We start from the raw sequence: 121,896 nt of genomic DNA on the forward strand, positions 1-121,896 counted from the left end.
GGGCTGCAAAAACAAAACCGAAATAAAAAATACATTAAAGCTTTTGGAATTACTTCATGAAATACTAAATCACAATATTAACCAACTGACCTTTGCTCTGCACAGACCTGCTAATTTTAGCAATTACAGCCAACAACTTGAATATATCAAGTGGGCAACTGTTTAACAATAATGACATCTGCTTGGAAAATCCAATTATGTCTAAACATCTCTAAATCCCCACTAGGGGATACCTGCTTTCTTTTTGCTACTGTTAGTTCCTGCCTAATAGGATTTTAAACTCACAGCCTGCTGCACATTGCAGTAGCAGTGCCCTGCTCTCCCTGGAGTGCCAACGGCGGGGCTGCGATCACATTAAGCAACAAGCGAGAGCCTCTCTTCGGACAGTGATGGAAGCGCTTTGATTTTCTGACGTCCTAATCTGATAGACAGGCGCATTAGCCAGATCCCTTCACTCCCATGTTTCCCCTGTAGAGCACATCCCCCCCTCCCCAACACAACCTCTGATGTTTTGTACATTAAAAGCAAGTGGTCAGGGTTTTTTCTTTTTGCAGCGGCGTGGGGGGGGGGGGAGTCCCCTAAAGGTTTCTTCATCTCAAAGGCAGGTGATAGATATAGCTGGTGGCCACACATGCTTTTGTTAGGAAGCTGATCCCATGCACCACCTTCTTCTTGCTTTGACGCAAGGAGAAATGGTAATGGAAGGCCCAGGTACACAGGTGAAGTTCGGCTCCACAAACAGGGTAATTGTGCTACGGAAGAGGGCCTTGGGCAAACTGGGTGCTATCTGGGGTGTAATTATGTAAGAGCATTTCCGTGTGAAGAGCGGACTTATCCTGCTTTTTGTAACGGAATCCTTTACATTTTCCACATTGCAGAAGTAAGATTGGCACTTTTCTGGCTCATCCGAACCTTGTGCCTTTAACGGTTAGCATGGCAAGTAGAAATGCAACCAGTGGAACTTTTTGGTCATTGTGTAGTAAAAAGGTTCTGCCTGTTGAGTATTCAGCTTTTCTGTGCACAGGAGTCTGGCCAATGGCACAAGAACCTCTATAGGGAACTCTACAGGGCTTCGTTCTTCATATGATATGGGATAAATGACCGTGTTCTTTGCTGTGAGGTGCTTTTAGAATTCCAAGTCTGCCCATGATGACAACGCAATGATCACACCATCAGTTAAGTGTCACAAAGAGGAGACCACGCATAAGAACATAAGAAGAATAGTGCTAGTTCAGACCAGTCCAGCATCCTGTTCTCACAGTGGCCAGTTAGATGCCTTCAGGAAACCTGCAAGCTGAACATGGACGCAACAGCACTCTCCCTGCTAGGGATTCCCAGCAACTGGTATTCAGAGACATCATAAAAATCATTATGGTTACAAATGGTTGATAGCCTAACCCTCAATGGAAAAAGTGAGCATAACCAACTGGCAACTTCATTCACCAAGAACAGAACGTCTATGCAGCCAACTAGCTGCTAGTAACTCTTGATCTGGAAACAAAAAAAATGCAGTGCCAGACAGCTGAGCTCAGACACTTCCCGGTATGGTGAGCCAGGAGGGCCAAATACACTACAGAAACCTTCTCATTTGTTAATGTTATTTGTGAGGCTTGTGGGGCAGAGGAAAGTTGTTTAATTTTGTGGGTACTGGTGAAAGCAAGATAATGACATATGGGGGGGATAATTTTAATTTTAGGTCATAACTGGTGCGGTGATTTGCCATGAGTTGTAGGGATGGGGCTGGTTAAATGTGTGTGTACAATACACAACGTTTTTCGTTTCTGCCATCTTGAATGCAGCATGGCTGAGGGTCACGGCATGCAGTGGTGGACTCCCCCAAGATGGAACATGCAACATGGATGCCATCATCTTGGATGTGTCCACAAATTCACAAGAGAGCTCAAAATCCCATTAAATGATTTCACTGGTCAAAAGTTTAGCAGTAGGTGAGAAGGTTAATGCAGAGATTGATGCTGAATGTTTCAGATAAACATTGTAGAGAAAACCAAGTGACTGCTCAGAGATCTGCCATTATTGTTCATTCTGAGATTCTAGCCTTTCAAGGTTTTAGGGACACCTTTGACACTTCCTTATGAGTTTGGCTGAGAGCCAGGGGTGGACCATTCCTGCTTGAATCCAGCTATATTACAAACCTTACAACTTCCCACGGCAATGAATAACATGGATTATGAATGTGCATTGTGTAGAAAAGTGCATCCTGTTGTTTTGATTCTGCTGCCTGTTAATCTTATTGTGTTTCGCCATAGTAATTTTGGGGAAAGTAAATAAATGCTTCGGTATTCACTTTCTTTACATAATCTGTCAACACTGACCATGCCATCGTAGTTTAACTTAGCTATACATGTAATTCTAAGTCAAAAACAAACAAACCCCACCTTAAAATTTCCCTTCTCCTTTTAGAAGAAGTATTTTAAAGTCATAACGAAGAGTGTAGCAATTCTCTACATCTTTTGTAGGTATGAGAACTTGGGGGAGAGGATGAAGCGTACAGAATGGTGCATGTTTTATAAATTGCAGCCCCACAATCCAATATAGAATTATGTAAGTAATTTAAATCAGCTTAAACTCACTGATTTATATGGACTTAAATGCAACCATCTCTGCATTGGGCTGCGATCCAGCTGTGCTGTGGATTTTTGTGGTACCCCCTTGTAATAATAATAATAATAATAATAATAATAATAATAATAATAATACCCCACCCATCTGGCTGGGTTTCCCCAGCCACTCTGGGCAGCTTCCAACAAAATATTAAAATACAATATTAAAATAATAAAGAACCACAGCTCACATACCAGAGAAGTAAACAACACAGGAGCCAATAAGATAAGTTTGCTGTTTGGAGTGTTCCTAAATTAGGAGTATTAGGAGTATTTAGCATGTGCAAGTGCAGTAACAGCAAAGAATGTGATGTTGGCTGGTCAAGAGAGCTGGCAGGGAGAAGAGAAAGGGCAGACAAAGCCCAGCAGCAGGTGCAGGCCATGGCAGCAGTAGGCCAGGAGCTGGATCTGAATCAGCACAATTGCACACAGTTGTTGTTTTGAAAATAAACCAACCCTGAAAATGTCATATTTCAAACCAAGGAGATAAGCGACAAAGCAGGAGAGAGTGCAAGCAAACGAAGAATATGCCAGCAGAGCCATCGCCCTCTGCTTCTTCTCAAATGCCATTAATGACCATCAACTTACTTATTTTGACAATTTGTATACAACTTAATCCCGGTTGTCTCTAAGCCGGAGACCCAGTACAATATGACTAAAAATGAGTGAAAGCTATAAAAATCAGAATTCATTTGAAAAGCCTGCTGCAATCAAAAAGTATTCAGTAAGTGCCAGACGTTGGACAGGAAGGAGTCCTGTTTGACTTCAACTGGATGAAAGTTCCTCAGATGCCATGAAGGATAAAGTGCGAGACTGGTTACATTACGCTCAGATTAAAGAAGTTTTTAAAAATGACAAAAAGGTAGGGTTCCAGGTGGAGAAATCGAAGTTGGAAACAGAACTGTTAGAGCCTAAGACTAAGGTACTCTCAAGAATGTATAACTTGCTGTTGAAATGGAATACACAAGACGAAATGGTTAAATCGGTTATGATAAAGTGGGCTCAGGATATTGGGCATAATATCATGTTTGAGGACTGGGAAAGGTTGTGGACCACTGGGCTGAACTTCACTGCATGTAATGCTTTGAAGGAAAATGTAATGAAAATGATATATAGATGGTACATGACCCCAGTTAAACTTGCCAAAATATACCATTTGTCTGATAATAAATGTTGGAAATGTAAAGAACATGAAGGAACATTCTTTCACCTCTGGTGGACTTGCCCTAGAGTGAAGGCCTTCTGGGAAATGATATATAATGAGTTGAAAAAGGTATTTAAGTATACCTTCACTAAGAAACCGGAGGCCTTCCTTCTGGGCATTGTCGGCCAGAAGGTGTTAAAGACGGACCGAACATTTTTTATGTATGCAACAACGGCAGCAAGGATACTTATCGCTAAGAGCTGGAAAACTCAAGATCTACCCACACTGGAAGAGTGGCAGATGCAGCTGATGGACTATATGCAACTGGCCGAGATGACTGGTAGAATTCGAGACCTGGGAGAAGAGAGGGTTGAAGAAGACTGGAAGAAATTCAAGATTTATTTACAAAAGTATTGTAATTTGGTCGAATGCTAAGAAGGATGCTAGATCATAAATAATTGCCTACCATTGAATTAGATTTGAATTTGACGATAAGTGAGACTGAGGAAAACATAAAACTTTTGGAGATTAGATTAAACTAATTGAATAAGATTTAAGAATATAAATAAGATGATAAATTGCTGGAAAAAATTTATAATGATGTAAGTGGGAGCGGGAGACGTGAGGGAGTCCAAAGAAGTTTTGAAAAATGTGTTATGATACATGTTATATTGTTTATTATTTTTGCATTTTGTATTTAAAAAAATCTCAATAAATATTTATATATATAAAAAAGAAAGTTCCTCAGATGCCATGCATCTGAGCCATGGGGCACCATTAACAAGGACTTTCCCAAGACCTCCCCCATCAAGCAGGCATATAAGGGTTCAGGGAGGGCCTGAGGTTTCCTGGACCCAAGTTGTTTGTTGTTGTTGTTTAGTAGTCTTAGTCGTGTTCGACTCTCCGTGACCCCATGAACCAGAGCATGCCTTGGAAAACTCTCACTTTCTTCTCAAAGCTTCTCCTTTTTTATGTCCATGGAGTTTTCTTGGCAAATTACTGGAGTGGATTGCCAGTTCCTTCTCCAGGTGGATCACATTTAGCCTAAACTCTCGGCTATGACCTGTCCCGTCTTGGGTGGCTCTGCACAGCATGGCTCATAGCTTCTTGGAGTTATTCAGACCCCTTCGCCACGACAAGGCAGTGATCCATGAAGGGGCCCAAGTTGTTTAGGGACTTGTAAATTAATACAATAACTTTGAACTGGGCCTGGTAGTATATGAGTAGCAGTGCAAGCTTTTGAGCACCATTGGCATATCAGCTGCTGCTGATAAAAGACATTCCTAGATCCTGAAGCTACCTGAGCTTCCAGCAACAAAGATGAGTCCAGGATCACCCCCAAACTCCAAACCTGTCCTTTCAGAGAGAGTGCAACTCCATCCACATAAGGCAACTGGATGGTCCCCATCTCTGAGAGATGGTCAGGTTGCCTGTTCTGGACAGGGTGGTGGTACTCACCGGAGGAGAAGATACATAGCTTGGGGGTACCCCTTGATACAGCTTTGTCACTAGATGCTTCTGTGGTGCCTTCTACCAGCTCTGTCTGGTACACCCCATGCAGCTGTTACTGGACAATTTTACTCTGACCACTATAGCCCATGCATTGGTAACCTTAAGGCTGGATTACTGCAATGCACTCTATGCAGAGTGGCCTTTGGACCTGATCCAGAAGTTTCAGAATGCAGCAACTGGACTGCTGATGAAAGCTGATAACAGATGGTATGTGACCTCATTCTTAAAACATCTGCCCCGATTGCCCATCTGTTAGTGAGCCAGTCCTGAACAACTTGATTCCAGGGTACCTTAATGACTGCCTTCTGCAGAGAGGGCTGGGAAAAGCTCCTTCCTGAAACCCTAGAGAGCCATTGCCAGCAGGTGTGGATAATACTGAGCTAGATGGACCATTGGCTTGACTCGACGTAAGGCAGCTTCCTATAATTTTGAGCATGTGACAATATGTATAGAGCTGCAAAGCAAAACCAGCAATATTAGGGTGAGGAATTTGAAGAAGGAAATGAGAAAGTAGAGACAGGGGGAGATGGACAGAGAGGAAAGGGAGGCCCTGTAACTTCTGTGTATATTGCCATCTTATTTATCTTGAATTGGGAGTTGCTCACACGAAACACAAGGCAACCCTATGCATGCTTACTCAGAAGTCTCACTATGGAACTTACTCTCAAGGAACTGTGTTTAGGGTTGCCCTTAGAGCTTCTTGGGATTTTGCATAATTGTTAAGTTGGGATGTTTTGGGGTTTTGTTTTATGTAAGTAGGCCTATTTGTTTTGTTTCGGTCACATTTTGCAAAAGAATTGTGACCTCCATTTGTTCCCTGCTAACTGCATCTACCTGCCTCTCCTCTCCCAAGAAATCAGCTACATTTAAAAAAACCTGTTCTGGATTTCCTTGAATAGCTTTCTTACTAATACTTGCCATTAAATGGAACAGATCCCACAATTGCTCACATGTTGCCATGTTGAACATATACCTTCCACTAGCCAGCCATCCCTAGGCTTGCCATATGTCAGGAAAATTCCTGGTTTTGGGGTGTAAAAATGGCATTTGGGGGGATTTTGCCAAAAACCTGGATGTATGGCAACACGATGGAAAAAGCAGCGGTTTCCAAAAGATAGCTCAACAATTTTGGGGTCTTCCTAAAAAAAGCTGAACAACTTTGTGGGTGTACTTTTAAAAATATGGCAACCCTGGCCATGCCTCCAAAATCAAATTCCTGGTGTGTTCTTTAGTCGTATTCAGACTGGTAAAAGATAATAACGAAGAGTATTAAATAAAAGCAGGAACAAACCAAGAAGCACCAAAGTGACTGAGTCCTGGATGATGTCAGTGTTAACAGAAGAAAATATTGCAGCAAAGACAAGAGGGGAGTAAGGAAGCCATGCATACTGACAACATTTTTAAAAGCTTATTTTTTTATTTTTCATTTTTAAATATTTTCCTGCCTTTTGTGGTTCCCCCAGCTCCCAGAATGAACAGGGGAATTTTGCGTGTGTGTGGAAGGGGGTTATAGCTGAGGTTAAAAAACACGAATTTGCATTACATCCTGGCTCCTGCTGTAATACTTCAGTCTTGTTTCTCTCTCGTCCCCTCTCCAGAACAACTGATCCTATCGCAGCCTGATTTAATTTCAAAGACGGATTGTGATTTGGCAGGGGAGGGGGGGGAAGAGCCAAGCTAATCAAAAGTCACCATCTGCCGCGTTGCCATGGGGATATTCCTCCCCAATAAATGTGCTCTTTGCCAAAATCACAGATAACGGGACTATAGAGGGTGGGAGGTGGGGAGAGGGAAATAAAAGAAAGAAGTTCCGGCACTATTGGGGTGGAAGAGAGAGAATTGGAAGGAAAAAGAGAGAAACCAGGAGGGAGATGAAAGAGACAGGCAGGCATCGGACGGAACACCGAAGAGGGGAAATCATCCAGTGAAGAAACTATTATGAAGCAAGAAAGCCACACTGAGGCAGCTTGAGGATGGAGAGATGGCAAACGAAGACAGACAGACATAAAGGCAAGCAATGAGTAAGATGGGAGGCAGCAGCAGATACTGTGGAGGAAGAAAGAGAATGGCTCTGCTATATCAGATGTAAGAACAAAACAAGAATAGAGGATAATTGTATTCAGAGAATAATCTCTGTCGGTGGGAGGTGGAGGGATAATATTCAATAGCAGAAGTCCTGAAGATGCCGATTTCAGCTCAGAAAGGCATCACACCAGAAAGGACAACACATCTGGGCAAAAATCTTAGTTGATGTGGTAGAGGGGTGGCTACAGGAACATCCATGCATGATTTCTGAACCACAGTTTAAGGCTGTGCTGTTTCCTTGCACAATTTCCCCCCAACCTGAGAATACTGGTGGTGAGTAGCATGGCTGTTCAAGAAGATGATTGTCCACCAAAAATGGATGTCTGATAACAACAACAACAATAAAATAATGATGATGATGATGATGATGATGATGATGTTTGTACTCCGCCCATCTGACTGGGTTGCTGCAGCCATTCTGGGCAGCTTCCAACACATATAAAAACATTAAACCTGAAAAAGCTATCCCAAAAGGGCTGCCTTCAGATATCTTCTAAAAGTATAGTTATTTATCTCTTTGACATCTGATGGGAGGGCGTTCCCAGAGTGCAGCAGTTTGGCCAGACTGAAACTCCAGAACTGTGTTGGCCAGATCAAAACTTCAAAATATTGTGGATCTGCAGTATCTGCTCTGAGGTGATGTAGGGTACTAAGTTTCACATGCACACATCAACATTGCATCCTTTGGTGATGTGAGGTGGTGAAATAACTAACAACTCAAGACAAGAGACATGAGGTAATCTTCTTCGTTCGTTTATTTCTGCCCCACTTTTCCAAGAAATTGTCCAGAAGCTGCAGCATACAGAGAAGACATAAAATAGGCAATCAAAACAATACTCACGACACTCAAAATGACATAATAGCAAAGCCAACTATCAGCAGTTCAGAGAATGATATTTGTGAGAAAGAAAGTATTAACTAAATTGCACAGCATTATTTTATTAGGCTCTCCTTTTGTTTACTTTCAATTCTTGCTTCCCACTCTCAAATTTTATAGAATATGCTTGTGCTATGCTCCTTTCCCCTCCCTGTCTAGAATTTGCCAAGCACAATCCCTCAGAAGCGGCAACTAAATCTGCAGATTTCTTCCAGTTCTATCAAATAATTAAAATAGGCCATTTTGGTTTTGGGGTGGGTGGGGGGAGTCAAAATGGAAGACTCTTTGCATGAAGACCTCCGCCTGACATTTGACAGAGGCTTCATTCACCCAAGAAGCAATAGATACCAGCAACTGTCAACCCCCCAACACCGAAAGTAAAAAGGTTATGGTCATAAATGAAGATATGACCATATCTTCATTTTCCCTTTTTGGGTGGGGATAACTTAACAACACTGACCTAAGCTCTGGTAACTTCCCATCTGGATTATGGTAACAGGGTTACCTTGAAGACAATTTGAAAACTTCAGCCAGTACAAAACCTGGCAACAAGGTTACTCACAGGGACCAGATGCTTTGAACTTATTATACCATCCCTCAGGTAGTTATGTGTTTTCAGGCCCAATTCAAGGTGCTAGTTTTCACCTAAAAGCCTTACATGGCTTGAGACCTTAGTACTTGAAGCAACGCCCCTTACATAAACCTGTCTACGTCTTAAGTCCATCTATAGAGCCCCTCCGCAGAATACCCCAAATGTCAAAGTCTGGAGGTGGCAATGAAAAAAGAGGGCTTTTTCAGTGATGCCTCCCCACCACCTGGGGAATTTTCTCTCCAGAAATACTTCCCTGGTACTCTCTGTGCATTTTTTTTATTGTTATTATTATTTTGGTGCCAGGCAAATGCATTTATTTTTTCCTACCAAACTTTTAGTAATTTTAGTAATGTGGCACAGTTCTAGGGTTTTATAGTTGACATATTCCTCATAACTGACAGTTTTTATGTGGGTCGTTGTGGTTGTTGTTATGATATGTTATATTGCTATGAGGAAATCTCTTTTAATAAATAGTTTTGTTTAATGGAAGGACTTGGTTGTTCAATTTTAAAAAAATAAGAATAAGAGAATTGTGCTTTTTGAGTTCTGTATTTCTGATTTTTTGCAGTGACCCAGAAGCTTCAGAATATTTATATATTGTTACTGATTTATTAATCAATATTTAATAAAGGAACAAAACGTATGCTGCCTTCTTATTTTCTCGGAAAAGATTAATGTGCCCCCCCCCCTTTTCCAGACAAATTACTGTATGTGAAGATTTGCTAGACCACTTTCCAAAGGCACATGTAGGAATCCTCCTCTAGGATGGTCAGCGGAGATCACACATTCCCCCAAGCCAGGCTCTTCCACAACCTGCTAAATAGAGCCCTGTCAGGCTAATGAGAGTAAAGGTCAGAGTAAACTGATCACTGTCATGAAACAGTGGATCTTTATTATTCAACCATGGTTCCAGACCCTTACCTCCAAACTCTATTCCACCTTCCTGCTAAACAATGATGGCTTCTCATATTCTATATGAGTCACAATGCTCCTTATACACTCCATGACTACGCCCACGCCCACACAGTCAGCACATTCACCCAATTTGTATAACCCTAGAATATAAGCAAATCAAGAGAATGCATGAACTTTTGCTGAATTCCACTTGCAGTGTGTATGGATCTTAGTACAGTTTTATTCACAATAGGGCACAGAGAATTTCAACAGGTGTTTTCTCCCATCAGTGCAGCCCTGTGATGTGAAGTTGAACCTACAGGTCATCTCTTTCTGCAGCCACTGGTGGTGTTACTGAAATGTACCTTTTGTGGTTGGTGAAGGAGTCTGGATGCTCCGGAAGAGTCACAGGATTGGAGGCTCATTGGGGGAAGAATCACTGTAGACATGACAGGCTCCATCTGAAATAACTGAGCTTGGAATAAATCAAGCTTTTCCCCAAGTCTTTGGAGAAAACAATCTGGTTTTCTAAGACCAATTAGAAGCCTAACTAGGAGAGGAGTTTTCTATCCATTGTTAGACTTAGCCACCTACTGCCGGAATCTTTTCTTTTGGATCAAGGGACAACAACCTTAAAATCTTTGAGAATCTGTAGAACATAACAACACACTCCCACATATCTGAAAATGATGCCATGGATGCAGAAGATCATGTACAATTCTTCTATATTACACATGTGTGTGTGTCATACCAAGAAACAATTTATCCTATATTCCAGATAGGTATACAATCAAACTCTGACAACTTTTGAAGTTCCCTCTTCATGTTGTGTAGGACTAAACCAGGGGTCAACAACCTTTTTCAGCCGTGGGCCGGTCCACCGTCCCTCAGACCATGTGGTGGGCCGGACTATTTTTTTTTTTTGGGGGGGGGGGATGAACGAATTCCTATGCCCCATAAATAACCCAGAGATGCATTTTAAATAAAAGCACACATTCTACTTATGTAAAAACACACTGATTCCCGGTCTGTCTGCGGGCTGGATTGAGAAGGCGATTGGGGCCGCATCTGGCCCACGGGCCTTAGGTTGCCTACCCCTGGACTAAACGGGGGAAAAAGCATAGGCTAAAGTCAATGTCGATCACTTGGGATCCATATACAAAATCATAGATGTGACATTAAATAATGTAAAGAGCCAAGTTTGGTTACATATGGTAGTGATCAGATACCAGATTAGAGGCTTGGATCCTCCAGTCCAGACTTATATCTGCACCTCAGTGCAATCCCTCACATCACCTCATGAGGTCCAGCTCCGAGGGCCTTCTGGTGGTTCCATCACTGTGAGAAGACAGTTTATAGGAAACAAGGCAGAGGGCCTTCTCAGTGGTGGCGCCTGCCCTGTGGAACGCCCTCTCATCAGATGTTGAGGAAAGAAACAACTATCCAACTTTTAGAAGACAGCTGAAGGCAGCCCTGTTTAGGGAAGTTTTAATGTTTGATGTTTTATCCTGTTTTTAATATTCTGTTGGAAGCAGCCCAGAGTGGCTGGAGAAGCCCAGCCAGATGGGCGGGGTATAAGTATTATTATTATTATTATTATTATTATTATTATTATTTCTTCCTTCTGCATGACCAAGATTCCAGCAGTTACTATCTTCTAAGCCCAGAGACGACAACAACAACAACAACAACAACAACAACAACAACAACAACAACAAATCCAGAACAGAGACATGTTCTGCACATGTGGCTTATTTTACCCAGTCCTTGGAAAAAATAATAAACCAACAACAACGCACTACATTTCCACACCAGCATCTTAGCACGACTTCCACTTGAGATTAACCGTAGAAGCTCACCTGGTGGAGGTAAGGTATCTGTTGAAGCCTGGACCTCCTTAGCATGGTTTTGTTCTGCCACGACTTCCTCCACCCTGACCCAGCAAGTATCTGATTCTGACCCAGACTCAGCATTTTATGACAACTGAATCAATACTACCTGCGCCAGCTGGAAGCCTCTAGACAATGTTATCTCTTTGTTTCTGGCATCATGAAGGAAACTGCCAATCATACACACGTGGGGTGTTGTTTGTCAGCAGTCACAGGCCAGTGGCTTTATTGTCACCAGACTACCTATTGTTTTCATACATATATATTGTTCAGAAAATTTTGGTAGACTCCCTATGATTGGTGCCTAACAAAATGATGAGTTGGGTCTCTAAAATCAGGATGTTAGAACATGCATACACACGCACGCACGCACGCACAGAGTTGGCTTTCAAAACAGTTATTTATTTATTTATTTATTTATTTATTTATTTATTTATTTATTTGGTTTATATACCGCCCTTTGACATGAGATCTCAGGGTGGGTCACAAAAGCCTATACAGTGGTACCTCTGGATGCGAACGGGATCCGTTCCGGAGCCCCGTTCGCATCCTCAAGTGAATGCAACCCGTGTCTGTGGGTTGCGATTTGCCGCTTCTGCGCATGCGTGTGATGTCATTTTGAGCGTCTGGACATGCACGAGCGGTGAAACCCGGAAGTAATGCACTCCATTACCTCCAGGTCACTGCGGAGCACAACCCGAAAATATTCATCCCGAAGCTACTTCAACCCGAGGTATGACTGTACAACTGTACACCTTGGCTCCCAAACAAATTGGCTCCTGAATGATCAAAACCCAGAAGTGAATGTTCCAGTTTTTGAACGTTCTTTTGGAAGCCGAACATCTGATGGTGCTTCTGCGGCTTCCGATTGGCTGCAGGAGCTTCCTGCAGCCAATCAGAAGCTGCACTTTGGTTTCCGAACGTTTTGGAAGTCGAACCGACTTCCGGAATGGATTCCATTCAACTTCCAAGGTACGACTGTATTTTGAAGTAAACAAAACAGGAGTTTTACATAAGAACATAAGACGAGTCTGCTGGTTCCTCTAGTCCAGCATCCTGCTCTCACAAAGAAAAAAAAGGAGGGCCGAAAATACTGCCTATCCTGCCCAGGAAAAACCAGATATTTAGGAGAGCATTCTCTGTGATTCATTGGATCAAAAGCTGACAAGTCAACTCATCTGGCCCAGAGGTATGTATAAACTGAGCATGTCCAAGCACAAATGCTTGGCTACCAGTCGATGCTTATACCAACTCAAACTACTGGTCCATCTTGCTCAGTACTGTCTGCATAAAACTGTACAGTTGGAAGGCATTCCAAGGGGCATCTCTTCCAATCCCCTGCAATGCAGGAATCTCAGCTAAAACAGAAGCGGCTCTTCAGGGTTCCACAGGGAGTTTCTCCCAGGCCAATTTGGATACACTGGGTATTGAAGCTTCAGCATGCTCCTGAGCTAAACCCCCTCACCTAGATCATATAGCTGCTCAAAGGGGCAACATGTTGGCAATGAAGACACTTATTCAAGAGGTGTTATGCAGTGAGATGTAGTTCGTGGCGCTATCGGGGCAGGACTATGAGTCAGGCATTCAGGCCCCCACTCAGGTGAATGAGCAAGAGGGCTCCTAAATATAGCAGAATGGACTCACCACATTTGAAGGAAGCAAACCACAGTCTAAAGGGCAGGCTTCCCATCCAGACCATTAAATTCAGTTTAAAATAACTGAACTTCTCTACTGGAGCTGTTAAACCATAGAACTAAGATTTCAAGGTAACTTAGGCTGCAATTCTATGCATACTTAGGCTGTGCACAACATGCTTCTGAAGCACATTTAAAGCATGTGACTCCCCCACCCCCAGATTCATGGGGACAATAGTTTGATAAGGGTGCTGGGAACCATTGCTCTGTGAGGGGGTAAACTACAGTTCCCAGAATTCTTTAGGGGGGAAGATGTGCTTTTAATGTATGACATGTGCACAGCCTGGGGCAGACTTAAGCCCCATTTAACACAATGGGACTTCCAAGGGTATGGTCACATAATGCATGTCCAGATGATATTCTCAGTAATGCATCCTATTTATTTCTGGAGGGAAAAGTGGTTGAAATCTGATGGGACGCTCCCCCCCCCCCCCCCCCGATTTACAGCAATTGGAATCCACAAGTTAAAGTAAATTCATCTTTTCGAAAGCTGCCTCTTTTGCTGTGGGTAGTCCTGCAGTGGTGATGTCATTGTGGGAATGAACCAAATTCAAAATGCTTCTTCAGAGCACAGGGGCAACGTCACATCCAGATGTGACTCTCTGACTCTCAAACCATTGAGTGTGTGCAGATGAGATCAATAAAACATACATGCATGAACGGTGGATGAGGCGAAAACAATACAGTGGTGCCTTGGTTGTCAAACTTAATCCATTCCAGAAGTCCATTCGACTTCCGGAGCCATTCGAAAATCAAGGTGTGGCTTCCAATTGGCTGCAGGTGCTTCCTGCACTCAATCGGAAGCCGTGGAAGCCATGTTGGACGTGCGGCTTCCAAAGAACATTCGAAAATGGAACACTTACTTCTGACAGTGATGAAGCTACATGCTCTGACACCGGGGGCGGAAAGCAGGCAGGGGCGCGGCTGGCGTGTGTCCTGGGGGCGTGGCACACCGCCCATGGGGGTGTGGCGTGTGTCCCGGGGGCATGGCACATTGCCCACTGGGCGCATGGCATGCGTCCCAAGGGGGTGTGGAATGCATCTGGGGGCATTGTGCGCTGCCTGCAGGGGCATGGCACCTGGCATGGTGGGGGGTGCCTGGCGCATGCCCAGGGGGTGGCCGTGATGGTACCCCCCTTCCCAGTGGTGCCCGGGGTGGTGCCTTTCCTCCGCCAGTGACTTCCGGGTTCGTGGCTTTCGGGAGCCAAAATGTACGAGTAACAAGGCGTTCAAGTACCAAGGTGCGACTGTACTGCCCTGTAAATGCCCACTGGTGTGAACACACATTGAAATGAATCAGCCAGAAGGAACCCATGCTGATGTGAACATCTTGGGAGGGAGCAGGAGGTAAGCATTTTGAAGCACAACATGAAAAAGCAGACTTCAGTGCGCTCTAAAATGTGAACAAACCCTAAGAATATGTGCAAAGGACTGAGTACAGACCTCACAAGCTCCAAGGATTAATATAGTGTGCCGATGTTAGGCAAACATTGTTCAGTGTGGAGCAAAAGAAGAGGAAACAGGAGGCAGTGACAATGAGTTAAAAAATAATAAAAGAGAGTGAGTTATTTGTCAAGCAAGCCTTCCTCCATTCATCTACCTTCTTGTTTCCCCCTCTCTCTCTTTCTCCCCCCCCCCCCATCTCTCTTTTTTTCAAATTAAACAGCAAATTATACTTATCAAAGGGAAGAAGGTAAAGAGAAATCTGAAAGGCTGTGGGAAAAGCTTTAATTATTAGTATAGTGGCATGAAAAGCTGTTGAGCTCCTTAGAAATGTACATGGCCAATTATCAAAAAATATAAGAGATGCCGAAAGAAAGGTTTGTCTAATAAGTATGAATCGCGGACCATTTAGAACATCAGTGTTAAAGCATTAGAGTTAAATGGAAAAGTAAAAAGGGGCTGATGGTTTTAACTATTTCACAGGAGGACAAGAGGTTGATACTGATAAGACAAGCAGTATAGTGAAGTTAATTATCTGCGGCCCATGGTGCACAAAGCTGCTTGAGCTGGTGATTAATAGAGATAAACCATTCAAACTCCACATTTCTAAGGTGAATGAAGATGGCACAGGAGCTGCAGCTGCAGCATACTAACTAATTTGACAGCAGTGGGTTCTGTGTGCCTTCCGAAGGCATCCGCCGGATTTATCGCTTCCAATCTGGATCCTTCTTTCCCCTCCAGCCCAAGGTAAGATTTAGAAACAGAGGTGTGGATGGGCTGAATTTCCACACACACACACACACACACACACACATACACACACACACACAAACACACACACATTGGGGGCTTGCTGAACTTCAACACCTGTCAGCAAAAGGGCAACCTGACCATTACCTACACTGTGGATTTTAGATAGTCAGTTCTCACAATATGGCCACATACATTTCGGCCTTGAAAATAGTCACCCAGCTGTTTGCCTGTGGCAAGGGAAAGCTGTTACCAAGCAAATGGGTGTAGAGGGTTAGTTTTTTTTTAGGGGGGAGAATTGGTTGGCAAAAAGTTGGGGTAGTGGTTTCCAGCTAAATATTCTGCCACAAATAGCTGCCACATTTGTTGGAAGGCTGGTAGGCAAAATAATATTTTTTTTTTGAATATGCAAGTAACTTTTGTGGACTTCCTTGAAAGACAATTAGAATAGTCCCCTCTCTTGCAGATGTGGTCACCATTAGCCCACCCATTAGACAAATGGGATATTTGTCCTGGCTGCCAAGAATGTAAGTCCTGCTGAGCTGTTGTTGTTGTTTTAACCCTGTAAAGTACTTCTGCTCCTGTCTCTGAATACTCCATTATTGTCTACCTTGATACAGAATGGGCAAGCGCCCAAACCTACTTTGGGCAAGTTAGGGGAGGAAGAATGAACGCAGAGAGATTGAACTTACTGATGACAAGCTTTGTGCCTGCTCTACCTCACCTTTACCTTACTCTAGATTTGTAGAGTATTTCAACATCTTCTACAGCAAGAATGGATAACCTTTAACACCCTGAAGGCCACATACACTCATGGACAAACTTCCAGGGGCCACATATCAGCATTGGTTGTGTTCAGACATGCACCACTCTCCAGCCAGGCTTTTGAGAGGTGTTATTACAGTTCAAGGGCACATTCCAGCCAAGTAGAATCACTATAGGAGGGCACAGAGCATGTCCAGTGAAGGGTTTGGCCTTGAAAGGTGGTCTGGATAGAGTTTTGAGATAGAAACACCTGCAGGGTCACTTATGCCCTGGGCCTGAGATTCTGAACACCTGCCCTATAGGCTTTAGGGACTACATACCTACACATAGGAGCTTAGGGATGGGTGATTGTAGGCAAAATGTTTGAGTGGGGTCCTTTTAGGAAGGATCAGATGTAGACTTCACTATCCCAACAGAATGCATGTGAACAAATTGGACCATGGTCAATTCATTCCCTTCATCTTTACAAAGCAAATAAGTTAGGCACTGAGAGGTTTACAACATTTGAATCTGGCAGATAAGGCTTTAAGAACTGATAGGAACTATATGGACATTCTAGATGAACAGATAGACCTTGAGATTAAAAGCTTTCCAACCAGATATCTATAGGGCAAGTGGTGTGTCCAAAGAAAAATCCAGAATTTTAGTCTGGATCAACCAACAGCAAAAACTCAGATGCTTCCTGAAAACTTTGGGATATGCTCATGAGCGTTGTGGTTGCCACTGATAAATCACACACACAAAAAGAAATAGGCATGAGCAGGGCTTCCCCCCCCCCCCCAGCTGTAGCTCACCAAAGCTCAGCTCCAGCATCTCTCAGGTGGGCACCACTGTCATTCTATAAGATAACAAGGGAGGCGTTCATGAAAAAAAGCACATCAACTTTGGAGCTCCCCTGACCCCCTCAAATATTTTATTCTAGGGGCCTGAAGACCCCTAGGAGTTGGGCTCCTGTGGCCATAGTTGATGTACCAGCTGTGGCTCCTAGTCACGGAGGCCACCTGAGCTTCCAGTGACAAAGATGGTTGTTTGGATGCTGGGTCCAGGTGGTCTACCCATTGAGAAACAACAGTGGGGTAAACTTGGAAGATGAGTTTCTAATGGGGCTAATCCAAACTTCCTTTTGTGCCACATTTCTAGGCACAGGTCTGTGCTTTAAATCACCATTTTTGAGGGGCCCCCCTTTTTTTCCCTGGCACGTCCCCCACTCTTTCCTGCTGAATCGGAGCAAATGGCAATCTGCAGAAAACCTGAATTTGCTTTTGTCCCAATATAGCATTAAAGAGTAGGTTTTCAGGGGGAAAGTGCCTAGAAAGCTCAAGAGAATGGACCTGTGCTTAGAAAGTGTAGGGCAAAAGGTAAGTGCGGATGAGACCTAGATCTCTCTCAGCATCACTACCACTATGTTACCCAATCCACCAGCAGTGTTAGACCTGCTCTCTGGTGCTAGTTACATATGTTTTATTTATTTATTTGAGGCATTGACTTCCCCTCCACTCCTGGAAAAACGACATGACACCCATGAGCACTAGATTCAGTTCTGGATCTTTATTTCGAACTAGAAGGACCAAGTTCCAAAGAGATCAGCGCAAATGCTCAACAAATCCAGATACAGATTATATACTGCTGGCTCCTTCTCAGTTTTGACATCAGCGAAGGCCACTGTCCCACAGGGTCCCTGCTACGGGCATTACTCCATCCAATTAAGATGTCACTTTTGAAATTACAGACTTATCTCCCTCACTTTGCTCTCTCCATCAGTGTCAAGTTTCTGTTGGCATTAAACAAATGGATTTGAATGGCCAGACACAACAACAGTGAGGGGACCATTAAAAGAGGATAATGGTGTAGGAGTTATTTGTCTCTGGTTAATTCATAGTGTCAAATGCCTATAATGTACCTGAGCAAGGTCAAGGGTGCATCGGTCACTAACCTTGCAAACCAGATTGTTTCATCCATCTGAAGGAGTGTGAGATATACACCGACTTGACTGCAGGAAAACAACACTCAGCTACTGAAGAGAACTCGCCTGCTCTGTAGGACAAAGATTATTCAGCACACACATAACTACAGCAAGCATTGATAACTTCAGGTGGTTGCACAGTTTAGGGCACACATTTTACTATGCAGCAGTGGTGCACAGAGCAACACAGCAGCAGTCCTGAGGTAATTTTTCCCCCTTTCTGCTTAACAAGAACTACCAAAGTACCCTGGACATTTGCAGTGCTCTTTTTTCAGCCGGAACTCGCTGGGACTCAGTTCCGGCACCTCTCAGGTGGACACCATTGTCATTCTAAGAGAACAAGAGATGTGTTCTTGGTGAGTTCCAGCACCCCTTTTTCTAGAAAAATAGCACTGATATTTGGATTGTCTGAATGTGTTCTTATTTTTTAATGTATTTATAAAATGATGTATATGCCACCCTCTTGCAAAACATCAGGGTGACATTGTTGCTTAGTTGTCCTAGTCGTGTTCGACTCTCCGTAACCCCATGGGCCAGAGCATGCCTTGGAAACTCTCACTTTCTTCTCAAAGCTTCTCCTTTTTTATGTCCGTGGAGTTTTCTTGGCAAATTACTGGAGTGGTTTGCCAGTTCCTTCTCCAGGTGGATCACATTGAGTGTAAACTCTCGGCTATGACCTGTCCGTCTTGGGTGGCCCTGCATGGCATAGCTCAGGGGTCAGCAAACTTTTTCAGCAGGGGGCCAGTCCATTGTCCCTCAGACCTTGTGTTGGGCCAGAATATATTGGTTTTTTTGGGGGGGATGAATGAGTTCATATGCCCCACAAATAACCCAGAGATGCATTTTAAATAAAAGGACACATTCTACTCATGTAAAAACACACTGATTCCCAAACCGTCCGGGGGCCGGATTTAGAAGGCAATTGGGCCGGATCCAGCCCCTGGGCCTTAGTTTGCCTACCCATGGCATAGCTTCTTGAAGTTATTCAATCCCCTTTGCCACAACAATGCGGTGATCCATGAAGGGGTAGGGTGACATACAGCAACATTAAAAAAAAACATTTAAAAGCCATACACCCTTACTTAACTATTCTAAGCCATTAATGATCCATGATCAGAGGCATTATCACTCTGAGTACCAGTTGCAGGGAATCGCAGGTGGGCAGAGTGCTGTTGCGATCAGGTCCAGTTTGCAGGTTTCCTGGTTGGCCACTGTGAGAACAGGATGCTGGACTAGATGGGCCATTGGCCTGCTCCAGTAGGCTCTTCTTATGTTCTTTTGATTGGACAGACTATTTGCACAGAAGCCCTGCAATTTGAATGTCTAATCTGCATTGGGATGTCTAAGGGCTTGCTTGCACCTCGTTCAGATGCCATTTCAGGAGGAGGAGGAGGGGGCTGCCAAAAAGGCTAGGGTGCTGCACTTCTTTACCCCTGTGAGCAGGCCGGCAGCACAACTGCATTCTCATCGGTCCAAATCCTTCTTAAAATGTGGTGTCCATAACCAGATGGAGCTTTCCAGATGTGGCCTCAACGGCGATATAGACGAAAATGGCTCTCTATGGCTGGAAGCAGTATACTTCTGAAGAGCAGTTGCTGGAAGCTGCAGGAAGGAAGACTGCCCTTGCGCTCAGGTCCTGCTTGTGGGCTTCCCACAAGCATCTGGCTGGTCACTGTGAGAGCCAGATGCTGGACAGCTGGCCTGCTCCAGCAGCCTCCTCTTCTGGGCTTATGTAGACCACTATGCTTCTATGTAGACTATTGGCTTTTCAAGCTGCCACACTGCACTGCCAGCTCTTGCTCAGCTTGTGGTCCCCTAAGAAGACACCTAGATCCTTTCCCACAGTTGGCCAGCTATGGAAGTCAAGAGTCGTTCTATGTAGACGTGTTATGTACGTGTTACATTTCTACTCTCTTTTCTTCCAGTGAATGCAAGGCAGGGTACATAGGATTCCTAGACAGTGTCTCATCATCCAGGCAATGACCAGAGCCAGACACACTTAGCTTGTGCAAGGTTGCATCACACATCTTCAGACCATGTGCTGAGACCGAGTAGCCTTCACTCAGTGGTATTTTCCTCTGTAAGTGCAGGTTGCTTATGCTACCCTCCACACTCCAAACTCTCCCTCGTAAGCCTTGCTCCTTTTTTCCCAATGAGAGAAAGGAAGGAAGGAAGGAAGGAAGGGGAGAAAGGGAAAGTCAAAGGCTACTATTGCAGCGTGCATGCAGGATCTGGATTACAGTACTTCATTTCTCTGTGTTGAAACCAATTTGCTGCATTAGATTTCTATCTCTTGCATGTCCACATTACCACAAGCCTCCCCCACTTTCCCCTTCTCCTCCTCCTCCTCCTCCTCCTCCTTCTTCTTCTTCTTCTTACCAAACAGACTCATCACTCTTTCCCACAGGATGAAAACATGGTTAAATACTTGCCATAAAAAAACCATTATGTGATGCAGCAGCCAAATGATACACTAATACTCCCAATGTAAGTGCTTTTTTGGCAGCTACTCAAAGGAACCAACCCAAAAAAAAAAAAAAAATCACATCGTTTTCAGACCCAGTGATAAGATTACACAAAAGAAAGCAAAATATACAAACTGGGTTGGCGATATATATTGTACAATAAATGGAGAAAAGCCCGGGATTCTTGTTGTTGCAACCTGTGCAGTTTACTGTAATCTTTCCATAAGGCATTGGTGCCAATAATTTGTATCCTTTGGGTATCCCTGAAAGAGCCAACGAGCATTAAGGATTTGAAAGATTCCTTTCCTGTGATTTCGTCTCCCAACTATTTCCTCTGTTCCAGAGGAGGCTTTCCGAGATGAAGCGGCAGCCAGTAGCAAACCTCTCTGATGCATCTTCCCGTCAGATGCACAGATGCAAAGTGCATTCCCTAATGAGAGACAGCAGTGAGGGAGAGAGAGAGATTCCTTTCTCATCAGAGAAGCATCCTCACTGGATGGCGAAATTTCCCCACTTGATCCAAGATGGCGCCACTGAAAGGGCTGCATTTTCCAGCTGACGGAGAAAAGTCCAACGACAGGAGGCAATCTGTAAGCCTTACACAGAGCAGAATGCCTGCAAATGTGGCATGAGAGGGGGTAAGAGAAAAATTGATCTCTGTCCAAGTCTAAATCCTCCATTAATACTTTAAAAAAAAAAAAAGTTTCAGTAAGTTACATAGGATGACCAGATAGCGAAGAATTGCATTCTTTCTTTCTTTTTTGTTACTGATAATAGAAATCACATGGGAAGCTAACTGACTGGCAAAAATGTGCAACATTTATCCCGATCCAAATCTTTGCACGGAGGTAAGAGGGTTCATACCAGTTTTCTCTAACAAATAAAACCTACACCATCCTCTATTATCGTGTGTCTCAAGTAGATCGTGGAGGTAAGAAAGGGACACCAGGGACGGAGAAACTGACTGACTAAGGAATAACTTAACTACAGGAGAGGAGAAACTTTTCCACTTTTTAAGGGCCGCATTCCCTTCTGGGCAATGTTCTGGGGGCCACTTGCCAGTGGTGGGTGGGGGCAGGCGAAGTGGGAGAAGTAACGAAAATAATTTTTATCTAGTTTCTACACAAAAGGGACACGGGTGGCGCTGTGGTCTAAACCACTGAGCCTCTTGGGCTTGCCAATCAGAAGGTCAGCAGTTTGAATCCCCGCGACAGGGTGAGCTCCCATTGCTTGGTCCCAGCTCCTGCCAACCTAGCAGTTCGAAAGCACACCAAAAAGTGCAAGTAGGTAAATAGGTACCGCTCCAGTGGGAAGGTAAACAGAGTTTCCGTGCACTGCTCTGGTTTCGGTGTTCCAGAAACAGCTTAGTCATGCTGGCCACATGACCCAGAAAAACTGTCTGCGGACAAATGCCAGCTCCCTCGGCCTGTAAAGCGATATGAGCGCCGCAACCCCAGAGTCGTCTGTGACTGGATTTAACAGTCAGGGGACCTTTACTTTTTTTAGTTTTTACACACTCACACAGCCGTCTCTCTATCTACTGCAGGATTATTGTAAAAACCTGCAGTTTTTAAAACATATATGGAATAGATGAAGAAAAGAATATATGGAGTTAATTGGGATATGCAGAAAGGGGGGGAAAGAGGGTAAATTCATGGAACCGCTGAAATAGGGGGATGGAAGTCGAAGTTCGATATGCGAGAACTGTTTTAATTTCTTTGTTGAAATGTTTCTTTGTTATAAATGAAAATTATAAATAAATAAAAGAAATATACTGTGGGCCTAAGATGGTCTTGCCCATCACCTGTGCTTGCTTCTTTGGTTTTGCTAGGCCCTAGAACCGAAGACAAGATTGAATGCTCGGCCGACAGGTGATGGTCCTCTCTTTTTTGTCTGAAGGAAGGCTATGGCAATTGAAAGAAGGGGGGAGGGCCTTATCTGGAACTCCCTCCCTGGAGAAGCTAGACTGGCTGCCCTCCTTGTCCTTCCGCTGGCAGGTGAAGATCTTGTTTCAACAGGCTTTTGGAAATGGACTGCTTTTAATAAATGGGCTGGTGCCATACTGTTTTTATTGTAATACAGTGATACCTTGGGTTACATAAGCTTCAGGTTACATACGCTTCAGGTTACAGACTCTGCTAACCCAGAAATAGTACCTCGGGTTAAGAACTTTGCTTCAGGATGAGAATAGAAATTGTGCTCCAGCGGTGCGGCAGCAGCAGGAGGGCCCATTAGCTAAAGTGGTGCTTCAGGTTAAGAACAGTTTCAGGTTAAGAACGGACCTCCGGAACGAATTAAGTACTTAACACAAGATACCACTGTAATTGGTATATTTGAAACATATTTTATAGAAGCATATAGTTTTAATTCTATTAACGTTCAATTGTTTACTGTTTTTTCTGTTTTTAGTGATTAATGCTTTTTTTCTGTAAGCCATCAGGAGGAAGAGGCAGGGTATAAATATAATAATAATGAGGATGATATCTGAGGGCCAAGTGTGGCCCTTCCAGACCTCTTTATTTGGCCCTCACAACTCTCTTCAGAACCATCTCTTTCCTCCACAGTCCGCACCCATTATTGGCCCTGCCTCTTGCTTACCCAGATTGCATTTTTAAATTTATTTATTTTTAAATGATATTTATTAAATTTGTATACTGCCTTTCATCTGCAGATCTCAGAGCCATTCATGACATATAAATACAATATAAAAGAACAAAATACGTGATAAAAATATGAACAAAAAACCCCACAAACCAATTCTGTTGCCTTGTGTATATTCTTTGCTGTTAACCATACCCCTAAGTATTTAACTTTCCCCCCAGTCTTTAAACTGGATATATATTGTAATATACTCTTAGCCTCCTCTTTCATATTTTTTACCAGGTTTTACTTTGATTAATTTTAAAGCCTGCTATTTCTCAAACCACTGTGAGCTTGGGAAGGTTTGAGGCAATGGACTTTAGGGAATCAAAGCACTTGTAGAAAAGAGCTTGCTGGGGGTTATAGCCCTCCAACGCCTAGAAGGCCACAAGTTCCCCAGCCCTCATGTGAAAGAAGCATCCCATCCACCCCTGCTTTACATGCGAACAGGGCTGAGACACATGAAGAAAATAAATGTGGCTGCCCTGAGACATCTAGTTTGGTCCTTAGTGGGAAAGGAGGGGGGAATACCACAAATGCTATTCCCTGACCACCAGTATATGGTTATAGCAATGAGTTGTAGACCAAGCTGTTCTTCACACCCATTAGAATTTCACCCAAGCTCCTCAGAGCACATGATAGCCCACTGGCCCGGTCCAGGATAGGGAACCTGTGGCCTTCCAGGTTTCTCTGGAGTACAACTTCCATCATCCCTGATTGGCCATGCTGATGGGAGTTGGAGCCAAGAAACACCTGGTCCACACTGAAATGCAGTGAAGACACTCTGCTGAAATTCATTCGGAAATCTCGTTGCAGCAGACTGAAGTGAAGTGCAAAATGCCGTTCGTTCACGGCTTCCATTGTGTCTCTGAAGTTGCACATTGCCTTTGTCTTTGGTTGTTCTTGTTTATCTCCACCATCTTTGTCGAGTGCCCAGTGGACACATTCATTCCCTCCAAGGCGCACAGCAGTGTTTTTAAACAGATACCTGTAACCCTAATGATGGCCCTTTAAGGAAGAAAAGGCAGCTAAATTAAATGCAGATGGCATATTACCACACTTGTTTTAAATTGATATTTAATTAAAAAGTTAATTATTAATTAAGTTTATCAATCGCACATCAGTTGTTCGATAGAAAAGGGCTCATTCATTTAATTATCTGCGTGCAACCGATAGTATATGCTTTTTAGCCAGGCAAGGTTATCTCTGTATCTCTTCTAATTTAGATCAGTTTAGCTTCTAATCTATCCAGGGTGCTTCCTTTTTCAGGCTTTTGATTTGATCTATAAATGTTTACTTACAAAACTGTTAGGTATTAGTGGCTGATCAAATAAAGGAAAGAGCATTGGCTGCGTTGCAATACATTCTCTTAAGGAGCCCTGGCACAACGCTCTGTTAGAAAGAACAGCTAAGGGATTTTCTCTTCTTTTTTCTTTCACAGTGCGCCTGCTATAAAAGTTTCAAGGAAGATAAATATCCACTCAGAAAGTCTGTTAATAGTCCAAACAAATGGAGGTCTTCAAAGGATCCCAGACGCAGGACAGACACTACCACAGGAGTAAACTTATTTGCTCCCTTTCTGCACTGAAGCCCTAAATCAGGGGTCAGCAAACTTTTTCAGCCATGGGCCGGTCCACCATCCCTCAGAGCATGTGATGGGCCAGACTATTTTTTTTTTGGGGGGGGGGGGGAATGAACAAATTCCTATGCCCCATAAATAACCCAGAGATGCATTTTAAATAAAAGGACATATTCTCCTTATGTAAAAACACACTGATTCCCGGACCGTCTACAGGCTGAGAAGGCGATTGGGCTGCATCCGGCCCATGGGCCTTAGGTGGCCTACCCCTGCCCTAAATGAATCCAAGTCAAATCAGAATGGCAGCATGAGCACCATCTGCCCAAAATTATAACAATGGTCAAATGCTGCATTCAAATGGATGGATAAATGATAGATAGATAGAGAAATGATGATAGATAGATGATAGATATAGATAGATAGATAGATAGATAGATAGATAGATAGATAGATGATAGATAGATAGATAGATGATAGATAGATAGATGATAGATAGATAGATAAGAAAGAAAGAAAGAAAGAAAGAAAGAAAGAAAGAAAGAAAGAAATGCACACACATATACACAAATGTTTGCCCTTGGGTACATCAAGGTAAGATTGCAAACTATAGTGTATTTTAAAAATGTTTTTTTTTTATTTTAAAAATCTACATAATCACCTCCCTCCTTCCTTGTACGTCTTGAAACAAGCTAGTCTTTCTACCTTTGACATGTGTTCCTACTACAATTGTACATTACTAAAGGCACGTCACATTCAATAAGGACAAAATAAGAACGTGCTGGATCAGACCATTGGCCCATCTAGTCCAGCACAGGATTAGCATGTGACATGCCTGTGAGAAACCCAAAAGCAGCACCTGAGCATAGCAGCCCTCTCTCTCCTTGTGATTCCCAGCAACTGGCATCCAGACTTACGTTGCCTCTGACAGTGGACGTAGAACATGGACATCATAGCTAGTAACCTTATCCTCCATGAATTAGTCTAATCCTCTTTTGGAGCCATCCAGATTGGAGTCTGCTACTGCCTTTTGTGGAAACGAATTCCATTGTTTGAACCATGGGCTGCATGAAGAAGTATGTTCTTTCGTCTGACCTGAATCTTCCAACATTCAGCCTCTCCAAAAGCTCTTTCTACACTTTTTCTATGCCATGCCTAATGTCATAAATCTCTATAATGTCACCTTTACTTGCCTTTTCTTTAAACTAAAAAGTCCCAAAGAGAGATCCGCCTGGTTTTGCAGTCTTGAGAGCTTGAAAACGTGGTATTTGAATGTCTCAGGGAACACATATCCCCATATAAAATGGGCCTACCAGGGGCATTGCCAGGACCTGAAAAGAGCTGGGCCCAGACCTACGGACACAAATTTGCATAAATATTGCATGTACTGATTTATATACATATATGCAAATTTGGAATTTCATGGAAAGCAAGGCAATTAATTCCCCATCCAAAGCACCCAAATCATTTTTTTCAACAAATTAGCACCTCGAGTCAGATCATTCTGATCAACTCACACAGCCCCAATTAATTTCCCACACGCATGATCCAGATCCCGTTCCAAAATCAAATTCTCTCTAGTTACCCAGATCCTTTCCTCTTCAAAAAACCCCCCAAAGAAACCATGACTCAATGAAGAGGGTAACGCGGCAACAGAGCTGCTACTGCCAATGATCATCACACTGTGAACTGAAACTGCAAATGCCCCTGGGGTTCATTGTGGGAAGGGAATGACATCATTTCCTTTTCCTTTCCAGGGACCTTGGGCTGAAAAAGAAAGCTGCCCATACATACCAGTTGCTGCCCAGCTCCTCTCTGCTTACGTTAGCAGACAGCTGATAACTGGCACTAAGGGCCAGGGCTCCACAAATCTGTTTTGCCTGTTCACCTATAGCAAGCAGGAGCCCCCTTCCCTCAAGTTCTCTGTGAATGGCAGAAAATGCCACAGAGGGGGAGAGCTACAGAAGTAACAAAAAAGGCAGACACCGCTTCCTGCCCCTCTCCAAATACAGAGGCTTCCCCACGTTTGCACAATGGAGAGCCAATATTCTCAAGAAAATCGGCTTAGCCATTAGAGGCCTTGTCTCAGAAAAAAATATTATCAGCATAAAATTTCTCTCATTTGACAAGGTCCAAAATAGAGCCGTGGTGACCTTTAGGGACTGGTCTATAACCAAACAAATTTTAGCCAATAAAGACAAGCTCCAAAAGGCTGGACTGTTGGTGATCCATCTTTTCGAAGATTTCAGTGACCCTGCACTGCTCATAGAAACACACAAGTCTGTTAGACTAAAAACAAAACCGGTAAAATCTAACACTGCTGAGAATTGCAAGCCGCGACAGCCAGAAGCAGACAAAGCCCTCCAACAGACGGTTAAGCTTCAAAAAACCTTATCCTCTTTCGAACCAATGGCTGCAATGACTTCTGCAAACATGAGGTGAAGCAAGAACCTCCACCCAGCCCTTCAGTCCTATGGCATGTGTAGAGGACATGAGAATTTCAGGATTTACAGGTGCTCAATTTTATTGGGGAAAGGCTGAGGGGGGAGGGCTGTAATGAAATGCATATGACGCATTCTTTTCTTCACCCAATTTTTAGCCAAATCATACCCCATAGTCTTCTGAAAACAATGTCTAATTGCCCTTCTGGAGTATAAGCACTGAATCTACACTTTGCAAAAGAAGCATGCTGGAAGAACAAGGTATGCATGGAAGTCAATGGAGTCTGAAGAAATCCATTACCTAAGTGGGGAGCTGATAGGGTGACACAGGTGCAGAAGGAGCCATCTGCCACTGAAGTAACCCCTTCTTCCTCAGCTATAAAGGTAATGAGCAGAGACAATGGTTAAAAAGAGAAGCCATAGGAGATGAGTGGCGAGTACTAGCCCATTTGCAATGCATTCTCAGCACTCCTTAATGGTTTGTCAAACAGCTCTTACTGTCAGGAAGTTCTTCCTAATGTTTAAGGTGGAATCTTCTTTCTTGTAGTTTGGATCCATTGCTCCGTGTCCGCTTCTCTGGAGCAGCAGAAAACAACCTTTCTCCCTCCTCTATGTGACATCCTTTTATATATTTGAACATGGCTATCATATCACCCCTTAACCTCCTCTTCTCCAGGCTAAACATGCCCAGCTCCCTTAGCCGTTCCTCATAAGGCATCGTTTCCAGGCCTTTGACCATTTTGGTTGCCCTCCTCTGGACACGCTCCAGTTTGTCAGTGTCCTTCTTGAACTGTGGTGCCCAGAACTGGACACAGTACTCCAGGTGAGGTCTGACCAGAGCAGAATACAGTGGCACTATTACTTCCCTTCATCCAAATCAGCTTCAACTGCATAACTGGAATTTGCCAGTACAGTAGTACCTCGGCTTACATACGCTTCAGGTTACATACGCTTCAGGTTACAGACTCCGCTAACCCAGAAATAGTGCTTCAGGTTAAGAACTTTGCTTCAGGATGAGAACAGAAATCGCGCTGCGGCAGTGGGAGGCCCCATTAGCTAAAGTGGTGCTTCAGGTTAAGAACAGTTTCAGGTTAAGAACGGACCTCCGGAACGAATTAAGTACTTAACCTGAGGTACCACTGTATGTGATTGAATCCAACCCCAAAGTAGTGACAGTCTGGAAGCACCCATGGTTCAGTTTCGCATTTTGATAAAACTTAAAGTCTGTTCATACCTCAGCAACACACAAATACAACCCCCCCCCCACACACACACACTACTTATCTGGGTAGGAATCCAGTACAAAATCTTCTTTATTACCTCAAATAATACTTTCACTGTTTTCTTTCCTATGATCTCAGAAACGGATCCTTGGGAAACACAGTTTTTCTGTACCAGCTGTCAAATTATGTGGTCATTCATCATCGCAGGAACTACACTTTAAAATGTCAAATACGACAGGGTGAACTGGTTCGGCTCAAATGGAAAGGGATTCACCCATCAAGCAAAATGCAATTCAAACTTTATTTCAGTTTTCAGTTAATATTTGTTTAAAGGGGGTGGGGAACTCTGTGTGTGTGTGTGTGTGTGTGTGTGTGTGTGTGTGTGTGTGGTCATTTGCCTTTTGAGTCTGTAATGTTATTAGGGCATGAATGTTGAAATCGGAAAAGAAAACAAGTGAGATTTTTAGGTTCAATTTTGCGGACTTTGATGTAAGACATTTTACCCGCTAGGGAGATGATTACTGTTGTAAGCCTTAGGTTGGAAATATACAGACTTCCTGGAACAACTTTTTGGAGGCACCAGCTGTCCCTGTTCACAGAGAAAGAATGTTACTTGCCCTGAGCCTTAGGGAGAGAGTAAGCTATGCATTTAAATGAATAATAGTACATACAGGCATACCTAGGCTCCCTTGTGTCCTTGGCAAGGGGCTGTATTGGTGTCCCCCCCCCCCAATTTCTTGCACCCAAGGAGATGCATTGGTGCCCCACCTCACCATGGACCAGAAACTCGGTTTGCTTTTCATCACCTTTAGCTCCCCACCAGTGATTTTCTCCACGGCCCAGAGCAGTGGAGGAGCAGCCCGGGGAGCATGCAAGTTCCTAGCTACTCCAAGCCACAGTGGAGAGGTGTGATAAGTTAATTTATGGAAGTTTAATTTATGGAAGGTGGAAAGTTTCATGCCACCCTCTCTGCCCAGCAGCCCCCTGCACTGCCCCTAAAATTCCATCTGCCTTGGGAATTCTCCCTTGCCCCACGTCAGGGACTGGCATCGGAAGGACTAACTCTGAGGAGTGGGTGGAAGAGGTAGCAAGGGCCAGAGGCTGAGCCAGGGAAAGGGGGTAGCCATTTATGGGATTCTGTGCCTCCCATAAGTTAGGGGCTAGAGCTGGAGAATGGAGAGGAGTCTGAGCAGGGGGAGGTGGTCAGGATGTGGGCGAGGACAGATAGACTATTCCAAGAGCAATGGGAGAGACAGTGCCTGAAGCGGAGGTGGGGGGCAGAATCCCCTCCATCCCTACTGGCTGTCCCCCAGGACCAGAAGGAGCTCGAAGAGGCTGGCACAGCAACAATTTCCAAGTAGAAGTCGCAGCTTGCTCCTGCTTGTGCTGTCAGACAAAGGTACTTAAGTTTGGGTGTAGGCATGGCCACACCAATGTTCCAACAGACCAGCTCAAGCTTGTCAGGAATGAGCCAGCTCTAAGTGAAGGTTTGCAGCTAACTGCAGAAAGCAGCCAGGAACAGAGAGGCTGCTTTGATGTTAGTCATACAGGGGAGACCGGCAGCTGCATACTCTGGCGCCTCCTGACCGTGACGTGCAAGACAGTAGCAGAGAGCAGGCTAGAACGCAGTCAAAACTCGCCAGAAACACAAACAGGCGGGAAAGAGTTAAGAGACAGCCTCTCAGAGAATGGAGAAGAGGCGGGAGCTGACCCACTAAGTCCGAGGAGTTGGTGAATGGGAGGACTGCAAGATAGGAAGCAAAACAAAAGGTGTAAGAAGCGAAAGTTCAATATCTTCTGTAGATACCAGAAGGAGGCTTCAGAAGGGTCAACTTGAGTAATGGTGCCGGAGGCTTTGTTAGAGCCATCCGGTGCTATCTGTTTGTTTTGTAATAAATCCACCTTTTTAATTAGCTACGCTTACTGTGTTATCAGGGACGCAGGTGGCGCTGTGGGTTAAACCACAGAGCCTAGGACTTGCTGATCAGAAGGTCGGTGGTTCGAATCCCCGCAACAAGGTGAGCTCCCGTTGCTCAGTCCCTGCTCATGCCAAGCTAGCAGTTCGAAAGCACGTCAAAGTGCAAGTAGATAAATGGGTAGGTACAGCTCCGGCGGGAAGGTAAACGGCGTTTCCGTGCGCTGTTCTGGTTCACCAGAAGCGGCTTAGTCATGCTGGCCACATGACCGGGAAGCTGTACACCAGCTCCCTCGGCCAATAAAGCGAGATGAGCACTGCAACCCCAGAGTCGTCCACGACTGGACCTAATGGTCAAGGGTCCCTTTACCTTTACTTACTATGTTATCAAGCTGGGAACCTGGACTCCTGACAAAGCCCAAGGAGGGCGCCTGCTGCTTAGTCACCAGAAGTGTGTGTGTGCGCACCTCAGAGGCTATTGTAAGTTTGTGCTTTGTCAATAAAGAATTAAGCTACTGGTTGTTTGTCATCTTTGGGCTGGCTGTGCTTAGGACATCCCTACATGACACCCCACATTGTTGAGGAGGACAACGCACGGCCCTGCAGAGAGGCTTGGGTGGTGCAGTGCCGGTGGTTCTGTGGCAGGAGGTGAGGAACAGGGAATGCTCCATGTAACTTTTTAAAAGAAACTCATTCATCTATTTCCATTTCTGGATGGCTTCCTATTAAACTTCTCAGAGTGATTTAACAACAATAACATTGAGAATAAAAATGTATAAAACATTTTCACAGACAAAACATTTCATATACAGAAGAATTCAAATCCCCACAAACACACACAAAACCCCCACCACCCCATGACCGCTTGTCAACTTATTTTATGATCAAAGGCAATCTGAGGTTTCAAGTGACCGGGGTTCAACGATTCTTTGTTGAAAGAATGCACAACAGGGCCTTGCATACGATTAGTGAGGCGAAGAGACCACAATTTAACCGACTGTACATGAAATCCACAAACGCCCTCCAGATATGTAAGACTTTCCCCTCTTGATTTCTGCACTCCATGTCTAAACCACGTTTCAACACAAATGCAAGAAGAAAGGAGGAGGGGTTAGTCAAAATCAATGGAAATTCTAAACATTAATCTTGAGCAAATTAGGAAAGGATTGGTTTTTGTAATCTGTCATTCTTAGATAGCCCTATAGATGTTTTGTTGACAAGTTTCAAAGCTGCAAACCTTTCACACACACACACATAAAATTAAGAATAATTAAGACCGAGTGGCTAGACAGACAGTCAACTATACTCATAGATGAGGCTGACATTTGCTGTATAGATTCCTGGTTTGAGCTGTTTAACCAGCACCTGGAAAGAAGAAAAATGGAAGAACTGTGAAGAACCATATACTGGCTTCCCAGACCTAGATCCACTGAAAGAACAACAGTGCCTCTCCTGCCACTCTCTCACATATGCACCATTAGACAGCTGTTAAGCAAAGCAAGGTGGTGCTACCCTTTGGAGACTCCTGTCAATCAACAGCAGGGCTGCGGAGCATGTGCCCCTCCAGATATTGTTGGATTTCAAGTCCCATTAGCCCCAGCCAGCATGGTCAATGGCCATGGATGATGGGAGTTGTAGTCCAACAGCATCTGGTTCCCTGCCCCAATTTCCAGCTTCATTAACTTATCACATACAATATCTTTTGTATTAAAGCCTACTCTTATGCTCATGCTAACATTAATATTCAGTTCAGAGATTATGCCAACATTTTCCCTCAAGTAAACATATAGGGGGGAAATGAAAGTGTTGGAAAGTTTTATTAGCAGGAACAGGAAGACACTGAAACCTGAAATCCTTTACTCACTTGCTGTATGTAACACCCTCTGACCTCCATAGAGCTTATTTCTGAGGATCAGGCTCTAATCTTCTGGCCATAGATCTTTCTCGAACATTTCACATGAATTTTGCATCATGACCTAATGTGTTTCATCCCCAGTCAGCCTACACATGCAACTGCACAATTGCATATTAAGCACTGGGGGTGGAGGAAGAGACAGGTTCGTTTACTGGGCTCATTAGAGTCAGGAAATTCCAGAATGACACATCACCATTGTTGTTTTTTAAAAAGATTTTTTTTAAAAAAATCAAATAATTATTTCTAATTGAGAAATCTCATGCTGGCTCCGGAAACACATGACCCCAAACAAGAGGATGCAATTGTATTTCCTGCTTATACCAAATCTGAGTTTGCAATGCCATGCACATATACCTGGGAGTAAGTCCCACTGAAAACAATGAGACTTAACTTCTGAATAAGCATGTACAGGATCATGCTGCTAGCCTTTAACCTACCCAAGCAGGTCAGCCGCAATCATAGATGATCATAGAATCATAGTTGGAAGGGACAATCAATTCACCATAGACATTTCAACCCAGATTCTTCTTTCCCTTTCCCCGTGTTCCTTATTTATTAAAGGCGCCACACCCTCCTCATCACCCTTGACTGAAGAAGTCTTCAAACAGACCTCCATCTTCTGTCACCTTGACATCTCTTAATGCCTTTGTCTGAAGGCTCCTTGAGCCTCTTATCTTCAGCCATTACCAATTACACAGTGCAACTGTTAACCCTCTCGCAGGGGCAAGAAAGAAAAACCGAAGCCATTCTTCTAAAATGTGACTGCTCCTCTGTCCTATCAGTTGTCACCTTGCCCTATTGAAGGTTCCTCCTCCTAATCTGTGATCTAAACCAACCTGACACCACCCTTTGGGGTCCTTTCCCTTCGACTTTACAACTTGCTATTGTTATTTATGACTTAACTAGCTACCTCTGGGCTTCATGGCCCTCCTTGTCAATTGCCGTGGGATGCCGTTGATATAGGAAGTGTGCTACGCAAGACCGTGCAGTGGTGCCTCCATCTCTTTAGGGGTATGTGCTAAAGGTTTAAGAAGAAGAGGAGGTTAACTGTGGGCTTAACCTTTCTAAGCCCCTCTACCTTCCTGAAGACAAAGACGCAAGCTCCAAACATGCATTAACTTCTCTGTGCATTTGTTTCAGGAGCGGGCCGTGTTAAGCAAAGGTACGCCAGTCGATAATAAACCTGCTCCACAGTGTCATTTGTGGGTGATTTGAAGAAAAACAGACCATGTAATCAGGTCTAAGGGGGTCTATAATACCAGCAGACGCTAGTGCTGTCAGCTATAGAAAATAATTAGAATGTTATCCCTGTGGCAAGCTGAATGTAAATACATCTAAAATACAACATAATGACATTCTCCTCTGTAAGCCAGGGGATCTGCTTCAAATAAAAGGGCCATTAACACAACAATTAAAGCCAAGGGGGCTGGTTAGGCCGGGAGCCCTCAGCCTGGTGCAGGGTGAGGCAAGCGAGCATGGGGTGTAAATCTTTTGCCATTGCAGCCAGGAATGTGACTATTAGCCCTCTTGTGACCCGAGGGCTTCCCAATAATGCATCTGCTCTCTGTCAGGGCCAGGATTTCGTAACATCTTTCTGCAGTGTGCAAAGGCAAGGGACTTTTCCACAAAGCGGTGCTAAGCGAGGATGGGTCACGGGTGTGGCCACCTCAGTGGGGCTCAGCACGAAACAGTTCTCACCCCACCCCAGGCCTGGAGAAGTATTTAAGCACATGCTTTTTACTAAGTAACCTAGTTGATACAACCAGGGGGTTTCTCTTTAGCTTAAACTGAAGCATGTGTTTCATTGTTCCGGGGAGCCAATACATTGCTAGAACTACCCAAGAAATATTTATTAAGGAGTATTCCAGAGTACAGCTTCCCAAGAGGAAGGGTATCTAAAATAGACTTGTAGTGGAGAAATTGCATGATTCCACCCTGCCCAGCTGCTACTTGGCTATGATCTCTGAACTTCACTTCTCCTTTTGCAAAATAAAAATAATAACAGAAGCCTAACTAATACTTATTTTCTGTATTTAAACATTCATACTCCACCTTTCATTCAATGGAATAGGGTTGTTGCAAGACTGAATGAAACAAATAGGGTGGGGGACATTAGTTGTTGTTTTTAATAGGGGAAGGATCAGGAGATCTGGAAAATAGCAGAAAAATCTCATTGCTCAGGACCTCTGGGTCACCCCCTGGAAGTCATTCCTCAAGGAAGTGGAGACCATGGTCCATGGAAAAGGGCACTGGAAATTGTAGTCTTGTGAAGGGTAAACTACAGTTCCCAGGATTCTTGGGGGGGGGGGAGCCATGTGCTTTAAATGTGTGGTGTGTATGCAACTATAGAATCTTCACAAGGATGTAAAATGGGAAACTGACTAAGGTCATTTAACATTTAACTGATATTTTCTATTGTTGGACTTATCCATTGCTCACTGCAAAAAAAATAAAAATATCTCTCAGTGACTTACAAAAAGATTAAGCACCAAAAAAGGCATAACATAAAACAGATGTGTGAAACCACTGGCCCTCTATAGTTGCTGAACTACAACTCCCATCATCCGACATATAACCAAAACAATACATTTCAATAAAACCATTTCAATAACCATAAACAGGACCAGCAGAAGCCAACAAAAAGCTTCAGCAGCAAAAAAGAAGAACTTCAGCAGCATCTCGGTCCCATCTGGATTAAGCTTCATCCTATTGGCCTTCATCCAGTCCATTATTGCAACCAGGCACCAGTTCAGCACATCCACCGCCTCACCTGCAGAAGATGAAAAGGAGAAAAAGAGCTATGTGTGTTCAGCATACTGATGAAAGTGTGCTCCAAAACTCTGTATGACCCCACGCAGCGGTTTCATGTAGATGTTAAACAGCATGAAGGACAAGACCAACCACTACAGTATCCCAAACCAGAGAACCCACAGGGCAGAGCAATATCTTCCAAGCACCACCTTCTGGAGCCCACAACCCAAGTAGGAGCAGAAACAACACAACACAACACACAGTGCCCTCACACTCCCCATGTCTTTCTCCTGACAAAGTTCACCATAAAGGGCGACCAAGGCAGTTTCTGTGCCCAAAGTAGGCCTGAATCCTGATTGAAATGGATCTAGAAAACCAGATGTTTCAGACTACAGCTCCTCCAGGAAATCCTCCAGATAATTTGGACCACAACTGCCACCATCCCTTACTATTGGAAACATTGACTACCCTGAAATACATTATTAAGCTCAATTGAACCTGGTCATGTTTAACTTTCTCTGGTGAACAAACCGATTCCCCCATCTCTCTACAGTATTAGAAAAAGGGGTAACAACCTTCAGAAGAATGTTTTTTCCCTTCTCTTCTCATATTTGGCAGGATAGGCTGTTGTCCATATTTAGGGCACTGGGTTTAGGTGTTTCAGAAGAGTAAAGTTGAATTCAGGTGAAGAATCATCATTGAATGCAAGTGTGAAGACTGACCATGGCCTCTGGCCTGCTCTGATCCGGGAGTGGGGGCCACCAGATTTTGTTCCACTCCAATTCCCATCAGCCCCAGGCACTATGGCTAATGGTCAGGGGGTGATGGGAGTTATAGTCCAGCAGCACCTGCAAGTTCCCCACTCCTGCTTTAGCTGAACCTCTGAATAGGATCTTACCCATAACTGGAGCTTTGAAGAGAACCAGTGCACAGTCTGTAGCCAGAAAGAGCCAATACACAGAGCTTATACACAGGTTGATTCTGTTCAGACGTTCAGATAAAGACGCAGAGGTGGGAGGTGAAGTGGTGGGCACAATCCCCCCCCCCCATGTTCAACATAGGTGAATTGGTTGTAGGAAGTGAGCTACAACCAATCCATTGCTATCCTTATTGCTATCTCTGTCCAAGCCCCTGGAACAAACAGCAAGTCAGTGCTTCATTTACATGCAAAATGCCTAAGGGGAAAGAAATTAGGACACGGATTGACAAGCCGACGACATGAAGAATACTATAAAGTAAACAAAGGGCATACAGTGACTCTTGTTCTGCAAGAAAATATTTCCTAAAAATAAAATACACGGGCCATTGAAGAACCCAGTGGCCTCTCCACTAAAGCACCACTGTATAATAATAAACAGGAAATCTCCTGTGCTGCTCAGCCAAACAAGGGGGGAGTGGGGGAATCTGAAAATGACTACCAATGGAAGAATGTTTCCAAAAGAAAACTAAAGTGTCTTCACTTTTCAAATGGGTTATGGATCTTTCTTCCTTTCCAGCAGCCGCGAATCCCATCTGGTTCCTGTTTCTATTTGTCAGATCTCCCAGAAACCTCCAAAACTCATGGGCAGCAGCTCAGCCTTCCCCCAGGCGTGGTAGACTCCTTTCCAAAGCAACTCATGGAATGGCATTTATTTCCAGGTGGGCATGCTTGGAAGTAAGAGGGCAGGAGATGCCTGGAAGTGTCTCACATTTATTCCCCCTTTATTTCCCTCTGCTGTCTGAAGATGAGAATCTTAAAATATCCTCCACCTGTTGCTCTTGCACAGCCAACACCCATTTCCATCTGGTCATATTCAGCAACCAAGAATTTGGTATGGACTCTAATGATGCTGCTGGCTTCCAACTCCTGAGAAGTCAGATGCATGGTGTGCCAACTCCCATGGTGCATTTTCAGACACACAGACCCTTAAAACCTGCCATTTCCTTCCATTCATCTTGTCCGGTACTAATTGATCCCAGCGTAAAGGGTCTCAGGTTCAATTCCCTGCATTTCAACTTAAAAGAAGCTCTGTTAAGGCTGTGAAAGGACCTCTGTTTGAGTCCTAGAAGAGCTATTGCCAGTCAGAGTAAGCAATACTGGACTATATAGACAAATAGTCTGACTCAGTAAATGTTATTACCTATAACTGAGGGGAGCTTGGCATGTCAGATCATCACAAATAATATGACTTGGAATTAACAGGACATAAAAAAACCAACAGTTTTTCTCTGGTGCAACTTTCCTTCCAATATGCTTTTATTAATGACTTGTATGACCTTGTGCAATAAATCACTTCATCAATAAGGAATAAACACCCTTCATATTCTATTTACAAATAAATCCCTCTTGCACTGTGCTTTAGTTCAGCAAGTGTATTGAAGTGTGCTCTAGGTCTGCATTTTGTTTCCTGCTATTTAGATTTTGAGCATTTTTTGTGGTTCCCAGACGAAAATACCGAGAAGAAAAGCATACGGAGACATCCTAAGGGATTCTGGCTTTTTCCATTGGGGGGAGAATGCAGGAAAACATGACTGGGTACCCAAAGAAGTAGCAGGCTGCCAGCTACAGCCACAAAGAGAGGGAGGGAGGGGGGAGGGAGGGAGAGCAAGAGAATGCAAAGCAGAAACTCTTGGTGACCAAGAGTTAGTTGGGTCCTCCTCATTTAAGGGGAAAGTCCGTTCTGTTCTCTTTGTCTGCTGCACACCATATCTTCAAAATGATATTAGAAGCAAGATATTCACAGGAAAAATCCTGCCCTGCAAAGCTTTGGTCAAAACAGTGTGCTAAAAGATGTGTGCAATTTATATCTACTTAGTAACAAAGTGGATTCTCCACCTCACACTTGCCAATGGAAGATATAATATTATGCAAAGGAACTCTTCTTATCCCCTAGATTATAGTAACCTACCGTATATTTCATACGTTGTAATAAAGAAGAAATGGGACGCAGGTGGCGCTGTGGGTTAAAGCCTCAGCGCCTAGGGCTTGCCGATCGAAAGGTCGGCGGTTCGAATCCCTGCGGCGGGGTGCGCTCCCGCTGCTCGGTCCCAGCGCCTGCCAACCTAGCAGTTCGAAAGCACCTCCGGGTGCAAGTAGATAAATAGGGACCGCTTACCAGCGGGAAGGTAAACGGCGTTTCCGTGTGCGGCTCTGGCTCGCCAGGTGCAGCTTTGTCACGCTGGCCACGTGACCCGGAAGTGTCTCCGGACAGCGCTGGCCCCTGGCCTCTTGAGTGAGATGGGCGCACAACCCCAGAGTCTGTCAAGACTGGCCCGTACGGGCAGGGGTACCTTTACCTTTACCTTTAATAAAGAAGAAGAAGAAAAAAAGGAAGAAGAAGAAGAAGAAGAAGAAGAAGAAGAAGAGGAGGAGGAGGAGGAGGAGGAGGAGGAGGAGGAGGAGGAGGAGGAAGAAGAAGAATTCTGTACAATCTCTGCAACTAGAATTCTTAAGACCGTTAGGGAATACTTTGCAGGTATATTAGGCAATGAGCACCACAAGCTTTTGATTGGGACTAATACAGTAAGATGGATACATTTAGGACATTGGAATGGAACTTACAGAAGACATCAGGAAGTAGCTATAAATCAGTCCAGCACAGTCATAGAATAGCATCAGTTCATGGGGGAATAAGGAAAGATAGCTCTGAAAGGGGGCTATGCTGGGACAATGGAATCAGGAAGGACCTCATGTAACCACAGCAAGAGGATTATAGAAGCTGCCTTATGCTGACTCAGACCTGTCATTGGCTCTGGCGCCACCTACTGTTGGCCTCCCTGCCTTCTCCCCACAAGCTCCAATGGGCACTAACCACCACTGACGACAACACTAGGTAGAAGGAAGCTTCCTAGGTCCCTAAAATCAGTTTAGGGAAGCGCTCATGTCCTTAACTCAAATGATTTCAACAGCTTCATTCACATCAGTGCTAGAACTCTGTGGAGAGGTTTGGCTCAGACTTGTTGAGGTTCTGGCTTCTTAGGGCATCCTCCCCCCCAATCCTTCCTATGAAACCGGGGAGAGTCCCTTCCCTGCAATTAACAAGCTCCAGATAGAACTTTCTCATCAGAATTCTCCCTTGTCAGCATTCTTTTTAATTAGTACATTTTCCATTTTCTGTGAGAATCTATTATGAGAACCAATTCGGCACGGGGACCAGTTTTGTGGGGGCTTTGTACTTAAAGGAGATGATCTGTCACTAGAACCCCTTTTAAAGTGCCACGTGGCTCTTCATCTCTGAAACGCATCTGTACAATCTAAAATTTTACTTTTAAAAAATCAAACACATACATTGATGGAGAGAGTCACAGTTGTTCTTATCTGGCAGGCTAATTATGTAGAGGGTTTTTTTAAAGTGACTGAATACACACACACACACTATAGCATGACTTCCTTATCAACTATATAATGTTTCAAATGAAGCCAAGACTTGCATATTCTGGGTATTATGCTAACTATGGAAGTTTGAACACACAGCACAACCAATGAACTTTGCTTTCTCCACAGTCATTCTATACCATTATATTTCAGAATGGCTACGTGAAGGCAAGAGGCATAAAAAAAGAGGAACTGACACATTACATGCAAGGATAGTGTCACACATATTAAATAGCTGCTAAATTCCTATTAAATCCAAGGGTTAATCCACACAGATCTGATATTTGTACTAGAACCCTGGCAGGAGGAAATACAAAATGTTACTTAATACATTCGCAGCTTTCCAACTATGCTAGGAATATTGCTTTTTTAAATTGCTGGCAATTCTCAAATTTCAGGCTACATAAATGCTAGCTCGTGTATCCCATTTCTCTTATGTAAAGAGAGAGAAAGAGAAATAAAAGATGCTCAGCTTTGATAGTGCTTCTCACCTGTCGGGAGAAGTGAGAGTTTCTCGATCCACGGCAAGCAGACAGTCACGGCTGCGGCGGCGGCAGAAGTCTATTTCAGGGGAAGCCAAAGTGGGGCCCTCCAGATGTTGCTGGACTCCAGCTCACAGCAGCCCCAGCAGCATGGCCAAAAGAGGATTAGACAAAGTCATGGAGAGGAGGGCTATCAATGGCTACTAGAGATGATGGCTATGGTCTGCCTCCATAGTTGGAGGCAGCAATACCAGTTGCTGGAAACCACAGAAGGAAAGAGTGCTCTTCTGCTCATGTTCTGCTCCTTGGTTTCCCACAGGCATTTGGTTCTCCACTTTGAGGACAGGATAATGGACTAGATGGCCCATTGGTCTGATCCAGCAGGCTATTATACAGTAGTACCTCAGGTTAAGTACTTAATTCGTTCCTGAGGTCCGTTCTTAACCTGAAACTGTTCTTAACCTGAAGCACCACTTTAGCTAATGGGGCCTCCTGCTGCTGTCACACCGCAGCCACACGATTTCTGTTCTCATCCTGAAGCAAAGTTCTTAACCTGAGGAAATATTTCTGGGTTAGCGGAGTCTGTAACCTGAAGTGTATGTAACCTGAAGTGTCTGTAACCCGAGGTACCACTGTATTCTGATTAGTCAGGGATGATGGGAGTTGTAGCCTAGAAAACATCTCCAGGGCACCACATTGGCTATTGCCAATCTATTTGGCATTGCTTGTGGTGTGCAGAAGTGCCAGGTGTTTACCTTCACCTCACCCCACAGTTTTCTCCACACAGCACCCCTTGACACTCACAGAAGCACACCCCAAAGGACAGTACACCCTTGGAGGGCTCCTCAATACATAGAAATTGCAATGGGGCAGTGGGCATTCTGGTTTTGACTAGAGAGGAATAGGGAGACATCCAGAAAAATGACAAAATGAAGACCTGAAACTGTTAACAGGGCCAGCACCTGAGGTAAACTCCAAAATGGTGTCCCCCCTTCTGCCAGGGAAGAAGGGATGAGGGAAGAGCTACATCAGGAACAAGGTGTGTGTGTGTGTGTGTGTGTGTAAGAAAGCTCAACATCAGGATCTGCCACCCCAGTGGATCTTGCCACCTGAGGCAGTTGACCCACTTGGCCTCATGGGTGGGCTGGCCCTGACTGTTAAGATGCCACTACTGAGTCCTGCAGTAGCACAGAGAGGCTGTCAAGAAGACATCAAGAAATATCTGCCATCACCCCTCCCTGTGCTCCAAATTCTGAGCTTGTCCAAATGAGCTCCTGCTGCTCAAACACTGCAGCAGACTGAAAAACACATACGTGTGCCCAGAAAAAAAACGCCCTCCTAAACCCAGGCTAGCAGGCAGGTTGTTTTCTTTCAGTCCTGTGGGGCAGGGACCTTTGGTGCCCAAGCCTGCTGCTTCCTTAGGGCAGTAGGAGAAGGACTGTAATTCAGAGGCCCATAGAGATCAGTGATAGAGCATCTGCCTTTCAAGCAGAAAGTCCCAGGTTCAACCCTTAGCAACTCCAGGCTGGGCTGGGAATATCTCCTGTCTGAAACCCCAGAGAGCTGCTGCCGGTCAATAGACAACACTGAGCTAGATATCCTGTTATAGGTCAGCTTCCTGTGTTTCCTAGTTGTCATTATTAACATGATACTGACACACTCATTGTGTGCACTGTGAGATGCATCAATGGACTAGATGGACCAATGGTCTGTCTCAGTAAAAGGCAGCTTCCTATGTTCCTAGTTGCCCTCAGCTTTGCACAAGCTCCCCTCCACCCCCAATGCTGGTTGAGAGGCTCAGGTTGTTGCAGCTGTCTTTGGCCCTCCAAACCTAACAATGGGAGTTTGGCTGGGCTTCAGAAGGACCTCCATGTGCTATTTTTTCCAGCAAGCTCCTCAACAGGTAACCTTTCTGCCCCTCTGTGTCCCGAATGCTGAATACTTTTGCTCTCTTAGAAAGGAGTAATCAGAACCATTCGGTTTTCTTTCAGCCAGCCTGGGCCCCAGGTGGCACAGAGCCATTCTGTCCTTTCAGAAACCCTCCCTCGAGCCAGCCAGTCCCCAGTCCTATTCCTTTTGGGACGCGAACGCCTTGTACAAGGAGACTTGGTGACGTCAACGCGAGCCCTATTCAATTGTCCCCAGTTATTATGAGAAGCAAAGAGTAGTTTATATGCCACACCTCGGTCGTCAGGAAGTCAGAAAGCATAAATCTCCACTGTGAGGGAAGGCAGTTTGTTTGCAATTCACTCATTTCTTAAAGCTGGAACAGCAGATGACGGCGCTGGAGACCAGTCACTTGTGGTCTATAACCCATTTTGAGTTCTGGACTAACTGCCCCAAACTCAGTCCTAGCAGGCAGTTACAGTAGAGTGAAACCTTCTGTGGTTTCAGGGGTTTGTGAAGTGCACACCTCTCAGCTCAGTAGACGTCTCTCTGGATATGTTATCTGAATCAAAACAGGCTACTGTGTTCTCTTCATCACCCCATCTCCATTGCCATGTAAAGAAACAGGTGGGACAAAGAGTACCTAACAAATAACAGTGCCCCATTCCCTGTATTTTGGTCTCCTCCCTCTTTTGTCATCATTTCCCCTCTTGCAAAAGAAGGGTATAGTTCCTCAGGGCTGAACTGTATCCCCTATGCTATTTAACATCGACATGAAACTGCTGAGTGGGGTCATCTGGAGTTTTGGAGTACATTGTCAGCAATATTCTTATGACACATAGCTCTGCTTGTCATTTACATCTTCAAGTGAGGCAGTGGAAGTGCTGGGCCATTGTCTTGTCTTGGTAATGGACTGGATGAGAGCCAACAAACTGTAGTTCAATCCAGATAAGACGGAGGTGCTTCCAAGAAATGCTTGCAGCGATGGGACAAGGCAACCATTTGGTGCTGCTTCTGGACTGAATTTCACAACAAACTGTGACTTGGTTGATGCAAACCTGGTTTCACTGCCTCCCAAATAACACCCGGAGCCTTGCCCATATAAAAAGAGGCAGTGGCGAGAACTTCCACGGATAATGCCGGCTGAGTGGTCTTGTCCCTGCCCTGCCTTTTGCCCCACAGCTAACAAAGATAATGAGTAACACTGATATTAAATAGGGATTTGGGAGCTTTCTTTTTTGGAAAGTGGATAACACATTACAGCAGATAGGAAAATCCATCAGACTTTATTTAACTGTAACATTTATTAAGAGGAGTGAAAAGGTCAGTGCGGAGCTTGCGGCGTATGGGCTAAACTCCTTTCCCCAGCCCTGAAAGCGACAAGAAAGCAGATCCTTTAAGATGCAACTATCTTAAGCTCCCCTCCGCTGTTTAAACTCTTGGTAATTCTAGGTTTTGGAGACAAACGTCAAAGCAGAGGGCTCTTCCCTTCATTATTCAAGTAAAGGCCCCATCAATATTATCTGTAATAAGAATCTGCTGTTGACATGGCTCACCCTGCAGTTCCTGTTCCAGGCAGCAGCCTCTGTCAATAGGATTAAAGTGAAGGAATGCCTTTGACAAGCCCACTGGCTGCTGGTTCACTGCTGCCATCAGGCTGCCAAATTGAAAAGGCATTAGGCACCATTGTGGGCCGACGAGGGCAAGCCGAGAGCAAGCTCGTCCAAATGGGGGACTTACACCTTAAGACTTCACCTGGACTTCTGCGGCTCTGCGGGTCAATCCATGTGAATGTCATCATCTTCCACGGGGGGCGGGAGGGAGACAGTAAATCCTCATGCAGCTAGGAGGGCACAGCTTCCTCTCGCCATTCCCTCCTACCCCAGCATGTTGCGGCATCTGCTAGAGGGACAGCCAGCATTGAAGGGATGTAGGAGTCTGCCTTATACCGAGTCAGATCATTGGGGCATTTTGCTCAAGGCTGTCTATGCTGGCTGGCAGAGGCTCTCCGGGGTTTGGGGAAGAGAACTCTCCAAATCCTGCCTGGAGATTTTGGGGCTCAAACCTAGGACCCTCTGCATGCAAAGGAGATGCTTTGTCATGGATGTATGGTCCTTCCCCAATAGGGTGCTCAGCAAATAGGGTGTTGGGATCAAGCCATAGCTGTCAACTTTTCCCTTCTTTTTAAGGGAAATTCCCTTATTCTGAATAGGATTCCTCGCAAGAAAAGTGAAAAGTTGACAACTATGGATCAAGCCCTGCTACAAGTGGGACTGGCAAGAAAACATTGCTGTATATCCTTGCTTCCTAACAGGAGTGGTTCAGAGGTCCAGCCAGCCATGCTATCCTTGTGGAAACTCCATTGCCCCCTGCCTCCTGCTCTTTTTTCTATTTTTCTTTCCCAACAGTCAATATTCTGTTTATTATTATTATTTTTATTAATTTCCAAATTGTTACAAATCAAACCAAATTACTTCAATTTAATATAAACAGTCAATATTCTGTCTCTTGCTTGTGAGCTTGCTCTGTTCTCAGGGGCTGTTGTTTTAGGGAGTTGCCTTCTTGCTTATATCATTAAAAGAAAACCAACTAAATCTTTATTTCTAGTTCTTTTACACACCTTTTTTGAAACCCACCCTGGGATTGGTGGATGGCGGTTGGGCTAAAAATGCTCTGAAATAAACAGAGAGACCTCTCAGAGTTCTCCCCCAGCATGCTGATGCCTCCCCCTCTTGTTTCTCATTTTGGCTTCAATCCTGGCAGCACTCAGCACCTGCATTTGCTATTGGAAGGAGTGATTATTTCCTCAGCTGATTAGGAGTGTATATGAGCCAGCTGGAAATCAGCAATCACTGTAATTACAGTTCATCTGTAATTATTGCTAATCAATAATCATTAAAATAGCACTTTCGTGGGACAATCCGTTCATGTGCAGGCACAGTGCCCACATACAAAGAAATCCTCATAAGGTCCCCATATAGGGGGAGAATCTTATCCATGGTTGAAGACGGCCGATCCATGCCATGCGTTTAAAGTACATTCAGTGCTTTAAGGGCGCTGGGAACTGCAGTTCTGTGACAGGAAACTACAGCTCCCATGATTCTTTGGGGAAGTCATGTGGGATTACAACTTAACTGTCTTAAATGGAGCAGAAAGCTAGGTGAAGGTTGATGTCCTCTGCTTATGGTAAGGATTAGCACAAGAAGCAACCATGGAAGGTTCTAGTATATTCAACAAGAACAACAACAACAACAACAACAACAACATTTATTATTTATACCCTGCCCATCTGGCTGGGTTTCCCCAGCCACTCTGGGCGGCTTCCAACAAAATATTAAAAATACAATTAAGCTTCAAACATTAAAAACTTCTCTAAACAGGGCTGCCTTCAGATGTTTTCTAAAAGTCAGACATCAGATGGGAGGGCATTCCACAGGACGGGCACCACTACCAAGAAGGCCCTCTGCCTGGTTCCCTGTAACCTCACTTCTTGCAGTGAGGGAACCACCAGAAGGCCGTTGGCGCTGGACCTCCTTATGAGTTAAGATGTATAGCCAAAGATATGAGGCTATTGCATTCCTGTGAAGAGACCTTGCTCTCGTTGGAGTCTTTGCATCTTATTCAGAGTATCAAAACAAAGAGCAGCACTTAGTCTTTTAGTCATTAGTCTAAGGCAGTTTGGGCAGGTGACACAAAGAACAGTGACAGTGTACTTCTAGGTTTGTATTACTCAGATCTAAGTCCCACTGGAGTCAACTGGACTTGCACACAGGCAGTTGTGTGCTCCCTGTATTTCAATTACAAATCTAGCCACCATTTATTTCATAATCAGCCCAAGAAACTTCCCAGAGTCAAGTTCATAACTCAAACTCAGAGGTTCTCATGCAAAAGCTGGACTCCAGTCCTCTGTGTTACTTATTTGGTAGACTTCCAACCTTCCTTTATCTAGAAGTAGGTTACAAATCTGTAGAACAATGAAAACAATAATATAACTATTTTTTAAAAAGAAAAAGAAAACAAGTTTACACAACACTGCTTAAGATTAACTCTCACCTCTCCAAATGCCTTTGGAAAAGGAATGTCTTCATGTTAACTTCAAAAAAAAGCCAAATGGGCCTCTTGGGATTCAAGTTCCCTCATTACCTCATTTTCTGATATGAACTTCTTTTTAGTCCCAGACGTGATGGCCAAAGACATGGCACAAATGGTATAGAAAAAGTGTCCCTTCCCATTAAGTTGCATTTGCATTCCCTCTTGCGTTAATTTGGAGTGGGGAACCTCAGCCCTGAGGGCCAAATGCAGTCCTGAGGCCTTTTATCTCTGGCCCTTGGGACTCTCACAAAGCCACACAGCCTCCTCAGCTGCACCCCTCACCAGACCTGCTTTGCATTCGCCATGAGTCTTTTGGCCTGGATGAAATGTGCCCGGGACTCGGATAATATTTCTTGCATGCCTGGGTGAAGGATAGAGAAGGGGCTGTGAGTGTATAGAAACCAGCTGACGGTAAGATTTATGCTTGTTGCTCCTCCCACTTTTGCCTATGGCCCCCGGCAGGTTGCCCAGAAGGCAATGTGGCCCTCGAACTGGAAAAGGTTCCTTACCCCTCTATGATCACTGAAACGCCCCGCATTGTCCCACAACGCAAGTTCCGAACTAAGGTAGCATATATTTTGTTCAGCCAGACACAGAGTGAAGTGAATCAAGGGGTGGGCTGAAGTACAGTGAGTAGTAAAAGCACAGCTGCCTTTTTGTGAGGAGATGTAAAAGGTAACAAGACATCTCCAAGAATGTAATGGGATTACATTAAGCCAGGCTTTGCCAACCCAGTGCTCTCCAGATGCTGGCAGGGGTCACCCTATTTCATTCCCTCTCCTGTTTTCCACTACCCACCACCATCACGCAGCACCTTCACTTCCCTGAAGTAGGTGCCCATCTTGTGACTGGACCTTTCAATCAGATCTCACCTGAACAAGAGACTTTATAAATGCAATGCTACCATCAGCCCTCTGGACCCCTCATCCTGCCACGGACATCAGAAGCCACCCAAACCAAGAGTGCATGAGGAGAGTTCTGCCTAAAGGATACTCTGGTTTTGATGTTTTATTTTAATTTTGATCATGCCTACTTGCTGTTTCTACTCTTTACCCTGTTTCTATACTTTTGAATAAACTGTTTATCTGGGATTTCTGGGATGTACTGGTTTCTGGGGGTGGCGGTCTGTACCCCCTCCCAACACCCACATAACTGCTGGTTATTTAAATTAGATCAAATTCATGGAGGTTGACACTCTCAACCCCTATGAGCCATGTTAGTTCCCCGAGGTGGTGAGGCTCTTTTGACAGCAGGAAGGAACCAAGCCTTTAGTGTCATCAGCCTAGTCTTGTGGAATACTCTGACAACAGAGATTCAGCATATGCCTTTCAACTTTTAAACACTTGCTCAGAATTATTCTATTCCACTGGGCTCATGCAGGCAATGAAGAATGCATACTTCCCATAATACAGTGCTAATTTCTTTTTTTTAACTTTTTCATATATATTTTTAATTGTATGGTTTTCTATATCGCTGTTTGAAACCACTCCATTTTTTGAAAAATGAATAGCAGTATATAAATATTTTTATAAATAAATAAATGGATCCATTATGTACAGAGGCAGTATATCTCTCAATAACATATTTTTTGGGTGGTGGGGGTGGTGGAAGGACATAAAATAGGAAGGTCATCTACCTCCATTGTTCTGCTTCTCATTTTAAGAGAAATCAGGGTCAAAGGGTCAGCATCGGCACTATTCATCTCTTTTATATTATTTTATTGAACAACAAAAACAGACAATAACAACAAAATAATATAAGTTCAACACAAGAAGCTTTTGATTAGGAAGTCAAAAGAGAGAAAAAATCAGGAATGAACAAAATGGAAACAACTATAGCATTATTTCCAACTTTGGGTGGTTGGCAGAACCCTAATACTCGTAGCAGAAGCCACAGTTGCTTCACGTGTTGGGCCTCCACCTTAAACAGATTTCTGAACCCAGAAATCCAAGCAGCACCAGTGGCAAGACTAAGGGAGCCATTTTATTTCCCACAATGCTCTGAGCCTGGCTGAATGCTCTGAGGCTGAGCCTGGGGATCCAGCCAGTGGCACTTCCACTCACCCATTTGTTGGATAGAAGGGGGAGCTCTGCACTGGCAAAGTGATGCCAGTGGCATCCAATGGGAATCTGCTGGAGACTTGACAGGGCTGGGCAGCAGGGGTGCCAACCTGAATGTAATATTGGGGGGAGCTGATAAGCCTTGCCTCACAAAACTGATCACAATACGTGGTACACACACACCATTTGAATGGCAATGCTCATCAGCTGGGGGGCAGCCCTCTCAAATATTTTATTGGGGGGGCTGAAGGGACACCAGTCCCTAGGAGTTGGCTCCTCTCTGGGTGGAGGGACACCTCTGCCCAATCTAAATGCCTCAGCAAAACAGGTTTTGATTGATCTGCTAGCCCTGATTTGGGCTGACTGCTGTTAAACTTTGGCTTGATGCAGGAAACTAATTATTGAGTGTTCTGCTTGGTGCTTTTTGGGTGGAACATTTGTGTGTGTGTGTTAAGAGGGGAGGGGAGTGCACTCGGAACACTCTCCTTGTTTTCTATTTAAATCTTACCCTAATTTGTTCTCCCTCTGTCCCCTCAGGTGCTGAAGCCAGGTCAGGAAGCAGACAGCTTAGAGTAAACAGATTAATTCTGATTTCTTTTTTATATTGTCAAAGCTATTATTATCCTCCAAAAGGAAAGGAAAAAAATAATGACCCTCATTTTCATTAGGCTGCAGGTTCCATTGGGCTTCAGAAACAGAGCCAGGAAAGCACAAATGTCAAAATATTCTGGAGGAAAGATGAAAAACCTATCCAGGGCATTTCAGGGAACAGGAGACTTGTCAAAGCAGGCTGTCAGGCTGGCTGCAAAAAATTTCAGTTCTAATTACAATTATTTCTAGGTTTCTTCTGTTTTGCTTTTAAAGAAACCTATTTCCCCCACTCCGATTTCTGCTCAACAGTAAATAAGGAAAACTAATGTAATTTAAAAGCATGCAGCAGTGTACCTGTTAGCACACTTCCAGAGAAGTGGGTGGGTGGAATTATCAGCAATGATGCTTGTGGTTTGATAGCACTGATCACCTGTTCTGGGGAAGGCTGAATAGAGTGTCAGTATTTACTTCATCTGACTAATGGAGCTGTCTAGGATGTGGCTGCAGGGCAATCTACGACCACCACTTGAACCCTTTGCTGGATGAGAATGTGGGACCTCAACAAAGTTCATATGCCCATGATGTTTGAAAAGTCAACCTTCTGGCAAGCGACAGGCATACTCAAAACTGAATCAGCACAAAGTGTGGGGGAGGACGGATGCCAAAGTTTAAACTTTCGTTTTGTCCTCATTGGAAAACAAAGCACTAAGCCAAACCATGGCTTAGTGCACACAAGCAAATGTGCTGGCTCCCAGAGGGCAGATCACAGCTCCTTTGTTCCTCCCCAGTTGTTCTTATGCTACATTGCACTGAGCTGAGCCACGTTTTACCTGAGCATGTCATCTGGACCCGGGCTCCTTGTTTAGCTCTTCCAGACAATCACGCCCTCTAAACCAGGAAAGCAAACTTTGATTTGAGCTCATGGTTTGTCGGGAGAGAGATAAAACATGAACCTGGGAACCTGGGAAGGTACCCTGGGCCGAACTGCAGTACCCATAACAAGAGATGCATGAGGTGCAGCAGAATCTCATTCTCCATAACAACATATTGCAAATTATTGCTGGAATAATGCAAGTCCCTTTCCTTAAGAATGGATCGGTTTGATCCATTCTTAAGGAAATCATCCCTGAGTGCTCACTGGAAGGACAGATCGTGAAGCTGAGACTCCAATACTTTGGCTACCTCATGAGAAGAGAAGACTCCCTGGAAAAGACCCTGATGTTGGGAAAGATGGAGGCCACAAGCAGAAGGGCACGACAGAGGACGAGATGGTTGGACAGTGTTCACGAAGCTACCAACATGAGTTTGACCAAGCTGTGGGAGGCAGTGGAAGACAGGAGTGCCTGGCGTGCTCTGGTCCAGGGGGTCACGAAGAGTTGGACACGAATAAACAACTAAAGAACAACAACAATGCAAGTCCCTCTGAAATGGAGTTGCCAAACCAAGAGTATATTTGGGCACACGCATACACACCCTGGCAACCAGTGTAACAAATATAGAGGAATGAATGACTATCTGGAAAGTTCCTTCAGCGCGAACACAGGCAACCGCAAAGCTTTTATGGGGGTGCGGGGAGAGCGCTTGAAGGAAAAGGAGGAGGACAAGACAAGTCAGGCAAGACATTTAACTTCCAAGTTGCACAATTCACTGCAATGAAGCAACGCACTGCTGCTTTTTGCTCTCGCCTCGACCAAACCTTCAGTTTAGGAATCATGTCCGTAGGGAAACAGACACAGTTCCCCATTTCTGTGCCTAGTCACTGGCTCTCCAGGTACTAATTTAGCAAAGAGGGAGAACAGATGACTTCCTGCTTGACTGGTCTATTTCAACAGCCTTTCTCCCCCTCCAGGGGTGCACACATGCATCAGTGGTCAAGCCTGCAGAAAAGTCAACTCGCTGCCACAGTCCAGGCTTGAAAGAATGCCAGGCCCCTTTCTCTCCGTGAGTCAGCTGCTTGGCTTCCCAATACCTTGGCTGCCGATCCGTTTGTCTATCCCCTGGCTCAGGGTAAAAGAGTCAGGACAGTATTAAAACTGTCAGATGGGGGCAATTTATATATATAAACAGAGCTTTGCTCTGCTGATTTACACCCCTGATAACACACTGCCCACAGGTAACAAGCGCAGCTCCATCTGCCAGTGAGACCAGTTTGGATTGACTGATCCATAAAATTGGGGAGGCCTCCTTTCCTTATCGCCCTCTGCATCAATAGGCACAAGCACACACACACTCGCAAAGCAGGGGCAGCCAGCAAGTACTCATGGAGTAACATGATGCAATAAATGCTTTCACCCAGCAAATATCAGGAGAGAGATTAGATAAGGTGGCTCAAGCTCATTTTAACCACCAGGGTGAGCGCCCAGACAGTTAGCTTTATTTCCAAACTGTGCCTCGAGCAGTCAAGCCCGTCTGTTGCAATCCACAGCCCACTGGCCTCCAGCGCGCCCAGGTTTCTAGCAGCCCAGCAGCACACACAAAGCGCCTTCTGCCTACAAAGCAAGATCGCATCTTGGCCAGTCCTTCAAACAATCCCCACTGACTCCTTCGGCAGTTTAAAGTCCAGTTAAAACTTGCCTCTGCTGAGTTTGATCCTGGAAGGCTTCCCTTGACTGTGCAGCAAACTTTCTCCCCTGAACGTGGACGGAAGGAAGGTGACCCAAAATCGTTTTGGACTTTGGCTGTGCAGCCAGGTGCAAGAGGCAGCGATGAGGGTAAATGTCAACTCGGTTCAAGGGGCATCTATAGAATCCACACTTTCCAAAAACAATACGCAAACTGAAACACAGCTGTCCTTTTGAATTTTTCTTCTATGAATTTTGCAAAGTAGTTCTCTTGCCAAGTGATATATACAAGATGCATGTAACAGTGAAGATAACAAACAAAAATGGACTAAATTAGGGAAGATTGGTTTGCAAAAATGCATAGAAAAATGTGCACATAACAGGAGAAAATCACACTTATAATGTTGGTGAATTCTCATTCTTCTTTTTTTAACCCACAAACTGATGTGGAGATGTGGAGGGGGGAAATGAGAGAAAATGAAATTGGCAGGTTTGCCAGTCCTTAGCCACAAGTAGTGTTTTTCTTGTGTAAATAATAATTGATGAGGAGCAGCAGTAGTACCACCCAACTGGTTGGCTTTTTTTTTTTTTTACCTTTTACAAAAACAAAAATCAAATGAGGATTGTATTTGGAATGGCTCTAGGAAAAAAGACCAGCAACACTGGGCCTTGGCTCTTTCCCAGAGACAGCATTCTTTAACCACCTTTCTCCCCCAGTTTGAAAGCAGTAGAAACTCTGATAAACGTCTTCCTATGTGCATCTCCAACAGATGGGTCCTCTGTTGCTATTAACCAGGTGAGAGACATTGTGGAACGTTTGACTGTGTCTCAGCTGTGTTTGGAAGAAGAAGAAGGCACCTCCCAAAGCATCTGCACAGAGGTATGCGGTGAAGAGACCACACTCTCACCTTCCTTGCGAGGCAAACCAGGCTGAGAAGCACTGCCTAAGTGTGTTGCCTTAGTCTGAGCACACAGGAGCAATCTCTTGGAGAGGCAGCACAGACATAGGCATCTCCCTTTAATTCTCTCTGAGACACCAGCAGCCAACACTCGGGCTAGGCCAATTCAGCGAGGGAGCAGTAGCTGCTCAGTCAACTTCAAGTGTCTAATTCAACAATTTATTAAAGGATTCAAGATAAGAGAGAAGGAGAAATACGAGGCTGCATTAAAAGGAAATAAACAGTTGTTTCTACCTAATCCTTACACTGTAACAGTCCCTAACTTAAGTTCAGCAACCAGGCAACTAGTCGTAACATTATTGCATGCACCCAAAATGTACAGGACCAGTTTTGAGGCCGAGGTAATTGGCGGAGCTTTTTCAGGCATGGAGACAGAGGCAATATTAAAACTACTCCATTTTTATGATGAGTTTTTTTTGGGGGGGGCACTGATTGACTGGGTCAGGAGGGACAGAGAAGCAAGCATCCAATCATACTTGGTGTTTTTTGAGGCCCAGTATATAGGCAGGATGACAATTTCCTGGAAAATGTCTCTCATGTCTTCCAGAAAAACTCAGAGACACCGCAGTTTGCCTGCTTTGTTGTTATGGCAGAAAGGGGTTTTGGCAGACACACAAATTCTTAAAGAGACAGGGCTGTGGGCTCAGCATTTAACAAAGGGTGATTAAAAAGTTCCATTTCTTGGAAGAGAAATGTCCAAAAGCAGCCTTGGGCTGACAGTTGCCTATCCCTGCAATTGTTAAAATTATTGGGCAGGATGACATGCTCTTTCCCCCTGGCTGACTGACCGAACCCAAAGGGTGCTCATCAATGGTTCCTCTTCATCCTGGAGAAGAGTGACTAGTGGGGTGCCACAGGGTTCTGTCTTGGGCCCGGTCTTATTCAACATCTTTATCAACGACTTGGATGATGGACTCAAGGGCATCCTGATCAAATTTGCAGATGACACCAAACTGGGAGGGGTGGCTAACACCCCAGAGGACAGGATCACACTTCAAAACGACCTTGACAGATTAGAGAACTGGGCCAAAACAAACAAGATGAATTTTAACAGGGAGAAATGTAAAGTATTGCACTTGGGCAAAAAAATGAGAGGCACAAATACAAGATGGGTGATACCTGGCTTGAGAGCAGTACATGTGAAAAGGATCTAGGAGTCTTGGTTGACCACAAACTTGACATGAGCCAACAGTGTGACGCGGCAGCTAAAAAAGCCAATGTAATTCTGGGCTGCATCAATAGGAGTATAGCATCTAGATCAAGGGAAGTAATAGTGCCACTGTATTCTGCTCTGGTCAGACCTCACCTGGAGTACTGTGTCCAGTTCTGGGCACCACAGTTCAAGAAGGACACTGACAAACTGGAACGTGTCCAGAGGAGGGCAACCAAAATGGTCAAAGGCCTGGAAACGATGCCTTATGAGGAACGGCTTAGGGAGCTGGGCATGTTTAGCCTGGAGAAGAGGAGGTTAAGGTGTGATATGATAGCCATGTTCAAATATATAAAAGGATGTCACATAGAGGAGGGAGAAAGGTTGTTTTCTGCTGCTCCAGAGAAGCGGACACGGAGCAATGGTTCCAAACTACAAGAAAGAAGATTCCACCTAAACATTAGGAAGAACTTCCTGACAGTAAGAGCTGTTCGACAGTGGAATTTGCTGCCAAGGAGTGTGGTGGAGTCTCCTTCTTTGGAGGTCTTTAAGCAGAGGCTTGACAACCATATGTCAGGAGTGCTCTGATGGTGTTTCCTGCTTGGCAGGGGGTTGGACTCGATGGCCCTTGTGGTCTCTTCCAACTCTATGATTTTATGATTCTATGATTCTATGATCTGGCCTGTGGTGTCAATGGGAACACACACTCCCCTGCCTTCCCTGGCACATGGGCTGCTTCTACAACCACCAGCTGTCCACACAGGGATGGGACATTGGAACACATATATATGCATAAAGATCCAATGTGTGTAGGCCAAAATCATGGGGATGGCCATGCAGTTTTGGTCTACATGCACTGGGTTTCCTTTATGAAAGCCCTATTCTGACATGCCATTTAGTGTATAGATCATGGGTAGGCAAACTAAGGCCCAGGGGCCGAATCTAGCCCAACTGTCTTCTAAATCCGGCCCACGGACAGTCCAGGAATTAGCATGTTTTTACATGAGTAGAATGTGTCCTTTTATTTAAAATGCATCTCTGGGTTATTTGTGGGGTGTAGGAATTCGTTCATTCCCCCCCCCCCCCAAAAAAAAAATATAGTCCGGCCCCCCACAAGGTCTGAGGGACAGTGGACCAGCCCCCTGTTGAAAAGGTTTGCTGACCCCTGGTATAGATGCACAGCCTTTTTGCCTTTTTAGGGTGCAGAAAAGATAGTTTATCTCTGCACTGCCCAAATACAAGGCACAGACAAATTTCCCTACCTACTGTTGACAGAGCTAATCTTTGGTTTGAATGCAACATAGTGCCTACCTTCCCAAGGCACTATAACACCCTGAGAAGGCAGATCCCCACCTATATTCAATATTACACTGCAGTGTGCAATTTCACCATACAGCAAAAAAATGCTCAGTAAAATTGTAAACACACAAAAACAGAGAAGCGAGATTTAGCGGAGTGGCAAGATTATACAGGGATTGTAATTCAAGGAAGGGAAGGGAAGGAAAACCACAGACGTCAGTGGGGCAAGTAAACATATGAATCTATGTTTCATATACAGATGACTGACAACTTTCTGGATATAGAGTAATGCAGTTTTATCTCGAGGTCATAATCATTTGTCTTTGTTTCTTGTATGTTTTAAGTAACTCACTGGCTGAAGCCCAATTCTCTTCTGCACAGACCACGGGGCTCTCTTTGTGGAACTCAGATCTTTTCTTGACTTAGCTCTTATTTCCTGCAGTTTGTTAGGCATCTTGCAATCATAGCATTTAATGTATTGCCTCTTCCTTAACTTGAAACCAATGTACTGCAAAGCCCCAAATCAGAAGTTCTGGAACCCATCTGCACACATCTACTTAATGCTGCGGGGATACCTCTTTCTTTCTTTCTTTCTTTCTTTCTTTCTTTCTTTCTTTGAAATGCCTAAATACACTTTTAAGGAATCTTGAAAGCATTAGCATTCCAGGCATGCAATACCATGAAGCTGATATTCTTTCTCTAGAGCGTGTAGGTGTGCATGTACAGCATAAGAGGCAGAAAGGTGTTGTTTTTTAAGTACCAAAATGGAAACCAATTTAATCCAGAGTTCATTTAACTGACTGTAGGATCTACTTGCCCAGTCATCTTAAACTAAGGAATGGCTGAAGGGCCAGGCTCTTTGGCTCTGCCTGTTGACACATGAACCAAGACTTGAGCTGTGATGGAGAGCTATGTCCAGCCCTTCTGTGGCCAGTGTGGTGTAGTGGTTAAGAGTGGTGGACTTGTAATCTGGGGAACCGGGTTCGCGTCTCCGCTCCTCCACATGCAGCTGCTGGGTGACCTTGGGCTAGTCACACTTCTCTGAAGTCTCTCAGCCCCACTCACCTCACAGAGTGTTTGTTGTAGGGGAGGAAGGGAAAGGAGAATGTTAGCCGCTGTGAGACTCCTTCGGGTAGTGATAAAGCAGGATATCAAATCCAAACTCTTCTTATTATTATTCTGTCCCTTTAAAGATTCTAGATGGGTTTGGCATATTCATCCTGATTTGTTTGCATGGGAAGTTGGCGACATTGCATCAAAGCAGGTGTTAAATAACATGGCATGACGTTGGCCTATTTGGTGAGCATTCCTCCTGGTTTGTGGGGAGGCTAGATGAGGTTACCTGTTTATTGAGCGTTCATCCTGACCTGCTTGCTGTGAGGTTAGATGGCATAGCGTTGAAGCAAGTGTTATCCCACACTTTCCAGGGCATTTCCCCCATCACTTTCCTCATTTCAAAAGTCTGATCTTTTATGGAAACAGGTTTGTGGCACAATACCTCCTAATCAACTATAATTGCACCACCTGTATTATGCTGTGCAACCTGAACCCCCCTCAAGAATAGTGATGGTCTGGAGGCACCCTTTGCCTCAAAGGAAACATATAGATCCTGATCTTTGCCTAAATACTCAAGACAAGACAGTGTTTTCCCCTTAGATAATTCCAAGAGGGAACCCAAGAGGAGATTCTTCCCAATTCACAGCTCTCTTCCCTTAGTTTCTGTGAATGGGAAACGTGCAACATCTAGCACAGGGCTTTTTCGATAGCACAGTTGAGTGCAATCCCCAGTCCTCCCCCCATGGGACGTAGCATAAAAAGGGGTGCTTTTAGTATGATTTTTGTCCTTGTATGCCTTGAGGAATTCTGCCTCTTCAACTTCCAAACACATCCTGTGCACCTCTGCAAATATGGGGATTCTGTTGTGCTTTATTAAAAAGTTTCTGAAAGTAACATAGGAATAGGGTCAGTGTGTGGTTACCTATAAATTAATTGTTTGTTTTTCTTTTGTGGGCATTTTCCCCACTCACTTATCTTAAAACACTCTATAAAATCTGGAATTAGAAGTTTGAGGTTGTCTGAATAACTGTACTACCTCACAGCATACCTTTGATTGGCTGATTAAGATATCTGGTTGGTAACTCTTAAGTTGAAGGTTGCTGAATGCAGTTGGTGTCTTCTTCACAAAATGCTGCAGAGTTGGGAGTTCAAATCAAATGTGGTGGCAGTTGTTGGCTATTTAAGAAGTCACTCCCAGACTGCCCTGTTGCCATGAGTTCCAAAGCAATGAATATATAACATGTGAACACATTCTTTGCACAGTGAAGACTGCAATCTTATTTAGGAATAAGTCCTGTTGAACTCAGTGGGACTAAATTCCAAGTAAACATACACAGAACCAAGCCAATAGTCTGCAGTCCAATGCACACTTGCTTTATAGTAATCCTCACTAAACTCAAAGAACCAATAGATGTAACGATAAACAATGGGTATATTGTTTCATCTGAGAGCCTTGGCCTCTCCTTGCAAGGCTACAAGGAGAAAATGGTAAGCTTTTGCTTCTGATTTCAAGCAAACCACAGTTTAGTTTTGTGCCTGGGCCCTAAACTGTGGTTAATCTTAACCGTAGCTAGTCGAAACCTCGTAAACCATGGTTTGAAGTTGGCTTGTTTCAAGTAACCATAGTTATGACTAACCACAGATGGTTGGGGCATAATGCTTAACTGTAGCTAATCTAAAATGGGGGGGGGGACTTCCAAACTCCTACTGGCCACCACAGAGAACTAGAGGGAGCACCCAGGATGAGTCCAAACCTTACTGTGACTCATTGTTACATTTGAATAAAAATCAATGAGGCTTACTTCAGTGTAAAAATGCAAAGGACCAGGGTACACAAATCAACCTGAGGAAAATGCAGCAAATAGAGAACTACTATGCAGCCTCTGTGAGCATCTGCAGCCTCCACCACGAGCATTTGTTAATGTGGTTGCAGACCTCAGAGGGATGCAAACGTATCTTCCACAGCTGTGTATTATAGGAACGTATGTTATGAACTAAAGAACAGCAGTCTGCGAACAAGCAACTCTTTAGGGAATTGTACCGCACTTCAGTTTAACACATTCAGAAATTGCTGTGTATTGTTTCTGGTTTTGTGTTGGTATCTTCCCTTCACCACAATGCCTGCTGTGCACCATATGACAATGGGCAAGATTGTGGCCACGATAGAATTCTTAACACTGCCTTTTCAATACCATCTCCCATCTCTTCCAAGCTGAGCGAAAATGCTGACTATATCATCAGCTTGGTGATGATGGCTGAAACTTCTCAAGTCTTTACGGAATCATTCCATCATATCATTAATGAGGGGCTCCGTTGGACAGATGTTAGCATGAGTGTTAAAAAAAATGATCCCCCTGCCATAAACCATTCCTTCATGTTCTGTCAGCTGCAATGTACGCGTTGGAAGGGCATCAAGCACTGGAAAGCGCTCACATGAGTAAATGATTTCTCAAAGATGTTGTGGTTTCTGGCTGACACATTTTGTTGCTGCAAGTTACACATTTGATTGTTTCCCCGTAAATTGCATGTGAACTACAATCTCTCACTTTCCACTTTAAATTTAATCCAATTCGTCTTTTTCAGTCCGGAGTCCCTGGAACTCATTCCGCCATCACTGTTTTCGATAACAACTGAAATGACCATTCTAGGCCCAGAACACCAAATCGGTATCAATTCTGAGGCAATTTCCTGTGTTAATAAAAATTGTCAGATGTGAAAATGCAGCAAAGACGGAGGTGGCCTTGCCGCTGAAGGAAGGGGGAAGGGAATGAAGGACAGGAAGCTTGTAACATTGCGCAAGGATGCTTGAAAAAGCAGCAGGGGCATCCCAAAGGCCCTTCCAGATGGGTGGCTTTGTTGCACGTGTATTCTGCAACATGTTTGTGACACAATAAAAGTTGGTTGTTCTGTGGTTTTGGTCCAGAGGCACTATAGTACAATGAAAGTGGGACCAAGAACCTCCAGAACATTTGTGGTATAAAGGGTCCCTCCAGGCATCTCTTTATTGTCCATTCATGATGCTTTGTGTTCATGATGATGTTGGGGTGGTCACACATGTCCCCACTTTCAATACTGTTTGCACCAGCAAAATTTCTGGACCAGTCATACTGCTTCATTTCTAATCAGTGCATATCCCATAACCTTTTGTACCACAGATGTTCTGGTTTATTTTTGCTCTGCTTTTGTTGTCCCATAGCTCCTCCAGATAACAGTATTGTGATAGCATCGAGGAAGGAGCATCATGGAAGCATCACAGATCAAACTAAAGCAGAAGGAATCCTCTTCTACTGCACTATTATCATGTCAAGAACATGCCCATCTAGAGGCCCCCCCAGAAATTATGAGATTTCAGCAGGAAGTTAGAGGATACGCACTGGTTGGAAAAGAAGCAATACTACCCCAAAACATGGGCGTAGCTAGGATTTATTTTAGGGGGGCAGGCTTTTGTTAGGGGGGCAGAATTGAGATATCTGTGATGCAATTGGTCAGTTAATTAAGCATTTTTTTTATTTACGGTACTTGATTGCAGGGAGGCAGCTGCCTCCAGCTATGCCCATGCTACAAAACCTTTGCAGGTACAAATAGTATCTGAAGTGGAATCAGGTGCGACCACCCTGATAGCATCATGAGCACGAATCATTATGAATGCACCATTAAAAAGATGTTTAGAGGAGTCCCAAGGCTTAGGATCCGATCAATCATAAAGTCATACTACCAGTGACCTTTCCCATTCCCATCCTATCTTAGACAGCACAGATTTGGTGCATCTTCAACAGTTCTGTGTTGTGTGTATATTGAATAGATAGAGATATCTTGAGAATACGCACACACACTTTTCTATCCCGTATGCTAGTTACAGAATAAAGGTTTAGAAGTTTGGAAATATTTGTTTATTTGTTAAAGTATTTATAGCCCAACATTATGTTGCAACAACAAGAATCCTAGAGCTGCGAACAACCAAAGTTAAAATAAAATACATATTCTAAGTAGTATGGCATTAATATACAGCAAAGAGAGTTTCGCTTAGTACCAATCAAAAACACAGAGAGAGCAGCTAAGTCAAAAGGAAATGGAAGGATTCCCTTTTAAGCCAGCATCCAAATTTCACCAGGGAAATGACCATTTGTGTTTCCTTGAGTAAAGAGTGCCATAGTCTGCTGAAGAATCAGGGCTCTTCCAGACTGTTGCTAAATTCCGGTTGAGCAGGTAAAGTTGATTTGGCATTCTCGTGCAGCAAATCTATGCATCCCAACCCGCAAAAGAAAAGAAAAAACCCAGACTTTTTTGTGACCAGGAAGGTGATGGGGAAATGCACTGCAGAGTGTGGGGTACACTTGCTTGACAAAATGACACACAACTTCCCTGCAAGCAAATCAGAAGGAATGCTCAGTATTTATTTCCTTTTTTAAAAAACAAAACAAATATTATTGTGATAAATAATCATACCATAGTTATGAATTTAGTAAAACTTATGAAAGCCAAAACTTACAGAGCTACAGTTTTCCCCCCTTTTATAGATGTGTTTGCAAGGAAAAACCATGCTGTGAGTTCCTGAGAGTGCACATGATGGCTGAGGGTTGCAGTCTTTGCCATCTAAATTAACAGCCTTACTTCTTCTTCTTCTTAATTCCCACTGCTTCCTAAAATGCCAGAAGACTGAATGAGCCAGAGGCGGTGCCAGGAACTCTGGATCAGAAATTTCAATTTAAGTTCAGTGTGAGTGAAGTTGAATAATACAAAGGTGATAGAAATAACTGTAACCCAGCGAGCACCAAAATTATGTCTGCTCGGGGCCCCCACCATAATGAACTTTTATGCAACTTGTTTGGGATTGCGATAGCTGGATCCACGGTCAGAGGCAGTAATGCTTCTCAATACCAGTTGCTGGAAACTGCAGGAGGGGAGACTATTCTTGTAGCTGGCTCCTGCTTGAGGAATTCCTACAGGCATCTGGGTGGTCTCTGGGAGAACAGGATGCTGGACTAGATGGGCCATTGGACTGATCCAGCAGGCTCTTCTTGTGACTGATAGTTTAATTTCTATACTGCTTAATATAGACCCGAACCTGCAGAACTCCAAGCGTTATTGTACTCCACATCCCACCAGCTCCAACTAGCATGTCCAATGGACAGGGATGATGGGAGTTGTAGTCTACCAGCAATGCCTGGAGGGATGTGGGTTCACCATCCCTGCCCTGCAAGGTTCCTCATAAGGTTTGAAGAGACACAGCAATGGATATTGCTCCCCTACCTGCTCACAAGGAGGAGACAACATGGGCTTCTTGCTGCAACTAAGTAAGCTGCAGCTGTTCCTCCAAAGCTTCACCATATCTTCCACCACCAGACAAGGAAGTTCTGTAGTTGGACACATAAAGCAACCAGAGTTTTAGAGTTTTGATTAAAACGAACACACACCCAATGCAATACTGGCAGGCACAACATTTTGCCCTCATTGATCACCAACTTAAGCTTAGAATACCAGTACAGTGGTACCTCGGGTTACATACGCTTCAGGTTACAGATGCTTCAGGTTACAGACTCCACTAGCCCAGAAATATTACCCTGGGTTAAGAACTTTGCTTCAGGATGAGAACAGAAATCGTGCAGCGGCAGTGTAGCGGCAGCAGGAGGACTCATTAGCTAAAGTGGTGCTTCAGGTTAAGAACAGTTTCAGGTTAAGAACAGACCTCCAGAACGAATTACATTCTTAACCCGAGGTACCACTGTACAATGCTATACAAGTTTCATCAAAATATGAAATCTGCTCTCATCGCTGGTCATAGCAGCTGCTTTCCTTACGAACAGGTTTGTTGATAGGGATGGGCATCTGCCCTACCAGCCGGCTATAACCTTTACTTATGAGTAGATCTGCTTGTGAGTAAGTGATCCAGCAGACCTCTTAACACGTAATTTCTGTGCTACAGCTTTGGGCATGTGGGCTGCACATGTGGAAAGAGCAGCACAGGAACTAGCCCAGGCAAGGAAAGACAAAGTAACAAAAAAAACCCCTTTCACCGCTCCTTACGCCAGAAATTGGTTGGTGCCGACACGGCCCCTCACTTTCACTCCGCTTGTCCAGGTGCTGCTTTCCAACTGGAGTGCCAAACCAGATGCAAGGGAGGGAAGAAGAACCAGAAGAAGGCAAAGGGTGTCCAACTTTGAGCATGATTTAGCAGTTAATGCATTCTCCCACCCCATTCAAATTAGACCAGCACAGTCCACACCAGCATGTATCTGAGTGTGTAAACGATGAGCAACTTCAGTCTTTCCTGTTCATATGAGGGGGGTTGCCATATTTCAAAAAGTAAAATTCCTGACACCCGCAAATTTGTTGATCATTTCTTGGAAACAAACCTTGGGAAGTCTCCCCCCAAAAGTGATTTTAAGTTTTTGGAGCCGTTTCCATTGCTTTTTCCATCACGTTGACATACATCCGGGTTTTCCCTGACATTTTGCCATTTCAGCAAAATTTCCCCCAGCGCCATTTTTACGTCTGAAAACCAGGACATGTCAGGAATTTCCCTGGCATATAGCAGGCCTGGTTCATACTAGCAGGGATTCCCTTTTGTGTTTGTCCTTGCCTTCTAACTTGTTGATTCCGTTATACAGTTGTACCTTGGGTTACATACGCTTCAGGTTACATACGCTTCAGGTTTCAGACTCTGGGTTAAGAACTTTGCTTCAGGATGAGAACAGAAATCATGCTCCGGCGGCACGGCAGCAGCAGGAAGCCCCATTAGCTAAAGTGGTGCTTCAGGTTAAGAACAGTTTCAGGTTAAGAACGGACCTCCGGAACGAATTAAGTACTTAAACCGAGGTACCACTGTATTGATTAAGTACCAACAGCGTATGTGTGCAGACAGCTGTGTGTACACCTTACTTTTTAAGAAAAATTACCCCCCCCCCGAATGTGCAAAAGCACACAGGCAATACTAAATTTCCTTGAGCAGTTTTTCTGGTTTTGTGCAAACAACAACAAAGATCTTCCAAGATATCAACTGGAAAAGCAATGAAATCATTGGAGAAGCAGTGGACATAAAAAGGAGAGTAGCAAAAAGTGACAACTGATCCACCCACCCAAAAACACTGAAAGTTAGTGAGAGCCCAGAGTGGAGTAGTTTGGAACCCAATTTCCCGTTTACTATATACCACCATATCAGGCAAGATTGAATTTACAGGGGGGATAGCATTAAGATGGCTGTTGTTTGAGGGTATCATCATGTAGATTAACCAAACTGAATGGGAATGCAAACATCTGCAAATACACAGTAAACTCCAGTGTGGACAAGTCCTGCATTGTACAAAAGTCATGTTTCAGGACTGTGCCACTGCATTTATCTTCTTAAGTACCTTCTTCAGTTTGGTCTGATTGGTGATCAGCATTATCCCTGATCGCTTCCAGATTTGTTTGTAGGGAAGCTAGATGGTGTTACTATGTTATTGTTTTGCTGTTATTATGAATTGGTTTTTGTAGTGTTTGTTTAAATGATTTCTCAGGTTCAAACTGCAACACCGCTATGAAGGTCATTGGGTAACCTTGGGTCACCCACCAAGTCTCAGCCTAACTTACCTCACAGGGTTGTTGTGGGGAATGAATGAGCAGAGGGGAAACCATGTATATCACCTTGTGCTCCTTGGAGAAATAAAATAAAATAAACTAAGAATAAATTTTGTGAAGCTCCTCACAGAGGCCAGATTGAGCATAAATTTAACAGGATGCATTTCATTTGTTTGGATTGATGTGACTTTGAACATTCTGATCTATTAATTTATGGAGACAGAAACACTTTTTCAAGAAGTCTGAGGAAGTTTGCATGCTTAATGATAGCTGTCTGCAAGTCCTCTCTGTTTGGAAGCCGGGAAGAGGCAATTTCATGGCAAGGCAAAATGGTAGGCATCTAGGAGAGAACTCCTAGAGACAGAGTAGGTTTGATGTTTAGCTCATTTTTCAACCTCCAAACAATGGAACCTCCAAACATGACAAAGCAAGAGATTGGGGAGCTATGATCTCTGGCTGTACTTCTGAAGGGGGAGTGCACACCTTGCCTCCATTGGCTGCACAAATATCTGGACTGCTCTTATTTTTGCCACAGTGTGATGACGCATTACCTTCAGTGCACCTATGATGCTCAGTTTATTGTCTATTGCTTCTGCAAGTGTGAGGCTGGAGACATGATGCACTCTGCAGCCATTTCAAATCTAAATCTAACTAGCATCTCTATTTTGGGTTTGCCATGAAAATAAAAAGAGATGTTCAAGATACTGGGGAGGTGGGGGCACTTCCTTTTAGTCGATTACACCCAGACAAAAAGCAATGGAACTGAAAGAAGGGCTTTTTTTACTCTCTCTTTTTAATTTTGCTGAGTGACAGAAGATTTAAATGCAAAGTGGATCTAATGCACACCCTGAAGTCAGCTGGCAGTATGCAAATGACCTGTCAGATTAAAATCTGAATGAAAGAGATAACAAGCTTATCTTCATAACAAAAGAGTCTTATGGGCAAACTATTTGACGCACTGTTGATGTTTGTTTTAACCCGTAGGCTTTGGACAGGGCAATATATATTGCAAAGGGGCTCCTGCGCCTTCTCCTTCGCCACCCCTCCCGGTTTGCAGAGCGGGCGTGTTTGTGTTTGCACTTTGCAACAAAAGGCAAGTACTACAGCACAATACATGAAAAAGCCAGCAAGCGAGGGTTTACAACCCTTGCTTTCAAAGGGGCTGCGGGATTGCACACCAGCAATATAGCAAGCCAGCCAGCCCATAGGTCATTTCTCTCTCTCTAGCAACCCCACAGCTGCAAAGAGAATGAGCAAGCACAGCAGCAGGGGGAAGATTTAAACCCGGGAGGGGGCGAGGCGTGCGATTTATTCATCTGGCACGTGCGGAGGGGCCGGGTCTGGATCAGCTGTATTTAGTTAGTGAAAGGGCCAAAGAAAAGGAAGCAAGCGAAGTTCGCCAGAGAGAGGGAGGGGAGGGGGTAGAAAAAAGGAAAGACTTTGAATACCCCTACGGTTTAGAAGAAAGAAAGAAAGGGAAAGCTGCAGGTGTTTGCAAGGCGGCGGCTGCCGTCGTGGAGCCACAAGGCCAGGAATTAGCAAGGGAGAGGCAAGTTGCAAAGGGGCTAATGGTGTTCGGGACAGGGCTTTGCATTTTTCTTGCCCTTCTTCAATGCCTGGATGATCCGCGGCCCGCAGGCCGAGGCGGCCGGGCGCTGCCAACGCACGTGGCTTACTTCAAAGGGGAAGGAGGTCTGGAGCAGGAGACGGGCCCAGCTCGGCGCGTCATGGCGGGAGGCGCGCGCGGGCTCCAGGGCCTCTTTCCTCGCGTAGAAAGCCTGGGCGGCCCTTCTGCCTTGTAGGCTGCAGCCCTCCTCGCCCCCCCCCTCCCGCTCTGCACAGTGAAGCGTGTGGGAGCATTCAGCCCAAATTCCTTGCCCGGCTGGTTTTTTTCTCCCATTCAGGCCCTTCAAAACCCCTTAAGCTTCATTAGCCAGCTAGTGCCAGAGGCAGGCCGCGCGCCCGTTTCCCTAAACAAAAACAAAATAGCAAAGCGAAAGCTCCCTCCGTTCGCCCTCTCCCAGGCGACCTTTATACTGATTAATGTTTTCACAAAGTTTGCGCGAAGGCTAAAGGTATCTGCTGCTCAGTGCGCGTTCCTTCCGATTTGTTTCTGTGGGGTATATGGGCCCCTTCAGACTTGCGCATTTCACGGTTGCTCTTTTCCGCAATACATACGTCATGCAGTTAATAGCACGTTAGTAGTGGATTTGTAGTGGACCCGCCACACATCCTCCTGCTTTATTTATTGTTCTTCATCCTCTCCAGTGGTAACCCTCTGGAGGGGCACTCTTGAACTACAGTGCAACAAAAGTGGGTGGCACCCACACTTTGCACTCTTTTCTGGCCCCTGCTAAAAAAAACCCTTTTTAAGGCAAGCCTATCTAGATATGTAGACACTGTCATGAGTTATAATCCATTTTAACTTACTATTTTGGTTATTTTTGAAGACCGAACCCTGTTGCATGCAGTGATAGACATACAGCCTGGTGATCTGTGACCCTCTCTGCACCTACAATGTTACTTGTAGGTCATGCATGGGTTACAAAGACTAAAACTTATTCAAATGAAAATTGCATATGGCCAGAATAATTCCCAAGAAAGCAAAAACCAGGTCAAAGCAGTACAGTTAGCTTTTGATTCAATTTGATTTAATATTTTATTCCACTTTGTGAACAACAAATGTTGAGCTCAAAGCAGCTCACAATAATTGCAATAGTATTGTGGAGGGGCAAACCATTGTAAACACTATAATATCAAACATAACATAAATAAGGCAAACAACAAATTCATCAAAACAATACAATTCAGTAAAATAATAACAACTACAATTCTTACCTTCTTACCTTTCCATCTGGTAAGAACTCAGAAACGGCAATAGTAAGAGATCTTTGGCCTCATAGACCATGTCATATCAAAGTGAGGTTTCCAGTGCATTGCCACCCAAAATGTGTCCAAATGCATTGTAACTCTTGGAAAGAGAGGCGCCCTAAAAGGATGTCTATGCAGTGCTTGTACATGTTTAAGGATTTCTGTCACAGGGAGCTGCTTCATTTTGGAGACCCAGATGTTTTCTAGGGTAGTTCTCTTTATGCTCCAGGGATGATTAGTCAATCAGATAGGATCCCAGAACTGAAACTCCAGTGTGGGGAAATTGAGAAGAACCTAGGAACAACTGGAATATACCCAAGAAAAAACAACAGGCTTTACACAGTATCTGAATAAGGGGCTTTGGCAGGAGCTCAGAGGAGCAGTTTAGAAGCATTGGCAAGTTGTACTGCAGTAGGCATGGAGTATCCGTGCTTCCTTATTTACTGCTTGACTGGAACAAGAAAGAATTGAAATAAAGATACAAGGATTGAAGGCTTATTTAGATTTCAGCTTCTTTTTTGGTGGGGTGGGGAGAGGCAAGAGCAGCATAACAGAATCTTACTTCAGTTCAGGAGGATTCACTCAGAACAGTTCTTGCAGGATTGACAATGCAACTAATTATGCTTTGAGCACTTCACCTGGAGATTTTATGATGTTCTGTTTGGAGGCAAGGGTCCACACTGCAGAGCCCAGCAATTGCCTGTCTATGAAGGCAGCACAATCTGGATAATACAAGGAGTTATGCAGAAGTGGTCTTTCTTTGGCGATCATTCTTAGCTGAGTAAGATTGTCTTCCATGAAAACGGTCTTAACAGTGAGTCCATAAGTGACTGGAGGCCAATTCTGGATCCACATGCCCTTCCACAGTGGGAATACAGGTTTCTGGGTGGGAGTTGATCACGGTGAGGGTTTGCCAAACGTGCCTTCCTCTTAGCTCACTTTTCCTTTTCACTCTGAATTTGTGCTTCTTCAAAGTCCATGACACCTTTTCTCCAGTTGGAGTGTTCACAGGCCAGTGTTTTCCAGTTATCAGTGCTTATACAGTCATACCTTGGGTCTCAAATGCCTTGCGACTCGAACGTTTTGGCTCCCAAATGCTCCAAACCCGGAAGTGAGTGTTCCAGTTTGCGACCATTTTTTGGAAACCAGACATCTGACACGGCTTCCGTTTGAGTGCAGGATGCTTCTGCAGCCAATCAGAAGCCGTGCCTTGGTTTTCAAATGTTTTCGGAAGTCGAATGGATTCCGTTCGAGAACCAAGGTACAACTGTACTACATTTTTTTATGTTTCTCTTGAGAGAATCTTTAAACCTCTTTTGTTGTCCACCAGTATTTTGCTTTCCATTCTTAAGTTGGGAATAGAGTAGTTGCTTTGGAAGATAGTAAATAGGCATCTGAACAACATGACCTGTCCTACAAAGTTGATGTTGAAGAATCATTGCTTTGACACTGGTGATCTTTGCTTCTTCCAGTACACTGATATTAGTTTGCCTGTCTTCCCAAGTGATGTGTAAATTTTTTCGGAGAAACCATTGATGGAATCATTTGAGGAGTTGGAGATGGTGTTTATAAGTTGTCCATGTTTTATAAGCATACAGTAAAGTTGGTAGTTCAATAGCTTTGTAAACAAGCATTTTGGTTTCCCTGTGAATGTCCCAGTCCTCAAACACTCTTCACTTCCCCACCTTCCACAGTCCAAAAGCTGCTCAGGCTTCCTAATGGCTGCCATTTACAAGCCCAAAACATGTATCCTATCCTAATGTGTATGAGCAAGTGGAATTACACGTTGTACACAGGTCATTGAGGTTGGAGATGGGTTTGCACCAGGGATGTGGAATCTGTGATCCTCTTGTTGGACTCCCAAGTCCCATCAGTCCCTGCCGCTGTGGCCAGTGGTCAGGGATGATGAGAACTGCAGTCCAATATCATCTGGAGTACTACAGGTTTCCCATTCTCAATTTTATGCAGAGGTTACTATAGGGAACCCAAAATACTTTTCCAGATGGCTGTCACCAAAGTGAACATTGTGGGGAAATCACATTTTCTTAGCACTCAAATGTAATCCTTCGTTGCTGAGTTTGATGCGATTTCCCCCCAGCTAATGCTGCTGTCGCAATCCTAGGTGTTACGTGGCTGCAGTTGCTTGAGTTACATGGCATCCCTGGCCCTGAGCAGAGCTTGTTCCATTGTCTTGTGACACCACAGCTCCTTAAAAAGCTATACTGGGCCCCCACTCTGTACTTTAAATCTGTTTACAAAGACCTTTAAAATTCAGTTTTGTTGCTGTATTTATTTTATTTTATTTTAGTTAGTTTGTTTTTAATATACAGTGGTACCTCGGTTTAGTCTGACCAAACTGCAGGAGGCAGTGGAAGACAGGAGTGCCTGGCGTGCTCTGGTCCATGGGGTCACGAAGAGTCGGACACGACTAAATGACTAAACAACAACACCTCAGTTTAAGAACAGTTCGGTTTAAGAACGATTTGGTTTACAAACTCGGCAAAACTGGAAATAGTGCCTTGGTTTGAGAACTTTACCTCAGTCTACGAACGGAATCTGAATGGTGGAAGGGCACTGGCGGTGGGAGGCCTCATTAGGGAAGGCGCGCCTCGGTTTAAGAATGGTTTCGGTTTAAGAACGGACTTCCGGAACAGATTAAGTTCGTAAACTGAGGTACCACTGTATTGTGGTGTTGAATAGTTGAGCTTCTATTGAACCCTGCCCTGGGCACAAGAAGCAGAAAAGCAGTTAATAGACGTAATTTTGTGACATGAAATGCCCTCTTCCTCCACAGCCGTGCACCTGCCATTCCATGGAATTTTAACTTTTTCTCTTTATTATTAATTTTTATAAGGATGGTGACTCTCTCCCCTGTTTTGTAGTAGCCATTTCAACTTTCCAAAGAATCAGTTCTTTCCTCCCTTACCTTATGTGAAACTGACAAAGATGAAACATTCTTCATACTCCATGCTCCATCCAGAAGGACAGGATAATTAGATGTGACAGCTCACTGGAGGCGTGATAATGGCTAAAATGTGCTTTTTAAGGGTGGAGGGAGGATATACTTTGCAGGATCAAATTGATAACCCCAGAGTAGCAATCACTCTTTTAATGCATGCAGGCGAACTTTCTGAAGATGAAGTTGGGAGTGTTGAACCAGGACTGGGGAGACCCGGGGTTCAAATCCCCCGCTCAACATACACCTCTTTGGGTGACCTTGAGTCAGTTGCTATCTCTCAGCCAGGCCTACCTCTCAGGGTTGTTGTGAATATGAAGTGGGGGTGGGGAGAGCCACGTATGCTGCCCTTGTGCTCACTGGAGCAGAAGCAGGACATAAATGAAAATTCTAAAATGCTCTAACCCTTCTCCCCCAAGACACTTCCAGGCCACAGCAGTGCTTTTACAGGAAGATTCCCTGTAAAATCGAGAGGCTTGGAAAAAACGGTAGTTATTTGCTCATATGCATACAATCCATCTTTTCTAACAAACAGAATGAGGTCATGTAAGGACATCTGGTATTAGGGTGATGCACCATACTGGATTGCATTCCACTCCACCAAGCCACTTTGGAATAAAGCTGCACTTACTTTACATGTAACTTTAGGGATGACATACAATCCCCCTCCTTCAGGGTTGTGCTGGGGGACTGGGCAGAAAAGAGTTGGTGGGATTTTAGGAATTTTGCTGATGTATTTTGGAAGAGGGGGAGTGGGAGTGGAGAAGATCCCTTGGCATTCCCAAACAGCTGGGAATCGACTGGCTTATACTTCCGGGGGCCATTTAAATATGGAATAAATAAGGAAGATGTTGTTCATTTTGTGTGAGTGCCTAATCCCACATTCTGAATACAAATGGATTTAACCTTGTCCCTTCAAAAGAGCTGGGGACAATCAGAATCATCTTTACAGAAGACTGCGCCTGCTTTTAAATTAGCTTTTTAAAAAGTAGCAGCCATTCTCTCCTTTCCATTTTCCAATTCCCATTCACTGTCAGCGCAGATAAATACAGGCAGGCCAGGGCTAAAAGCTGGCCTAAAGTTCAAAGAAAAGTACTCGGGGGGGGGGGTTCCTGGGCCTCCCAAAACGCCTGCTGCCAAATGTTGCTGGTCTGAAGCCATGCAAGTACTGCATTTGGACCCACTGTTGTAAATAGCCAAATAAAGTGTTGTTGGTTTTATTGCATTGATTGCATCAATTATTAGAAATTGCCATGAAAGAAGTATTGTTTAAAATAAACACATTCTTAACTTTTCTTTTAAAAAGGGGGGGGGGGAGAGCTACAGCATTTGAACCTATTTAGGTTACTAGATTGCCAGTTACTATAAGTGATGAATCCCCCTTCCCCCCCCCCAATCTATTTGCTTTCTTAAGGAATTTTCTTCCAGGATAAAACAATGGATATGTTGAATTTCAAGTTCCTGCTCACTATCATGTGAATCTCTCCCTAACCCAGTTGATCCCACTTCCTAAAATTATTCTGAAAATAATAAAACAAAATGTTAATAAGCTAACAGTGCTTCCACACACAGGGGCGTTGTTCATATTATGTGCAATGACCTCAAAAATGTTGCTCCATATTATTTTCCCATTTAATCAGGACTGCAGAAAATCTGATAGTAATTTTGGATTAAATGGGGGGAGGGGGGTATAGATGTTTTGGTGAGGAAGATGCCATTTGGAAACTATGAAAAAAATTCATGAGCAGCACCAAATCCACAATAAACCAGTGTGGAAGCACCCTACATAAAATTTTACTGGACTTGCAGGTGCTATTTTTCAGTGTTTTATCATAATTTGCTAAGGGGATATATATGTCCTGGCAGACAGATTTGCTTCCCCTCCCCCAGCAGCACCCTGTGTATCTTGCTTATTTTCACTGTGTCTCTGTCTAGAAATTTGGCTGTGGAAATTGTTTGCCTTGTTTGCTTTGATTGCCATCATTATATGTTCAAACCGGCAACAAAATTCTTCTACATAGGGAAAAATTCAAGAGAAGGATGTGGAAACATGGAGCATCTCTTCAGAACTTAAGAACGTTTCGGCATTATAGCAGAAGAATATAGCCTTTACAGATACATTTTTTGCCCTGTCTAAAACCTTTGGTCTGAGGAAGGCAAGTGCTTTACAAAGCTTAGGAGTATTAGGCTAGGTAGATGAAAGTGCACTACTGTTTCTGCTTGGCATCATAGTACAATGACATCAAAGTACAAAACTGGTTAAAATACTTCTTCAAAATGAAATGCAGTCTTCAAGCCCATTCTACCCTTTGGTGCCATGTTTGAAGTATTCATGAGCTTGTCTTTCTCTTTCTTATTTATTTTCACTATCCAGATGTCATTCAAGGTGGATAATCGCATTATTTTCATCATCACTAACACATATTTTATATTTATACAGTGCTCCTTGCAACCTCCCTGTTGTTGTTGTTGTTGTTGTTGTTGTTGTTGTTGTTGTTGTTGTTAAGAAGCCAAGTTAGCCAGTATTATTCCCCCCCCCCAATTTTGCAGGTGGGGGGGGGGCTGAGGCTAAGAGAGCCGGGGTCACCTAAAGCTCTTCCAGACAACTTGTTTATGGAGCATTCATCCCGATTTGTTTTTACAAAGTTTGTCTGAAGTTTATACGTTTATCCATTCATTCTGCACTTTTGTTTTGCAGGGATTGTATGACATCATGTCAGGTGATTGTTATCCCACACTTTGCAGCACATTTGCTTACTGCAAAAAGGCCAGTTGGGAGGGGTGGGGGTGGGGGGGCTCCATTAACAGATAAAACACAATAAAGTGTCAATAGCATACAGAGAATGGCTGTAGTTCAGTGAAAGAGAATCTTGCATTGCCTGGAGAAGTTCCCAGGTTCAGTCCCTGCCATCTCCAGTTAGAGATGGGAATTTCTCCTACCTGAAATCCTAGAGAGTTTGCTGCTACTCAGTGTAGACAGTGTTGAGCTTAGATGGATGAATGGTCTGAGTCCTAGGCAATTTCCTATGTTCCTATGAGGGGAGCATAAAAATAAGTAGGAAAACAACCAATTCTATATCCAATGGGCCAACTAAGCTGCAGAAAAAGCAGGCCACTACAAACTGAAACAGCTCCAGCAGCCCATCTACCAAATCAAACTGGCTCCAGTTAAAAAAAATGGAACAAACTGAGCTTGAACAAAACTCCATATAGCCAAGGTAAATGGGACTGTCTGACACCTAAAACAAAATTGGGAAGGTACCAGCTGGACCTCTTTGCATGAAGAGTTCATCAGGCCATAGAAAGTATAATCGCACCTGAAGGAGGGCCACCAGGGATGCTAGTAAAAGAGCAGGCAATTCTGTTTCCCTGATGCTTCTAAAGTCAAAAAGAGCACTTTGATTTGTGCCCATTGCACACCTGTAAACTGCTTGCTGCAAGTGAGTCTTATTCTTTTTGTCATCTGGGTCTCTAATGACAGAGATATGTGCAAGCGGTAGGGCCAATAACATGCTTTTCTGGACAAGTGTGACTTCTCTGGACTTGTTTTCCAGTCTGAACTAAACCATACTCGGGCAACGGTACCAGGCCCCTTCTGCTTCCAGTCAACCGAGCCCTGTGGCAGAGACTTTCATCAGCTGTTGTGACTGTAGATGATGGATCTTTAGTGTGCTTTTGTGTGGTAGGAGAGCATTGCTGCCTCTGGTATATAACGGTATTTAGATGTCTGTTAGGGATGCAGGTGACGCTGTGGGTTAAACCACAGAGCCTAGGACTTGTCGATCAGAAGGTCGGTGGTTCAAATCCCTGCGACGGGGTGAGCTCCCGTTGATCTGTCCCTGCTCCTGCCAACCTAGCAGTTTGAAAGCACATCAAAGTGCAAGTAGATAAGTAGGTACCGCTCCGGCGGGAAGGTAAACGGCATTTCTGTGTGCTGCTCTGGTTCACCAGAAGCGGGTTAGTCATGCCGGCCACATGACCCAGAAGCTGTCTGCGGACAAACGCCGGCTCCCTCGGCCAATAAAGTGAGATGAGCGCCGCAACCCCAGAGTCGGTCATGACTGGACCTAATGGTCAGGGGTCCCTTTACCTTTACCTTTCAATGCCTGTTGCATAGTTTCATTCTGATGTCTAGATCAGGCAGGAGTAGTGTGGAAATCACTAAAATGCTGGGAAAGCCTATATTTCATAGCCTGCAAACAAACAAGGCCATTTTTGGGGTAGTTGCATGTTTTTGGTATCCAAACAACAATCCCTCTGTGTGCCATGCCTTTCCCCACCATTTCCCTTAAGTTTTTTCTTAGAGCATGCTGTTAGTATGCTTCATTTCAAACTGCCCTTTGCTGGAATACATTTCCTTCACTGTTCCAGAAAGGACAGCTGACTTCACTTTGCCTGCCTAGGTTTACAACCCAAAATGGAAGCGGCTCCCATGGTCTGCAGATACAGGCTGCTCCTAGCGCCTATAGGCCGGGCGAAAGAAAAGAGCAGCCCCACCATGGCTGAGGCGTCATGACGTGAGAGACCAGCTTTCTCCCTCATGAAGGAACGTCGAAGTCTATTAGGGGAGAATGGTTTTAATTACTGACATCATTTCTAAGCAATCTTGCTGAAAAGTGACCATTTGTGTCAAGGAGGGCACGTGCTGGAATGGGGGGGGGGGAGCATGTGTTTTGAGGCTGCAGAGGGGAAGGTTTCCATCCCACAGCAAAACTGGCTTAATAACCATTGCAAACCCAGCTCTATTGTTTGAAACTTAAATGCTCCACTCAGTTGCTAGACAATAAACCTGTTGCTCCGAAAAGAAAGCAGTTGTTCAAAAGAGATGTTGAGGCTTTGGCTCTGTCCTTCTTTGGTGCCCTGCAGATTGTTCACACACTCCGATTTTCAAGAAAATACACTGTCATTTTCACAGCGTACAGTACAGGCCAATCTCCCAGGCCTAGGGTTGTAACCAGTGTCTTTTTGCATAGTGTTCCGCTGGTGCACTGGGGCTTCTTCTGTTGCATGAACCCAAAATCTGCTCCAGATGGCCCACAAACCACTTAGTGCTGATTTTAAGTCTGCACAGGGGACAGGAAAGGAAGAGGGAGCTCTGTTGGGTGCACAGCAGTCTGTTGTGCCAGCTGAACTGCAACACTGGATGCAGCCTCTCATTTCTGGTAATTTTTCACTGCATAACACTTGCATCCAAAGTTGATCCTGGTGAAATGGCAGTGAGTGTGTCAAGAAAAGCATTGCACATCACACACTTCCTTGAAACAAACTGCTGTTGCTGCAGTTTTCGGTTTCGTGTTGGGAATCTCAACTTCCTTTCTTCATTAATTGCAACTTTATTTTATAAGCTTGCTTTATTTATGATGAATGACATTTCCAATCCACTCTTCATTGCCAGTGCAGTTCTAGAGTAGGTTACAGTTACAACAGATCCACATACCTAATAATAATAATCACCAGGGTGGGGGCAGATAAATTTCAACCAGCCAACATTAAAATAGACATAAGTTCTGGCACCCAGCAAAAGGCTGGCGTCAACAGCTTTAAAGAGTAAGTACCAGCCATTGCGTATCTCAGAGAAGACAAAATTCCAGAGCTGGAGCACCATCAACATGAGAGAAGGCATTCAGGGATCCGGGCCCAAAGCTGTATACAGCTTTGTAAGTCAATACAAGTACCTCGAAACCATGAATGTCATTTGCTTTAGAAGCTTAGTGGCTGGATGGCAGATAACAAGAGTCTTATATTTGTTGCTGGCTTGCAGGATCTGTAAATTCATCTCTGTGATGAAAGGAGCTGAATCACCATGCACAGATAACAAGCTTGGGCCCTTATTCATTGCAACATCTTCTGCTTACTATGTTCATCCAAGTTATGCTAATTCCTTGCAGAGATAATGCAAACGAGTCTCTGAAGTACATTTATACCGTGGTACCTAACTTTTGCCCATCTGACATTCTGGACTTTGGACCACACACCCTCAGATGGTGACACACATTCCTCGTTTTGGAACTTCACTTAGTACCGGGGACAAAAGTTTGTACACAAAGCAAGTTTTGAGAGAGGGAGCAAGGCTTGCCACTTCAGGTTTCTAATGCACTGTAATTTTGTAATGCCGAACCTGTGTTATCCCTGGTTATCTGAGACCCTACTTATCTGAAAGGACTAATGCATGCTGGTAACTTGCAAGGCTTACATGGTCTCAGGCAGCTGCCTCTTATTGTGCAGGCAGGTAACTGCAAATTAGACTTAATCATCTGGTTCACCTCATTGCTGCAATACGAACCATGTTTAAATGTTACCTCACAAATGAGAAATAAAGCGGTTCAAGTACGCCAAGCCTTCATCAGATTAAATCAGAAACAAAGATTTTATGTACAGATGAACCAAAGTGGTTGATTTCCAGCATGGGAATGGAGTCAAGCTGTATCATAACTGCTTATTAAGGTGCCTGGAGATCTGGAGAAAAGGAAGTGGTGCAGTATGGCAGGGCCTTGTGAAGATTTCTGTTTACAACTCTATTGTGCTGCATTAGCGTTGGCCAACAGAGAGATCATTTTGGCTGAATGAATTGACTGAAGCGATTTAGTCCTGATTCAGTGGAGTGATCAGGGAGGCAGTGGTGCTCACCTGCCTGGCAGGCAGAATCTGGGTACCACTTTGTACTCTCAGCCTACCCAAAGAAGGAGGAGGTATATGTAAGTTTGATCCCCACAACTGACTTACAGCGTTGTAACAGATCTGCATGTGTAACCCGCACGTGTCACGTGGATTGCTGTCGCTGGGATGGGGGCCACTGCCTCTCTTCGGTCTGACCTTGATCGCTGCTTCCTATCCCAGAAGGATTTTATATTTAATTTTGTTTTTTTAAAAAAGGAAATGAAAATTTAGGAGGTACAAATCATGAACATTTTCCTGCTCTGTCGAAATGGGTTCTGAATTTTTCTTTTTTCTTTTTCTCTCATATAATTGGAGCACTGGTCAGTTTCATAAGTACTGTATATCTCCCGACTCTGTGCACTAGAATCAGAGCCATGCAGATAAGGCTGTCATCAGAGATAACAGCAGTCAACAACCCACAGTGTCATTATCTCAGCAAAGGGAAAAAAGCAGGCAGCTCCCCTCAATATACAAACTGCAGCAGTTATATATGTCTCCTTTACAATGATAGATGGGATGGGATAAAGGGGGAATCTAACAGAAAACCTTCAAAGCCTGTCTGATTACATCCTCTCTGTTCCAAATGGTGAATATTCTTTTCCCCCCCACCCGCCCCCGCCGCCTTATGCAGAGCAAACAATGTGCTTCCCTGTGTGTGAGAGAGACGTGAGAGAGACCAAAGTGGCTGCAATAGAAAACTCTCACTCCCATGAACCTTTATTCAAATGGAATTTCTTAAGATGAAATAATGAAGCACTGATTGTCAAATATGCCCAAGTGGAAGGCAAACAAATCTGCCAGATCAGGGCTTTTTAATTTGAAAAAATAAATAGAATAAACGCGAATTTATTTGCAACCGCTTGATTCCTCTCAGGAAACATTAAGCCCTCCCTTTTACTTTGCATTCCAACTTCAACAGCATAATAATCTTCAGAGTATGCCTATGTTGTGCAAACTGCTGAGACTGAACAGTCTGCAGTTGTGTGTGTGTGCGTGCACCCGCGCACCAGAACCAACTTCACCGCCACAGACTGCTGCTCCCAAACACTGACTTTTGTCTCAGCACCAATATACCGAAACATCTTCACAAAGGTAACAACATGTTGTAATTGCCCTTTGAGTGTGCAGGCAAATTGCAAAGCACCAATCCAGTTGATTCCAATTAAACATCCTCATCAAAGAACACTGAATTCCAGAAGCAAAATGTATCATCATCATCACCATCATTATTATTAGCAACAACAACAACAACCATAATGAGACGTGTGCAAAAAGCAAAAAAAGCATTTAAAAATTGTTTCTGGCCCTGTTTTCTTCATGCTCATTTCTGAAGTGACAAGAAAGACACAAAGGGGCATTTAATTAAATCAAAGGGTAAGGGAGAGAGAAATGGCCATGGTGCCTGCTATTATGTTACAGTTCACTAAAATGAAAACTTATTTTTAAACCTCTGGTATTAATTTGAGATTATTCAGATACTTAATTAAAAGTGCAGCATGTGTTAAATATTATTTCAACAAAGATTATCATCAAAACCCTATGTAATAAGATCCTCCAGTGCTTAGAGCAATATTTTATGCAAATTTTCTGTGCCGCCAAATGAAGGTCCCTTTTTTTTTTTGGCTCTGCAATTTGCTGCAGCAAAATGCTCCAGCCAGGAGGAAAAGTTTCTATAATAGCAAAAATACTTATAGATAACGTAATGCAGGATATATCATCTTGGCGGTAAACATGCCTTCAAGATCAGCTCCTTTTGCTGATAACGCCTTCATCTAAATAAATAGAGAACAAATCCTGCAGACCCAGAGTCTACGATTCTGGCTGCAATTAATTGGGGTAACTTTGCACTCCACAAAGGCTGCAAAAATTTGGTTTTATGGGAATCTTGCTACAGACTGCAGGCTTTGGCTACACCACTGCCTGTTAGGAATTGGCCAAATAGTCTTATTAGAGAGAAATGAGATTGTAAACTCTGTAGGATGAATATTTCCTCTCAGAGCCTGCTCCTTTACTCATGTGAGCAATCCCAAGTCTGATAGGCCTTATCATATGCATAATGTGCCAGCATCTGGTGTTTGCCCCAAACTTTAAGATACCTGTTTTTAAATTTCAAAAATTAATGCGTTCTGAACAATTCATTCTGATTTAATGCAAACCACAGTGAAGTAAAAATGAGTACTGTTGAGACTCATCATACCTGTATCTGCTGAAAGTTAGCCACGTAAGTCAAAGCTAACAAACTTCACAAAGCAAAAGCTTGTGAAGGGCGATGCACAGGTAGTGAATTACAATTTTAGGTGCCTTAGGTTGGAAGATATTTAAGACTTTTAAAAAAGGATGGTCTGCAATCGCTGCATATTGAATTAGCACAAGTCATGTTTACTATTCAGTAAATAGTTGTTCTCCTGGATATGCATATTAAAAGATGTGAAGCCAGCTCAAGTGTAGGCAAAACAATTATCACCAGTTTGTTGATTGCTTCAGCTATGACCTGTGAGAAGATTAAAAACCTGCAAGACCTTTGAAGATCTGAAATTGTTGTTTCTGTTGCATGATAATAGTATGAACATGACAGCACTCAAACAAATAGTATAATTCCACTGCTTCAGTTTCTCTTTAGGATGCTGGTCTAACAAAACAGCCTAGGACATGAAACATTTTTCTTGAATCGCAAACCATGAAAATGCTATATGGCTCCTAGAATCCCGAGACTTTAAATGGCGACATGGTCTGAAAAAGTGGTAGCTGGTAAATTGCCCTGGCTATGGAAGGAATGGTTTAAAAGCATGAATAGTAACAATAATCAAACAATCCAAAGGAGTAAGATGCCAACCTTTGCTTTGGATTGTGACTCAAGAACAGGAAGAGGAAGGCTCCTGTGTATTTATACACTGAGCATTAAAAGTAATTCATTCTGACCACCCTTGATGTTTACTTAAAAAAAATAACAGGAAGTAAATTGGTGTGTGAGAGTGAATGAGTGAGAGGTGCGTGTGTGCGTGCGCAAAATGATGGAATCGGCCAAATAAATGCTCATTGGTATTGACAGTTTTTTACTCTTCTCATATCTGTTTATGGATTTTTTTAAAAAACAAAAAAAAACTTAGGAACAAGAACTCATCTACTAACTTGTTTGCTAAGTGTAAAAACATTTTAATCATAATTCTACAAGAGCTTTTATTTTTAAATGTGTTCATTTATATGAAATGAATCAGAACATCTTCAACAGATGGTATATCTTACCTTAACAATGGGGAACACCATAAATTACACACACACACACACACACACACACCCATACAGCCATTTCTATGACTTAAGTGAACACATCTATGTTTATGTGTTCTATTCATTAATCAACCCCTTTTGGGAAGAATCATTCTGTTACAACATCATACCCATTTGCTCTGTGATTTGGGTAGAAGTTGAGTAGCATGTTCCATTGGGGGGGGGATAAGTTGCCTTCATTTTTCTCAGTGACATAACAAATTGGAATTGTGGGAATTTCATCCTGAAAATTGGGTATGAATTGTAACTATAAATACATTGTAAATGCAAAGATATTACTTCTGTGCAAAAATATATTATTATTCCCTCATATGTCCAGCTTATAGGCCAGTGTAGCAAAAGTGGATTTTTATTTTTGGATTCTCTCTCTCTCTCTCTCTCTCTCTCTCTCTCTCTCTCTCTCTCTCACACACACACACACACACACACACACACACACAAATATCTAGCATCAAAAGAAACAGGATAGCACTGCCCTCTATTGGCCTGTGGGGAGAAAATCAGACTCCTGGAGAGAAGTTTACGGAGAATGAGGGGGTCTGACATCCTTAATCTCTTCTGCCTGCTAATTAAAGACTTCTTGGACCTATCAGTTGTCATGAAGGAATCAGTGATTCTTTTTATTGTGTCATTTTCATCCCCATGACAACTGAGTCCAAAGGACAATGAAAATATACAGCCTGATGAAGCTGTTAAACAAGTATGAAAATGCCTGTGTTTTTTGCCCAGCAGTCTAAACAATGTGATAATGGCAATAATAGCTCTATTCACAACACAGATCTCTCCCAGAGCAACTCTTGTAAACTTTCACTATCTTAACTGTTAAACAAAACTTGGACTTTATCAAGAACCCTTTGTGCTTTATCTCACCACTTTATTTATGTGCTATGAAATGATCCAGATAAGTGATAGAACCTATCCAGGAAACTGAGAAGCGGGGGGAAGGAAATTCATGCAAAAGAAGCTCAAAAGCCAGGCGAAAGATACAGGGCTCAATGAAACCGAAGGAGAGCAGCAGGGAGGAAAAGGAGAGATGGGAAGAGTTACAGCTCAGGAATACCAGTGCAGAATTGCTGCAGGCAGCTTGCTGGAAAGGCCTTGTTGCAAATAAAAAATTAAAAAGTTTTAAAAACCTGAACGCAGCATGGGTTCTCTGTGTTTCTTGTGCAAGGTAAACGCCCCCGTTTGTCTTCAGAGTCCATCCACATGACTGCAGAGCGTGTGGCTGGTAGCTTGTTTGAGCCGGACTTGCAATTTATTTATGGGGAGTAAGTTGCATGGTCCCCATCGCCCTAGTTTGAGGCACCATCACTCAATCCCTTCCTGGAAGGTTTGTGATATTACTCTGACTGTGACTGAGGCAGGTTGATGGTAGAAACCCTTAATCCACTGCTATTTTTCTAGAAAAAGAGGTGCCAGAACTCACCATGAACACCTCCCTTGTTCTCTTATAATGGCAACAGTGCCCACCTGAGACGTGTCGGAACTGAGTTCCGGCTGGGGAAAAAAGCCCTGCCTAAAACTGCTGTTTGGGCTGAGGGGAAACGCTAACAGAATTCAAAACATTTCCTGCTTCTGATGGATCCAGCATTTCTCTGCAGAACCAGAGGTGTGGCCAAACATGGAGGGAGGGGACTAGCAAAGTAGTCATAAGGGGACATCTTGCAGCCAAGCTCCATGCATACTTTATGGTATAGACAAGTCTGCTAGCAGGAAGAAGTTTATATATGGGCTCCAAAGGTTGGTGAGCAATTACTACATAGAGGCAAAAAGTTGGCGAAGCCCAACAGTTCTGTGATTTTTCAAGAGGAAGATGGTGGCTCGGGGAATATGGCTCCATCTTCCAGAACATCTTGCCTGTTCACAATTACTTTTAGCTATTGTTCCTATGAGTTGGAAGAACATTGAGGGGTGCTTGTTGATGTTGTTTTTGTCCCACAAAAACAAAAGTTTGCCACATTGGTGATGTAAAGAAAGTTCATGGAGGGAAAGGGGGGACACCCTGAATTAAAAACAAACCCCTTAACTGCATTTTAATCTCTCTGATCCTCATTACTTTCGGAAAGTAGATATAGTTAAGGAGACACAGTTCTCAACTCTTTTGCCTTTATGACCCTGTTATAAACCTTGATGGCTTGTCACAAGCACACGCCAGAATCACAGCCGTGGACATCTGCATCTCTTTCACACATTCTAGCAATTCTGCTCGGGGTTGTAATGTGCTGGCCGCGAGAGCCTGAGACATGGATGGGGATCCCGAGTGGCAACGTGAAATGTGTTTTCAGTTTGGTCATGCTATTTGAGATAGCTGCTTGAATTCACGACAAATAGAAAAAAGGTAGAATGTAATGGATCTGGCTTAATGAGATTTATCCCTGTAAATTAAAACTGTTTTGGCCAGCCACGAAGATCTTATGTTTGTTTGCTTGTATGGTTCAGGGCATGGTGCTCATTAACACCTAGAGACACTCAGATCACATGTTAAAGCCAAAAATCCTTCACACCCTATAAAGGAAAAGTCAGCTGTCTGTGACCAATGGCCTCCAAGTCACAGGCTGCTCAGCTACTCAGCCCACAACAAGAAAGCATCATTTGAAATTCCTAACGTCCTTTAATTTTTTTTTAAAGTTACTTATTCTCTCCCCTCCACTCTTACTTTCCCTTTCCTCATTGGTTTTTCTTTTTAAAAATTTGTAGTAAGTTGCTTTCAGCTGTGGCACAAACCTGCCAATCCCTTTTAGTCTCAGCTGTTTCTGCAAGAGAATCAAATGTGTGATTCATCCTTTTCCTCTGGAATCAATGGGACTTTAGCATGGTTAGCTTTGGTTGGACTTATGATGAGAAAATGTAAATTAAGTTACAGATTGGCTTTAGGAATGGCCTCCTAAGTCCCCCTTAAACCTCAGTTGCCTACGGCAAGGCTGCCATGCCTCTCTGTGACATCACTGCAGCTAAGCCAATGATAGGCAGCAGTCCTGATACTTCTGCCCACATAGACCCATTTAGAAGACAGTTGCTCAGCCACTCATTGGCAGATGATACAGCAAGTTAAAACCTGACAGGCTAGTCAGGTTGCATGTGTCAAGGAAGTTGCATGTGTCAAGCAAGAACTAGCAATTCAAACATTCCTGCTTTGACCTTTATTTCCCAAGAAGTTGGTGAAAAGCCATTCAGGACCACCACAAACAGACAATTCTGTGCAGTGTGCATGGAAATGCCAGTTTGTTAGTCCTGAGGCTTTTATTCAGCCAGAACTCACCAGAACTCAGTTCCGGCACCTCTCACGTGAGAACAAGGCAGGTGTTCATGGTGGGTTCTGACTGTTGGCTATTTGCAGTATGGTAGCGCTGCAGAGAGCTTGCTGGGGAGACCATGCATTAAAAAGAAAGGGACTCAAAAATAACTTAAACAAGGTTTTAATTACAAAAAACAAAAACTCCATTTACACTAAATACATCAACAAACCAGACCCAACCACCAACCCAACCCCCAAGGTAATGGGAGAGCTAGGTGCTGCTCCTTATATACTACATGCAAATGCTGACACACCTTAATCAACGCAACTCAGCAGCACCTGCTATGTTTCACAGCTGTAAAGCTGGGTCTCGTTATCTTGCTCTGGCCCTTGCTCTGGCCCCTTAAAGACATACACATTAGGTGGAACAATGATGAACCTTTACATTTAAAGTAACCATTCAACATTTCCCCTGCGGTTCATCATTGTGGAACAAAAACATAAAGCATACTTTGTACATGTTTTTCATGTGTAACCTTTGGAAGTGCTTTTGTAAAAATGTCCGCAATTTGATTATCACCTGGGACATATTCAAATACAATCATTTCGTCAGCAATTAGTTTCTTTACAAACTGCAAACGTAATCTTAAGACTCTGGTGCGCTGTGTATTGGTTTCTGAACATAGGATAGCAAGTCCACTCTGGGAATCAAGGTAAACTTTTACTGGTAGTGTTACTTGCATTTGTAGGTCTGCAAATACTTGCAGATACCATTCTACATCACGAGTGGCCTGAACGCATGCACATAATTCACTCTCGGTTGTGGAGAGACAAACAATGGTTTGTGTCTGGGACTTCCATTCAAATGGACAACCGTTATAACAAAACACCATACCAGACACACCCCTGCAATTATTTTGTTCCACTGCATGAGATGCATCGCAGAAAATTTCAAAACCTTTGTCAATACATGTTGTAAACTGCAACCTATAATGTTTGGTATGTTTAAGGTACATTACCACTCTCTTAAGAGCAGAGAAACATTGTGTAGTAGGCTTTTCCACAAATTTTGCCAGAAAGTGAAAAGCATAAGTTATATCTGGTCTTGAGATTCTTTGAATGAAATTTAGCTTGCCTATAGCAGAACGATACAAAGTTTTGTTAGGGAATGGCTTATCTTCACCTGTAAAGGTGAAACCACACACCATAGGCGTTTCCTTCCCATTTGCATTTTCTAAACGTAGCATTTCAACAAGATCATCAATTTTTGCAGTTTGATGAACCAGAAAAGATCCATTTTTGCCTTTCTCAATTTGCATGGATAAGCCGATCGAAAGGTTGGCGGTTCGAATCCCTGCGGCGGGGTGCGCTCCCGCTGCTCGGTCCCAGCGCCTGCCAACCTAGCAGTTCGAAAGCACCTCCGGGTGCAAGTAGATAAATAGGGACCGCTTACCAGCGGGAAGGTAAACGGCGTTTCCGTGTGCGACTCTGGCTCTGGCTCTGGCTCTGGCTCTGGCCAGAGCAGCGATGTCACGCTGGCCACGTGACCCGGAAGTGTCTCCGGACAGCGCTGGCCTCTGGCCTCTTGAGTGAGATGGGCGCACAACCCCAGAGTCTGTCAAGACTGGCCCGTACGGGCAGGGGTACCTTTACCTTTACCTAATTCCACCACATCAAATTTCTTCTGTAACTGTGAAACTACCTCTTCATATTCCTGTTTAGTTTTTGTAGAAATTAACACGTCATCTACATACACACATATTTTTGTTACAGAGTTTGCCCTTTCCTTTATAAACACACAATTGTCTGCCTTTCCTTGTGAAAAACCAATATCCAGCAATTCTTTTGCTAAAGTTTGGTGCCAATTCCTTCCACTTTGGTGCAGACCATAAAGGGATTTATTTAATTTGCATACCAAACCTTCAACAGCGTCAGGAACACGCATAAAAATTTGTTCTTTTAAATCTGCAAACAAATATGCAGTTTTTATATCTAGGTGATAAACAGAATGTCCACGTTGTGATGCATCTTTTAACAAAAGCTTAACTGTTTCATATTTTACACTTGGTGAATAACACAAATCATAATCTTCGCCTGGAATTTGTTGAAAACCCCTAGCAACTAATCTTGCTTTGTACCTTACAACTTCATTTTTGTCATTCATTTTAATTCTATAAACCCATTTTGAATCAATAAGTCTCATATCTGGGGTTTGTGGTACAAGAGACCAAGTGTTATGCTCTTTTAAAGAAGCTATCTCGGAGTTCATAGCTTTATACCAATTTACAGCTTGGTGCTTAGGTAAATTCTGAACATCATTGTAGCTTTTTGGCTCAAAAACCGCCTTATTGGCATACACAGTATTAAAATGTTCATTTGCAAAACGTTGTGGCTTCTGCCTCTTTCTATCTGAACGTCTCAGTCCAGAAGGAGAGTCAGACTCCTCAGACTTAATGGGACTAAGTGAACTACTAGTTTCAGGTTGTAAATCATCATTGTCAGACTGAAGAGGTGCCTGTAGGCTAAGCTCACGGTCAGAAAAATCAAGAGAATCTAACCTCCCCTCGGGTTCCTATGACTTTAAATCATCAAACAAATTATCAGATTCAACAGGCTTTTTGTCTTTTTCCATTAATTCAGAAGCACCATTTCCTGCTGCTGCTGCTTCTTCCTCTTCTTCCTCAGTACTATCTATACCATCAGTATCTTGGAAAACAGCAACTCCATTCCAATTTACAGTTTGTATCATGCTTCTGGTAATATGAAATTTGCCAGTTGCTGGTATGTAAATTCTGTACGCCCCCTGCTGGTAGCCCATTAATTTTCCCTGAACACTACGCTCACCCAGTTTCTGCTTAGCGGGGTAATGCATAATTACATCTGAACCCCAAATGCGTAGGTATTTCAGATTAGGGCGTTTTTTAAACAGCTTCTCATAGGGGGTGACATCTAAACCAGAATGATAACTGCGATTTCTAACATAACAAAATGCATTAAGCGCTTCAGCCCAAAAGTCTTTGGGCAGATTAGCATCGTGCAGATACGTTTTAACCCCTGCCTGCAAGTCACGCTGCACAACTTCAACAAGCCCATTTTGCCAGGGACTTCGGGGGCAAGATAACTCATGAGTAGTCCCCTGCGCTTCCAGGAATTTCTCAAAATCCTCAGAAACAAATTCTCCGCCCCGGTCAGAAAACAGGTTCTTAATAGGTTTGTTAAAGTGTGTTTTTACCCAGTTGCAAAAAAACTTTATACTTCTCAAATGCTTGGGACTTCTCAGCTATTGCATAAGTCCAACAATATCTACTATACTGGTCTATGAGGGTGAGCCAGTACTTTGAACCTCCTAATGATGGTGGGAGTGGCCCAACTAAGTCACAATGTACACGCTCAAATGGCTCAGTTACTTTCCTATCTGAGCACCTACCCTTGCGTGCAACCTTAATCTTATTCTTGCAACAAGATAGACATTGCATAAAGAATTTACATGGTTTTAAGTTGAGGCCATTAACAATATTCTTTACATTCCTCAACCCCTGGCTTGACTGTGCTGCTCTGCAGTTTATAGGCGATTGGGAGTAGGTGCGAAAATGCAGTCTATATAAACCATCAGAGTCCCGGGCATACAATAGACGTTTGTTCCCCTCAAAAAACTCACACATTGAATTTAAGAAACGCACACTTATGCCTTGACGAGCAAAACACCTTACTGATAATAAATTGTCCACTGATGGGCAGTAAATGCAGTTCGCTATTGTAATATTTAAAGAGTCAAGTTTAACAGTACCTCTGCCAAGTGACTGCAAGACTTGTGAATTGGCTAAATGTACATTACCAATTTCCTCTTCGAAAGAAATAAACAAGCTTCGATTGTTGCAAACGTGGTGAGAAGCTCCTGAGTCCACAATAAAAGAATTCCACTTGGCACCTTTAATTCTTTTATGATCTGCAGTCCGAGCATGAAAAGCTCGCGGCTCATTTCTGTCTTTACGGTGCGATGTTGGCTGCTGAGATGACAACCGTGACTGATGAGCAGAAACAGGCTTAGGAGTACTTTGCTTTCTTTTGGATCTGCAGTCCTTTGCAAAATGTCCTTGCTTATTGCAGAACCAACAACGCTTTGCAGCTTTAAATGCAGTCGCATCACCAAAAGGTTGCATATGGCGTTCCTCATTACTTCTGGAAATAGGAGTGCTTATGGCACAAGCAACTCAGCAGCACCTGCTATGTTTCACAGCTGTAAAGCTGGGTCTCGTTATCTTGCTCTGGCCCTTGCTCTGGCCCCTTAAAGACATACGCATTAGGTGGAACAATTATGAACCTTTACATTTAAAGTAACCAACACTGACACCTCTTTTTCTAGCAAAATAGAAAAATGGAAGCAGAAATAAAGTTTCTGATATCAGTGTCGTCTAGCTTTGAATGGATGTTTGTTGATTTATTCTCGTTAAAAGCTAAATGGCTGAGGGCAGGAGAAAAAAGCAGATTGGACACATTCATGGAGGAAATGGCTATTGGCAGCTTCTTGTCATGATAAGAGGAGGAAGTATGCCTCTGAATGTAGGGGGACAAGGCGGAGAGGCCCAATATGATGTTATTGCTTCTATAATGCAATAATGCAGAACAACCTCTCTCTCTCTCTGTCTCTCTCTGTCTCTCTCTGTCTGTCTCTCTCTCTCTGTGTGTGTGTGTGTGTGTGTTTATTTAGAGATTATTTATCTGTATTTAATTTACAAACATTAAGAAGCCAAATCAAGTACTGAACATTTTGATAGGAAGCTCAGTTGACCAGTTAGCGAAAACTCTCTGCCTTTCAAAAACTGGGCCACCTCCCGCAATGCCTCGTAATTGCCTTGAAAACTCCCCTCCGTTTTCGGAGAGGTTGATTACCTAAAATTCTCCAGTGCTGCCCTCTCTCCCTATTATGGATAGATAATTGAAGCTGTACAGTACACACAGACAGACAGAACAGCAACAATTATCTTTCCACTGATATGATATAACCATCAATAATGTGTGCACAGCATACCCTACAAAGGCTCTTTTGTGTATATGGAGGGAGATACAGAGATACAGTTGCAGCAGCCCCTGTATCTAGTTAAGAGTTGAGCGTCAGGAGACCAAAAATCTACTTGTCACCCTTATTACTACTGCCTTTGTGCATGACCTTGGGCCAGGTATTTACATTTTATACATATCTCTCTTCGTTGGTAAGCCCACTGGGCACTAACTCTGTTGTATTCGCGTTCTGCAGCACTCCTAGTTCACATTCAGTTGTTAAACACCTTTTAAATAAAACAGTGATTGATTGTACCTGATAGAAGCACTGCATAATTACTCCCCCCACATAAAAAATAAAACCTTAAGGTATTTCAGGGATGGATTGAGCCTCCAGTCTCTTAACCCAGGAACAAGCCTCCCTGAATACAGTGGGAGTGACTTACAAAATAAACAGGATTGTTCTGTGTATATGAGTCATGGTAGCAATGTTTAGCATTTACAGTGCATGCATAGGAGCTGAGCTCACTCTGGACACCCCCCCCCCAATATTTGAGGTGGCCAGGGGCCCCCAAAGTTGATGGGCATTGCCATTCAAATCATGAGCAATTGAAATGGTGCAATTGATAGAGCGGGGCTTACCTGGCCCTCCCAATATTTTATTCAAGTTGGCATCCTGATAGTCATGTGTTAATGCTGCTCACTTCTAGCTATAGTATTGCAGCCTTGCAGTACAAAAGCACCTGACATACAATATCTAAGGAATCCTTACAACACTCCTGCAAGGAAGTCAGCATTGTGGCCATACTACAGAGAGGAACTGAAGCCAAGGCTGCCGACTGAGTTCATGGTAAAAGCAAATGCAAATGCCACTTCCTGGTTCACAGATTTCCTGGTTCCTGTTTTTGTGGGGAAAAGATGCTCACCATGAACACCTCCCTAGTTCTCTTATAATGGCAATGGCGCTCACCTGAGAGGTGCCGGAACCAAGTTATGGCTGAGAAAACTAAAACCCTGACTGCAACAGTGGTGCCTCCCCTCTCTGAGAACCCGCAGCTTGAAAGCCTTGGGATGTAGGAGTCTCCTTGCAACCCTAGCCAAGTGAGTCCTGTTGCAGATAAATGCGGTAGGAGCTGCAGCCTCAGTTCTCATGCCTTTGTCCCAATCTTCCAACAGTATAACTGCATCATAACTTTTGCAATGACAACACCATATGTAGTCAAGCAACTTAAAGGTGAAAATGGACAGCAGCTCTTGCCACTCACAACTTTACAGAAAAATCCAAGATTCCTACGTATAATCGCATCCAGATTGCCTTTGCAGTTGTTTATTATTTATTCAAACCCGCTTCTTTATTTGCCCAGCTATTTTTGCTGCGTTTTATCAATGCACATGTGTTGCAATGGCAATGTAGTGAAGCATGTGGCTGTGTGCCAGTGAACTGATGGACTTGAACACAGTGTCAAATGGCACATGTTGCAGCTCTAGAATTAATGTGAGAAATTCTTCGCATCAAACCAAGATTCAGAAGAAAGAAGAGTGCAGGGCAAAGAGAAATGAGAAAGGGAAGGGAACGGGGAAACCCTTCTCACCCCCTTTATGTGGGGCGCAGCCCAAAGACATAGGCTCAAGAGCAGTGACCTACCGCCACTCAAAAGGGGTGTGGGGTCGTATGATGGGGGCCTATGCCTATCCATGCATCACACATTATCCTTCATTAATGGTGGGTGGCAGGCAGGAGCCAATCCCTCCTGCACCTTGCCCCACACCTAGGCTATGAGCAGGGGTTGTGGTAGTGGTAGTGGATCTGCTTTTCATTTATGAGGCCACAAGTTCAATGCTGTGTCCTGTCTGAAACCCTGGAGAGCAGCTGCCACTCACTACCTAGGAGGCTGCCCTGGTCTAGATGGCCCAATGGTCTGACAATGGCAGTGTTCTCCAAAGCCACTGTGGCTGCCTCCCCCACCTTTTGCCTCGCAAGTGCCTGAAATCCTGTTTTTAAAGCATTGCCATGTGGCCATTTCTTTCTAAAACCACCCTCTCTGCTGGAGTGCTGAGGGGAGGGAGGGAGGGAGGGAGATCATGTGCTCACTTAAAACCTTTTATTTCTCTTGTAACACGGACATCTTGGAGAGGAGATTAACCAAAAGAGAGCAAGTGAGAGAGAGAAGCAAATGGTATTACTGATGACCTAATCCTCTGTCTCGCAGAGAGAGAAAGAGGGAAGAAAGCCTCTTGCGATCGCGGAGGAGAAACTTGCCTTGTAAACTTGTCTCTGGTTTGAAACAGAAACAAGAATGTGTGCGGCTGATACAGAGACACCACTGGAAGCGGGGAAGAGCTTAGCAAACCTGAGATTTTCCTTTTTTAGAGCAGCAGAGGGTATTACAGCTGTGTCCTGTCTGCAAAAAAATAAATAAATAACCCTGCTGATGAAAGCAATGAGCTGAGCAAACTTCCCTTTAGCCATACTGTAATCGCTTATTGGTATGTCTCCCTCTCTCCCCCCCCCCCCCCGGCCAACCAATCCCTAGCATCGTGTATATACAGTACACACCTTTAGATCTTGCTTGCTATGGACTGAAAAGTTGAAGGTGCTATGAAAGAGGCATTGTTGCCAACAGCATGTACAATCAGCCCACATTTGGTAAGCCAGCTTTGTACTTTTGTGTCGCACGCTAAAAGCCTGTAAAAGCTGCTTGACCAAATGTGGCAGCGGGATAAAAGAAAGGTGTCTATGCGTCCTCACCGCTGTTCATGGTAGCTGTTTCGTATCACTTTCAGCCCTCTTCCCCCAACCCTTACTGCGCCAGGTTGTAGGACAGTTAAACTATGGTTGAACTTGTACAAGATGTACCGATGGGTGCCAACTCGGATGGCATTAAAAGATTAGACAAATTCATAGAGGGTATATAAAGCCATCATTGCCACTGTCGAAAGCAGTATGCCTCTGGGTACCAGTTGCTGGGTAGGAATCATAGGCATCTGGTTGGCTGCTGGGAGAAGATGTTGGACTCATCGGTCCTTTCGACTGATCTGACACACTGCTTACGCCCTCTTAACTACAAGGGTGCGATTGCTCCCCAATTCTGAAAAACAATTGCCCAAGCCCAAATCTGGGAGTTGCTATATGAAATAGTATTTAAATCATGTAGTAAGCTGTTATTCTTGAGTCATTTGCCATGCACCTGTAGCAGTTTTCTCCATGCCAGGAATAAATGAAGGGGGTTGTATTGGTGTAGTCAAGGACAGCCTAACTGCATGGTGAACAGTGTATGAGATATATGAGATATGAGATAATGGCCATCATATGAGATAATGGCCATCATAGCAGAATAATGTCATTTGGCTCCCACCTAGATGCTCTAACAAATAGGCCTTACCTGTGTAACTTTGAGATAGGTTTTCATGCCCTGCTGGATCTATGTACATTCAATGGCAAGCCTAGGTGTGGAATGGACCAAAATGTGATGGTTAAAAGCAATTACTACAGGAGCCCAGGAACTGTCTCCTGAGGAGGTGATATGTTTGCTCAATGGAACATGCGATTTTCGCTATTCTGAATCCTTCTATAGCCAAGAACTGGGTATAATAGGCCTGGAGAGCTCTAATTGTCCTTCAGAACCTCTCTAAATCTAAATCTTATTTCAGTCTCCACAAAGACAAAAGGAAAGTCTTGGTGGCTCCCCTAGCAATGCAGATTCTCATGCCCAGGCCTATGGAAGCAAAGGGAGCAAGGAGTGTGCTTGCACTACCTCAGAGCAGGTTCACGGGGGAGTGACACAGAAGTAAAGAAAAACTGTACTGTGGAAATTACTGGGTTGCTGTGGCATCATTGATGTATGCAATAAAAATGGAAGTATTAAAAAGGAACCACATGAAATTGGCAGGGGAAGAGAAAATGTGTTCTCTGACAGCCTGGCAGAGTTTCCCATTTACTCTGCATCCAGTGTCCTCCCACCGCTAGTTTCGGAAGCAGTGCACACATAACATGAACCACAATCCACATCTGTCTGGTAGTTTCTTGAGAAATACTAGGTTTGGATGTGTATCCCCCTAAACCAGCTTCAGTCCAATTTGGAAATGTAAGCCCATGGATACTTTATTGCCCCTTTTCTTGATGAAGTGGGCAAACAGTGGAGGATTTTGATGTGCAAATGCAATTCGACATGCCGTGTTCGAGGAGGGGCATGGAACAACCTCGCTGTGTTTTAAGCTGGTAACATGTAAGCGGCCTAAGAATCACATTATGGGGCCACAAGCAGATGCATGAATAGATTCATATGGAGGTGGGGTTTTTTTTCCCTGTGAACCAACATTTCTAGATGAGATACAACCAACCCAAGACAACACATGACCAGCCCAAGCCACCACCACTGCAGAAAACATGGTGGGATACATAGACACCATCCAAATAGAGTAGTAAAGGTAAAGGGACCCCTGACCATTAGGTCCAGTTGTGGCCGACTCTGGGGTTGCGGCTCTCATCTTGCTTTATTGGCCGAGGGAGCCGGCGTACAGCTTCTGGGTCATGTGGCCAGCATGACTAAGCTGCTTCTGGCGAACCAGAGCAGTGCACGGAAATGCCATTTACCTTCCCGCCGGAGCAGTACCTATTTATCTACTTGCACTTTGACGTGCTTTCAAACTGCTAGGTTGGCAGGAGCTGGGACCCCGTCGCGGGGATTCGAACCGCCGACCTGATCGGCAAGTCCTAGGCTCTGTGGTTTAACCCACAGCGCCACCCGTGTCCCTCCAAACAGAGTACTGCTTCGCAAAAAGAAGGGCAGAAGCTTGGTGGTAAAACTAGGCCCTCCCGTGGTGCTCATCGCAGGAGAACCCCATGCGTGAAGTGGCTCATAACAGTCGCAGGAAACAAAAACACACAAGCGATCGGTGGGTGCTGCTGTCCCTTCTGCTTTCTGACTTCAAAGGGGATGGGCGATTAAATCGGGGCATCTCTGTAGAATGGGAATGGCCCGGTTTCAAGGGACACCGTCTTTTTACATACTGACCTAGCTGGAGAGAAAATGTATACATCTAAGTCTGAAACCTGAAGTGTTCTGCGAGGGAAAACGAATATGTTTTAGCCTTAAAGGGATCACAGACTGCAATTATATAATTCTTGTCAACTGATGTTAAAGATAGGCTGGAAAGAATGTATGCTGAGGCCCCGTAATAAAATGAGCTCCTTTACTCCTTTCAAATGTTTGTAAGCCTTGGAGGTTATCCAAAGGTCAAATACAGGAAAAGTCTTGGTGAACAGAAAACATAATCAAGAGCTTACTTTTTCCCCCCTTTCTTTTTTTAAATACTGGCCCTTTCTGTAATAAAATAAAATCATTTGTTAAAAAAAGAGGAGGTTGGACTGGCTGTGTCTGCTTAGATCTAAGGCCAGAGGGGCTGAGTTTTAATCAAATGCTGCTGTTCCGCCTTCCTCCCTTGCCCCCCAACTGTGCCTGCCAGTTAACATAGACAGAGCCCACTCTGGTCACATCAGGGGGTGGGATATCAGGGGAAGAATGACTTCAGTCGCAGCTGGGCAAATGGTTCTATAAAGATAAGTGCAAGGTTCTCCCTCACCTGGACTTCACTGAAAGAACAGAGCCAGGGGCTCCATAAGTATGCAAAGACGCAGATTTTCCTAAGTCAGTAATAGAGCTAGTAAGAATGCTTTGGGGTCTGCCCCACCAACCTGCCTGCCCTCAGCCAGCCCTGACCTACAACTAATCTGGTGGGTAGCCAGTTGTCTCTTTCTTAAATCTCAGTGTTGCCCTTGCAGAACTCAGCAGGAAGGATTGGGATAAAACCAGAATTGGTTGGCTCTGCCTGTCATGGGCTCTAGCGCCACTTGACTTTCGCCCTACCAATCTCAATGGGTGTCAGCCACCACTGGGTCTGTAGGCTCGTTTATAGGTAGGAGAGGCTTTAGTTGTTGGAGGTGGACTCAATCTGTGAAGACTGTCGATATGGATAGCAGAGAATGCCCAGGCATCAGCTATACTTCTTTGGGCTCATTTCCTCATAGCTTCCATTATTGAACCCTATGCTCCTCTGCACCCCTACAAATGATGAACTGGCTGCCATATGCACTGGTCTCATTTGCCCCCAAAAGAAGCAGAAAAGTCAAAGAGCCCTCTAATTATCCAGAGGCTCTTACGCAAAATTTACTCATGGCAAGTCTTTGACTAACGTCTTAATCCTGTAAACCAACCTTTGGCAACCTGGTACCCTCCAGATATTTTGGACTACAACTCACAGCAGCCTGGGTTGAGGGAACTATATTCCAAAGCATCAAGAGGGTACAGAGGGTGCCAAGTTGAAGAAGGCTGCTGTAAAGTAGCCAACAAATGAAGTCAATTATGAAATTATCCTGTTTAGGAAAGCTCATCTTATAAGCAAGCCCTGTACTCCTTTTCTATTCAAAATAAGAAGTCCTGAATTGCTTTACCAAGTACACTGTTGGAATTGATCTCAGCAATGAAATATAGAGGCATGCCTTGGGTAGAACAGGGCAGCTGTTTCATATCTGCCCCAAACAGAAATCTTGGGACAGTACAATCCTACCTTTGCCATTTGCATAACACATTCGCAGTGTTCACACATTAAGGGATACCCACTGGGTATTTGTACAACACACCATAACATATTAATAATCTCTCAGAGTCATTAAGGCACCAGGCATTACCTCTCACTAGGCAAGGGTGTTAATCCAGCACCGAATGAAAGGGAAGTGCAGTACATTATCACTTTACTAAAAAATGAGATTTTCCGTTGATGTTTCCCATCTGGCTTTCTTTAACAGGGGAAGCCTGGCCTGAAGGGCTAAATTTGGTGGGAATCCATGAAAGAGATCTCTACTGGAGATGCTAGTGAGGGTGGAACTTTATTCCATTATCTGAAGCTCAAGGGAAGAGGAGGGAGAGTAAGGAATGCTCCAAGCCCACCATCTCTAAATAGGCAACTTGCCTTAGGTCATTGCCTAAGGAAATCTGTAATTAATGTTCTTTGAGGCCATTTCTATGCAGCTGCAAACTGAAACAAAAAAGAATGTATATGGTCATTCTCTGGCTTGGACTTCCTTAGCCAAAAAGTTACGCTTCTGATCAATGCTGTTTCGCACCACCCCAATCTCATATTCCAGGGGGTTCCAGGCACTCAACCAGGGTTCGGCTTCCATGCAATGAGGGACAGCAGAAACGGTGGTGTCTTTATGATATATGGTTTATTTACACTTTTACACAACCTGAGCTTATGATGGAGGCACTTACAGCATTAACACCTCACAAAGGTCTTGGTTCTCCCAGAGCCACAGCCTTGTTTCTTGCTTCTACCTCTCTCACACCAACTCTGCCTTTGTCTTTCTAACTATCAGCGAGTTGAAGGAGGGAGGCCCACCCATTTCCCATCAGGCACACGGTCTCTTCCTTTGTTACCATAATGGCCCATACTTAGAGGGCCATTACCTCACCAGGAAGATAGCCTGGCTGTTCCAGAAATTGAATTCATGGTGGACCCAGGAATTAGAAGGGGCCCAGGCATACAGCCTATCACCACTGCAAACTCATATCAATATATTAGATCAGTGCATGTGGTTAACTTTCTTGGAGCCAAGGGCAGCACTGGCCCATGATCAACACCCTGAGGCATACTTGCAAAAGCAGGTGGGGTGAGAACTACAGTTCTTGAAAAGCCTTATTCTTCACTATTTTAACTTTTTTTGATTTTAAAAAAATCATTCAATGTTCATTGTTAAATTCAGGTTCTTTCTTTCTCTCTGTCTCTTAGAAGGACAGACTTTGAGAAGGTGTCAATTTGCAAAACCTTTCGGCCTCACAGCAATGGACCTGCAAGAGTAGTCAGTAAAATGTATTTGTTAAATTTAAAAAAATGGACTAATGGTGGTAAGGTCTTCCAGTGCCAACTAAATCACCTCTTAACATCACAGAGGGGGACTAGCTTTTCTTTTAATTTAAAAAAAGTTTGATTTAATTAAAATATATTTTACCATAATGGCATCACAGCAGGTGACCCATGGGAGAAGTCTTTTAAAAAAAGCAACACCACTATATTTTTTATAAGTTAAAAAATGACAAATTGGGGTGGGGGTGCCTAAGGGGGGGGATGTGGGCTATGGCTTAGCCACCCCTGAATTAGATCAATAGGTTGGATGGTGGCTACAGCACAAGTGGTACAAGTCTCATACCGAAACTGATGGAACACAGGTTAGAGTGCACAGCCGTGCCTACAGTGTAGCAGTGACGGCAGTGAAGAAAGTTGACTTCTCTGGCACCATTGTATCCTCAAGCAGCTGCCCAGCAGGGCTATTCTGAGTGCTTACAGGACCAGTGCAGGTCAGGATTATCAGAACACAGAGACAGGTTTGCAAGGCATACATCTTACACCCCCACAACTCATTTTATCATCATAACAACCTTGTAAAGTGGGATAGATTGTGGCCCTTTCCAGGTGGCCCTTTCCAGGCCTTCAGCTCTACATGCAAAGTTCAGAAGCTGGGTCAGCTGCTAACATGGTGGGGGGTAAGGAGTGGGTATGGTCTCATTCCCCTCTCTATGCATTTCCTCTATATGTGGAGGGAAGTTGTGAAAAGGGTTTTGGTATTGCAGTAAACACATGAACACAGAAGTCCAAAGTCGCGGTGCACCAGCTGAATCCAGGAACATGCTGCCATCACAAAAGCTTGCTTCATCTGCTCCATTATCCTTCTGATGTTTTCCCTGCATTGAAAAAGTTACTATGGCACCAGCCTTCCAAACGCTTAGACAATAAAATTCAGAATTCTGTGCATCTTTATTGATCAATGTTTATTGATGTTTCCCAAGGAAGACACACCATTAATGGGTGTGATTTGCTATTACTCAAAGAAAGTCCACTTGTTCCCACTACATACCATGGATCTACTGATCACATTCTGCCTTCATTGCATTTCAGTCTCATTTATTCCGTTTTCCTCCAAGTTGTTCAGAAGAGTATCCTTTTGTCTCAAGCTTGGATTTCTTCTTCTGTGCCTCAGCTAAAAAGTCAGCAACAGGTTTATCAGAATTGTCAATGCAAATATCAGAACTTTGCTCTGGGGGAATCTAAGGGATTCTCCGGTCTACTCTTGTTAGGCAAAACAGTGGTGCTGGAGAATGAGTTTGGCTTTGAAGTACGTGCTCATATTGCACTGACATCATGGTCCAAGCCAAGATAGGGTTAGGGTAAGGAGCTACCTGACTAAAACCACCCAGCTCAGCAGTGCCTACGTCATGCTGGCCACATGACCTGGACAGCTGTCTGTGGACAAATGCCAGCTCCCTCGGCCTGAAGTGAGATGAGCACTGGACTTAACGGTCCAGGGGTCCTTTACCTTTACCTTAATCTGAGTGGCAGCTGTTCTCCAGGGTTTCAAACAGGGACATTCTCAGCCCTACCTGAATATGCTGGGGATTGAACCTGGGACCTTTTGCATGCTCGGCAGATGTTCTGCCACTGAGCTACAGTCCTTCCCCAGCCATTCAAGAGTCCTTTGGTTTCTCTTTCTTCCCATCCTCTCGCCATAATTAATCCAACCCCCACCGAGAACGCCTCCTCAAAATCCACCTTTTCCTTTGAGCCCTTTGCTCACTCCTCAGCCAAAATAGCCTCAGTACATGTAACTGCTTTGTGACTCCCACTGCTGAAATTAAGATTATAAGCTTCTCAAGGGCAGAACCTGCTTGCTGTTAATCTGAAAAGCACTTTGTACATTGACAGCATAATAATCACAACAGTTAGAACAGCAATAATATATAAAGGTCTAAGCTCTACCTCTGCTTTTGCCGACTGCAAAACCAATGCAATTTGTGATCTTGCCACCTTCTCTGCGGCTCTGGCTATTGCGTCAGACCTTGCCTCTTTTGCTGTTTCCGTCTTTGGCCCTGTACTGGCTTCTGATGCCTTCAGCTTGACTGCTGGTAATTTGGCCTTGGCTTCAGCTGTTTCTTCTGCTTCTCTTTGGGGTACATTTGTTCTTTCTTTCCCACGTGACATTTCTCAGCCTTTCCCCTTTGTTGCTGCTGTTCCTGCTTCCGTGTCTGCTCTTGATTGCTTTGTTGTGTAGCTATAAACACACACACACACACACTGCTTATCAGAATCTGAGAGTCCCAGACTGGCATTTGTCACTCTGAACCTCTGGCAAAATATGTCACCACCCCTAATTGTAAAGATTGCCAGGTAGAGGCATCCAAGAAGGCTTCCTAAAGTCCTTTGCCTGGGGGCTGGAAAAATCAACATTCCCTGATGGCATGTGGGACAGCTAAATCCCTTCCCTCTCATCACATCTGAGAAAACAACTGTGAACAAAGGTTCCTATGCCTCTGCCATGGAACAATGTATTCAGGATGCTGTGGGTTCATCAGCAATGGAATAGATATGCATTGCATGGAATGGAATAGATATGGAATAGATATGAATAGGTAATGCTTTAATACCACTGGCACTGTGAAAACAGGATGCTGGACTGGATGGGCCTTTGGCCTGATCCAGCAGGCTCATCTCACGTTCTTATGGCAAATAAGATGTTTCTGGACTCCCAACTCCCACCAGCCCAATCAGCATGGCCAGTGGTGAGGGATTATGGGAGGTTTCAGCCTCTGGACACCAAGATAGGGAGGGCAGGGCAAGTCAATCTTCAAGTGACCATGGGTTATACCCAATGTTAGCCTCACTTTGACTAGATCCATGAAAGGTCACACACACAACTAACTTAGGTTCATTCATTATAGTGGGTCTTCTTTGAGTAGACCTTAGTTGGATACAAACCCAAGTGCTATTTCCCCCCAAGTCCCTAGGCTGGCTTCCATCACACCTCAGAATCGATATCAAGTTAGCAATACATTGTTTTTTCACATCTGATCCCCTTGTATCTCCTTCCTCCACCTATTCTCACACCTTTGATTCTACTTGGACTTCTTTTGCTACTCTTTGGCTGTCTTTCTGTACAGGTCTCTTGTACAATGTTGCCAGCTGCCACTGCCAGCTGTTGTTTTTTAGGTTCATGCTTTGGGATTGCTAAAACGCAGGCTACCCTCACTATGTCTATCAAGTAATGGTCTGAGGAAACCATCACCCTGGCTACATTTGAACACATCTCTTATGGACATCAGTTTTGTAGGGATAACTATTTGGACATTTGGAGGGCTTACATTAACTTATATGTTTAACAGAACACGGATGCGCTGATGGTTGTTGTATCATTAATGTGAGCTGCTGTCACTGTTATTATTATTTTCTATCATTTCTTATTTCCTATTTATAATTCTTTTATCTTTCCTTCCCCTCTTTGTTAAATTTGCAAATAAAAAATTAAGTTAAAATGTTCTTAAATAAAAACCGACCGCAGTGCTGTCAAACTTCCAATGTGCATGCACTCTGAAAGCCTGCATGCTGAACAGGGCTGGATACCCATGGCTCAGATGCTCTCTAAAAGCAACACGGAGATTCTTGTTCTTTCTACATTATGAAACGGTGATGACATAAACAGTCAGCAAGGAGAACTACAGAAGAGAACTATGTCAATGCAAAGGGAGACACGCTGGAAGGAGGAAGAGATAGTGCTGGGTGCTTGTCATAGAAAAGTGAGGAGCAGAGCCACTGGGCAAGGGCAGAGAACAGCAGGAGACAGAGGGGCAAAGTGGCTGGAGTATTTATATTCTGCAATTCCATGTATGCAGAATTTTGCAGGGGGGTTACTGTCTGGTATAGGAACTGGGTATCTGGGAAGGATAGGCTTCACTGTTTAACAGCAAGATGAGACAGTAAAACAAGCAGCCTTGTAGCCCCATCCTGGCAGATGAAAGCCACCGCTTTGCTAAAGCTAACTAGGTCCAGCTCAGGTCAGTGCCTGGATGAGTGACCACATAGGAACCACTTTGATGCAAATGGTTGCATGGCAGAGGAAAGGTAGGATATAAATGCCATGAAATAAATAAATGATGTGTTTAATTGTAAGTAAATCCCACTGGTTAGTATTAAATGATGTTTTATTCAGAGTAGACCACTGTAATTAATGGGTCCAACTTAGTCCAAGTAAAATCTAGCCGAATGCCACTCGCTGAGTTCAATGAAACATGCACCTCATGAGGGACACACAGGATTTCAGCCTTTGGCCCCAGTCCAGGAAAAGTTATCTGTGACACAAGGCCCTTTCCTGGGCACCTTTTCTTGGGAATGGGTTCAGCTGAATTCCGTGATACTTGCTTACTCCCAATTACAAATACGTAGGTTTCAGCTGCAGAGCTCGTTACCAATGGCTTGAGCTGTTCACACAGAACACATTTACTCAAAAGTAAGCCCCACTGTATTCAAAGGGGCTAACTTCCACAAATCATAGTCTTTGGTCTATAGAACGCCCCCTATTTTGGGGGCCTCAAACTTTAGAAAATGGGGGGATTAAGCTTTGGGGGAGGATTATTTGGGGGGATGCCGAAAATCGCTCACCCGCCAGAACACAGCACACAACCGCTCACGTCGCTTCCAATTGCTGCTTCCAATCTTGGGCTCACGCTTCGTTCTGGCGGGTGAGCGATTTTCGGCATTCCCACCCCCCAACAATCAAGCAGCCAATCGTTGCTTACAGTTTCGGGCTCGCGCCAAAAAACCATTCACCCGTCTCCCCTCAGCACTACTGGTGTATAAGACGACCCTAAATTTTGAACCTCATTTTTGGGTCAAAAAAGCTCGTCTTATATACGGAAAAATATGGATTGTGTGCAAAGAGCTGCAGCCTTCATCACAGCCAACTTTTGCTGTGTTGTGGAATTTATAGAGTGCATTTTTAAGTGTGCAAAGCATACTGCATTATATAGGGCACCTCCATCAACCATACAACTCTGAAAGGAATGCTGATGATGAAGAAGATGAAGTAACAATAATAAAAAAATAATCTTCCCCTTTCCCTTGCAGCCCCTCTGCCCTAAATTCTAAGTATAAGGTGTAGCGATAGACACCAACTTGAGTTGGCTTTGAAAGAGGGTCAGGCATTGAAAGAGGGTCAGTAGATTGATGGCTACTAGCAGTAATGATTATATTCTACCTCTACTCTCAGAGGCAGCCTCTGATTGCCAGTTGCTGGGAACTACAAATGGGGAGAGGGCTGTTGCATTCTGGTCCCATGGCCATCAAGTTGGCCTCTATGAGAACAGGATGCTGGACTGAATGGCCCATCGACCTGATCCAGCAGAGTTCTTCTTATGTTGGGGAACTGTCCAGAGCAGACAGGTGACTACAGGTGAGGAAGGGAATCCCATAATGGATCTCGCCCTTATATCTCACTTTTTCTTGAACGGTACAGTTCAAGGAAGCTAACAAACAAGCAAGCCATAAGCGATAAGAAAATTATAGATTGCAAGCAAGCAGTACATCAATTAAAAACACCAGAGTAAAAACTCCAGAAAAGCAGAAGGATTGCGTATCAGTTATGGCAAGGGTAAGGAAACACCCCAAAACCTTCCTGAGCCTAAGCCACCTCACAGGGGGGTTGTGATGATAAGGGGGGTGGGCAGGAGAGGATTGTGGGCCACCATGAGTTCCTTGGAGGAAAGGTGGGATAGAAATGTAATAATAACATAAAAGGGGGAAATGTAAGTTCTTAATACTGCAGAGCCAACACAGAGGGCAAATATTTCAAGTGTTTCACACACAGTAACTCAAAAAATTGAGTAACAGCCTCGTAAGTGCATTAAAAATACAACACTGCAATATAAAGCTTTAGCATGGGGCGGGGGGGGGACCCATTAAAATAAAACTCAGCAAGTCTAAAAAAACATTTCCAGAGTTTCAGCCTATGGCTATTTGCTGTGGAAGAATCCTAACAATTGTGGTAGCCTTGACAGTGAAATCTAAGCATATCTATCTGTCTGTCTGTCTACCAACCTACCTGATTCAAAGCCCCTGCAATGTAAATAATTACACACACACACACACACACACACACACACACACACACACACACACTGTCCTGCAGAAAACAAAGGACAAGTTGCTCACTTTTGATGTGTAACTGCTGTTTAACGTTCTACCTGCCTATCTGGTTCATTAAATAGTAACCCTGTAGTTCTGCTGACAAGAACGTATTCTCTACCTCCGCTCCTCCACCCCCAGTGAGTTACCCTGAAGACTGGTCATGCTCAGTGACCAAGGAACAACGAGCTGCCTTTTCAGGCTGCAAAACTGCTGTCCTTTGGTAACACATGTACATTGGCAAGTCACTCATGCCTGCCTGAAGGCAGCCCTCGCAGCCCAGCCGCAGCCAGGCTTCCCTGCCTCTCCTGCCCCCACTTCAAGCACAATGTCTCTCAACAGGGAGAATATGAGCCCATTACAAGTCTGCTGTGTTGCTGCAACAAGCCCCGGAAAATGTCTATTTCTCTCTCTCTCACCTAGGCATGTGAACAAGGTTCCCGTCTTTTGAAATTGCTTATGAAATATCAGATTAATTCGGCATTTGGTGCCCTCATCAAAGCAAGCATAAATTGACTGAGACTCTGCAACCATGGGATTGCAATGTCCTGGGCAGTATTATTTTCAAAATATATATTTTTCTAAAACTCCCCCCCCCCCCATAATAAGAAATCCTGCTGCAGTAGTTTCACTTTCCATCCCCTTTTCAGATACACATATATCGTATGTTTGTAGTAAAATTTTATAAACCAAAATGTGTTATGGGCTACATGGCTGGAATTCGTGCTGCAAAACACACGTCAAAGTTCTTGAAAATAGTTGCAAAAGCTTATGAAAGAGCATCAAAATTATGAAAGGGAAGCAACGTGCAAAGCGGGATCGGCGTAACACACACACACACACACAAGCATTAAAACAGAGCAAAATGACCTCACAAATTACATCACTACACTCACTTGCACGCATGGTGGCCCAGGTGTGGACATACAGGAAAAAAGAGTGCTATATAAACAGACATCGCACCATGAGGAAGGAAAGTGTCTACTTGTAGTAAATTCATTGGTCTGGAAATCCTCAAAAGTGGTTCCTGTGCTTGGAAGATAGACCAATTGCCTGTTCTGGATAGGGTTGCATTCCCTCTAAAGGAGCATGTATGTAGTTTAGAGCTACCTGGACACATCTTTGTTGTTAGAGGTCCAAGAGACCTCTGTGGCTTGGAGTGCCTTTTACCAGCTTCGCCTGGTGTGCCAGCCACAGCTGTATCTAGAAAACCTGCCCACTATAGTCCATTCATTGGTAATGGGTTACTGCGATGTGCTCTATCTATGTAAGGCTGCAGATGGGGCAGTTGGCTGGCAGCACCCAACACCTCTGCTAAAACATCTGCACTGGCTACTGATATGAACAGGTTCAAGGTTCTTGTGTTAATATATAAATCCTTGAGTAAGTTTGGTCTAGGATACCTTGACGACCACCTGAGCCCTTATATCACTGCTCAGGCACCAAGATCGTATGGAGGACCACTGTTAGTTGTCCCCTGAATTTCAGAGGCCCAGCTGTCTTCAACTAGAAGCTGGGTATGTAGTGTGCTTGTCTCATGCAGTGGGACATTCTTCCAGCAGAGATTTGGCCTTTGACTTTCAGGTACTTCTTGAAGGCCTTTTTGTGCCAAAATGTTTAAAATGTTCTTGATTTGCCAGTGGTTTGCACAATTATTTTGTGGTGTTTTACATTTCATAGTACTTGATGTTTTCTATGAGTTGGCAGTGTATAAATATATGAATAAATAAAATTTCCTGTGCAACCTTCATGCTCCTTCATGTTGCTTCAGGTTTCAGTGGAATGGTTGTCCAAAAAAATGGGTGTGCAGAATAGCTCTCAGATCCTGGATGCTGGGTCATAGGGGAATCCATGTAACCCATGGATCTCTGTTGCAGCACATTCTATGTTCTCAGAGGCTTTAAAATGTTTCTCTGATAAATCGTGTATGTTGCTGCATCAAACAGTTGTGAGCCTTGGTCTTTGCTCATGCAAACTGTACGCTTGCTGAAATCAATGGGACCTAAAACTGCTTATTGTTGAATCATACCCATAGTCATTCAGCTCGGGTCATTAAGCAGCACCTCTGGGTATTCTCTAGAGAGAGAAAAAGTCTGGCCACTTACTGGAATATCACTCAATTGCTTCTCTGGACCTCTGCCTGATTATTATCACTTCAGAATAGCCTTAAGAAGTTCTCATACTTTTCAGAACCCTTGAAAAGCCAAGGTAATAATTGACAGCAAGGAGGGCAAACGTTCAATGCACAAGAAGCCCATAATAATAATAAGTGACCTTCTTTACGTGAACACTTTTATTTATCTGCCAAGGACAACCATGAATTTTGCATGATTCTGTGCTTAGTGCCAAACATGGGCAAACGTGGGAAATCCAGTCTGGGATAAATGGAGAAAGAACTGGACACAGATAAGGGAGGTGCGGGTTCAAATCCCCAGGAAATTCCCTGGGTGACCTTGGGTGGTTTTAAGTAATGGCAGAGTGCTTCAGACCTAGGGGCCAGATGCAATTCTCCAGATATCTCTATCTGGCCTTTGAGACTATCCCCAGGCCAAGCCCCCCTCTCCAGTCCACACCCCTCATTGGCATTGCTTCACACCCTCCTTGAGGGTTTTTGCCTGATAGGTCTCCTTGAAATCAGATAATGCGTCTTTCTTGCTTGGGCGGCAGATAGGGAAAAAGGAATGAGCGTATGTAGAAACTAGCGTGCTGTAAAAAAGGTAACATTTATATTACTTGCTCTATAATTTTGCCACTTATGGAAAAGTGGGATTAAAATTTGTGGAAGGAAGGAAGCGTAAGAATATCTCTTATTCCATTGGATTTCCTTCTCCAGGGTAAAATCATCATCAACATCAACTGCTCTTGACTGGGATTAAAATAATGTGACGTTTCCTTCTTGCATTCCCTGCACTGCTCATGGTTCTGGTGCCAAATTCAGCCAACAGGAAAGATTTAATCCATGAAAATTCATTAGACACAGTGCAGGCAAATGATCAGAGAGCAACAAATGAAACACACAACCAAGTCCAGCAAACAAAAACATGGGAGAAATCTCTGAAACAATTGTCTGCTCAATGCTCTTCTCCCTTCTTTCAACTAAAATATATTAGGTCATCCACTCCTTTCTTCTTAAAAAATCCCCCGACCCAGTCATACTGAGGAGGAGACACCACAGATAATCTTCGTCAGCAGCACATAGTACCCATATCCCATCTCCATCTATCTGCTAAATGCTATTACTGTATCTGATGCTCTATTCTTTCAGTCTTTCTTCATTCACACTGCAAGCTGTCCCACTTGTCTTGGTGGGCGGTGTTACATAACAATTTTGCTTCCTCAACTTCCAAAATGAAAATTATTTTTTAAATAAAACTATAGCTACAAGAAATTAGTGTGAACATATCTGCTTCAATTCTACCCTCCCCACCAATGGATAGAATGTTGGGTTTTGGATTTTGGAGACCTGAGTTCAAATCCTATCCCTGCCATAGGCTTGGGAACAATAGCGATCTACCTCACAGGATTGTTTTGAATGAGGAATAATAAATAAAAAAGGTTTGTAAAGCGCTGTCATGCTGTAAGTGCAAAAGAAGTAATAATATTAATAAAGCCTGTGGTTTATAATGTCCCAGTGTCAAGCTTAAATCCCACCTTCTTCCCACCCCGCCACCCCTCTCAAAACAGTGAAGAGGAGCACAAAGAATCAAATTGTAGATTATCTTCAGGTTATTACTGGGCTGTGAGCTTTCTTGTCAGACTACCAGCAGAGGCAAAAGCTTTCTGAATCAGGCCCTTATCATTTAAACCATATTACAATTCAACATGAAAAATGACTCGCTCCAGATTGCATAGAATAAAGCATCTTGAGATGCAATAGAAGCACCCAATTTTCAATAAAGATATTAAACCTAAGCCTCAGAAAAAAGGAGGGGGGAATAATTACATCATTTTTTGCTTTGAGTTTTAATGTTAAATGTGTCAATTTATAAAGCTAGGTGAACATCCACAATTCATAAGCAGACTGCAGCTAATTAGATCCCCTTTGATCCTTTATTTTTGCCCGGGAGCTTATTTAACAACTTTTCACAAAACCCAAGGTTTTGATGCACCCACAAATGGACTGGGAGAGAGCTCAGCAGGGAGTGATTCCCCCCCCCCACACACACACTCCCGCAGCTCTCCTGAAGTAGGTGCCCATCTTTTCTGAAAGCATATGGTACTATTAATGATGAGGATGCTTCCTAGATGTGAATCATTCCTATTTAAGATATTTGGATGGAAGGCTGTATAGAATGGTAAAGCATTCTAATTATTTGTGATAGGAATGATATTTGTCTCCTCCCTATGAATGCAACCCTTTAGAAAGAGAACCTCTTCTTTTTTATAAAAAAAGGGGGGGTAGCAAAAGAAGTGATAACTGATTCTGGGCCAGTTCACACAACCTATATTTAAGGTTTCAGACATGGGCTGCATAGGCAAGTTGCCTTTTACCAGGTAAGACTATTTGCTGATCCAGGCCAGTATGGTCTACTCTACTCTGACTGGCAGCAACTCTCAGGCAGAGGATATCTTTCCCTTCACCTGCTACCTTTACACTTTTTAGCTAAAGAAGCCAGGGATCGAAACTGAGACCTTCTGTATGTAAAGCAGCAACAGACTTCAGTCTTTTTCAGACCTGAGACCCACCATACAGCACACACTCATTTCATTTCTTCATTTTTAATTGGTTGCATCTACCCAGGGATGGGGAACCTATTTCAGCCTGAGACTTAGAACTTGCCCAGCCTTCCAGGGGCCTCGTTCTAATGCTGAGTGAGGCAATGTGGGCAGGCAAAAATACCCCCCTTTCCCCTCCAAAAATGAAAGTGTGTGTATGTGTTTGTTTGTTTGTTTGTTTGTTTGTTTATGTGTATGCCCATTGCCACAAACACAAGTTAAGTTATTATTTGTACAAGTTATGAGGTTCAACTTCCATGCCTGGAGCATACACAAATCTTCACAATGTTCTGATGAAGGTGAAAGCTAGTAAAAATCACCTGACCAAAATGTTGGGCAGTAAATTGGGAGAAAGCCCACCAATGGGGAGAGAGCCTGGGGCAGCACAAGGCAGGTCACCAAAATAGGAAGACTGGCACTTAGCCCAGAGAGGAGAAGAGGTGTAAACTGTATTTACTCTTGGGTACCTTATCAGACAGGGATACGGGTGGCGCTGTGGGTTAAACCACAGAGCCTAGGACTTGCCGATCAGAAGGTCAGCGGTTCAAATCCCCGTGACGGGGTGAGCTCCCGTTGCTCAGTACCTGCTCCTGCCAACCTAGCAGTTCGAAAGCACGTCAAAGTGCAAGTAGATAAATAGGTACCGCTCCAGCGGGAAGGTAAACGCGTTTCTGTGCGCTGCTCTGGTTCGCCAGAAGCGACTAAGTCATGCTGGCCACATGACCCGGATGCTGTATGCCGGCTCCCTCGGCCAATAAAGCGAGATAAGCGCCGCAACCCTAGAGTCGGTCATGACTGGACCTAATGGTCAGGGGTCCCTTTACCTTATCAGACAGATTTCATTAAAAGCCAGGGAGTGGGGGCGGGACTCGTGGGTGGTTAGGCAGGAGTCTCTGCACACTGCCTTGATTTCCTCATTGAACTTGACGGGCCTTACTTCTATTCTGAGCGGGCGTGTTAGGGGTTTGTGCTGCCGAGGGGGTTTGATCTATCCATGGAGAAACGCTACCCTTGAGCAAAGGCCTTTAGCAGCCTGTTTAGGCACAGGTCAAAGACACACATGCTGAGGCTACTGACATTTGCTAGATGCTAAGTGCTCCCTGCTGCTCTGATTGTACTTAGGGTACTTATGTAGCCTCCCACGTCCGCCACTGTTGTTTTTTCAACGATGGTAGGAGGAAACCTTGGCAAACAACAGCAAGGTTAAAGCTTAGCTCGACAGCAGTGTCCCATCATCTTGTGCAATTCTTCCTTTCTTTTTTGGTCTCCTTTGATGTTTTCAATTAAGTTATTGGTTGCGGGCAGCCCCTTTTAGCTCTGGAGGCTGCAGAGCATGTGTCCTCATAGCAAAGAATGTAGGCAGAGGAAAGTGAGCTGGAGCTGCCGGTAGCAATGCCACTTTGAAAGACTCAGGGGCCCGGTCAGAAGTGGAGCCGATGCTGAGGAACCTGGGATGTGGGAAGAGAGCTCCCCTCAGCACCTCATTACTCACAGCCTGCTGAGAGTCACTCCTCACTGGTATGTCCAGCTGCAACGTCATAGGAGGGAATGTGGATGGGAGGAAACTGAAGAGGCGAGGGAGACAGCGAATGCGTTGCGCCCCAGAAGTAAATCCCACTGAATTCAATCAGACCTACCTCCTAGTAAGCATGCACAAGATGGCAGCAGTGGTAAAGGGGGCAATGGCAGGTGGGCCCTTAATGAAATTGCTAAGCCTCACACTATGAATCTCCCCCTCTATTTAAGCTAACCTCCAGTCCCTCCTGCAGCCTTCTAAAAACAGTAGCTAAGGAGGGTGAAGAGGGAGTACGATGGAGGTATATAAAATGATGCACAGTATGGAGAAAGTGGATAGGGAGAAGAAGGTTTTTTCTGTCTCATAATACTAGAACTTGGGGACATCCAATGGAGCTCAACCTTGGAAGATCCAGAAAGCACTTGTTCACCCAACACATAGTTAAACTATAGGATTCAAGATGGAGTGATGGCCACCAACTTGGATGGGTTTAAATGAAGAGGATTAGACAAGGAGATGTTGGCCACCCAGAGCAGCAGAGGAGCAGCCCGGGGAGTGGGTGGATGAGTGGGTGGGTGGGCTCCTAGTCACTCTGAACCAGAGTGGAGATATGCAACTTTTGTGCCTCCTGGGCTTGTGCCCTTGGCAGGAGCCAGCCTGGCCAACCCCCAGGTACGCCCTTCATAACAGCTATGTTCTACCTGTACTGCTGAAGGCAGTGTGCCTCTGAACACTGGTTGCTGGGGAGCACTTGTAAAGTGGGGCGAGTGCTGTTCAGGTTGTGCTTGGGGGCTTCCCATGGGCATCTAGTTGGTCATGGTGAGAACAGGATCCAGCATGACTGCTTATATTCTTATGGGTGGCAAAAAAAGGTAATGGTGGTGGGTACTCTTTGCCTGTAATTCAAGCAGCCAAAGGCAGGGGTCCTAGGTGTACTGTATACATAAACTTGTTGTACAACAACCCTGTAAGGGTAAGCCAATATCAATACTGCAGATGAGGATGAGATGCTAAGGCCACCTAGTGAGAGCAGAGCAGAGGAACAATTCAAACCAGGTGGCTTATTACTTAATACATTGTTAAGAGGTTTACTCTACATCCATTTGCTAGGATAATGACTATGTTTCCAAGACATAATAAAATTATTATTATTCTACGCAACTCTTAGAAGATATCTGAAGGCAGCCCTGTTTTTAATGTTTGACGTTTTACTAAGTTTTTATATGTGTTGTAAGCTGCCCAGAGTGGCTGGGGAAACTCAGCCAGATGGGTGGGGTATTATTATTATTATTACAACACAATTCTTAAATCATAAGTAGAGATCTAAGCCTTTCATTATCCTGTTCCTATAGATTTTTATACATCTCTTGTTCACAAACTGTGTCAGCCTTCTAGCATGAAGAACTTTGAAAACTGAACACCTTACTCAAAGTTCTAATCCACAGCATCTTTCATTTTTGAAATTATGATTTGTCAGTCCCAGTTCCATATCTAAATTGCACCAGCTTCTGTGAAACATTTGTCCCAATGGCCTTCCTTACCTTTGCTCAGATGGTCTCCTGGCCAGTTATTTTTTCTTGTTTAATCTTCTTCCTTCTCTCCTCCTCCTCAACGTTAAACCATTCCTCACTGGAACTGAAGGGGGGGAGAAATGAGTAAGCAAAAAAAAAAAAAAAAAAAAAAAAGGGAAAGGAAAGGAAAGGCATTAGGAGGAGGTTCTAAGAGATTTTTTGCCTCTTTTATCCAGTGCTTTAGATCACAATATTAATTATTTAGAAGAAACCACTTGTCCTTTGCCTGATAACAAATGTAATGTATTAACAAAATCAATACTGTGTATCAGTGGCGTACTGCTTTGTATTTTACAGTATCACTCTGCTACCCTTGGGGCAGCAGGATACAAGTGATATTAACCTTGCATCCTTGTGATTATATGGATTCTCCTTCCAGACACTGCTGAAAAAAAATCACAAAGCAATTTGTGACAGAAGTAAAAGGCTTAGTAACATTCCCAACATTTTCCTCCATAGTGAAGTATCCATGAAGAACGCAGAGGATTTAAAACAACCATGAAGATTTTGCATTGAAACGTAGCCAGATGTCCCAGCCACAAAATCTTGCTTTTACCACAGCACTTGGAAGAAACTTGTCACTTTTGCCTGGTATAGAGTAACTTTATTATTATTTTATTTAAAAGCCTTGTGAAAAACAGTTCTCTAAAGTACCATTTTTTACATATAACAAAACCAAAACTAGGCTTGTAAAAACCACCTGCATATTACAGGGAGCAACAAGGGTTAGGCAGTGATGGTGGTACATTTTTCCAGTCATCCAAGTGGGTCTCTCCATAACCTGCTATGTGTCTGTGGGAGATGCATCTATGCTCTCCTGATTGGGTGCATATTATAAAACTATGCCATGGACCACATTTGTCCTCTGGTCACTTTCAGCTGATATGTCATTTTTTCAGCCAAAGCAAATGGCCAGACCTGTTCATACCAGGAACCTCACCGTTGCAAGTCTTGTAGTCAGCAGGAAAAGCACATCCTCATCTGGACTTTTAATAATACTGTAAAAGTAAAACTACAGCTGCCTGACTTGCTATATCTCCCACTCCAGATGTTTTGCACCATAAGACACGGCCACAACATTTGAAAGAGCATCCTCCCGCACTAAACACTAAACTCCAACTCTGAGGTTTTGTGTTTTGTTTTATTCAAATGATCTTCCAGCATCTGTAACTCTGGCCAAATAAAGGCAACACTGCCTTGGAAATTGTGGGGAGGGAAGTATGGAAGAAAGGGGATATATAAATTTTATAAACAAAGCAACAACATAATAGAAAGCACCTGCTGCATGTTCTACGTGACATCCTGTTTCCGCTTAAAATTTTATCTGCACCCATTTCTGATGTGAGGAAGTCAGTCCCCATTGAAACCGTTGCAGGGTTGATTAATTGTGGTTTCACGTAGCACACCCAGCGAGTGGCCAGTGTTAAAGGCAGAGGAGCTTATAGGCCGATGCATATTTATATTTATTACATTGTGGGACCAGGCATGCTTCTACACAATAGACATAGCACTCGGTACTCTTTGTCCATTGCATCCCATCTTCAAATCTTGCACAGTGTCGGGAGCTTTACTCTTCATGCTGGCATAGCCTCCCATTGCATTCTAGCATTTCCTGCAGTTGGGAACATGGACTGTTGTTTCTTGTGATGAGGGAGCACCAAAGATGCAGGGAATTTGTAAAAAAAAATTGACACCCCACAAGAGAATGTCCTACTATCCCTCCAGAGCAGATCTGGAGGCAGGACATGCTTGGGGGAGAGGGGGGGCGCAGTTCCACTGCGCTCACAGAAGTTGTTCTGTGAATGCAGTGATACAACCCTTAGGTCAGACTGCCCTTCAAATCGAGGATGCCTTCAAACAGGGCGCTGTCCTCTGTAAAGCCACCTTATTGCTTGCCTCTATCTCTGAGTTCAGCAGGAGAGGGCGCAGCTTATGGACAGGCTTCACTCATTTCACTACTTGTTTGCTTAGAGAGGGTGAACAGGCAGGCAGCAACAGGAAAGAGCAAAGTGGAGGAAGAGGAGTAGAGGGAACCAGGGGCTCCAAATATTGGCAGTGGGTCCCCGACTGTGGCCTGGGACTCAAACAGCAGGTGCGCCACGATGCTGATGCCTGGTGCTGACTCTGGCAGTGAAGACAAATGCATGTTTCTAGAGAAATCTCGGTTAAGATCAACCTCCCCTTATGCTTTCTTCTTTCCCTTGGCCAGTCTTCCTTTCAGTTACAGAGGCAGGGGAAAACATCAGTGACTCATAAACGTCCGTCAGAAAGATAATCCAATAAAGTAAATTGGACAACAATAATGGCAGCCGCACAAGCACTTTGTCTCTGGCTCTTCAGTGTCTGTTGAGGAATGGGCTGGAGTGAGAAAGGGTGTCCGTCTGCTTCAGTTCAAAGAAGGCAGAGCACCTAACCTGAAGCTGAAATTTGCAGCCGCAGAGATGGGGACATCAAATGCCGAAGCAATCTGCATGTCCTAGGCAAATCTCCAAGTAAACACTGTGCCATTTAAAGCACTCACCAGGGACACACAGGCGCTCTGGCACACGGCCACTCAGCAAAATGAGGCGGAACAATTAACAGTGTGTGCTCCTGGTTGTACAGCTCTTGACACCCAAATACCTGGAAGCACTTAAGTGCGAAATCCACCTCATTGCCCCTCTTGGGGAAAGACAAGCTTCTTCTGCCAATTTTTCTGATTGGGAAGTAGAGTATCAGCCCTACAACTGGGGCCGAAACACCAGATTTGGGTGGACTCGGGCCAGAGAGAAAAGAAAAATTCCCCTTGACAGTCTCAGTGAGTTAATTTTGTTATCATATTTGTGTTGCTGCCATATATGGGGTTGGGAAGAAATTGTCCCTAACTCAGAGTGTCATGTAAGTACAGTTTTTCTCCCTCCTCTGCACCATGAGTGGCTCTAGCCTGAGTCACTGAGATCTCAGTGGGCAGTCTTAAAAGGCCATCAGTCTTAGTATACAAGTATCTGTATACTGTTAGGGGAACAGTACTAGCCTTTCTTACTGTTCCCTTTGTTGTAAGGCTTACAGTAATATCAGAAGTTTGTAGGGAAAGATGTAAGGCTATTTAAAGTGGTAGGTATCACTAACAACAGCAAGGGTTTTAAGCAATGAGGACTTTTCATTGCTTCTGCTACTTATGGACTAACTCTGTTTTGTTGCAAGCAGCACCTGTAGCAGACACTTGTGTTGCAATTTATTGAATTTTGATTACTGTACCTCTGATTTTCATTTTGCTTTGACTATATTTGAACTGTATGCAGGCTGTTTGGGGGGCAGAGCCCAAATAGCTAAAACGCAGCATATGAAAAAACTTTAACTAAGAGAGCTACAGGAATGGATCCTTAGCAAGAGACTTTTGGTATTATTATTTTTCCTAACTTACTAGATTTTCCAGGGAACAGGTAAATGGTTGGCATTTTGATGCCAACAATGTTATGTGGATACTGAGAGCCAGTATTACGCAGTGGTCAGAGTGTTGGATTAGGACCAACCAGGGAGACCAGGGTTCAAATCCCCCCTCAGCCATGAAGCTCATCTGGTTGACCTCTGCGTAAATCCAGGATGCTGGACTGAATGGGCCATTGGTCTGATCTGGCAGGCTCTTCTCATGGCCTTGGGCCAGCCACTGTCTCTCGGCTTAACCTACTTCATAGGGTTGTTTTGGGGTTTAAGTGAGGAGAGGGAGAATCATATACACCACCTTGAGCTCCTTGGAGAAAAGGTCAAATATAAATGCAATAAATAAATGGAAAGCTTGTGTGGATGAGCAGCACTGATCTCACAATATGCACCTGTCTGGAAGTACCCTACCAAATATATATAACATAAATCCACCAGGACTCGAGAACCTGCATTTACCCACTTTCCTTACACACCAAGCTAAAGGAAAGGCAACACACCTGAAAAGAGCAATCACTGGTAATCTACCTGAAGGGTGTGCATTGTTTTTCAAGGGTGCCCATTGTCTTTGCAAGAGACTCTTCCTGACAGATACCTTTGTCAAGGGGAATCGGAGAGGGTGGGGTGGGGTGGGAAGAGGAACAACTAAGCAAAGGCACAGGCTTGGACTGCAGCCGCAGTATCCCTCTTGCTCAGCCAATGCAGCCAAAGTGGTTAGCTCTGGGATGGCTTGAGACTTCATGGCTGCCATAATAACCATGGGGCTGTCCCAACATGTCATCAGCTTGACAAATGCTATATAGCTGTGCAAAATGAGGTTTCTGTGCCTTCTCCAAAAGCAATGTTATCTTGCCTCTTCATCTCAGAAAGCAAGTAGCTTGCTTCCAGGGATCCTTCTAATTTATATCCTGAAAAGCAACACCAAACTGAACCAAATGAACTGCTCCAAGCAACCAATGACACATACACACATACACACATACACAGCCCACCCTCCCTGGTTATATTTTTGCACTTCTAGACGGAGAATAAAAAGGAGGAGGAAAGCAAACAAGTCATGGAGGGATTTTCTGTTTCTCTAGTCAAACACGGTAGGAGAGCGGTTCAAAAGAGGCTAATTAAATTCCAAAATCCCTGAGCAAATTCATTAATAATGATTTTGAAATAAGCAGTTAACCAAGGAAGCTTTCAAGGTGGGGAATGATTGATATGGGGGGAAAGAGAGGGTGGGTGGGTGGGTGGGTGTGAGAGAGAGAGAGAAGTGGGGAGTAAGGAGAGGAAATCTCCATAATATGTGGGACAAAATACACAAGAGACTTTCCCTAGATCTGCCTGTGAGCTGTGCCTATGCAAGAGCCTGTAAAGATGGGGAACACACACAAAATGCCAGAATCAACACAGCCTAGAAGAGACAACATCAACCACTATCATAAAAAGCAAAAACTGAATCCAAGATTTGACACCAATCTAAATGGCCATGCTAAGGTCTTATGCGGCTATAATGTTTTCATTAACCATAGTTAATCTAGCTATTGAAACCATGGTTAAGTATTTGTTACAAGTATGAAACTACAGTTTAAAGTGGATGGGGAAATGATGGTTTGTATCCACCATGTATGGATAAGCGGTACATTTGCACTGAGCGGTACATTGTCACTTATCTGCTGGAAAGCTGCTGAAGAAGGACTTGTTGATGTCTCCCAATATACACTCTCTGAGAGCAGAGTTCAGAACATCACACTAAGTTGTGCTTTAGTAGTACCTATATATGTTATATCTGCATGCAACACTGAATAAACTGTGAGCAACTTGTGACCTGTAGCTCTCAGACTAATTTCCTGGGGGTGGGGTGGGGGACAAGGAGGGGAAGAGGATTTTTTTAAAAAGTTACTTTTGAAGCCAGGTGTCCTGGTTTCTTAGGTTTTTGTATACATAATTTTTCTCCCCTTCACTACACAAATTTTTTTAGGATAGAGGAGTGAAATCTAGAAAGAGAAGGCAGGCGGGGTGGGGGTTGCCAGTTTGATTGGCCGTGACTAGCTACAATTAAAACTATAATTTATTGTCCTGGACTATGAGTATAATTTCAATGCAGAGAATTAAGGTTTTTCTGCTGAGATGGAAATAAAGATTAATTTTTAATTTCCTTTCTCATTGCACATTTAAGAGCAATAGACTCCACAGAAAACTACAGGTCAAAATAGTTTTATGGGAGGGATGACAGTGTTCTCTTGGCGAATAATTTAATGCTCCTGCTGCCTTTTTAATATTTGACTGCAGCAGCTCCCTCATGTGAGACGGAGGCAGTGGATGCTCTGTGTGAGAGTGGGTGCAATGCAGCAGCTAGGTCAACCTGACTTTGACAAGAGAGAGAGAGAGAGAGAGAGAGAGAGAGAGAGAGAGAGAGAGATTCGTTCTTCAGCACCTAGGCAAGTGCTAATGCTCCGTCATGGTGGAACTTAGTGGAGGCTAGACCATTGGGGTCTCAGCCTGCCCACATCAGCCACCTGCCCCACCTGCCTGCCCTCTATCTTACAACCAGTCCAGAGGGTGGCACAGCCTGTCAGCTTCCTCCTCCTTAAGTCTTAGAGTGCCCTCAGACAGTCGCCATTTTCCAGGAAGGATTCAAGCACATACTAGAACCTTAGGCTTAGGCAGTTAAAGTGGATTTTCCGACTGGATGAAAAGCTCTCTGCCTTAGATGCTTAATTTGCACTGTTCTTGAAACTATTTTTAGATGTTTTTATGGTATCTGTATCAGCAATGTCACAAACTCATGTTCTTAGGTTCCGCACTGATCTGGCTAAAACAGAATAAGAGGAAGATTCCTGCATGACGCACAGTATTTTGCTAGACCCCTCACTGCCCCGAAGAAAGTCTGTGTAAGTGTTTGAGGCAGGGAACCAGTAATGCAAGGCACATTAAAGCAGGCACTAATTGTTTCTGCTCCTCTGAACCCGAGGTGGTGGGCTTCTCTGGAAGGGAGGATTTTTATATAGATTCAGAAAGGGTTACGGCAGAGCCTTTAAAAGACTGTTTTCGAGATCACTGGCTTCAGTCTCTGGTAACCAACCACAAGGTTTAAGCATTGCCTGAGCGCAAAGCATGGCGTGGATCTCCGGAAATGGCGTTTAGATGTTTGTCTTATCTAAACGAGCTCAGGGCTGAGTAAACTGCTCAGAAGAGAGTGAGTAACCCTGACAAAGCAACCACCTTCTTATCACAGCCTCCAAGAGAACTGAACAGAATCAGGCATCAGAGACTTATCTTCCACATGATGTTAAAAACAACAACCCAGGCCTGTCATACTGATTAGCGCCAACTAATTATTTCTGAGGCCCCCCTCTGCATCATTTTTCCGAGTGCGCAGCTCAAACCGGCCACATCCTGAGCTATTTGGGCACAGTGTCATTTGCCCAATGGTATTGTTTTGTATGTCTGGGAAAGCACACAACCAATCTTGGAAAAATTACTTTGCAACAACTGGAACAAGTAACAGGTTCTGGAACATTTGCTGAATTTCTGGATCACTCTGACTTCTGGTTTCAATGCAATGAACAAATCATCTAGTGCTCTCTGGGCCAATCCCCACTCTATATGACTCCGTCTATATATTATAATCATCAACTTTTTATTTTATTTTATTTTTATTATTCATTTCATTTCTATACTGCTTTATATTTTTAAGAAAAAAATCTCAAAGTGTTTAGCAACACATTAAAACACCAAATAAAATAATCCAGAATGAAACATAATTGTCTATCCTGAATTGCGTGCACTTCAAGCGTTTCACACATTAGGCTTAAACTGATTTTGTGCCCAACTCCTCCTATTTATGCCAATGCCACCTATCTGTGCATAAGGGGGTGGGGGAGCGCAGGCATTTGCGATGCAAATGAGCATTCTGACCCGTGAAAGGTTTCTATTTTCCTTGCAAAGCCAGCTGAAGCAAGATCCCTCACGAACGCTCATGTGCAAAACTGGCCCTTTGGTGTGCTGAGATGCTCCAGACCTTAGGTGCACAGCCAGTCCTACAAAGCAAGGATACAAAACTCCTTCAAGCAAACACTGGATATCATCCATTGCAGGTCAATGCCTTATGAAAGTCCCACCTCCTAAATCATGGGTGGCTAACCTGTTAGGCTCCAGCTCCTATCAACCCCAGCCAATATGGTCTATGGCCTGGTAGGATGGGACTTGGAACTCAACAACAGGTTGGCCGCCTCTGTCCTAATGCTTCTGTTGCACTAAGTGGATACTAGGGGCAACTTTGCCAGGTCAGATGTCCATCAAGCCCAGCATCCCACTTCCTATAGTAGGGATACTATCAGGAAGTCTTTGAGCAGAGCATGAAGGTAATAAATAGCTGTCCTTCACTGTTGTTCCCCACCTTCCCACCTGCAATGGGAATTCAGTATCACGCTGCCTCTGTTCATGGAGATTCCATATAGCCGTCATGGTCATCGCCAGACCTATCTTCTGCAAATTTCCCTAACCATCTAGTGACCACCATCACACCTTGTGGCCGTGAACTCCACACATTGGATTGTGTGAAGAGCTCAACACTTCAGACCACCCTGAATATTCTGCCACTTAAGTTTCTTGAGGAGCTGTTTGTCACTGAAAAGCTATAGCCTGTTCTGTACCTTGAAGCCTGCTCCAGCAGACTTCTAGTGCAAAAATAAGCAGAAACCCTCGCATCGCAACAGGTCACTCTGGCCTGATTCACACACATAACAGAATGCAGCACAATGGTATAACCCCAATAGAGCTGGTGCTTGCTGTATTTCATTTGGCTTAAGGAGATAAGTGCTTTACTAATTAGAGGGTACCATAGTTATGCGCTGTGCACTGATTAGAAATAAGTTCTATCCTACCCTGGAGAACCTGCAGTCCAAATTCTGACATATCTTGATAAGGGATGTTAAAGCCCTTCTAGAAGAGAAGATGGACATGGCAATGTGATCTCACGGTCATTCTCCTAAATCTTGCAAGTTTTATTTATTTATTTTTTCTTAGTAAGAGTCCTACTCCTCAGGACCTTCTCTAAGAGCTAAGCAACATGATCCACAGAATCACATGGTGCAACTCTTGCTATGGTGTGCTAGTTCAGGCTATACTGGTGTATGATTAGGTTTGACTGCTCCCCACCCCCACCCCGACACATATACATTTTCTGGCTTTAGAAACCAAGCACACCCAGGAAGAAGAAAGGTTATGGCTTAGCTCAGGCACTGTACAACCTGTGATCCATCCATTCTTCCTGAGAGTCCTCCAGTTTGGCCTTGACAACCCACCACCACCTGGTTTGCATGCAGCAGAACCAGGGGGTTTGATGAGCCCACTGGTAGGCTTTTGATTTAGATACCCATTATGGTCAGCTTGGTTCAACATCTCCAAATTATGACCCAAACGTCTTTGAATCACTTTCGGGAAGTTTTACTAGGAAGTGCTAACTCTTAAAAAAAAAATTATCTTGTTAAACCAACAATACAATACAACCAGGTTGTCTTAACCAGCTAAACAAAATAGTACATTAGCTTTGGAAGCTGATTTTTCCAGCAACCACATCTTCATTTGGAGTCTTGCATGCCATCTTTGGAACACAAACACCCACCCTATCCTTTAGATATCAAATTATAAACAATTATTTTGAGGTCCAAATATTCCCTGCTTGTGCTTCAAGCCACAATTCACAACCTGCAGGTTTGGATCCTTACATTCACATATGAAATAACATGGGAAAGGGTAGGCAATGTTAAATCCAAATCAGCTCGGTGTTACTTCCTGGCTGTCCACCCCTCTCTCTCATCTTCCACTTTGCTTCTTTTCTGAAGTACCTTTTGGACTGGTCAGCATCTCTTATGTCCACATCCAGCATTGTGGAGCTCCTCCAATATATGCTGCCAGGATATAATATTATACCATAAAGGGAATCTTTGCACCTTGTTCAAATAGCTCTTGTCATTTGCATATGAAAATCTTCCCTTCTAAGAATGTAAATAATAATTGAGAAGGCGAAAAAGAAGAAGGCAGGTTGGGTGCAGGGGAGGTTGTGTTGAGAGGGAAAGAGAAATGAAAATTTTGTTTGCAAAAATTCTGGACTGAATTAACAACAGATGATGTTTACACAGAAGCTTAGCCAAAGGAGCTGTGCACAGCTCAGCACCTTCAGCACACAAACTTCCCAATGATCAAGCAGCTCCTCTGCATTGTTAAAAGTGCCTGTAGGACAAGAATCAGAGAGAGGGGCCCACAGCCAGCAAATAAATTCTTAATACTGGAGCCCATTTTCCACTTGGAATGCTTGGCAGTCGACAGAGGCTGCTATGGGTCACAAAACTCCTACCAACTCACATCCATAAGAGTTTTATTCTGATCAGATGAGACTGCAGGAGCATAAAGGGCAAGTGTCTGGCCTTTGTGAGCTGGTCAGATATTTGCCTCTTGAGCAGAATTCAAACAGAACTTGCCCAAGTGGTCATTTCAAGGCCACATAACTTTATGTGGCAAGCCGCCAGTTCAGACCCTCCAAGTGTCCCTATTTTCCAAGGACAGTCCCAAATTTACAGAAGCCGTCTCGGTTTCAGATTTGATACTGGAATGTCCTGCTTTTCCTTAAGATGTCCCTATTTTCATCGGGAGAAATGTTGGAGGCTGTGCCAGCTAAGAACCAGAAAAGAGCCATCAAGTAGTGAACTCTATGGTTGGCCTGCTAAGGGAAGTTATCCCCGTGATACACAGTATTTTCAACCATGAATGTTGTTGGCCCTGCATAACAACACCAGAGCTGTGTGGCACGAGAAGGAATCAAGGGGGGGGGGGCAGAATGCAAAATGTTAATGTGGGAACAAGGCTCTATGTGGAACTTTAATTTGGGGTTGGGACAGAGAATTTTGCACAGATTGGAACTTCTCACTGAAAGGAGAGCAAAGACAGGTTTCATAGGAGAGTACTTTGCTTTTAAATATGTATTTTCCCCCCTTCCAATACAGCAGAGCAACAAGGTGGGGAAACCCAGCTCAGATATGAAAGATAAATTCTTTAAAAAAACCAGCAACAGACATCCACAAAAGATACGGGTGGGGAAAGAAAACAGAGATCTGATTAAAGCTCATGAATCAGCACGGCACCAGAAGACACTATCTCTAAACCGGAGGCCCTTTCCTTTCCCCTGCATCGTTTTCTCCCCGTTTCTACAGCAACAACACCCCCTTTCCCCTCCAACTCTACCCACCCTCATGCCCATGTCCAGATTGAGGTTGATAATGGGGAGCATTTACACTTAGGGTTTGCAGGATGAAAGCCTCAGTTCATTTGATTAGAAAAACTGTTGCTTCATCACTTTTGGGCTCAAGGCTCTTCCCCGTTTCTTTGTCAGTTTTCTTCACCTGCCTATTTCTGGTTTGGGGGTGGAGGGTTCCCTTGGTTCTTGCCGTTTGCGGAAGCAGGTAAATTAGAACTGAAAAGGTTCCTTGAGATAAGAGGGCAGAGAGCTTATCAAGTTTGATGTTTGGCCTGCCAAGTACACTTCTAGAACATTCTTGCCACTGGCTTTATGACATCAGTGGCTGGCTCCACCCAATTGAATTTGTAGCTTGCCCTTACAAAAAAAATCTTCTTATAATTAACCCCCTTCTCCTTAAGCAATGCTCTTCTCAGAACACACCTGCTGAAATTAATGAAGCTTAAGTTAGATACATCTGTTAACTTCATTGGGCCTACTTTGTATAGGACTAGTATTGGATACAACCTGTTGATTTTTCTTTTGGGTCTGGGTTGCACTTGTGAAGAAGTGAGCAGGCGAATCTGGGAGCTTTTGAAAGCAAAGGAAAACAAGCTGTGAAGTAAAAGGCTGTATTCTGTATCTCCTCCCCTGCAATCATATTTCAAGATAATATCTTTTTCAACATTACTTAAAATACAGCAGTTAGATATGTTCAACCAATCAACATAAAAAGCTCAAAAAGCCCCTTCTTATGTAGGCATGGCTGTGGGTCTCCTCAAACCCCATTTGCTTTATTTTATTTGTAACAATCCCTTTATAAACTCGATAGTTTCTCGAGACAGATGAATGCCAATAAGTGAATTGTTTTTGGTGTAAGCTTTTCTCTCTGTGCGTTCTTACCACCTTTTTGACCTCTCATACTACTTCACAACACTCCAGAACTGTGTATTTTGCAATAGCTTCGCTTTCTCCACCCTCTGATTTATGTTTACTGTATGCTGTCATAGTACTGCAGCTCTTAATCTAGAGCAGGGATGAGGAATGTGGCCCTATAGGCTTCTCTCTCCCTGGTTTGAATGTGCCCTTGAGCTGCGTCCATCAATGCTTCTTCCTTGCTTGGATGCAGGACAGAGACGAGTCAGCAGAAATAAGTCTGCTGTCCAAAAATTGAACATTTGTTGCTCCCCTCAGTTTTGCTTCTTGCATAGCCCACCACAGACATGTTGCCTAGAAGGGAAGGTGGTGCTCAGTCTGGAAAAGGTCCTACGCCCACCATTGTTCCCCCTCCATGTCTATGAATGTGGCTTTTGTTGTCTTCCAATTTCACTCTTACGGGGGTTTCACCATTCTTGGATTGCCCAATCCTGGATCAACTCATTGTTTGCTTGCTTGCTTGCTTGCTTGCTTGCTTGCTTGCTTGCTTGCTTGTTTGTTTGTTTTTTAAATCCCTTTAGTCTCGTCAAGAAGTACAGACTTGCTGCTTCCTCCTCCTCACGCATCATCAATACTTTACACAGTGAAATTTCACATTTCATTTCCTGTGTTCTCTCCCATTGATGGCTGCTTTTGCCTCTACATTTCATCATAGGCTGGTGCTTATCGATAAAGCCCTGTTACACGGGGAATAATACTATTTCCCCATCTGATCCTAAATTAATGTAAGAAATAGCCTTTATCAGGTTTCATCATCATTATTTTTCTTCCTAAATATGGCTCTCTTCATTTTCACACACACTTGTACCTCTCCTCAAGCTCACAACAGTAACAAATGAGTAAGCTATTTCCTTGTCTAATATATATTGGAGACTTCTCAGGGCAGTGAGAAAATCTGGACAAGTATTTATACAACAGTAGAAATATTAGCAAATATTGCAATGGATCTGGCCGTGCAGAAGGCCTTGTTACTGCTTATACTCCACAGAATTAAAAGGGCACTTTCCAGGCTTCATTTTTCTTGGCATTAATGTGAAAATACTCTGTGTATATGCTTGGGTCGGGCGCTCAACAAATAAGCTGTTCAAAAGGGGACATATACAAACCTTATGAAAATAACTTGGAGGATCTCGGGTATTCCTGCCAAGCCCAACTTCAACCTCATGTCTGATAGCTTAAGGCCTTCTTTCCATTGGCTTAGGGCCACCACAGAGTAACTTTATAATCTGCATGTTATCTAGCCCAGCTGTTGGTGTTTGCCTACACATGGGCAGGCCTTATTTGTGAGCCAGGGCTGCGG

The 121,896-nt window shown here is 43.9% G+C and overlaps 2 long non-coding RNA genes across 2 annotated transcripts; both read right to left on the bottom strand.

Annotated features, from left to right (window-relative positions):
* Positions 1-34,976: 34,976 nt before the first annotated feature.
* LOC307210600 lies at positions 34,977-89,571 on the bottom strand. The gene is made up of 4 exons (XR_013836075.1): positions 89,465-89,571; positions 82,235-82,302; positions 81,632-81,728; positions 34,977-35,174 (listed from the first exon to the last, which is right to left on the bottom strand). It is a non-coding gene; the product is annotated as an uncharacterized lncRNA (long non-coding RNA).
* Positions 89,572-96,018: 6,447 nt separating this feature from the next.
* LOC307210198 lies at positions 96,019-120,670 on the bottom strand. Its single transcript, XR_013835913.1, has 5 exons — positions 120,656-120,670; positions 119,719-120,311; positions 108,986-109,079; positions 97,019-97,310; positions 96,019-96,242 (listed from the first exon to the last, which is right to left on the bottom strand). It is a non-coding gene; the product is annotated as an uncharacterized lncRNA (long non-coding RNA).
* Positions 120,671-121,896: the final 1,226 nt, after the last annotated feature.

This window comes from Podarcis cretensis (genome assembly GCF_951804945.1).
Source record: "Podarcis cretensis genome assembly, chromosome: 2".
NCBI lineage: Eukaryota > Metazoa > Chordata > Lepidosauria > Squamata > Lacertidae > Podarcis > Podarcis cretensis.